Here is a 144,179-nt window from a genome sequence, read left to right as displayed (position 1 = left end):
ACATGGCTAAAAGCATTAGCTCGGTAATGCATGAATATCGCTGAGTTTTCAGCGATATTAATGCATTGCGGTCGTTTTTTATCTTATTTCCGATAAACCTTGATAATAGCAAGGTTTATCTGCGATAATTTCTGACGGTAAAAAAATCGTTGCTAAGCATCGTTAGGGATAAATATCGCTTAACTTTGGTAATATGCCCCAACGTCTGTTAACGTTCGATTCGAAGGAAATCAGGAAGTGTTGAAAAACATTGTCTGCGCCATCTTGTCTTTTTTCAAATGCCACACTTTTGTCGTGCACGGCAGCCATTTTAGATGCCTTGACCAGACCCACTCTGTGCACGCTGTCGATCCTTAGCATGGCTCCCCACCCTCGCAAACATCTCCCCCAGGCAGTGGTCACCCCCGCTCTCTGTCTTATGCATGGGTAATAAACCTCCCCCATCTGCGCTGCTGTTCCCTGAGAATCACACCCTGTGCCCGCCCGACACCTCCCTTTCGCCCTATTCACTACCGCACCCTCTGACACTCCTTTTCCTCTGTGTCCGATTGTCCAGGCTGGTCCTAGGGTATCAGCTAGCCCTGCAGATGTAGTTTATGGCCACAGCTGTAAAGAATCACCCCTCTTCAAAGGAGTTATAGTAGATCAAGGCCCACACTCGATGAGATTCGTCACAGCAGAAGCGTTGCTATTATCTGAAAACCATCCTGTATTGTGATTGGGGAGGGGACCGAGCCTGAAGCGGAAGATTCCAGGGATGACTGTTTGTACATCAAAGTTTTTACAATTATGTGTCACATTAAAAATATATAGCACTCCGACAAAGTAGTAAGATTATAAAACTTTAATAATTTATAAATATATACAAGAAAACAAAAATAGTAATAACATATAAACATTTTTAGGGAAAAACAACGAAGTAGCGGTCGGCTGTGCGAATAGTCCCAACGCAGCACAACGTCCAGATTTCCGGCGTGGGGCGTCGCGGGGGGTGGGTCATCAGTAGCAAACTGTTGTGCGAATAGTTCCAAGGCAGCAGAACGCGTTGAAATCTAGATGACACGAAAGTGATGTCTAGTAAGTTGCCACCCAGCAAATAACGGCATGGGGCGTCGCGGGGGGTGGGTCATCAGTAGCAAACTGTTGCGCGAATAGTTCCAAGGCAGCAGAACGATGGCACCAAGGTGATGTCCAGTAAGTTGCCGCACTGGTTTTGGTATCCTACAATGCTGCTCCGAATAACGGCGTGGAGCGCCCCGGGGGAGGCGGCGTGAACGGGCCTCTCCAGGTGGAGTGTCATCTGTTGTAGTGGGGCGCCCCTTTACCGTTTCAGTTGCCATTCCGTCCGTTTTTGGTCCACTGTGTCAAAAGCCGCAATTCAGCTGAGTTGCGCCCACTCTTGCGGTGCAGCGATAGGCGGCTGTCACAGGACTCTCAAAATGGCGGCAGGCTGTTTCCTTTTTGGGCCTGGTCCACTGAAATGGCCCTGGGACACCTTGGAAATCGGACGCTTGTCTGCTAGGTCTTGGACCTCATTCTCGAAAGCGTCCCCTCCGCCTTGAGAATTCATCAAAAGTTTTGGGGGCTCCGACTCCTGCAGGCTTCTGGTGGGGAGCGGCTGCCATGATTGCTCGCGGAATGACCACGACTGAGCTACGAGATGGTGGTGCTTTCATGCTGACGCCAGCTTCAGTCTGAAACATCCAGAAACAAGGTGGGGCTTTCATCGTTTGGGGGAAAAAAAAAGTTTTCATCCTATGAAAAGTGTTGTTTTTAGGTCACATGATCAAGCCTTCCATCATTAGGAAACCAAAAGTAAAATGAACCAATGAAAAGTTTTATAAACAAGTCACATGACCTGTTATGCGGCATAGGGTGTAAAATTAGGAGAAAATACGTTGGCACGTGAGGCGGCGTCAGTAGCGGACCGATGTGCGAATAGGCCGAAGGCAACACAACGCGCCAAGATCTGGATGGCACCGAGGTGGTGTCCAGCAAGTTGCAGCACTGGTGTGGCCATCCTACAATGCTGAAAGTCGGCGTGGGGCGCCCCGTTGGCCTGTGAGTTTGCGTCAGTAGCGGACCGATGTGCGAATAGGCCGAAGGCAGCACAACGCGCCAAGATCCGGATGGCACCGAGGTGGTGTCTAGTAAGTTGTCGCACTGGTGTGGCCATCCAACAATGCTGAAAGTCGGCGTGGGGCGCCCCGTTGGCCTGTGAGTTTGCGTCAGTAGCGGACCGATGTGCGAATAGGCCGAAGGCAGCACAACGCGCCAAGATCCGGATGGCACCGAGGTGGTGTCTAGTAAGTTGCCGCACTGGTGTGGCCATCCTACAATGCTGAAAGTCGGCGTGGGGCGCCCCGTTGGCCTGTGAGTTTGCGTCAGTAGCGGACCGATGTGCGAATAGGTCGAAGGCAGCACAACGCGCCAAGATCCGGATGGCACCGAGGTGGTGTCTAGTAAGTTGTCGCACTTCTGTGGCCATCCTACAATGTTGAAAGTCGGCGTGGGGCGCCCCGTTGGCCTGTGAGATGGCGTCAGTAGCGGACCGATGTGCGAATGGGGCCAAAGGCAGCGCAACAATATTTTCTGATTTGAAGACACCACAAGGCGCTGAGATGCCAAGATCCGGATGGCACCGAGGTGGTGTCTAGCAAGTTGTGGCACTGGTGTGGCCATCGTACAATGGTAAAAGTCGGCGTGGGGCGCCCTGTTGGCCTGTGAGATGGTGTCAGTAGCGGACTGATGTGTGAATGGGGCCAAAGGCAGCGCAACAATATTTTCTACTATATTTTCGGAGTAGAAGACACCACAAGGCGCTGAGATGCCAAGATCCGGATGGCACCGAGGTGATGTGTAAGTTGCGGACGGATGTGCGAATGGGGCCAAAGGCAGCTCAACAATATTTTCTGAAGAGAATACACCACAAGGCGCTGAGATGCCAAGATCCGGATGGCACCGAGGTGATGTCTAAGTTGCGGACCGATGTGCGAATGGGGCCAAAGGTAGCGTAACAAGATTTTCTGTATGGAAGATACCACTAGGCGTTGAGATGCCAAGATTCGGATGGCACCGAGGTGATGTCTAGGAAGTTGTGCCACTGGTGTGGCCATCGTACAATGGTAAAAGTCGGCGTGGGGCGCCCTATTGGCCTGTGAGATGGTGTCAGTAGCGGATTGATGTGCGAATGGGGCCAAAGGCAGCGCAACAATATTTTCTGACTGACACCACAAGGCGCTGAGATGCCAAGATCCGGATGGCATCGAGGTGATGTCTAAGTTGCGGACTGATGTGCGAATGGGGCCAAAGGCAGCGTAACAATATTTTCTGTATGGAAGATACCACTAGGCGTTGAGATGCCAAGATTCGGATGGCACCGAGGTGATGTCTAGCAAGTTGGTGTGGTCATCCTACAATGCTGAAACTCGGCGTGGGTCACCCCATTAGCCTGTGAGATGGCGTCAGTAGCGGACCGATGTGCGAATAGGCCGAAGGCAGCACAACGCGCCAAGATCCGGATGTCACCGTGGTGGTTTCATAGTTGAGAGGCACTTCATCTGCAGTGGGGCGCCGAGATCCGGATGGCACCGAGGTGATGTCTAGCAAGTTGCTGTACTTGTGTGGTCATCCTACAATGCTGAAACTCGGCGTGGGTCGCCCCATTAGCCTGTGAGATAGCTGTTCTTTGGATTTGGGCCTGGTCCACTAAAATGGCCCTGGGACACCTAAGAACTCGAACGCTCGATTTTTTTTTCCTTTCCTGTACATGCAAAAAAAGGTAAATGCCCGGTATGTTACACGCTTCATCTGCCACGATGAACTCTCCAGAGGAACCGAAAAAATATATAGTTGTGGTAACTATACCATGCATCGTCATATGGAGAGGTGGCACCAATTAATTATAGTGCTGCATAAAAGAGAGATTTGGAGGAGAACCCCTGACCTGCTAGTACATTCATCAAAGAAGTGGCACTGAGAGCTTCAGAGGCAAGGGAAACGGTCCCAAATATTTAGAAGAACTTTGGAAAGATTAAAATGACATGTTTAGATTGTGGTAAATTAATTTCATGTGGGCAGATGAGTGTTACTCTAATAAATACAGCATATGAACATCATCATAGTCGATGGTTGGTAGAGACATTTTGACTATATCCTGGACCTGCCCGTCCTCGCCCAAAATGGCGCCGGAATAAATGGGACTCGTAACTCCTTGTTGTGTACTGGTTGCAGAACCTTGAAATCACGAGATACGTATGCAGTTTTGAAGCACATGGCGGGCGGGGACGAGAATTGATTGAATATTTCGACATCCCTATTGATATTAAGTTCTGATGTGTTATTGATTACTGTACTGTTGAAAATTCGAATTAACGTCACCCATGGTACTTGCCCGCAAATGTATATCTAGATAATTTTATTGTAACTGGCCCTGTCGTATTTTAATTATAAAATGTACGTCCACCGATTCCGTAACTGTTAGACACCTTAGTTTTTGCAACCTAATGGCCCGCCCGTTACGTTCCTCTACAGTGTAAATGTCTATTCATCATATACGATTACAGTTTGCTCCGTGGCAGGCCCACGTGGTTATAGGCTCGTATTTGTATAATGAAATTTTCACAATAAAGGTTTTTAAAAGAAAACATGGTAGTAGTGTATACATTGGTAAAGTTTTTAATAATAGTCACTGTTTTAGAATCATTAAAAGGCAAGTGAAATAAAGCAGACCAATTACATGAAGGGTAAAAGGTATAATACGAAGGAACGCAGTAAAGATAAATGGTCAAGGGCTGTTGTGTTTTCTATTCCTGCAACATAAAGTGATCGATAAGAATCTCATATTCAGGCGTATCGGCGACTAAGACAGCAGGTCGACCCTCTTTTGCTCAACGGCTCCGTCATGGGACGAAGAAACGCTCTTTTTCTCGAAAAAAGAATATATTTTACTTGCAGGACAGTTGTAAAATTTCCGGGAAAGTACATTAGCCTGGAACATTATAACATATATTTAAGAGAAAATAATGTTCGGAAGTAATTAAAAGCGTAATTTTTAGGTGATATGACCAAGGCTTTCATCATTAGAATAAGAAAAGTAAAATGAACCAATGAAAAGTTTTATTAACAAGTCACATGACTTGTTATGCTTACGTTACGCGCTGCGCGCCCCGGATGACTTCCGGATGCGCTAACGCGGCGCGTCATATGACGCATTACGCGACAACGCAGGTCCAGAATATAGTCAAAATGTCTCCACCAACCAGCGGTCGAAACACAACCCCTTTCAGCAGGCTAAATAGTTCTGTTAAATGACAACAGAAAGGACAGGCAACAAGAACCATCAGTCAAAGAGGGGAGGGCTAGTTCTTCTCTACCGGGTTACATTGGGGCGCTACCGGAACTGATCGAATTGGTAGTCTACAGTGTTTCTGGATGTTTCAGACCGAAGCTGGGGTTAGCATGAGAGCAGCACCATTTCGTAGCTCCGTTGTGGCCATTCCGCAACCAATCATGGCAGCCGCTCTTTATCGTTATTTTGGGCGGGGTGGGTGGCGGAGCCGAGCTGTTTTGTAGCCATCATTGTGTGGAGTTCAGTTCATCTCACTAGTTTTGTATTTGTCATGAGGGGTTGTTCCTAATGTTTCTATTTTAGCGAGGTCAAAAAGAGATCCCATTAGTGGCCTACTGATTTTGCTCGATTCCTTTTCTTTTTTTTTACACGATTTTTCGTTATCTGCAAAGACTAAACAGAGTATTGCGACTCTGTGTTTGTTTGTAAATAGAGAATGAACCAAAGAGAACTAATTCTAAAACAGTAAATACTTGGATAACAATCAATCAAATGGAGAGAGAAGCAGGCACGACGGATTACAACGGGGGCAAAGGCCTGCGTTAACTACCTTTCACTATCTGCAAAGAGAGAGTACTCCTAATAGAAATGAGGGGGGGGGCACCATTCAAAGCAGATCAGTGTGCATAAACACGAAAATGTTTTCACTTACCACGTACTTGACATTCGACAGCTTATGATATTTGCTATTAAAAAACCATTGAAATTCACTGAAAAAACCATAGGTTATAGACCATATATAGTTAGGAATTAGCATTTACAAAACCTTGAAAATTCACTGAAAAAACCATAGGTTATACACCATATATAGTTAGGAATTAGCATTTAAAAAACCTTATTTTACTCACACAAAACCATTGAAATTCCATATATAGTTAGTTGCACTAACTATATATCGCGCACCCGCAATCCACTGCTGATCATGTCACATATTACATCATTCATGACATGGTCAGTGACATCACTGATGACATCACTGATGACATCTCAAATGACATCACTGATGAGATCACTGATGACATCTCATTTGACATCAATGACCACATCACTGATGATATCATTCATGTGACAATACAATGCATCTCCTCACGTTTTAATATAACCTCTGTTTCACCCAGTGTTAAATACAGAGTATAATTTTTGAAACCATTGACACACCAATACGAGTTACTACATACGTACTCACTGATTCCTACGTCTACACACACATTCACTCATTCACCCATACAATCATTCATACATACAATCACTCATCTTTACAACACTATCATATGCACTCATACACCTATACAGACACTTACACTCTGCCACTCATCCATGGAGGTACTCACACACCTAGTCAGTCCTGTAAAGAATCAATCACACTTCCATTTTCTTGTCTATACAGTTAAACATAGAGCACCTTACATTTTCAAACATATACTAACACATACTTACTTTCTTATACAATCATTGATACAAGTACACATTGATCTGCACAGAGTCACACACCACCCAGCCAGCCACACACACACTCAGTCTCCTATACAAATACTTGGACAATCAATCAATAACCCATATAGTTAATCATATAGCTACTGATCAACACATGCAGCAGTTTACAGAACAACAGACATAATGATGCACAAATTAAGACAGTTTACTCACTAACCCATGCACTCAGTGAGACACATTTAATCACTCACTCATACATTCAGTCATGCACCTACTAAATCCTTCGTCCAGACACTTATACATCTACTCATTCTTCAATATGTAAAACATATTTAAACTTTACAGAAACACACAGTCACTGGATGATGTCATCAGTGATGTCATCAGTGATGTCATCAGTGATGTCACTGACCATGTCATGAATGATGTAATATGTGACATGATCAGCAGTGGATTGCGGGTGCGCGATATATAGTTAGTGCAACTAACTATATATGGAATTTCAATGGTTTTGTGTGAGTAAAATAAGGTTTTTTAAATGCTAATTCCTAACTATATATGGTGTATAACCTATGGTTTTTTCAGTGAATATATATATATATGTACAGCAAATGTCCCTTTCAGGGGGAGCAACAAATAGCTGGTGCAGGCGGCGGGTTCAGGACAATCCCGCAGTAATATGTTTTAGCAAAACACTTTCACAAAGGACGCCGCACTCTTTCTGGATGATTAAAAAAAGTCGGTTTATTGACCCATCATTTTCTCGTCACTGCTACGCGTTTCGAACTTACACAGTTCTTGTTCACTGTAGCGCTACCGTGAACAAGAACTGTGTAAGTTCGAAACGCGTAGGAGTGATGAGAAGATGATGGGTGCGGCGTCCTTTGTGAAAGTGTTTTGCTAAAACACACACATATATATATATATATATATATATATATATATATATATATATATATATATATATATATATATATATATATATATATATATTACCTACTGTAGGTATATATAGCTAGGATTGGCTACCATAGGAAATCCGCAACATTCAATTGGGAATAACTTTGGCGCCGGTTGAGGAATTTGCGTGTAATTTTCCACAATTTTGGCCAGCTCCGCAGACAAAAGTAATGACATTAGACTAATTACCAGCTATAGCAGGCAAGCCCGCCAGATTTCGAGTTTGGTGAGAAAACAGTGGCCCGTAATTCTCACTGACCCTGTACTCAGTGAAATTTTACCCAACAAACCGACGATAACATACAGGAGGGCTTATAGCATGCGTAATGAACTGGTGTCAAGTGCACCAGAAACAGCTAGAATTGACGATTGGTTGTCACCCCGTAAGGGTTTCTACCGTTGTACTTCATGCCGTGCATGTCATTTTGGCATCAACACTAGGTTTTATTCAACTCCCTTTGACCCCAAACCTATTGCAATCAAAGCTCACTATACCTGCAGAACAGAGCTAGCAGTGTATGTTTTAACCTGCACATGTAATCTGAGATACATAGGAAGCACCAAATTGCCCGTGTATCAGCGTATCCTTCAGCACCTTAGGGCCATTTTCAATTGTGATCAAAGCTACCCAGTAGCTAGACATTTTGACCAAATACACAATAGGAACCTGTCTCAGCTTAACTATTTTGTAATAGATGCTGTGAAAACATCCAAGAAGGGTGGGGATTACGAAAAGAAATTGAGGCAACTGGAGTCACTGTATATCATAAGACTCAACAGTAAAACCCCAGCAGGTTTGAATATGGGAGAGGACTTAAGTAATTTTTTGTAACCTTTTTGAATTTTTTTAAATATCAGTCATGTTTTGGGATTTCCTGTAATTTCCCGTAGAATAGTTTACAATTTTTTGATTAGGCATTGTATGTCTACATAACAAGAGAAATTGCATTGTCAGAATCATTTGGAAAAATAAATTGATAATCAATTATTAGAATAGTTGTTGCACCCCTTTGTATAACTAAGTGAGCAAACATGATGTGACTAAAACATCTGAGAATAATAAGAAACTATTGATTTTTAAAGTATTAGTTATTTCACCATTGTCACTATTTTGTTTGTTTATTTTGGATTTAACCTCACATCACAATTTGTCATTACAAAACTGATCGTTGACATTTTTGTCACTCCCCCACTATTTATAAATATCATTATTTGTTTAAAAAGAGGGACAAACATCTGTTATAATAATAGGTCAAAATACTTGGAGAAGTTATTATATATAAAACAAAGGTCATTTGGGTCATTGGTGCTCATTTAGAAGTGCAATGTATGAAAAATTTAATTTTTGTGAACCCGTTTTTTAGTCACAACTTAGAATGAAGTGCATAGGCAATAACAGACATAATATGTTTTTTGTATTTGTACAAAATTAATGGATATTGCAAAATGAATGTTCATGCATTATCAATTTTTCGTATTGAATTAATTTTCACGATATTATTCAAATGATAAAGATTGCCTGCATGATTGCACACTCAATAGATGCATTTGTATATTTGTAGATTTGACTAAGCTAAAATGGCCGACACAGTTTTGTTTTCATGATTATACCTTTACCTTGTACATAGCCCTTTTACTATGTTTCCTAAATTCGTTTGGGCGTGATTTGCATTTGGGCGCGCTTTTTCGAATTGACCTTACACTACTTAAATGTATGTTTGTCCACCTTACCGCCAACAGTGAGCAAGGGCGGCCACGCCCGAAACGCGTCTGTTCGATGTTCTCTGTGATGTACTCCTGCACTTTTATGATTGAATAAAACCACAATCACCTCAAGACTGGCCTGGGAACGTCATTTCGTGTCTGTGCACTGGAGAAAGTGCTTTGGAGGTTTCGTTGCACCGCAACCAGTTGGAGCGATATATATATATATATATATATATATATATATTACCTACTGTAGGTATATATAGCTAGGATTGGCTACCATAGGAAATCCGCAATATTCTATTGGGAATAACTTTGGCGCCGGTTGAGGAATTTGCGTGTAATTTTCCACAATTTTGGCCAGCTCCGCTGCGCTCCTTCCCTGAAAGTTTCGGGGGGATTCGTGAAGTGGGGGCTGAGAAAAAAGGGGGTCCCAAAACGTGTTTTCCCCATGTTAATTTCCATAGGATGTTGTGACAAGTCTACAGCCCGAACCGCTGAACGGAATTACACCAAACTTGGCAAAATTGTAGGGACTGGTACGCGAAGTGCCTTTGCTATATTTGGTGAAAATTGCTCCAGTGGTTTTTATGAAAATTAACTTCAAAAACACATATATATCTGGGCGGAGCCTAACCACACATCTCATCGTGAGATCTGATTGGCTGTCAGCACTTCATCCAAGAAGTATTGGCAGCCATCTTGGGACCAATATACATGATAGCACCTCATTAAAAAACATTGCAGTTAATAGAGGGTTTTAGGACCATAGTTACATTATAAATCATTTGTTGATGGTACCATACTCATTTTAGGAATTGTGGTGTGTTCTAAGGTGATTTTACCATGTGAAAAAGCCTTCTGCTGAGATATCATGAATCATGTTTGAAAGAAAACTATTATCTCATGCTTTTCCCACAGTGGTTTGGAAGGGGATCTATAAGCTAAACTGAAAGCATATTTTCTGTAAATTCACATTATCTTTCTCAGTCATGTGAGAATGAAGTCTGACATTCTCAGTAAAACATGTTCATCCAACAAGGACAGAAACTGTCAGTTGATTCCTTTGTGTTCTACTGCAGCCTCCTAGAGTGTTCTAAAGAACAACTAGAGCGCTAACAGTCCTACTTATTACAAAGGTATGGCACACCTGAAGCCATCTTGATTGGAATAAAGTGGTAACTCTTAAAACATTTAATTTAAAAAGGAACAAAATGAGGGGGTATATTTTGCTATAGAAAGTATGATTAGTGCTGGAGAAAGAAAAATTAGGGCACATTTTGAGTGACTTCTCAAATCCTCTTCAATTTCATTAAAACATTCTGACATGCAGTCTCCCAAGATGGCCACCAGAGACAAAAGAGCCCAAATGTAGCCCAAATATCACCAGATGTAGCCCAAGTATAGCCCAATGACAGAATGTCCCAGAGTGTTCTAAAGAACAACTAGAGTGCTAACAGTCCTACTTATTACAAAGGTATGACACACCTGAAGCCATCTTGATTGGAATAAAGTGATAACTCTTAAAACATTTAATTTAAAAAGGAACAAAATGAGGGGGTATATTTTGCCATAGAAAATATGATTAGTGCTGCAGAAAGAAAAATTAGGGCACATTTTGAGTGACTTCTCAAATCATCTTCAATTTCATTAAAAATTCTGACATGCAGTCTCCCAAGATGGCCACCAGAGACAAAAGAGCCCAAATGTAGCCCAAATATCACCCAGATGTAGCCCAAGTGTAGCCCAATGACAGAATGTCTCAGAGTGTTCTAAAGAACAACTAGAGCGCTAACCGTCTTATTTATGACAAAAGAATGGCACACCAGAAGCCATCTTGATTGGAATGAAGTGGTAAGTCTGAAAACATTTAATTTAAAAATGAACAAAATGAGGGGGTTCATTTTGACATAGAAAGTATGATTAGTGCTTCAAAAAGAAAAATTAGGGCACATTTTGAGTGACTTCTCAAATCCTCTTTTATTTCATTAAAAAGATTCTGACATGCAGACTGAAACATGCACTTTGAATACCAGCAGCAGACTTCCCTGGTTATGTTATGTTATGTTATGTTAATAACAATTTCTTGAGCGCACGTACACCCTTGGGTTTCTTGGCGCTGTAGGTTCAAGACACTAGACACAATTCTTAAGCATAGGCCTGTTGGAAGAGCCACGTTTTTAAAGACTTTCGAAATGCCAGAAGATCATTGCTCTGTCTAATATAAAGTGGAAGAGCATTCCAGAAAGAGGCGGCCAGATGGTGAAAACAGCTGCCACCCTGGCGTTTCTTCTTAAATGAAGAGACATTTGCAAGACTTAGATGTGTAGAGCGTAGGTTGCGATGTGGTGTGTAGTTAGTAATGGACTGCCTGATGAATATAGGGCCATTATCATGGAGCGCCCTGAAGGTGATGCACCCTGCTTTAAAAGCAATTCGCTGGGCTACTGGCAACCAGTGAAGTTTTTCCAACCCGGCTCTAATTGATTGCCACTTTGGTTGCATCCAGATGAGCCTTGCCGCCTGGTTTTGAACCATCTGGAGGCGTTTTAATAGGCCAATCGGAAGACCCAAGTAGAGACTGTCGGAAAAGTCTAGCCGGGAGAGGACAAGGACAATCACTACTTGAATGAGTGCAGAGTGTGTTAGAAGGTGGGCAATTTTCCCGATCTTCCTGAGTTGAAAGAAACTAGAGGAAACCACCATTCCTACCTGTCCTTTAAGAGATAGATCCTCATTGAGTATTATCCCTAAGCTTTTGACTGATTGGGTCTTTCTAGGTGGAATTCCCAAATCAGTTGGCCAAAACTGTCGACCCCAGCTCAGTCCACTTTCCCCAGGCAAGATCAATTCTGTCTTGTCTGGGTTAAGTTTAAGATGGTTTAGTGTCATCAATCTCTGTATATGTGACAATACAGCTGAGCATTCGGCCGCCGAATTCGGGGAATTTAGGGGAATGATTAACTGAAGATCATCAGCATAGTTGTATATGGTAAGTTTGTAATTTTTTAAAGAATAAATCAGTGGACGAAGATAAAGGTTAAATAATAAAGGGGAAAGTGACGAGCCTTGAGGAACGCCACAGATAGATGACATCTTGGAGGCTGTGAAAGAACCTAGTTTCACTGACTGTGTGCGATTTGTAATGAAAGAGGCAATCCAGTTCAATGCGGGGCCCCTGAGGCCGGCCTGCTCGACACGGTTGATCAGAATATTATAGTCAACCGTGTCGAACGCGGCCGACAAATCAAGGAGCACCAGGGCCTGATGGATACCCTTATTAGCATTAGATCTTAACGTGTCCTGGACGGCCAGAATGGCAGTTTCCGTTGAGTGAGATGGTCGGAATCCCGCTTGATTTGGTTCTAAGTATTCCGAACTTTCAATAAAATTGGATAGTCACCTAGATACATGTGCCTCCAGGAGTTTAGAAAAAAAGGGAGAAGGGAAATAGGCCTATAGTTGGCTAAAACTAGGGGGTCGGCTCCAGGTTTTTTCAGTAATGGGATCACCGTGGCATTTTTGAACTTATTAGGAACCTTACCCTGTCCGAGTGATTCATTCAGAAGAGGAAGAATTCCTGATGGAATAGCGAAACACACCTCCTTCAGGATATGGGGGGCAGCTATCAAAAGACGAGCCCGATTTGACACGCGAAAGAAGTTCTAAGAAGATCTTCTCATCAATAAGAGGTAAAGTATCTAGAGTAGCTGGATTATAAAAGATGTCTTCAATAGGATCCCCACCAGGGAGATTTTGAATATTCTTTTTTATGATGGCAATTTTATCTATAAAGAAGTCTTTTAAAGAGTCACAAAGCTCCTGCGAGGACGTCAGAGGAAGCGCAGTTCTTTCGCTATTACACAGGTCATTTACTATATTGAAAGTGTCTTTGGTTTTATTTTGAGAGTTTAAAATTTTCCCGGAGAAATAATTGATTTTGCTTTGTAGAATAATCTTCAAATAATTTCTGCGATCCGCAGTATATTCCTCCTTATCTTGGGGTTTATATTCTGCTCTCCACTTTCTCTCTTTCTGAAGTACCTCGAGTTTTAAATTCTTAAGATCCAAGGTGAACCCCTTATGTGCATCCCTAGTACGTGCCCGTGTAAATTTTGTTAAGGGCACATGGGAGTCTGTAGCCTTTAATAGCCAGTGTGAAATCTCCTCTTCCATAAGGTTTACCTCCTTATTAGGTACTGGTACCGTGGATGTCAGTGTTTTAATAAAGGCAGGTATATTAATGGCTTTCCATTTCCTAGTTTCTCCGCCCGCCAGAGGTGGGATTTTAATGTATCCACCAATAGTTAGCGCAAACTGGATAAAAGAATGATCAGACCAGGTGCAGGGCATAATAGATGATAATGAGCAGGGAAGGTTAAGCGACCAAATTTGGTCTAGCGTATGACCTTTTTCGTGCGTAGCCACGTGTATATGCTGAGTTAGGTTGATGTTTGAGAGTAATTCTGAGAGTTACAACGCCTGAGGGTCACTGATAGTGTTATCAAACCAATAGTTTAAATCCCCGACTAAGAGTATTTTTGGATATTTGGTCACAAGATGTGCAATCTGTTCTGCCAGCGACATTGGGAAGGTAGTCATGGTTTGGGGAGGTCGATAGAGCAGGACGAGCAATAAAGCCCCACCAGTTGTATCCATTTTCATTACAATATTCTCCGTGTCACACAGGGTCAGAGAGGGCAATTGTATAAATTTATGCTCTTTACGAATGATGGCTGCTACTCCCCCACCTCTTTTGCCCACCGGACGATTCTCAGCTATGATATAATATTCAGATGGAAGCACTGCAAGAATGTCCGGTAGTGAGTCCTGGGAAAGCCAGGTCTCTGCGACCAGGAGGATATCCGTTTTTTCAGTGGAAAGCAATAGGAAAATGTCCGTTTGATGCTTGACCATAGATCTGGTATTAAGATATAGGCACCGTAGCTTTATTTGAGAGTCATTGACCGGTGAGGTGTTACGAAGTGTGGCGTTTGAGTAAGCTGGTGTGTCCTGAGAGATGCTGTACGTAGCCGCGCGTCTCCGTATGTGAGGAGCAATAGGAGGGCAGAGGTGGGGTGGAGGTCTAAGGGAGATAAGTTTTCCCGCCGAATAACTGTGCCTTTGGGCATAGCCCGTGGCCCCAGGTCCCGGTCGGTTGCGGACGGGCGCAGACGGGCTTGCCTTAGGCGCGCCTTCGGCACACAATCGGCGCGCCTGCTGCGCTCGTCCGCTGAGCGTAGGCGTCATGGAGTTATATAGACGTATTTAAGTGATTAAGCACTAGAGCGCCACCGTGCCACAATGGCCGCTCTGCGCGGCTCCACCAGGAAGTGAGTCCCTCCCACCACACAAACAGCACGAGATTGCTGCGGTGGACCGGGGAGAGCACTCGGATCTAAGAGCACGCTGCCACAAGTATGCAGGTAGTTTCACAGGCACACAATCAGTATTTAAAAGTGATCAAATATACAATTTAGCAGTTAAAATAGCATCAAGAGCGTAATTAGGTTCGTGGGGCTAGCGCGAGAAGTAGTGTTTGGTCTCCTGGTGAGCAGTAGCTTTACTACAGTGATCTAATGATCAACTAGAGTGCTAACGTTCAGAATTTATGGCAAATGTGTGACACATCTGAATGCCTTCTTGATGGAACCAAAGTAAACAAGCATTGAAAATGCAATAGATCTCGCCCTCGTTTAAGTTAAAGTCATTCTGTTTGTAATGAGGTGGCTTTTTAGCTTTGCTTTTATTAGTGTTTTTGAAAACTTTCATGTAAATAACTTGCATATGTATGCATATATGTTTATGTATGCATGCATTTATATTTGTATTTATATAGATATGCAGATTATATATGTGTATATATGTATGTATATATATATATACACATACATATATATATATGCATATGCATATATATGCATATATATATATATGTGTATATGTGTGCGTATAGAGAGAGGTAGAGGTGTAGAGGTAGAGAGGTAGAGGTAGAGAGGTAGAGGTAGAGAGGTAGAGACTAGTAGAGAGAGAAGTAGAGAGAGGTAGAGAGGTAGAGAGTAGAGAGTGAGTAATAGATAGTAGAGAGTGAGTAGTAGAGAGTAGTAGAGAGCAGTAGAGAGAGTAACAGAGAGTGAGTAGTAGAGAGTAGTAGAGTGAATAGTAGAGTGAGTAGTAGAGAGTAGTAGAGAGTGAGTAGTAGAGAGTGAGTGGTAGAGAGTAGTAGAGAGTAAGTAGTAGAGTGAGTAGTAGAGAGCAGTAGAGAGTGAGTAGTAGAGAGTAGTAAAGAGTGAGTAGTAGAGAGTAGTAGAGAGTGAGTAGTAGAGAGTGAGTAGTAGAGAGTGAGTAGCAGAGAGAGAATAGTAGAGAGTAGTAGAGAGTGAGTAGTATAGTGAGTAGTAGAGAGTAGTAGAGAGAGAGTAGTAGAAAGTGAGTAGTAGAGAGTAGTAGAGAGTGAGTAGTAGAGTGAGTAGTAGAGAGTGAGTAGTAGAGAGTGAGTAGTAGAGTAGTAGAGAGTGAGAAGTAGAGAGTGAGTAGTAGAGAGTAGTAGAGAGTGAGTAGTAAAGAGTGAGTATAAAGAGTGAGTAGTAGAGAGAGTAGTAGAGAGTGAGTAGTAGAGAGTAGAGAGTAGTAGAGAGTGAGTAGTAGAGAGTAGTAGATAGTGAGTAGTAGGGAGTGAGTAGTAGAGAGAGAGTAATAGAGAGTAGTAGAGTAGTAGAGAATGAGTAGTAGAGAGTGAGTATTAGAGAGTAGTGGAGTAGTAGAGAGTAAGTAGTAGAGAATAGTGGAGAATATTCCAAAGTTTGGCACAGCATCACTTGCACAATAAGTCCAATCAAATCATATCACTTAGAGTCCTTATTGAAGCGCTGAATCCTGGTGTATATTCAAATGCTTTTATTTTCCTTAAGTTTATGTACCACAGGCAGCCGACACGTTTCGTTCTGTACAACAGAACTTCTTCAGGGCGTTCTTATTTCCTTCAAGTTATGTCGGTATCCCGTTGTCATATAACTAGATATTTCTTCCAAATGTTAGACGAGACGTAAGTACATTCTTATTCAAAGTGACTAGGTATCAATTTTACCCACACAATTCGGGCAGACTTGAGTAATTTATAGCATCCTCAAAGTCAGTCTTTCAAAACTTCCAAAGAATAGGACATGATAATCCAAATCCAAATGTTTCCCAAGAAAAGTCATTTTCAATCGTTCGGAATATCGGCATTTGGGCAGATATGATCTAGGGACCCCCAGTATGCAAGGGGAATTAGTCCCCCCTCTGCAAACGCGCCAGTGGCCTGCGTTCCAGAGAGGTGTAAAAAGGGGCATAGCCTCATTACACCTCTGTGCAATGCAGCCCCCTGGCGCATACTGGAGGTTCCAGGTGGGCTAGTTGGCCCCCAGGGACCCCTAGTATGCAAGGGGAATTAGTTCCCCCTCTTCAAACATGCACGGGGGCTGCGTTGCACAGAGGTGTAAAAAAAGGTGTGGCCTCATTACACCTCTCTGCAATGCAGCCCCCTGGCACATACTGGAGGCTCCTCGTGGGCTAGTTGGCCCCCAGGGACCCCCAGTATGCAAGGGGAATTAGTTCCCCCTCTGCAAACGCGGCAGGGGGCTGCGTTGCAGAGAGGTGTAACAACGGGCATAGCCTCATTACACATCTGCAATGCAGCCCCGGCGCATACTGGAGGTTCCAGGTGGGCTAGTTGGCCCCCAGGGGCCCCCAGTATGCAAGGGGAATTAGTTCCCCCTCTTCAAACATGCACGGGGGCTGCATTGCAGAGAGGTGTAAAAAGGGGCGTGGCTTCATTACACCTCTCTGTAATGCAGTCCCCTGGCGCATACTGGAGATTCCTGGTGGGCTTTCAGGTCTTATATAGTTAGGAATTAGCATTAAAAAAACCTTTGTAGTTCACTGAAAAAAATATAGGTTTCAGGCCTTATATAGTTAGGAATTAGCATTTAAAAAACCTTGCAAATTCACTGAAAAAACCATAGGTTTCAGGCCTTATATAGTTAGGAATTAGCATTTAAAAAACCTTTGAAATGTACTGAAAAAAACATAGGTTTCAGGCCTTATATAGTTAGGAAGTAGCATTTAAAAAACCTTTAAAATTCACTCAAAAAACTATAAGTTTTAGGGGTGTTATAGTTATCTGGACATTTCACTCATACAAAACCATTGAAATTGCTCCTATATAGTTAGTTGTACTAACTATATTTCGCGCACCCGCAATCCACTGCTGATGATGTCACATATTACATCATTCATTACATGGTCAGTGACATCACTGATGACATCTCAAATGACATCACTGATGACATCATCCACGTGACAATCACATACACCTTTTCATACACTAGTAAAATCTTTCATCACTCTTTGTAAAATACAGAGTATCATATTTGAATCCATTGTTACAGCAATACAAGTATCTAAAAACCCACTCAGTGATTCATAGATGTATACACACATCTAATCACTTACCTGTAGATTCACTCATACATGCTGTCAATGAACAATAGAACACTATCAAAAATACTTATACACCTAAATCGACTTCACACACCAGCACACATCCTATTCACATATGAAGTCATCCTACTCACTTATGCAAACAATGGATCATACTTACATATTTACTTAGCTACACACTTATACAAACACAACTTAATCTATTCATTTAGATAGTAAGTCATACTTAGTGAATTATAAAATCATTATTACAAGTATAAAGTTATCCATACAGTCACTCACACAATCATTGAGTCTTATGTATATTTATTTATATACAACAAGTGACACATACACTGCCTTTTATTTTTCTAGTTTATTGGACATGTACCATTGAGAAATATATTTGCTCATCACCACACCCATAAAGATATTCACTCACCCAAACAACTGTTAGAACATGTCGTTTTAACTTCATATATCTAGTGAATCAACTATTCACACATCTTTGGGCAGTCACACCCCCCCCACCGAACCACACACACATTCACTCTCCCATACAAATACTCAGTTAACTAATCAATAACTAATATAGACTTTCACATAGCTAGTAACCAACTGGAGAACCAGTTTACACAACAACTGACAGAGTGACACAGCTATTCAAACAGTTTAGTCACTATCCACTATATATATATATTTTTTTGAAAACCTTTATTGAAAAAGACAAAGAATTACATGCGCAGGCCCACAACCACCCGGCCGGCCGCAAACATAGCAGGTACAAGATCAGGAGTATTGCACATCAGGATGGTAATCAGGATCTTCGACGAAATATCAAACGTGGTTGTGGTAGTCGCGATGCAGAGGATAAAAGAAGGTTTCATTTTTAACTTATAAGAAAGAGTGGTGGCTGCGTCATCGATGGCATCACACCTTACAGGAGTAATACAATAGGAGACGGGGGACGTACCCCAATTACAACGGAAGTCAGGCGAGGACCTTAGCAAGTATTAAATCTGGCCAGCCGCCGAGGCAGAGCCGGGCAAATGGCCATAAAACAGTATGCGACATTGCTGAGTACCATCCCATATAACCCCACCCCCAAAAGACAGGGAGTAAAAGGCACGTTAGGACGCCAACGAGAAAAGAGGTGTAGAGAAAGAAAACAGCCAACCCTACGAAAGGGGAAAGCACCCTCCCAGAGACGGAAAAGAGCAATAGGGACCATAGAACAAAACAAACTAAAAGAACAAACCCCCCTACACCCGCCACCCTGCACCCCTGTAATGGCTACGGCCTAACCCACTAACAGCGTGCCTGTCGCCCCGGAACTGCCCCACAGAAGGGAAAGAAATATAATGGAAGAGGAGAGAAACAAACACACTCCCGGACTCCTATAACCCCCCGCCAGTGGCAACCCCCCCAAGGCATGTACATCACCAATAAAAGCAAATATCGATCATCGACATGAGGAGGCAACACCCAAAATACCCCCCCACCCTGTACTCTGTGAATCACTCGGTGCAATCCCGGAAGAAATCAACTTAACAATCCCAAAAACTAAAATCAGCTCTGGAAGGTTCGGTGTCCTACTGAAACACATATCGCCAAAGTCAAAACAATTACATGCAGGAGAAGCATCTCAGGCAGTCCGAAGCAGTGGAGAGGATAAAATCAGCCCTGTCCGGTGCGAATCATCCAAAGGGGGCCGAAGCGTTCATGCCAGTTTAAGTCCACGAAGACGAAACAAAGACCTGGCACTAAATGGCGGCATCCACATAGCCGACAGGGAAGGATGAAGACAAAGGGCCGTTTTCTCCAACAGTACCTTGAGAAGTGCCCTTGGCGATCAGCAGCTCCAGCGACGATATACCACCGAGCAGGGATCACAGAGGGAGAGCGAACCACAGTTGTAGGTGTAGGATGAATGAGGCCAGGATCTTCCAAACAGGCGAAATCAGGCTTCCGCTCGGGGACCCCGAAATGGCGGGCCAAACCGATCACCGGGACCATAGAGGGCTGTCCATACAGCGCGGCATCAGCGTGTGGCCGCGAGCAAATGTCATCCAGTTTTGCGGTCATTCGGTCATACGTGACGGAGAATTGAGAGCGGAGCGCCTCAATGGCGGCCATTACTGACCTCAACGACAGTGCGCCGTCCGCCCCCTCCATCCCGGCGGGCAAAGGACGGAGGAGGAAACAAGCCCCAGGGACTCCCGAGGCTCTAGGCGCACACTCGGACGATGACAACAGCAGGCGCGCCCCAAGCTGGCAACCCCGACATCGTCGCCGCACGCGGGGGCCAGCCCTTCAACCCGGGCTCCTCAGCAGGGTTTTGGGCGTGCAGCCCCCTACCGCGGCTCCGGACACTCTCAGTACGTCACAACGCCATATCTTAGGCACTCACTGGGAACTGGAGCAGAAATCGGTTAGCAGAAAAGTTCAAGTCCGGAGGACCGGACCAAGCCTCGGTCCCACAGCCGTTGTTGTTCGATTCCAACCCGGATGGGTCAGAATTCGAGGTCCCGGCGGCAGCCCCGGAGCAGGCCAAAGATGGAACTCGACATAACTCCGTCACCGAATCGGGTAGAAAATCCGGGATTGCACCAGCGGCATCAGGCGATCTTCACACATACAGGCATCGGGCACGGGAAAAGGATATTTAACAGGATAAACGGGCTGCCGGCGGAGGTCAGCGGAGCCGGGAGCTTACGTGGCCATCTTGGTTCATGGCGTAGCTCCTCCCCCCACTATCCACTATATTTAGTGAGACACTATAAATTGGTCAAGTAAACAGTCAATTACACTGATACTAAATCCTCCATCCAAATATTTATTTTTATATATCCACTCATTCTTCAATGCAAATTGCTATATATATAATGCATATTTAAATAACGAAGCAACCCACATTCACTGGATGATGTCATCAGTGATGTCATTTGAGATGTCATCAGTGATGTCACTGACCATGTCATGAATGATGTAATATGTGACATCATCAGCAGTGGATTGCGGGTGCGCGAAATATAGTTAGTACCACTAACTATATAGGAGCAATTTCAATGGTTTTGTATGAGTGAAATGTCCAGCTAACTATAACACCCCTAAAACTTATAGTTTTTTGAGTGAATTTTAAAGGTTTTTTAAATGCGAATTCCTAACTATATAAGGCATGAAACCTATGGTTTTTTCAATGAATTTCAAAGGTTTTTTAAATGCTAATTCCTAACTATATAAGGCCTGAAACCTATGGTTTTTTCAGTGAATATATATATATATATATATATATATATATATATATATATATATATATATATATGCAGGAAACTCCTCCACGCCACTTTCAATCCAGCTGGACCAACGAAGCGTTACACAGGAGACGGACCACAGGATCGGTTACAGGTATTCTTTATTCTGCAAATACAGCTGGGAAAAGGTGCATAACGCGTTTCGGGCTGTGCAAGCCCTTGCTCACATGCAACAATTGTTTGTAACTTTTACATTTTTATAGTGCTTGGTGACTGCGCAAACCCAGCCCTCTGATCCAGTCATGTGACCATAGACATAGACAACATATCAATTGTTATGGGTCATTATTGTGCAAAATACGCGAAAAAGAAATTAAAATTAACATTTCTTTATAAGCTTATTCTTTGGAATCTTCAGTTATTACAAGATAAATCCTAGAAGATTTTTTAAAACACTGTGTAAACTAAGAATTCTTATATATATAACCTTGCGTACATCACATATTGTCAAGGAGGACTTGTGTAGGAAAGTGCATTTTAAAGTGAATATTGTAGTGCAAAACAATGCATGTCTAAAGTGCAGAACTGGAAAAAGTGCCATGTGTCAACATTGGAGAATAAAGTGCTACAGTCAAAGATAAAACTACCTGTATAAATATATCTAAATAAATTAGATGCAATTAATACTATTTTTAGAATATAAACATATTTCAATATGTATTAAAGCATAACCTAAAACATTTCATAATAAATACAGAGTTTATCATAAATAACTGTTTAAAAACACCCTGTGGATAAGAACAGTATTAAAAAGTAAATAAAGGATTGTAGGGAAAACAGGATATTTGATATATTTACACATGTTGAAAATGCAGAAGGACTAAGAGTATATCCTTTTTGGCTAATAGGGAACCTGACTAGCCAGAAGAAAAAATCAAGAACGTATCTATCCACATTGAAGCAAAATTGGGATATAGCAATCCATTCATGTATCCCCAGGAAACAGGAAACCTGACTACCTGGGGTAGATATACTGTATTATATACAGAATTTCACAAATTATGTAAGAGTTACCATCATTTTATAAGAACGTGTGTAGATCCTCAGTGTTATTTAGCCCATTGGGCCATTTGCTATCATACTCAAGGATCATACTGGATTCCAATTGCCGTAATTTTAGTTCTCTATGGCCTCCCCTTCGAGATTTAGGGACAGCTGCCACTACATAATATTTCAAGCAATTAATATCTTTATTATGCTTAAGTTCGAAGTGGCGGACCACAGGGTAGGTGGGGTCGCTGTGTAAAATAGCTCTTAAATGTTGTAAGATCCTGACGTGCACCTGTTGTTTGGTACTTCCGATGTAATTGAGGCCACAGGTGCACGTCAGGACATATACAGCGAATTCTGATTTGCAGGTATGGTTACCTACTATTGGAATTTCCTCAGAACTAAAGGGAGTACAATAATGGGTTTTGTTAACTCCGAACTTACAGGCACGACAGCTCGAGCATTTGCGAAATCCTGCTGCCGGAGCCAGCCAATTGGGTTTCTGCTTTAATTCAGGACTAGGTTGGTCAAGAATTGTTCCCATATTGCGAGCTCTACGGAAAGTGACAGTGGGTTTAGATGGCAAAATAGCTCCTAATATATTGTCTGTAAGGACAATTGGCCAATTTTTATTAATGATCTTTCTGATGGTCTTTTCTTGATCACTAAAAGCTGTGATGAACCTTGGACATGTATTTATATTGGCTGACTGTTCTGAGTCTTTAAAGTTAGTGTTGTCTAATGGGTCAGGAAAGAGACTCTGCCGGGATCTCATATTAGCTTTAGCCAAAGCCTGATCAAATATAGTGTATGAGTATCCTCGGTCTTTTAATCGATCTCGCAGTTCCATGACAAATTCGTCAGCGGAACTACAAATTCTTTTAAGGCGCAGAATTTCACCAAAAGGAATACTATTTATGGTGTGTCTGGGGTGAAGGCTGGAGGCGTGAAGAGCGGTGTTACCTGCGGTGGGTTTTCTAAACAATGTGGTTTGAAGTTTATTGAAATCATCAATATAAATTTTGACATCTAGGAACTCAACCTGTGATGCACTAATGTGCGATGTAAATCTTAAATTCAGGGAGTTGTTGTTGATTTCTCTAATAAAAGCGACCGCTTCTGCTTCGTCTCCTTGCCACACAATGAAAATATCATCAATATACCTCAGATATTTGATAACTTTCTCATTCATCCACGTTTTATGTGCAATGTTAAGGACCTGCTCCTCCCACCAGCCCACGTGCAAGCACGCGTAGCTGGGGGAGAAGCAGGCCCCCATTGCTACACCCCTCAACTGTCTCCAAACATCTTTACCAAATGTAAAATAGTTGTTGTTCAGGCACCATTCCATTAGACTTAGAATCACCTTGTTATGCTCATAATATTCTATCGATCTCTGACTCAAGAAGTGACTTACAGCATTTAACCCATTGGTATGCGCTATACTGGTGTAAAGAGATCCGACATCCAAGGACAGCCTGTGTTGTTGGTACAAAAGCCACATGCTTTTCCTCTGTGTGTTGTAGGAGAAGCGAGAGGACACTTCAGCTGCGTCTATGGCAACCCTGTCTTCCACCAGTCAGCTAAAGGTTGCACAGTCTCCCTGGTGATGGCTATTGAAGAAGCTGTGTCCTGGGGTGTCCAGACTGTGCACTGAAGGAGAAGAGAATGGCTACTGCACTGCTGTCTTTAAGAGGAATGTGTCTGCTGGAAGATTGGCCAACTAGGTGACTGGGCGGTGTTATCTGGGTGTGGCCTTATCTGAAAAGATGATAGGTGTTGAGTGAAAGAGCCTGCGATTTCTGGTGTGCGACTTTATGAAGTTGCCTGTAGCTTGGGTGGTTCAAGGGTGCCTTACCCCAGTATGCTGGAAAGAGGGGAAGGCACTGGAGGGGGGTATGGCGTAACTACTACAAAGTAGCACTTAACTTTTAAAAGGGAATCGCTATTGGCACATTTTGTGTCACCTCCCCGACGGCTCTGAAGACCGTCAGAGGTACCGACGGAGAGAGCGGTGCCTCCTTTATCCTGAGCTGTTGCCAGGTGGGGTGGGGTTTTGTCCTCCATACTAATAAGATCATTGTTGAATCTACCAGGAATTCTGGATTGTGAGACGTCAGACTCACACTATATCCTTTTTGTAATTTTGTAAATAGCAGTAGCTTTATTATCTTTAGAGGTCCTGATGAAAGCACATGGCTTAACCTTTTGCCGTTGAGTGCTGAAACATGTTGACCACTTCTGTTGAGGACAGCTACTTGCTAAAACTGGTCCTTGAGTCATGTTTTTAACCTTTGATCATGACAGACATTAATAAAATTCACAGTCTGTTCACGCATCAATTTTATATTTTTTCACTTCACATTTTGCACTGCACTTAATAACTTGATCCCATACACTCTATCTTGCTCATCTTGGTAACCATACCTTTTGACATCCGAGAGCTCTGATATCTATAGAGCAGGAATGTCACTTTATACAAAAGGATACCCAAATGATGAAGCTAATCACCAGGCTTGGTGAATGATGGGAATCCAAACACATAAACTCTTATGTCATTTTGCTATATTACATTTTTGAATCTTGTTAAGAATTTTTCTTCTTTTTTTCTCTTATCATATAGACGCTGGTATATATTTTGTGTTTACATTTTGTGTTATATCTGGAACTGGTGGATTTTAGAATATTTAGCACATGCTAATTAGTGCAATGGTGGATGCCCTTCATCCACCTAAACACACCTTTTATTAACATGCACTTTGTGTATATGGAAGGTGCAAATCGTCTTCCAAGAGGAATCTACCAATGGGACGCGGGGTGGTTGCTTGTACTCCAGTCTCCTGTCTCCCTCAGTCTCAACAAGCATTTTAGAGTGGGTTCAGGTGAGTTGTGCTGTCTCTGTCAGGGTGAGATTTGATTCGCCTCTTTTCCCACCCCCCAGACTGGCATAATTCGAAGAGGTACTGACAGGGGAATACAACAATGTTCTGTGAAGGATTTGTTCTCAGGCCCATTGTGAGAGGAAGATTCTCAGTTGAAGTTTGACCATAGGATGGATGGGATGAGGACAACAGAATTATTTGTATGACGAATAAAGAAGAAGGAGGTTCTTGTACCCCTGTGTCTTGACTTCAGGACATTAGCAGAAACAGTATAATACTCCAATGTTGGCACAGGATGACTAAAGACAGGTTGCAAGCCCAGCTTTTGCCTGACACCTCGTTCCCACGGCCGTCTGTGTAAACAATGAAACAAGAAGAAGTCTCCTTCTACTCTCCGTGTGAGCAATGAAACAAGAAGAAGTCTCCTTCTACTCACCATACTACCGGGGCACAACGGTGTTCGGTGTGGCACGCGTGGAGAAGGGGTAGGTACGAGTTTAGTACCCAAACTGTACCACAATCTGTCCGCACTGCTACTGGCACCCCGCTTCACCCCTTGCACAAGTTACATTCCTATACAGGAGAGGCTCAGAAAGGCTGCGACTATCTGTGCCACCGTGCCAGCCACTACCAGGCGCTGGCAGCAGTCACAGGACCCACATCTCTGGATGCGCACAGACATGTAGGAAATGTCAGAATGCCAGGTGCAGGCCAAGGGCAAGGGGTTGAGGTGAGCTGAGGGTCCCTCCTCTACTGTGACACAATCCCACCAAGGCCCCTCCATCATGAAGAGCAGCGCAGAGTGGAGGAGCCGTTTGTTTGCGATTTGACTTTGTTTGACGTGCCTAAAGCTCCTAAGTAACTTGGATAAAAGTGAATGCGCGAAATGTAGACAGCACATGCCGTAAACGGAGAGAGGCAATCCCCTGCTTACTGTTCCCGACTTTTGCGGTTTACATTTTTTGTTTAGTTAGAAGAAATTCCAAGTTACATGAATTCATTTTACAAATCTCTAACTCAAAAAAAGTACAGGGGCTTGGCCATTGGGCCAGCGCAGCTCCCCAATGTAGAACCTTCAACTCCCGACTACCCTATTGACTAAAACAATTTGGTCTTGGGCAAATCATTTACCCTCCAAAATCCGTTTCCCTACTTCGCTCATCCGCTTAATGAAAAATACAAGCTGAAGAGCGGAACGCACAGGTGTGTAAAACCCATGGCACGCACATCCCCTGCCCTGCCCACTAACCTCAAGTCCGCTGCTTCTTGGCTTTAAGGCAGGGTGTGTGGTAAAGCACGGCTCGGCGCTCCTCCTCGCAGGCTCCAGTCAGAGCTTCTGCCTTTTTCCTGCCAACTTTCAGGAATCAGTTTACAGCTCTTGAGTAGCTCCTTTAACTCTTGCCTGTCCGGCCGCGGAAGACTCAAGACGTTGTGAATGGAGCATCTGCTTATGCGGGTGTTGCTGCATCTGTGCACGCCCAGATTGACAGGTACAGGCAGCACTTGCGGCGCTAGCTATATAAACAAAAAGTAAAGCACATTTTTAAGAAGAGAGATACCTCACTGAGGCACAACTTACTTTGCAAGGCGATTCGATGAGTGGTAATTGTATGGGCTGCTTGATGCGAGGCACAAGATGGCTGCCAACACTTTCTGGTTTGAAGTGTTGGCAACCAATTAGAGCCAAGCTTGTGCTCGGGGGTTAGGCTCTGCCCAGATATCGAATTTATTTATTGTTTGAATTTCTCAGGAACTACTGAAGGGATTTACGCCATTTAACAAAAAGGACTCTTTCTGAACCAAGGGCTACCTTTTTGCCAAATTTGGTGTAATTCCGTTCAGCAGTTTGGGCTGTAGCTTTGTCTAAAGTTTCCCATGGAAATTAACATGGGGAAAACAGGTTTTGGGATCCCCTTTTTATCCAGCCCCCTCTTGTCGAATCACTCCGAAACTTTCAAGACAGGAGCTGACCGAAGCGGGCCACTAGTTTTGAAAATTTCATGAAAATTCGTCAACCGGCGCCAAAATTTGGGAAAAGAAAAGACACTTTTCCTATGGAAACTAGGTCCTAACTATAACTACCTACTGGTAACCGCCAGTAGGTTATAAATATATATATATTCACTGAAAAAACCATAGGTTTGACACCAGTTATAGTTAGCTGGAAATTTTACTGACATAAAACCATTGAAATTCCCACGTTATAGTTAGTTGGACTCACTATAACTTGCGCGCCTACAATGCACTGCTGATGACGTCACATATTACATCACTCATGACATGGTAAAATCACCTTAGAACACACCACAATTCCTAAAATGAGTATGGTACCATCAACAAAGGATTTATAATGTAACTAAAGTCCTAAAACCCTCTATTAACTACAATGCTTTTTAATGAGGTGCTATCATGTATATTGGTCCCAAGATGGCTGCCAACACTTCTTGGATGAAGTGCTGACAGCCAATCAGATCAGATGTGTGGTTAGGCTCCGCCCAGATATATATTTTTTTTTACCCTAAATTACTCAAAATCCACTGGAGCACATATCTTGAGACATAGCAAAGGCACATCGGGCTACCAGTCCCTACAATTTTGCCAAGTTTTGTGGAAATCCATTCAGCCGTTCGGGCTAAAAGTGAGTCCAACCGCCCTATGGAAATTAACATGGGGAAAACACGTTTTGGGACACCCCTTCTATCTCGGCCCCCGCTTGACGAATCCCCCCAAACTTTCAGGGAAGGAGCAGAGCGGAGCGGGCCATCTTCTTTGAGCAATTTGCGAAGATTCGTCCACAGGCGCCAAAGTTATTCCCAATAGAATGTTGCGGATTTCCTATGGAAATCAATCCTAACTATAACTACCTACTGGCGACCGCCATTAGGTAATATATCTATATCTATGTGTGTATATATATATATATATATATATATATATATATATATATATATATATATATATATATATATATATATATATATATATATATATATATATATATATATATATATATGTCCATCAACACCAGAGTCCCAAAGTGAAAGGACCACCAGGAAGATTCTTTGGAAAACACAGGTTTATTCCCAGCTTGCTCGTGGCAGGAATACAGGTAACCACTTCACACAGTTAAAGCTGCCAGACGCGTTTCGGGAGGAACCAACTCCCTTCTTCTGTGGCATACAAGTGTTTCACACGTGAATTTGCTGCTTTTGTTAATTGCTGCCCAACACGCCCCTGGGCGGGGACGCGGCCACTCCTGCGGCATCTTGGGCTTGGTAGTTTTAATGCTCGATATATCCCAAGTGGGTACAAAGTTCATGTGTTGTGGCACAAGTGTTAATCCCAAGTGGGTAGAGAAGGTGACCTGCATCTTGTCACGCTGCTTTGTAACTGTGAAACGTGTCCGCGTGAGCACTTACTGGAATCGTGCTCACGCGTCTTCCATCCGTTAGCGTCAGACAGCCAGGTGGGGCTGACTCGGATCCAAAAAGCTGGGGGGTCACCTTCGCGACCGGGACGGCCGCTAACATCCACACCAGAGTCCCAAAGTGAAAGGACCACCAGGAAGATTCTTTGGAAAACACAGGTTTATTCACAGCTTGCTCGTGGCAGGAATACAGGTAACCACTTCACACAGTTAAAGCTGCCAGACGTGTTTCGGGAGGAACCAACTCCCTTCTTCTGTGACATACAAGTGTTTCACACGTGAATTTGCTGCTTTTGTTAATTGCTGCCCAACACGCCCCTGGTCGGGGACGCGGCCACTCCTGCGGCATCTTGGGCTTGGTAGTTTTAATGCTCGATATATCCCAAGTGGGTACAAAGTTCATGTGTTGTGGCACAAGTGTTAATCCCAAGTGGGTAGAGAAGGTGACCTGCATCTTGTCACGCTGCTTTGTAACTGTGAAACGTGTCCGCGTGAGCACTTACTGGAATCGTGCTCACGCGTCTTCCATCCGTTCGCGTCAGACAGCCAGGTGGGGCTGACTCGGATCCAAAAAGCTGGGGGGTCACCTTCGCGACCGGGACGGCCGCTAACATCCATCAACACCAGAGTCCCAAAGTGAAAGGACCACCAGGAAGATTCTTTGGAAAACACAGGTTTATTCACAGCTTGCTCGTGGCAGGAATACAGGTAACCACTTCACACAGTTAAAGCTGCCAGATGCGTTTCGGGAGGAACCAACTCCCTTCTTCTGTGGCATACAAGTGTTTTACACGTGAATTTGCTGCTTTTGTTAATTGCTGCCCAACACGCCCCTGGGCGGGGACGCGGCCACTCCTGCGGCATCTTGGGCTTGGTAGTTTTAATGCTCGATATATCCCAAGTCAGCCCCACCTTGCTGTCTGACGCTAACGGATGGAAGACGCGTGAGCACGATTCCAGTAAGTGCTCACGCGGACACGTTTCACAGTTACAAAGCAGCGTGACAAGATGCAGGTCACCTTCTCTACCCACTTGGGATTAACACTTGTGCCACAACACATGAACTTTGTACCCACTTGGGATATATCGAGCATTAAAACTACCAAGCCCAAGATGCCGCAGGAGTGGCCGCGTCCCCGCCCAGGGGCGTGTTGGGCAGCAATTAACAAAAGCAGCAAATTCACGTGTGAAACACTTGTATGCCATAGAAGAAGGGAGTTGGTTCCTCCCGAAACGCGTCTGGCAGCTTTAACTGTGTGAAGTGGTTACCTGTATTCCTGCCACGAGCAAGCTGTGAATAAACCTGTGTTTTCCAAAGAATCTTCCTGGTGGTCCTTTCACTTTGGGACTCTGGTGTTGATGGATATATATATATATATATATATATATATATATATATATATATATATATATATATATATATATATATATATGTACGCTCCCTCCTCCTCCCGTCAGGGTGAATGAAGCACTCCCAGGGGTGTTGGTTTTTCTCCACATTTTTTTAATTCATTTAATTTGCATTTACGCGCTAAAGCACCCGTTCGTGAGGGCACCTAAATGCAGGCACAAGAAAACAGTACAACTAGCACAAAAAACAAGAAAAGGGGGCAGGGTAGAAACACCCTGACGCCCTACGCCTGCTCACGGGGTCCTACAAGGACCCCCAGGGCCCAAAAAAGCATTTACAATCAATAAATCGGCCGAATTCGGGCTGGGTGCGCAGATCGGGCCGCGAAAATAAAAAAAACGAAGGGTGGGCTCCCGTGCTTTGTGTTAATGAAGCCCATGGGTGGGCCAGGTCCTGGGGGCAGTTAAATAAAAAGTGGGGGGCCCAATCACCACCCCTCAGCCCCGGAGACCGCCACCCCTGGGGCAAATTTTCAAATGTGGGGACACTAACGCCCCCATGCCCCGGGGACCGCCACCCTCGGGGCTTTCATTAATTGTTTGCGGCCCTGAAGACCGACACCCCTGGGACTTTCATTAATTGTTTGCAGGGGCACACGGCCCTCGTAGCGCCGGAGACCGCCACCCCAGGGGCTTTTAAAAAAAAGAAAAAAAATGTTTGGGGGGCTCGAGCGCCCCACATGCCCCGGGGACCGCCACCTCCCTGGGGCACTAATATTCAAATTAGGGGGTCCGTTATGAACCCCCAAGCCCGGGGTCCACCACCCCCTGGGGCTGTGTAGACGTTGTGAGGGGGGCCGCTCGGCCCCCCTCCTGGAGCCAGTGATGGCCCTGGGGACCGCCACCCCCCAGGGCCAGCTTCTGCAGTGTCCCGGGGTGCCTACCCCCGGGACACTGCTGTTTGCAATGACAGGGAAGGAGCCTCGCGCCTTCCGCCCTGTCATTGCAAACTCTGTTTGGGTTTTGAAAGCCAGAGCAGGAAACCTGCTTTTGCTTTCAAAATCCAAACCACATTGCTTTTCCACACGGGGAGCAACATCTTAGCAACTCCCCTTGTGGAAAAGCATTGCCGGCTCCCGCAAGAGGTGGGGAGCCGGCGGGATCGTGGGGGAATTGGGGAACCCCCCACGGTCGCTACGCGGCCCTCCTCCCCATTATAATTTTTTTTTAAAAAGACACAGAAAGGCCGGGCCCCGGGGGATGGGGTCCCAGGGGCCATAAGTGGCCTGAGGAGGGGGGCCTCGCAGCCCCCCTCCAACAATTTATTTAAAAAAAAAACATGCTCTTGCCCCGGGGGATGGGGTCCCCGATGCCGAATATGGCCTCAGGAGGGGGGCCCCCTTCCAATTTTTTAAAAATTAAATAGGAAAGGAAGGGGTGCCACACAGCCCCCTTCTTAAAAAAATAAATTAAATAAAAAGACCGGCATCGCGCAGGAGGCCCCGCCCCCTCCCTGCAGCACTCTGCAAACGCGCCCCCTGGCGCGTTGTACGATGGGGAACTAATTCCCCTTGAATACTAGGGGTCCCTGGGGGCCAACTAGCCCAGCAGGAACCTCCAGTATGTGCCAGGGACCTGCGTTGCAGAGAGGTGTTCAGAGGCCACGCCCCTTTTTACACCTCTCTGCAACGCAGCTCTGTTGCGCTTACTGGAGGCACCTGGTGGGCTAGTTGGACCCCAAGGACCCTCAGGATTCAAGGGGACTAAATCCCCCAACTTAAAACGCGCCACGGGCCCGTTTGCACAGTTGTGAAGGGAGGGGGCGGGGCCTAAGGTGACATGTGTCACAGAGCTGTGCTGCAGAGTGGTGTAAAAAGGGGCGTGGGAGGTGTTCAGACCTCGCTGCAACGCAGCTCCCTGGTGCATACTGGAGGTACCTGGTGGGCTAGTTGGCCCCAGGGACCCTCAGGATTGAAGAGGAATTAATTCCCCAACTTAAAACGTGTCACAGGGCGTGTTTGCATACATGTCACCTCCCTTCACCACTGTACAAACGCACCCCCTGGGAAGTTGTAAGTTGGGGAATTAATTCCCCTTGAATACTGAGTGTTTTCTATGGTCTCCAGGCAATGCCTTTTAGGACCAGCTGTCCCTGTCTGCGGGTGTTGGGGCAGGTCTGACCTGGCAAGATCGGGCGTGCCAGCAAATTTGAGTGGCACGTTTTTGGCATAAAAGTGGCTGGGCTCGAGTGCCGTGTTTTTCAAGGTGTGGCATACATGCTTCAGCAGCACCGGTGAGGGTTAACGTGCTACAAGTTGGAGAAATACCTTTCCCCAGTCTCGCACAAAGAGAGCTCGCCGAAATCGCCTCCACTGAAGTTAGCATGAAGGGGCCCAGCTGGAGGTAATCACACAATGTGCAGTTGGCAAGGGAAATAATATATGCCTCTCTTGCTATGCATTTGGCCAAAAACTGGTAAGCTCGACAGACACTGCAATAAGGGTACTCCTGCAGTGCTTTGGGGGTAACTATCGGGAGAAGAGAGGATGTGATTTAACGGCCGGATGTGCCGTCTGTGGAGTGTGATATCCGGTTCAAGCCTCGCCGTGGGCTCAATGTCCTGTGAGTGTGGGAGAATCACTCATCTCCCCATGCCTAGTAACAGCACCTATCATGGGTGTTACGTATTTTCAGGTAGGAAAAAAGTAGCACTTGGTGACCTAATAAATTTGCGTCATGCTGTGGGCCACATTTATGTGCAAAGTATGAAGTAATCCAGGTAACTAAGATTCAGAGCTGGAAGCAGGAGGCGCGCCATCCGTCACAGTCGTCCCGTCCACACTGTACACTGCACTATGGGTCGGCAGCATGACGTCTGTGAGTGCGTGCCTGTAGTTGTTCATTAGAGCTCAGAAATCTTGGTGTGCATCGGAAGATACTGATCGTAGAGGCCGGGTATTTGTGTTAAGGCAGCGTCAGCCAGAGTTGGATTGGGATTTAAAATCGGCCCGGGCACGCAAACAAAAAAATCGGCCCACATTTGCATAATGCCTTTCCCCAAATGACTGCTTCGGCGTAATCTTATAAAAAAAAAAAAGGTGGGGGGGGGGGTAAAAAAAATGTACACGTTAGTTTACACTGCTGAACTACACCTGGAAACAAGTGAGGCCACTTCTATTCAGACCCCAGCCCCCACTCAGTATGTGTGCACATTAATGGGCCGGCCGGTCAGCGAGACAAAGGGAGTGACACCGCTGCCTGTTGCTAAACGGAGGTAATGGACGCCCATCCCCCTATAGAAAGGTCACTCAGACACCCACTGGGCCGCTGGCTGTTCGAACAAAAGGGACAGTGCCCAAATCGGCCCCCAGACTGCTCAAAAAAGCAGCCCACAGCAGGGACTCGGACACCGGCCCCTCGGGCATTGTCCGAATGCCCCCGTTACCAATCCGACGCTGCCGTCAGCCCTGGTGCGACGACTAAGCCCTATGCTTTGGAGGGTTAAATGTGCCACACTGCAGCGCGATCCAACATAATAATTCTACAAACACCATTGGCCTCTTGCGTGCGGGGGAGGGAAGCCCCAGCAGCTGTGGTAAGGTCAGCCTCGGTCACTTCTCCCACTCAGAGGTTACTATACCTTCGAGGGAATGTCGGAACAATGGGTAATTGAGGGGAAACACTGAGCAGGGAGCAGCTGCGGGCATCATTAAATGGAATACTCAGTGTGGAGTGAGAGTCTACATTGCACAGCGCCAGACATTCAGCTGCATTTAGAGGAACTTGCAGGCTAAAACAAGGTTATTCAGTTAGTACACTTGTTGGTGTAAAATGTCTGTGCTTCATATAATGGTCACAAAGGCTGATGAACCCTTCGAGCGGGCAGCAAGTTACAAGTGGCACGACAGATTGGAGTCAGGTCGGGGGCACATATTGCGCGTCGAGCTCGTGGACGCGCCCACCTTCACCATGTTCATCCTTCAGCACTTTAACTTGGGCGACCAAAAAGAACACTCATAAGTTCTGTCTCCTTTTCTAGAGGTCGAGCACAGTACTTGGTGCCATAGGCTATGTAGGCCACTGGGTGCATTTTATTGACAACTCTTGTTTCTTCCATTGAGATGAAATATTGCCAGTGCATGGGTCCCTTCAATTTGTGACAAACGATGTCTGCTTTGAGGTGAAGTGGCTCTCCGTTCAGTATTCTGAGGTGCGTTTATCTGAGCCAGTCGGGTTGTTTGCTCTTTGACCTGATATATCTGAAGTGCCCTTTCTGTTGGTCTAGATGGTGAGGTTCATTGCATTTTTTAAGCTATTAGGATTGTAAATAACAATGCCTTGTATTTTTTGTTTTAAAACCCAAAACATAAATAGAAGGCATTGTCATTTACAATGCAAATAGCTTAAAATAGTGTGAATGTGATACCCATTGCATTGCAAATGCTTGTTTTAAATGTAGCCCCACATGGGGAATGGGAGACATCAGGCCTTTTAAAGGCTCAGGGAGGAGGCCCGCAGCCCCCCATGAAACATACAGTGGGACTTGGAGGTGGGGTGCACAGGGCTGAAAGTGGCCTGGGGCTGGGTTCCCTAGGGCCATTAATGGCCTGGGGAGGAGGTGCATGCTCCCCCACCAATAAAAATTAACATGGGTGCCCCTCTGGGACCCAGGGTCTCCGAAACTACTGAATGGATTTACTCCAAAACACAAAAAGCACTCTTTCTGGACCAAGATCTAGGGTTCTGCCAAATGTGTAAATCCATTCAGCGGTTTGGGCTGTAGTGCTGTCTAAACGTATGGAAACATGGGTAAAACGTGTTTTGGAACCCCTTTTTTTCCTCGGCCCCCACTTAACAGATAACCTAAAAAATGTTCCTGCGCAAACTAGCCACAAAAAAGCATTTTTGGGAAAGTTTAGTGGAGATTTATCAAACGAGGCCAAAGGTATTTGCAACACAAAAAATGCATTTCATATGGAAACATGATCCTAACTATAGCTACCCAGTGGCAAGCGCCACTGGGTAATATATGGCAGTTGCCACTGGGTACTTTTAGTTAGGACCATCTTTCCATAGGAAAAGCATTTTTTGTTTACCTACAACTTTGCCACTGTTTGATACATTTTCACTAAACTTTCCCCAAAAAGTCTCATCCATCTCAGTTCTTCCTGGAAAGTTTCAGGGTGATCTGTTAATCGGGGCTGAGAAAAAGGGGGGGCATTTCCAAAATGCTTGTTCTTCATTTTTACGTAGGAAAATTAGACACAGCTACAGCAAAAACTGCTAAAGAGAATTACACAAAATTTGGCAGAAAACTACCTCTTGATCCAGAAAGTGTGTTATTTGTGATTTGGTGTAAATCCGTTTAGTATTTTTTTTTTTAAATTGAAATACAAAACTTTGTATGTTTAACACTGCGGAGAATCCGCAGAGCCAACAGATCTTTCAGTAAGATTTCATTGGCTGCCACCACATTATTAAAGATGTGGTGACAGCCCTTTTAGGACTCAGGGACTCAGTCTCTGGAGGCCCGAGGACCCCACCTCCAGGGCTGTATCTTTAAAATTATGGAAGAGGCTTGCAGCCCTCCCTCCCTGAGCTGTAGATTGGCCGCAGGTACCCTATTCCCTGGGGCCTGAATTAAGGGGTGTCCTGGGGACCCCACCCCTGGGGCACTGCTGTTTTTGGCCCGCACTCTCCTGGGCAGAATACACATCTTTGCTCCCACCCAGACGAGGGATGTGAAATCATCTGCTCCCACTTGTCGAGTCTTGATGGCACAGTGAAGGAGAAATGACACTCTGGGCAATTTCAGCCTTCTTTATTCAATATGTCCGAGAGTATCTATTTCTGAGGCTTCTCGCTAGCCTGCTTAATCCATGCTACTTCTCCTCTGCTCCTCCCCTTTCCCTCCCTGGCTCCACCCTACCAAAGAAACCTCCCTTTGCTAGTCCTAGTATCCTGAGGCTTTCTGATTTAGCCACAACACTACATCTTCACCCCCATTTAGAAACGTTTGTTCCTCTTTTCTGGGAATGAGCCTTTAGATTTCTTCAACAAATTAGGCAGGTTTCAAGAGGGTTCGCTGTGGTCATCGCAACAGACTTGGTTCCGTGGGCGCCAGTGAGAAAGATCTGGGTCTCTTGCGTGCTCCTGGTTGTCCCCAGAGGCGTTCCATGCTCATTGACTCCTGGAGCACACTTCTTAACAGTGAGAGATGTTTCTGGTTATCTTATTACCCTCAGAGGTGGTGGTGATCATGGTTTCTTTTAAATTATTGTAGCAGATGGTCACAATATCTGCTGACTGTCTTTGGCTTCTGTTCTTGCTTTTCTAGGACCCAGTCACCTTCCTGGACAGTCGATATTTTTGCTTTCTGACGGGTGTCTGCATATTTATACAAAAGGGGGGGACTGGGGTAGGACGATATTTTACGGGGTCCAGTGTACTGGTCCATAGACTAGTGACACAAAGAGAGTGTACAAAGTTCCCCGGGAAGAGTGATGGAGAGGTGTGTGTGCTAGTGAGTGGGGGAATCCCCTAGTTGGAACTAAAACCCTCACACACCCAGCAAGCTAGGTGTCATGCTTCATCATATGGGTTCTGCTCCTCGTCAGACTGGCGCTGCAATGTCTGACGGGCTCCCGAAACCGGGGCTCTTTATCGGAGATCTTTTGTTCCCGCCATATGGTGCATGCGTGTGAGAGGGCGTGGGGAGTGTGGTCGTGACGTGAAAGTGAGGCTAAAAAAGGTGAGTCAGTCCACAACCTAATTTATTCTCGTGGTAGACTCCCTTGGTTAAAAAAGGGGGGTGGTATGAGAGGGGAGGTAAAAAATGCCCTGAAACTATTAGAGCAAAATTAGCTCCTACCCTCAAGTATGGTCGACATTTTTCATGCCTGATGGCAATTCCTCAGGACCTTGGTAGATAGTACCACACAGTGAAAAAAATGTTTAGTGAAGGGTAAAAACTTGCAATGTGGTATACAACCTTGTATGGTCAGTAATACCGGAGTGCAGGCCGATTGGTCCTGCTGCAGTATTGTTACCTGTAGAGATGAGAATGAAAACATTTCACAAGATAGCAGCGTCAGTGAAGTTTTAACTCATCAATAGTGTAAGCACACACACACACACAAACAGTGGTGACCGATTAAAAACCGAGCATATACATTGTACTAAGTTGGTAATTGATTTGTGTGACCAACTAGTTCATGCCACAACATGCAACGGTGGAAGATGAAAACAAAAGGTGCTGCATGTAAGGAGGGGGGGCTGGATGAGGAACCTTACCCCAGAAGATTCCCTGAGGTACCTCGCAGTCTGCTCCCGTGGGACCGGCTGAGAAGGTATAGTACCTAGTTGAGGGGAATCATAATAACATCATTTTGGTGGTTAATTATTGAAATTCTATGGGCCATTGGTAGCGCAGGGGCGTGGGGGCTGAGAAGGCTCCCCACCATTAAGGGTAGACAGAATAAGGTTTGCAGTTTGCCTCGTATTTCGAGTTGTGGAGTCACCCGGTGTAACCCCTGCTCCCTCACTCAGCCAGGGCAGTACTGCTTATGAGACACCAGGGAATGCGTGCGCCGGACCCGGCGCCCGCCGTAACCGTTTCGTGCCCCAGATAATGACATCAGGGTAACACAGCTTGGAACAGCGGGGCAGCCACGTAAGGCACACACACCCACAGGCCAAACAGAACCGCAGACTTAACCGCGGCATGTTAGAAGCTGGTTACCCAGAGACCCACACTCTCGCGGATCCAAGCGGTATGCCTGACAAAGCTCACCTGTTGGAAGGATGGTAGAAGGGGAGCACCAAGAGGAGTAATTCTCACCTTCGGCGGCAACAGTCCTAGCCGATGCACCTACCCCACGAGCGGCGTCGGAAACACAACGCAGAGCAGCTGGTAACTGACTCCTCTCGGAGCCATTCTTTATGTATCCGAATCATTGCGTGTTCTTCCGCAAAACGCCACTGTGGTCCCGCCCCCTCCCGTAACCGCGCATGTGTTACAGTAGAGGGAACCTAGGGCCAGATGCATCAAGCATCCATTTTGCGATTCCTTATTAGCGAAAAATAAGGAATCTCTAATAAGGAATAGCAAAATGGAATGCATCAAGCAATCACTACAAAAATAGCGATTCCTTAGAATTCCTTAATTGCGACTCGCAAATTGCGAGTCGCAATTAATGAATACCTCCCCATTCATTTCTATGGGCCCAGAGGCCCATAGGAATGAATGGGAAGACAATCTCTATTTGCGAATCGCAATTAGCGATTCGCAAATTGAGATTGCGAGTTCAAGGGTGCAGGGGTGTCCAAAGGACACCCTGTTGCACCCCTGATTTTGATCTGTGCACATATGTTGCGCACACACATGCCCTGAGGGCATGTGTGTGCGCAACATGAAACTTTAAAATATGCACAAAAGTGCATTTTTCTAAGTTTTTGCAAATTACCACGAAGTTGTACTTCGTGGTAATTTGCGTGCCCTATTAGCTAATTCGCTATTTTTGAAACTTTCATGCATTGCATTTAAGAAATCTCAATTTGAGATTCCTTAAATGCAAACAATCGCAATTTAGCGAATTCTCTATTAGCAACTTTTGCATTTGGGATGATGCATCCCAAATGCAAGAATACCGGTCGCAAAGGGGCAGATTCTGAGAATCTGCCCCTTTGCGACCGGTTTTTAGCTTGATGCATCTGGCCCCTAATCTTTAGGCAGTCTGCTGACAGTGGCGGCCATCTTGGAAGGGAGGAAAGTGTGAGTTAAAGTGGAGAGGGACATCAGTTAATCACAGTTCCCTATGGGGATAGATAAAGTCGCCCTGTTATATCTCTGCCATTGTGTATAGTTGCAGGAGTAATGCATCGCATAAGGTGCACATAGCTTAAATACAGGGACAGTAGGATTACATACCTAAGGACGCCCATGGAACAGAGTCATTTAACCCAACTAAGTCCAGTTGGAGACGGTGGACCCATCTCTGTTCAATCCTAAACAGAGCTTGTTTGGAAATGGCTGGGTGGGATTCTAGAACCAGCCATGTGAGACTGTCTGCAGAGTGTTTGTTTTGAAAGTAATGTTCGTACAGTTTGGTATGTGTTTTGGAGCACCTGATGTTACTTTTGTGCTCCATAATCCTCACTTTGATGTGCCTCATGGTCATCCCTATGTAGTTTTTTCCGCAGGGGCAGGTAATCATATAGATACACTTTGTGCTATTACAGTTTGTGTGCTTGCGGAGTTGCCATACAAACGTGTCTGAAATTCTGACTTCTTTACATTGGGATGTCTGAGGTCATGCCGCACACCCGCCACAAGGGAAATGTCCTACCACTGGGGGAAGATTCCACAGCGTTCTTTGGTTATCAGTGGTGTTTTTCCTGGGGCGTGTGTGTATTAGGGCATCCTTAAGATTAGCAGTTCTTTTGAAAGCGAATCTGGGGTTTGGAATTTCTAAACCACCCGAGTTGACTATGGGCCAATGTTCGTTTATCGTTTTCTTCAGGAATGTAGAGTTTGGGGTGAAGGAGGTGACACAAGTTATCAGATCATCTTGGGCCTTGGGTTGTTCTTCCAGTAAATCCACTCTTGGGTTATTCAGTGCTCTTTTACGTGACTGGTTTAGTAGTCTGGTAGGATACCCTCTGTCCTGCAGTTTGTGTTGTAGGAGAGTTGCTTCCCTTTGGAAATCTGCTTTTTCTGTGAAGTTCCTCCTGACCCTGAGGAATTGGCCAAAGGGAAGATTGTCCCTCAGGGCCCGTGGATGATGGCTTTGGAACAATAAGAGACTGTTTCTATCAGTACTTTTGCGATAGAGGGTTGTACTGAGACTTGTGGGATTAAGGTTGATGCATAAATCCAGGAAGGGGATGGTTGTTGCAGAAATGGTACCCGTGAACTTGAGATATGGATTTTGGAGATTAATCCAGGTACAGAAGGCCTCACAGGTTATGCGATCACCCTTCCAGAGAATGAGGATGTCGTCAATATACCTGCGCCATAGAGTGATATTATCAAGGTAGGGGTTGAGTGCAGATTTGATGACACTTTCCTCAAAAGTTGCCATGTAGATACATGCCAGGCTTGGAGCGAAAGCAGAACCCATGGAAGTCCCCTGGATCTGATGGTATAGTTGGGAACCATATTGAAAGAAATTTTCTGTCAATGCCAGGGAAGCACATGCCATAATGAATGAAACAGGGGTTGGAGAGGACCAATCTTCCAAGAGCAGGGTGGATTCCACTGCCTCCAGGGTGGCTTGCTGGGGGATGTTGGTATATCATGCCTCAACATCCATATTGAGGAGGAGGTCCACGTTTTCCCTCCCCTCAATGGATTCGATGAGGCGGAGGACATCTCTGGTGTCTTGTAAAAACAGATGGAATTTTACTCACCACTGGTTGGAGGAAAGAGTCGCAGAATTTTGACAAGGGCTCAAGCAGAGAGCCTATGCCAGAGACAATCGGCCTCCCAGGGACTGGAGTTACACCTTTGTGGATTTTTGGGAGGGTGTAAAAGTATGGGATGACCGGGTCTGTGGTGACTAGGAATGCTGCTTCGTTTTTTGAGATCCACTCATTTGTCTCGCCCTCTAAGACAAGACTCCTAATTGTAGTACTGAGTCGTTTTGTGGGGTCTATAGTGAGTGGTCTGTAGTGGGTGATGTTAGAGAGTTGATGTTTGCATTCGATGTCATAGTCAGTACTGTTCTGGATAACAGTGGCCCCTTTGTCTGCCTGTTTGATCACTATGCTGGTATCATTGCCAAGTGCTAGGACAGCTTGTTTCTCGGCTGTGCTCAGATTTTTGTAAGAGGTGGTAGTTGGTTTGTTGTCCAAGCTCCTAAGTACTGCCTTCTCGAAAGCTAGTATCTCAGGGGGAACCATCGAGTCTGATGGGGTAAAGGTGGATGGTTTGCGTAACCCTGTGTCCGTTTTGTCTTGTTCAGGTTTATCTACAAAGAAGGATCGTAGGCGTACCTTCCTGAAAAATTGTTTTACTTCACACATTTCAGTAAAGCTGTCAGGTGTTGGAGTGGGCACCAAGCCTAGTCCTTTCTCAAGGATTTTTGTCTCCAGTGTGTTCAGTGTTCTACTAGACAGATTCACAATCAGACTCTCCTGCCTCTGGTTGTGCTCCCACTCCACTTTAACTCACACTTTGCTCCCTTCCAAGATGGCCGCCACTGTCAGCAGACTGCCTAAAGATTAGGTTCCCTCTACTGTAACACATGCGCGGTTACGGGAGGGGGCGGGACCACAGCGGCGTTTTGCGGAAGAACACGCAATGATTCAGATACATAAAGAATGGCTCCGAGAGGAGTCAGTTACCAGCTGCTCTGCGTTGTGTTTCCAACGCCTCTCGTGGGGTAGGTGCATCGGCTAGGACTGTTGCCGCCGAAGGTGAGAATTACTCCTCTTGGTGCTCCCCTTCTACCATCCTTCCAACAGGTGAGCTTTGTCAGGCATACCGCTCGGATCCGCGAGAGTGTGGGTCTCTGGGTAACCAGCTTCTACCATGCCGCGGTTAAGTCTGCGGTTCTGTTTGGCCTGTGGGTGTGTGCGCCTTACGTGGCTGCCCCGCTGTTCCAAGCGGTGTTACCCTGATGTCATTATCTGGGGCACGAAACGGTTACGGCGGGCGCCGGGTCCGGCGCACGCATTCCCTGGTGTCTCATCAGCAGTACTGCCCTGGCTGAGTGAGGGAGCAGGGGTTACACCGGGTGACTCAACAACTCGAAATACGAGGCAAACTGCAAACCTTATTCAGTCTACCCTTAATGGTGGGGAGCCTTCTCAGCCCCCACGCCCCTGCGCTACCAATGGCTCATAGAATTTCAATAATTAACCACCAAAATGATGTTATTATGATTCCCCTCAACTAGGTACTATACCTTCTCAGCCGGTCCCACGGGAGCAGACTGCGAGGTACCTCAGGGAATCTTCTGGGGTAAGGTTCCTCATCCAGCCCCCCCTCCTTACATGCAGCACCTTTTGTTTTCATCTTCCACCGTTGCATGTTGTGGCATGAACTAGTTGGTCACACAAATCAATTACCAACTTAGTACAATGTATATGCTCGGTTTTTAATCGGTCACCACGGTTTGTGTGTGTGTGTGTGCTTACACTATTGATGAGTTAAAACTTCACTGACGCTGCTATCTTGTGAAATGTTTTCATTCTCATCTCTACAGGTAACAATACTGCAGCAGGACCAATCGGCCTGCACTCCGGTATTACTGACCATACAAGGTTGTATACCACATTGCAAGTTTTTACCCTTCACTAAACATTTTTTTCACTGTGTGGTACTATCTACCAAGGTACTGAAGAATTGCCATCAGGCATGAAACATGTCGACCATACTTGAGAGTAGTAGCTAATTTTGCTCTAATAGTTTCAGGGCATTTTTTACCTCCCCTCTCATACCACCCCCCTTTTTTAACCAAGGGAGTCTACCACGAGAATAAATTAGGTTGTGGACTGACTCACCTTTTTTAGCCTCACTTTCACGTCACGACCACACTCCCCACGCCCTCTCACACGCATGCACCATATGGCGGGAACAAAAGATCTCCGATAAAGAGCCCCGGTTTCGGGAGCCTGTCAGACATTGCAGCGCCAGTCTGACGAGGAGCAGAACCCATATGATGAAGCATGACACCTAGCTTGCTGGGTGTGTGAGGGTTTTAGTTCCAACTAGGGGATTCCCCCACTCACTAGCACACACACCTCTCCGTCACTCTTCCCGGGGAACTTTGTACACTCTCTTTGTGTCACGGGTGTCTGCATATTCCTTCATCCTGGCCTTTTTGCTCCAGTCCTGATTCACCATGTCTCAAGCTCTGCAGGCAAGACCTGCTGGGTTCTCCCAGGTGGGGAGTCTAATGTGTGTTCAGCTCGGCCCAATATGAGTGTGACTGGACATTTTTTTGTAGTACTGTGAGTGGTGGTCCGATAGGCTCACAGTACTTCATTGAGGGCCAACTGAATGTCTTGCCTAGCTAGTCTTTTGTGTATGGCAATCCTCTTGTCCCTCACTAACAATCCGCTGTCTGCTATTGTCAGCTTTTTATTTGACATGTCAGAAAGAGGCTAGTTCTTTGATGTCCACACCCTTGTTGGGCCCGTCTTCTTCCAGGTGCCTCTATGTGTCCGTCCGCAGACAGCGCATGACGTCCTGGAGGGTGGCATCCTCTGCGGTGGCTTCAGTGATAGCTTTGAGTGAAACTGTGGTTGGTCTTGCCTGGTTAATGACAAAATGAAGATCTTATATTCTTCGACCAGTGAGGCTTGTGATTTTGAGGACTCCCTAGGATGTCTCGAAATGTAGTCAGTGGGGGTTTGAGCTTTTCCGGGTTTCTGGATGATGTTGTATGTGTATTCTTGAAGTCAAATCCCCCAGGGCTCAATTCAGGTCAGTATTCAAATATAGTTGTTAGGGCTTTATGGTCCTTGACAATGGTGAAGTGGTTGCCATAGATGAATATGTAGAAATGCACACAGGCCCAGACTCTCTTTCTTAGGTTGTGAGTATAACCCTCTCAGTGTCTGTCAAGCTTTGCATAGCATATGCCACAATGTGTTATTGGTTATTCTCCTTGTGATTCTGGGCTAATTTGACTCCTAACCCTACCGGACTGGCATCCATGGTGAGTTCTGTATTCCAGCTAAGGTTGAAATAGGCCAAGTTGGCTGCGGACCCAATGGTCGTTTTGATCTTGTTGAAGGCTCAGTCACACACTAAAGACCATTTGAATGACTAGCTTTGCATGGTTAGTTTAAGGAGAGGGTAGCTTACGGTGGCATAATCTTTGATGTATCGAGCGCAGTGAGTGGCCATCCCTAAGAAAAAACAGACGTCTCCGACATCTCTTGGATGAGGGGTGTCATGTAAAGCTGTGACTTTCTCGGAGTCAGGCCTCATCCTGTCCCCCGAAAAAACATGCCCGTAGAATTTCAACATAGACTTGTGGAATTCACACTTGTCCTGGATGAGAGTTAGGCTGGCCTCAGGAAGTGTGTGACATACACCATCAAGGGCTTTGTCCTGTTCCTTGAATGTGGCTCCAAACACAGTAATGTCATCATTGTAGTTGAGAGTGTTTGAGATGGGTCAAATGGCTCATCTTATAGCTTCTTGAAAAATCTCTGCTGCTGAGGAAACACCACAGCTGAGGCACTTGTATCGGAATAGTATTTGATGTGTTGTGAAGGTGGTAATGTATCGACAGCTTTCGTATAATTCAAGCTGATTATATCCTTTATTGAGATCCAACTTGGAAAATATCTTAGCCCCATTCAGTAGCGCGATCATGTCACTGATGTGGGACCCCAGACATCTCTCCCATTCAATGGCAATGTTTGTAACTCCCATAGCCAGGCATTTGTGTACTTTTCCTTCTGTGCCTCGCCTAGGTACCACTACTATCGGGGAAACGCAGTTGTTTGTCCAGGTGACCTTTCAATGATGTCAGACCTGATTAGATCTGTTAGTTCGTCTTCCACTGCTTTCTGCAAATGAAACTGTACATTCCTGTTGTGTTGAGCAACAGGTTTCACTTGGTCATTGACATGTGGTTGAACTTGAAAACGAACATCTTTCCCAGTCCTACAAATAATTTAGCGAATTTCTTCACTATGTCTGGTTCACATTCCACTCTATATAAAATATTCACTAGTTTCAGCTGCTCTGCTGTGGGCAGACTTATTAGGCAGTCTGCTGCTTCGGGTCTGTCAATTACGTGGATTTGGGATTCTACAGTTCTGTGTTTGTAGGTGAGAGTTGTTCGGAACTGCCCTAAGCATGGAAGTGGGTCCTTGGATGGTGTAAACTCGCACAGCGGCCTTTTGTAGGTTTGACTATGGGTTCATCTTGTATTCCGTGATGCAGATATAGTTGAGGGATGCTCCACTGTCTATTACGAATTTGGCCGGATGTTCCCTCATTTGTAGATTTGGCCTCAGGTATTTCTTTAACCTGTCATGGTTGGCTACCATTCAAACATATTCATCGCTGCCCTGAGATATGGGTGTGTATTCACGGCACACAGAGCACTTAGATCTGGAGGTGGCTTGCAATATTGCACTTGATCCTGAAGAGCTTGTAGAGTGCTCTCTCTAGTCTCATGCTCCCTCTTGATGGTGAGAACCAGACTCTCTGTTCTTCTCGATAGATCTCGTTACAATGCCTTGCACACCCTCTTGTGATTTTCTTTTCCACAGCGCCGGCATTCTTGTCCCATGGCAGGACAAGTCCCCAAATGCGTGTAATCCTGTCCACAACGATAGCATTCTTTTTTGTGTTCTTTCCTTTTGCTGTTATGCTTGGGAGAGTGAAGATTGTCCATGGACCTGGGTGTATGCCTGTGATCGGACTGTCGATTTTACTTTTGATGAGCCTGAAGCTGGAATGCTTGTTCCCGTTTTTCCATTTTCCCTGCATCCATCTTCTTTGCTTGTTCTTCAGCTTGATCATTGACTATTATAATTTCTTCAATTTTCATCCAGGGAATAGATTTTCTTCAGTAGGCTTTGACAAAGGGACTTAGACTGGCATCCTTCAATAACTCGGAGGCAGATGGCATCTTCTGTTGTGAATGTGTCAAAGGTACAGTATCCCACCTGTCACTTGAGGCTTGCAATGAAATCCTCTATGTATTCATCTCTCGCTTGCAAGACCAGGTTGAAGGTGTATCATTCAAAGTATATATATTTATGTAGGAACTTTTTGTTGAGTGCCTCCATCAACTGATAGGATGCTGTTGACTCTGCCGGCAACTCTTTGATGCTCTGCTCAATTTCTTTGCCCACCAGGTTGTATAAAGCAGTGAAACATTGCTCTGGATCGGTTACCTTCTACCTTTTCAGATGTCCTCAAAGTCAATCAGCCAGTTTTGCTAGTGCAGCCCCATACCGCTGCTGGATGTGAGAAGCAGTGGCTTTTGGGGTGGGGGTGGGGGGGGAGATTTGTCACTCTTTGCAGCTCCAGCTGATGTTGATGTTTCAAAGAAGCCTGTTGCAGTATTGCCCAGTGTTTGGTTGTGGTAGGTGTCTTCTTTGTTCTCTTTCGTCTTTCTTGTATGATAAAACTGCAGGTAAGTCACTTGGGCCTTCCAATGACTGTCTTTGGATGTTGTGGGACGAGTTGCCTGACTCTACGATGGCTGCTCGCGGGTCTTTTGCTGGGAATATATGGTGCCTGACTCTAAGGTCGCTGTGTTTCTTCTATGCCCAGTGAATAGATGCCTGACTACAAATTGACCGCTGGTGTTTCTTTGATCTTGCAAGACTTTGTAAGTTTTGTCTCATGAGATTTGCCTTCTTTTGTGCACCAGTAGCGTGTGTTGGATTTTATTTTTACTAGGCAATGCACCTGTCATCCCAGTTGCCCGTTGGGGGTAGTCTGCGTCTTTTTTGACAGCTTGGCCAGGGTGGGCTCCTGGCGCCTGCTCCAAATCTCTGTTCCGCGACCAGGGTGAACTCTTGATGTTGCGTTGCCCCTGCCAGTCTTCTCACAGGACTGCCGAGCCACTGTGAGTAAACTTTGCATTCCACCCGTGTCACCATATGTCAAGTCATGGCGGCGTAGTGAAGGAGACATGACCTTGCTGGGCTAGTTCAACCTTCTTTATTCGATATATCAGAGAACCTCTATAGCTATGTCTTCTCGCTAGTCTGCTCTATCCTTACTACTCTTCCTCCACTCAATTCGTCCCTTTCCTGTCCCTGGCTCTTTCACATCAAAGATAACTTCCTCTGCCAGGGTCCTAGTGTCCTAACACATGCGGATTTAGTCGCGGCTCCAGCACCCGGGGGGAGCAAAGGAGAATGGTGCTGACTCCCGCCAGCACTGCAACCTGCACTGGCTGTGGAGCTGGCGGGGGACTTGGGCTCCCCCACGGCTCCAAGGAAGCAGGCATCGTGGGTACCACGAGTGGGAACCGGGGCACTCACCCAAATGTACTTTTTTTTTAAACCTGCTCCTGCTGTCAGTGCTAATTACTTCTAATATTGCACCATTCATGACATGTTCAATTACATCATTAATAACATCACTGCAACTGTCAGATCTGCCTGGTTGATGACTGCGGGTGCAGTGGCCATGTTTCCTATAAAGACACACACCGCATTGGAGTAAGTTGCTTGCTGTTTTATTGTTCTTCGTCAGTTTTCCAACTTCCTGTTTCGGCGTCGCGTCTTTCCTCTTCGTCCGCTGCGTTTGCGGCTGTTCCTGCTTGGCGTGTTCTGCGACTCCTGCTTGGTGGGCAGGGTTGCCTTACAGAATGTGATCCGCATTGGAAACCTGAAAATAATGCGGAAAAAATGACAGTGAGACCACATCTGTTGGGACAGAACATAGAGTGAGCTAAAGTCTTTAGTAAATAGTTCGGAGATTTTATTCATATGCTTCTGAGGGCATTCCTTTAATCTAAAAGGACTCTAGTATTCAAGAAACTAGAATAAACAAGTCATGTTTAAATGAATGCTCATGCATGATGTAATGCTTTATTTCTTTGTTTCCATATATTTGTTTTCTTGCTGTGTGAATGGTTCAGATGGCTCCACAAGTGCTATTTATACTTGTGATTGAGACTCGCTAGCTACTTTCCAGGGAACTTACTTCAAGCCTTTCTGGAACCGGTTGGAAAGGTAGGCATTCACGTGTTATGTATATACACTAATAAGGAATAGGGCAGGGTACGTCCATCTAATTGTTGTCATTTATACTAACACCTGCGTATGATTAATTCCAGAAATCTCCACTCCTGCTCTGACAGGTTTCACATATTCTTCATCACCTACAACACCCCTTAGATGGTGGAGGAGGAAAATCAGGTAGATATTTGTAGTTAACTAGGATGCATGTTTAATGATTGTTTAGCCCCTATATTAGAATCTTTTGAAATGTTCTTATTTATGTTCTAGATATCAGATCTAGAGACACATCCAAAGCAACAGAATGTATCTTGAGAAATTGCTGACAACCAAAGCAGTGTTTTGTTTCTCTATCCATTCCCTTCTCCCCTGTTGGACAGGAGTTGGGAGGAAGTTGGGACTTATTTTTGCTTCATCCACTCACTCTCGCAGAAAACCAGGTGAGATTCGTACAGCATCATCTGAAATGACATAATTAATAACACTGTGCTTGGCAGAGCAAACAGTGGCAGTCGCTATGTAATTATAGTTAAGTCAGCATTTCCATAGGAAAAGCCTTTTTTGTTTTGCTAATAATTTATGCACCGTTTGGTGAATCTTCATAAAACATTCTAAAAAGGTGCTCTTTGTTGCCTAGTTTCTGCCTATGGAGTATCAGGGTGACCCATCAGCAGAGGCCAAGAAAAAGCCTGGTGGGGGTTCCAAAATGTAAAATCCCTATACATTTGCCATAATCTTTTTTAAGCACCACTACGGCAAACACTGCTCAATGGAATTACACCAAATTTGGCAGGTTGATAGATCTTGGTCCAGACAGCTTGTTTTTTGTAATTTGGTGTAAATACGTTCCGTAGCTTTTGAGAAATTAAGGTAAAAAATGTATAGAGATCGTGACAGTTGCTGTCCAGATATGCTCCAACTGGCCAATTTAAAGGATACTAGTGAATTCTGATTGTTTGGTGACAACCTGAATAATATGTTTTGGCAGCCATTACATGACTCAGGGACTTGGTCCCTGTGTCCTGTAAATTAATAAAAAAAATATGTAAGGGGACAGGGTGAGCACACCCACACCCAAAGGGCATGTGCTGTGCTGTGAACCAATAAAATACTTTTTCATTTCACCCCATTGTACAGCAGGTTCACCAGGAGTTACCAAAAATTATTTTAGTGAGCTGAGATGTAACGCAGAACCAAGAGTTGCTGGGGTAGTCTCACTTGCAGACATGTTATAATCTTTAACGCTGGTTTAATAATAAAAATATGGAAGCTGTTCAACGTTTTCAAAGTAAAATAATGTCACTTAAAAACTTACTTTTTTAAGCCAGATTTCCAGAAGCCTGCCACCAAGGAAGCGCACTGATGGAGGTTCTATTCCCATCCCCTGTGATCCATGCCGTGTTTTTCGTAACGCCTGAAGAAATGAGAGACAGAAGCTCTGCAAGCAGGGTTGCGGTGCAGCGCGGTGCGGTCTGCCTTGCCTTGCGTGCCGTACCTTGCTGCTACGAGGAGAGAGAGAGGCAAAGGCAGAGGCAGAGAGGTGGCGAGGTGAGCTGCTAGGGCAGTCAGGAGGTGCCGCGACCACCGCCGCGCCATCACCACCGCCGCCGCTCAGGGGCTACGTGCTGCTGCCTACTCGCTGGTGCCATCACCGCGAGAGACTGGTGAGAGCTCGGAGAGTGGAGAGCAAATACCACCAGGAACAACAGCAGCACAACCGAAGCCACGCTACGACACCACTACCCCTGCCATGGAGCAGTAGATGCGAGGTGAGCACCAGGAAAAAGCCAGAAAAAGCTAGTGGCACATCTGTCCTGATCTGGGATCACGCCACACCCAACACCCCTCGTGTATTGCAGACGGCCAAGAGAGCACTGGGGACGCAGGTGAGCTGTGTGCCCTGTGTGCCCTACAGATGGTAGAAGTGGCTTGAGTGAGGAGACCCAGGAGATACGCAACATCCACCCAGTACCCACTCAGCGTGACTTGGGGCAGCTGGCCGCTCCTGTGCCGGAGGCTGGCTTGATACCCAGCTGTGCCTGGGCGAACCTAGCTGAGCCAGTGCAGGTGCGGTGTGGTGCTGGGTTTGTGCTGTGCTTGTTGGGTCTGCTCGTCTGGGTTTGGCATCCACGCTTGGGGAAACCGGGTCTTGCCATATTCAGACGTTGATCTGAATCAGTTAGAACAAAGTGCGGCTCACCTTCATTCAGTCAACTCGGTTGGGCCTTGTCCCGTCGAGCTGGACCCTACTCTGACCCCACTCGGACCCTGCTTTCTCCTTGCTGACTCTCTATCAACCCTCTGTTAGCCCTGTTACTTGAAGTTATTGAATTCATCTGAAGTGGTGAAAGTGAGTAAGGAGCTGCAGAATTCCTAAAACGTGGCTCGCAGGCTTATACGCTTGCCTGTTGAGTTGACTGCTCAGCTCAACCTACACTAACCAAAATTCAGGAATGCGATCAGGCAGGGTGAGGAAGGCTCTGGGAGAGAGAGCAGTCACACAAAAAGGCCTCACCAAAGGGAAAAATGCAACAAACCAGCAACAGCAAAAGGGGGATATTCTACAATAAAGAGCCCGCTAATCTCTCCTATTGGATCTATGTTTGAAAAATCATTACTAAATAAAAAAACGATGCAAAACTCAAGACTTCAATAACTAAAGGATCCTGTTTCATCTCTCTGCGATAAACCTGGAGAAACGTTAGGTCTAATGACCCCTTTGGCTCCGCAAAAAATATTGCAATGGGTAAATCAGGGGGGGGGGATTCAAATTAAGAATTCACCTTAACAAAATTAATAGGAATCCCAAATCAAAATCTCATTGCGACATTAGACTTAAGCAAACAATTAGAGGAAGTAGAACTTCGAGACAAAAAAGATCTGGTAGGAATTCATCCTTCAGGTAAACACATTTTAACAACAGTAACAGTGCCCACAAATGGAAGTGATACTAGCGATACTAGCATTAATTTGGAACATCTACATTGTGATCCACTACCAGCCTCAATTACAATCTACAGTGAAAGCACTACCTATAGCACAGCTACAAAGACAAGCAATGATCTCACACACATAGCTGAGCATGGACAAGAAGCTAGCCAATATGAATTGCACTTAAACACAGATGAATTAGCACGTCAATGGTCAAGACATGAACAAGCGCTAACCAACCTGGAGGACTCAAGTGTGAGTATGCTCGTGGAAACTACACAGGAGGCAAAACTGGAAGTAGACGGGAATGGAAACAATGGTGAGGTGTTGTCCACCTCATGGGAGAGTAAACCTGTGGAAGACTTACATGTGGAAACCGGTGAGGGGCAGGGGCGGGAAGAAAGAAATGAACAGATGCCAAGTCCAAACGATACGGAAGAAAAAGTCAAAACCTCAGACTAGGGAACTAAAACCAAACCAATTACAGTGGATAAACTGGGAGAAATACCAGAAACAGGGACAAGAAACATTAAAAAAATAACAAAAATGGACAAACAGAATTAATTCCATCAATACTACAGGCACTGCAAATGTCGACAGCAACGCTGATAATGCAGTCAGACAAACTGGATATACAGATAGACCTAATGAATATCATTGCATCATACATAGCTGGAATAAATACAAACCTTGAAGACTTAACAAAGTTAATAAAAAGAGTACAATCAGTTTATTCACCACAGGAATCAAGTTGTACATGTGGACCTATAACAGATAAATTAAGTTTCTTACCAAAAATAATGGAACAGATACTCTGTTTAAACAAGCGCTTGTTCTTACCGCCGGAGAACTTGGAGCCCATGATTACATGAATAATTGAGGAAAATATCATTCAAAATAACGCAAAGGCACGAGCAAGAATAAACCACGATCAAAAGAAAGAACCTCAAATTTCCACTATTGAGATGGAGGAAGCGCTGCATATTAATCAGAGCGTCATCACTGAGCAACCAGAAAAACTGAGGCCACAATCTAGAAGGCAAAAAAAGAAAGAAAGAAAGGCAAGAAACAGGGTAAACAAATTTAAACCCATGAAGTTAAAAAAGTATATCCCATCTTTGTCACAACAACAGCAGATGAACCTAAGGAACAGTCTCCAGAACCAACACAGGATACTGACACAAGAGATGAAAACACTCTCTATAAAGAAACTAAGGATACAATTATAGACAAAGTGGAAGCCCCCGGGAATTATACTAATAAGACCACCACAAGGGAATCCGAGGATTGCACACAAGAATCACCTAAATGTCCCAAAAAAATTAAGCCAGTGGAACAACTTGTAGCTGCAAAAGTAAAGCAAGAAGATAGTAGTAGATCATATAAGGAACTAAACATCGCAGCTAACAGCAATAAGCCAGGAAAATACGATATGTCTTTATCAACATGGTTACACAAAAATGAAAATAGAACTGAGGAGGAATCAGGTAAGAAGATGGACGATCAAGAGGATATTCTAAATATGTAAAAACAAGGAGTTACAATAAAGCAAGCCACTTTGCCAAGAACTCAAGAACAGAGGGCTTTAGCGGTAACCTACAAACCTACTGACATTAATGATTGGAAATCTGATGTAAGAAGAATTACATATGTAGAGAAAGTAAATTCAATGTCCTTAACTTGTCATCTAGCAAAAGAAGAGGACGCCCAATGTTCTCTAGCATCTGCTCAAAAACCTATACAAACCAGGCAGCAATGTCCCGATGGTGGTCAAATTAGTATCTGCATTCCTAATCAAGTCAAAACTCAGAACAAGAGAATGGAGGACAAAGATACCATAATAGGAAAAACAACCAAAGACCAGGTAGATCATCAGCTAATATTGCCTCCCGAATATGAAATGCAGGGAAACTGTGATACTTTTAACAGAGGTAATATCTTGAAGCTCTTGACTGAAATTCAGGAACTAAAACATATAAAATCGTCAGATCTTGCAGCAGAAATCAACACAACAAAAGAACGAACATTAACAACAGGGCAGACACCGGAGTTAGCACAGCTAATACTAAGCAGCTCTAAACAATTCTCTGCCTGTAAGTAAGACCACGTTATCCATTCCCATTGAAAGAAATTGAACAGCAGGACTCAAAAAGGATAAAAAATAATAAGAAACCTGCTGCACAGGTATATTCAATTCTACATAATACAAAAGGCAGGAGTGATACAGCTCAGACCCTGGTCGTATCAATAAAAAGAACATATGGGCTGAGTGACAAATCAAGATCAATGGAACTGGCTACCCAGTATATTGAACAACCAAAGTGTCTGACATAAGGGAGCTATGGATTCCACTTCTGAAACAAATGCAATACATATGATATCTTGGAATATAGCAGGAGCCAGGAGAGTGCTTGATGAAGGCCTCCCACTTAAGGAGTGGGCAGATTGTGACATTATAGCCCTGCAGGAAACTTGGTCGCAGGAAGAAATTCCGATAGCAGGTCACGCCCACTATACAGTAGCTGCGGAAAAATGCAAGCACTACGGCAGGGCAGTAGGAGGATTGACTGTGTACGTATCGACAGTTCTAAAAATATCAACAGAACAGTTGAAATCCCCTGATCCCAGCATACAAATTGTAAAACTCTCAGATCATAACTTAAATACAGGTAAAACGATACTACTAATCAACTACTATACACAACTAAAGGCTCAAATAAAAAAGAAGAAAAACGCCCTTCTAATTAAAACAATATCAAGACTACGTTGCGATGAACCGACCTGGAATGTAATAGTAACAGGTGATTTTAACTCAAATTTGATATTCACGCCAGATGAAGACAAAATCCTAACAGCAGACAACTCATTTTGGTGTGTGCCACAGTAACACAATACGGGGATTTATCGTACGGACCGTATTGGTGAGCAACTAGTCACAGATATTGAATTCCAAGGTATGCAGGTCCTTAATGGAAGAAACAATGAAGATTGCCCTCGGAAAAAACTTATTACGGCCCAAGGGCGCACTCAACGTTAGATTTCACACTTGTAACCCTTCCCTTATTACTAACATTAGCTAGCTTCTACATAGAGTTTACCTCTTTGAATGATCACTCAATACAGCATGTCATCTTCAACCTAAACACACCAAGACACCAACTTACTAATTTTCCAGAGGGTGAAATTACTTCAATCAATTTAAAACACCTGGAATGGACGAACACGAATAAAATAGACTTGTTTTTAATAATAAAGAGTCTCTTGGTCTAATTAACATCAGAACCCATTAACAGAATACAAGCTTGGATGCTATTCCTAAACAAGTTAGCAAAAACTATGAAAGTGTCAGAAATTAGGGTCAAAAGATATGACCTGACAAGAAATTTACCAAAAGATCTACAAGCGTTAAAGAAAGAACTAAGAAAAGCTCAAAGGAAACTGTAACAGGATAAATCCAAGGGCGTATGCTGGAAAGTATTTCAACAAATGAGAATACAATTCAAAAAAAGAATAAGGGAATTTAAAAAAGAGAAAGCAGGGAGTTTCTGGACTAAACTAATTTACAACTTAAGACATTTGAATCTAAACAAACTTTAGCAGACAATAAACAACTTGTGGAGACCTCGAAACATCTTAACATCGCACATACAAGAGCAGGAGTGGGTTAACTTCCTCAGGGATAAATTTAAAGAAGAACAACTCCACGACATAGACAGTTTCCATTTACCAAACGTGAAGCACACTATTGAGATTGAATTGAAATCACAGACCAATCAATTAATGTACACAACAGAAGAAATAACAAACAAAATAAAGAAAAGCAGAAAAGACGGCGCTCCCGGCCCAAATGGCATTCCCCAGGCAACTTTTAAATACGACTCGGAGTACTGGAGCTTGTTAGAACTGGCTATTTCTGGTAGGCTAAGGCTGACGCCAAAGCCAGGCAGAAACCACCATTCTAGTCAGGGCAAGGGAGTCACACGCCAAGATAACCCCTGCTCACCCCCTTGGTAGCTTGGCACGAGCACTAAGGCTAAACTCGGAGGCAATGTGTAAAGCATTTGCGCCAGCACACAACAGCAACAACATCCTAGGCACACCACAAAAGAAACCCCACACAAGGTTATATAAAAATAACTTCTGTATTGTCAAAATCACACCAGATAGAAATCACACATGTACATTGTGCCAACTGGAACGGGCAATATTCACAAGGGATTATTCACAAGACAGGGCCACATGGGCCACTGTCAGAATCAACACTTTTAGAAATAGAAATACTGTCAGAAATTTAGAATAAAAGGATATAAAATCACTGTAGGACAAATTAGCAAGAATAGCACACAACCAGTAACTACTGGTAACAGGTAAGTACCACCTACGCAACCCTAACCACCTTAGGAGAATGTCACGCAGGGGACCAGGACCTCATTAGGACCACCTGTACTGGAAAGAACAACCACCTAAGAATAAAATACATTTAGGGGTATCAGCAAGAACACATTACACATGATGCATCACAACATTCAGAGGTGTAGGGAAAAAGGTAAACACATGATGTATAAAAACACATTCAGCGGTGTTATAATAAGGCACATGATGCATCAAAAACACATTCAGAGGTGCAGGGAAGGAAAAACACATGATGCATAAAAACATTCAGAGGTGTAAGATCAAGGTGCGTAATCATATTAAATGCATTACATTTCCTAGCACCACATCACATTGCGCAAAACTCACATTAGGCAATTACCATCACATAGATAATCACATTGCGCCTAAATAAAAATCACATACCAGCCCCCATCTAATAAAGGGACTAAAAAGCCCTGTGTCCAGAATGTCAGGGCGCGCTGCCATGCAGCGCCAGTCAGGGGTGCGCCACTGGCGCAAAACCTAAACGTAGCAGGTGCCCACTACTTGCTGGGCACCTGGGAACACCACAAGACCTAAACGGTGCAGCTGCCCACTAATTGCTGGGCAGCTGGGAATCCAAACCGCGACAGGGTCCTCACTGACCCTAGAACAGAACTGCACCAAAATGTAGGAGCCACACAGGCTCTGGGCAACACTGCGCAGAACGTTGGAGCCACACAGGCTCTGACACCACATATGTCCAAAACGTTGGGGTCCCCCCTCAGGGGACTCGTGAACAAAAGCAATGCCCCGTAAATACTATGGGGCGTTGTGAGGGCCATGGGCATTTTAAATAAAGGGTGCCCCAGTCAGAGCCACGCAGGCTCTCTCGACAAATACAAAGTGCCCCCTGAGCCTCTCTGGGCTCGAGCCCAAATATGCGGCGTCATTGGAGTCCCTAAGCGGGGACTCAGAAACACAGAAATGCCCCCGGAGCCCTCTCAGGGCTTTACACACAAATGTGGGCATTGGAGCCTCAGGCTCCGTTGAAACGTTGGGGCGGCCCACTGCCATCTGGGGCCGCCCTACCTCCACTCTCGCCCATGTGCCGCTCTCCAGCACCAACAGCAGCCGCACGGAGCCCCCCCCAGCCCTTCCGACTCACCGGGCTGTCTCTTGTGCGGGGCTCCTCCAGGCGGCGGCTTCTCTGCTGGGCGGCGGCTCTCCTTCGCCGGCGCTTCCTTCTCTTCCCGGGGCTCCCTCAGCACACGGGAGCCCCCAGCAGCAGGCCACGCTTCCCCACTCGTCGTGCCGGGGGCCGCCAGCATCTCCGGTCTCCCTCTCCCTACGGGAGACCGGCAACTACGCCACGGCTTCCCCCCAGGCAGGGGGAAGTCGATCCGAGTCCCTCCCGGCCCCGCCCACAGTCAGGCGGGCGCGGGACGGACTTCCGTTTTTGCCCTCTGCGGTCCCGGGCAGCGGCGGTGATCCCACGGGGACAATACCGAGGGGTGGGCACCCTCAGTTTCAAAATAAAATATAGCTGCGGGGTGGCACCCGCTAAATAATTAAATAAATGTGGGCAAAAGTCGCAGGGTAGGCACCTGCCAATCCTCACGCAAAATGCGTGACGGTCGACACGCTCGCACTAGAGCAAAAAGCGCTCTCAAGTGCTATGGGACTGAATACAGCGCTTCCATCGCGCTGGGGGCACTGACAGCCCCACAAGCCCCCAGAGATGACCCCTACATCAAGAAGGGTCACAGGCAGCTCAGATTTCAAGGACCAGGTCCTGGGCAGCCACTACTAACAAGCAAAAAGGTCCCAGCAGTCCTGGAGGGGTAAAAGTGGAGCAAAAACAGCTCCCTGCAAAGAAGAGTCCTCCAGCATCCAGGAAAGTCCATCAGGTGTCCAGGGGCTGGGCAGGGCTCAGGGAGGCAAGCCTTCCCCTGAGCCCAAGCAGCAGCACGCCCCTGGCAGATTCAAGTCAGAAACAAGAACATTTTGGAAGGGGACACAGCCCCTTTTTATACTATAAAATCCTTTGTCTAAAGGGTGCAGGCAGTGTGAGAACCAGCTAGAACTGGTTATAGGGAACTTCTTTCAGTGTGAGGGGCAGAGGCGAAAGTTTCCCAGCAGAAGGTGGAGCCAGCATTGTGACAGGCAGGCACAGCCTCATTCACTCCCAGGTGCTATCTCCTCCCACTTCCCTGGCAGCAGATGCAGCCTTTCATCCACGGGCTGACTCAGACAACCTCCTGGGGCTCCCCAGCCCCTGCCACCCTCAAACCAGACAGTCAATCCACAAGCAGGCCCAGGCACTGCTCCAGCCAATCACGTGCCAGCAGACTCACTACACATGCACCCACATGTCTAGAAGTGGCACTTCCGCACTAGACACATTCATGCCGCATACATCATTACGCAGCATTCAATCTCACGAGTTCGTACATACCAAACTTGACCCTGCACTCCCCACACATCAGGAACAACCATGGGCATTCATATTTCCCATTCATTCCTATGGGAGGGCAGGTCACTCACCACACATACACAGAGAGCACACGCACTTTACACTGTACCACAGTGAAAAAGTGCGCAAAGGCCTAAAATCACCAACACCAGGTTCCAGAAACAGGCTAGGAAAAAGCAAAAAGTTTCGGGGTGAACCTGCCAAAAGGGCCAGGTCCAACAGAGCTCGATCCTAGGGAAACTCTACATTGACATAGAACTTAACAATCAAATCTCAGAAAGTTGACAGGGATCAATCATTACCCCTATTTACAAAGGAGGTGACAGATAGAGCCCAAAAAATTATAGGCTAATCGCTTTACAGGATTTTGAAGCTAAATATTTTGCGTCATTAATCCTTAAAGACCTAGCTGATTGGTCTAGAGAATGTAACCTAATACCAATAAATAAAACCGGATTTAGGGAGGGTATTGGAACCACTACAAATATTCTGTCCATTTCATTGATTGCTGAAAGATGCAAAAATAGAAAACAAGATCTCCTTCTGTGTTACATCGACCTAAAAGCTGCCTTTGACAGCGTAGATCGGAAACTCATGTGGTCCAAATTAAAATCCTGAGGCATACCAGACAGAATATTGAAAGGTCTACTACTGTTTTATACAGATACCTGGGTATGCATGAAGCTTGGAAATGGAGCTAGATTATCCAGAAAAGTGTATACCAACATGGGTCTGAAGCAGGGGTGCGTCATGGGTCTGCACCTTTTTAATGTATTCATCTCAGACCTTTCAAGACAGCTAGATGGAATTAACTCACACTCACCGAAGCTGGAAACACTACAACTATCATATCTCGCTTACGCAAATGATATCGTTCTTTTAAGCTTGATTAAGGTAGGCTTGACAAGACTACTAAACAAACTCTCCAAATTTCTGTTGGTAAATAATTTGGAATAACATTTTTCAAAAACCAAATCTATGCTTATTACAAATCGAACAGCCTCGACACAACATATTAGAATAAAGGGCAATCTGCTGGAGAAAGTTCATGCTACAAATATTTGTTTTTTTTTATTGATGATAAATTATTGTTTCGCGATCAGAAAAAATACATGAGACAGCGAGAAGGGGCACTAACATTCGCCCTTAAAACGCTTGCAAAGAAACTGGAGGGTCCGTCTTAGAAACCATTATTAGCTATAATTTCAGCTAAAGCTCTGCCAACACTATCATACGCCAGTGCTGCAATGCACAGGAATGATTCAGAAACCCTAAACAAACTAATGACGCGCATTTATAAAAAGGTTCTTCAACTCCCGAAGACTGCCTCACCAGCACAGATGCGCCTGGAATTCGGGTTAGTGAACGAAACACTGGGCAGACTTTACACATACATTAAAGTATGGTACCAAATAAAACAAAATGTAGAAGAAAACAGTCTTAATAAATCTTTATGGCAGGAAACGGAACAAGATAAACACTCGCCAGCATGTACATTTTTGGAACACTCATTAAAGATTGCCTGCACAAGTGAGCTGTGGAATAAACAAATGTCCTACCAAACATTCAAATTAACAATAAATAAGGCTGCAAGATTCCACTCGCAACTGGTTGATAAAGACCTTTTTTCTACAAGAAGTCATTCATGGACATTGATCAACACTTATAAAACATTGAAACAAGCGACCTATTTGGATTCCACTTATTCCATTTACGTAAAGAGGAAATTAATAACATTAAGGTTTGGACAGTTCCCCACTCTTGCGGATGCCCCTCATTGGAAATATAAGGAAAATGAAAATTGCCGGCATTGTGGCTATGAAAAGGAAGATTTGATTCATCTTGTATGCCACTGCAAGATATTGCAACCAGCACAAACCATAATATTACGGTGAGCATTTCTGGATTTCTGAGCGACCGGCCGATTCAGGGCTAACTCATTGGGGGCACGGTCGGAGAGACGGCGGCGGCCATTTTGGAGAGGGTTAGTCTCCCTGGTGGCGAGAGGCTACAGTATAAAAATAGAGGTAGGACTCCCTTCGCGAGAACACTGCCATTGACGCCTGAGGCTTGAGCCGGGCAGTCATTCTTTTAATTTCTCTGCGCTGATTTTAAACCTGTTCTTGTGTTTGTTCCTTTGTGTCCTATCCCCCCCGTTCTTCACGCGGAATTATCGCGCTGCCCGTCTCCACCGATCGAGGGTGGAGGCACTTCTTGAATCTCCCTTTTAAAATAATTTTATTGACTTACTTTAGTCAGCGCTACACTTTAGCTCCTCTGCCTCCCCACCTGAGCGACCGGCCGATTCAGGGCTAACTCATTGGGGGCACGGTCGGAGAGACGGCGGTGGCCATTTTGGAGAGGGTTAGTCTCCCTGGTGGCGAGAGGCTACAGTATAAAAATAGAGGTAGGACTCCCTTCGCGAGAACACTGCCATTGACTCCTGAGGCTTGAGCCGGGCAGTCATTCTTTTAATTTCTCTGCGCTGATTTTAAACCTGTTCTTGTGTTTGTTCCTTTGTGTCCTATCCCCCCCGTTCTTCACGCGGAATTATCGCGCTGCCCGTCTCCACCGATCGAGGGTGGAGGCACTTCTTGAATCTCCCTTTTAAAATAATTTTATTGACTTACTGTAGTCAGCGCTGCACTTTAGCTCCTCTGCCTCCCTACCTGAGCGACCGGCCGATTCAGGGCTAACTCATTGGGGGCACGGTCGGAGAGACGGCGGCGGCCATTTTGGAGAGGGTTAGTCTCCCTGGTGGCGAGAGGCTACAGTATAAAAATAGAGGTAGGACTCCCTTCGCGAGAACACTGCCATTGACGCCTGAGGCTTGAGCCGGGCAGTCATTCTTTTAATTTCTCTGCGCTGATTTTAAACCTGTTCTTGTGTTTGTTCCTTTGTGTCCTATCCCCCCCGTTCTTCACGCGGAATTATCGCGCTGCCCGTCTCCACCGATCGAGGGTGGAGGCACTTCTTGAATCTCCCTTTTAAAATAATTTTATTGACTTACTGTAGTCAGCGCTGCACTTTAGCTCCTCTGCCTCCCTACCTGAGCGACCGGCCGATTCAGGGCTAACTCATTGGGGGCACGGTCGGAGAGACGGCGGCGGCCATTTTGGAGAGGGTTAGTCTCCCTGGTGGCGAGAGGCTACAGTATAAAAATAAACGGCCGTAACTCCGCGCAGCGGACGCGTACAGCGTGCGCGCCACAGTCGCGCCGGAGTCAAGCCAGAGTCCTGCCCGTCTGCGCCCGTCAGCGCTAAGGCAGGGCTAGGGCAGGACTCTCTGGACATCTTCTGCGATGCTCTCTGGTGATTTCCTAACCGGTCTCCGCCTTAAGGGTAGCCCTTGCGCTCATGACGCGCTTGATCCCCTCTGTGGACCTTTCCAATGTCCTACGTGTCCCTTTGAGCTCCCGCTGCCCCTCCCTATTGCCGATTCATTACCTCCACAGTCGGTTCTTAGTGGAGCTAACCCCCCTTATGCTATTTACCGTCAGACAACAATTAAAATACTCCATCTCAACGTCAGATCATTGGTCTGTCACCACGCTGATGTTTTTACAATACTTACAGACGAAAAACCTGATATTTTCTTTTTAACGGAAACATGGCTTCACGATGCAGCCACAGCTGCCATAAATCTTGCATTACCTGATGAGTACGTCATGTATACTCTGAATCGTAACTCAAGAGGTGGCAGGATAACGGCTGTGATTAAGGCATGCTACCCATGCTCATGGAAGGCCATCGCTATTGCAGGCTGCGAAAGCGCCCATTTTGCTATTTCTATAAACCCTCATCTCACTATCTCCGGACTCCTCATTTATAGACCCCCTGGCCCTGACGCCGCTTTCCGGCTAGCCCTTCCTGACGTGATCTCCTCGCTGGCCCTTAGATCGGCAAATTTTAGTATTATAGGTGACCTCAATCTCCATATGGATGCTCCTCGTTCCTCTGCTGTCAGTAGCTTTCTCGCAGATCTTGAGGCCTTAGAGCTACAGCAGCTTATTAACCACCAGACCCATGTGGGCGGCCATACCCTGGACCCTTTACTGACGAATCTCCACAATGTTACTATTCTTCCACCTAAACCCATGGCCTGGACAGACCACCATCTGATCGAAGCTCGGATTATGTCTAATATTCCCCCTTTTAAGAGCTCCACTCCGCCGATTTTTAAGCGCCCCTGGAGGAAATTGAGACTGGTCGACTTCCATCAGCTTCTGTCATTACACCCACTAACCCCTCCTAAAGACGTTTCGTCGGGAAATGACCAATTCTGTGAGTGGTTGACCCAAGCCCTGGACATCTTAATCCCTGCAGGATGGAGTAAAGCTCGGCCTGGCCCCTCTAGCCCGTGGTATGATGACTCCCTCAGGCTTCTTAAAACTGCATGTAAAAGGGCTGAAAGAGCCTGCCGTAAGACTTACGAGCCTGATCTTAAGCAGATCTACTTGGCCAGTATTAAACTATATCATCGAGCCATTTGTAAAGCCCGAGCCACTTTTTACTCCGCGGAGTTTAAGAACGGTCCCAACCCCATAAAACTCATTTTCAAGGTCTGCAAAGATCTTACCAGCAAGAAAACTGCGGTAATCGGAAAACGCTCCCTGACTCATTGTGAAGAGTTAGCGGCCTTCTTTGTGGAGAAAGTTGAGGCGATTTACTGTACTTTTCCCCCGCAAACGGTGCCCATTAATGAGTCAGGATGTATTCCTTTGACCTCTAGGTCTCTTTCATTAATACCGAAGCCATCCCAGGAGGAGTTTAAATCTCTTGCTACAAAGGTCAAATCGGGCTCGCCGGCTGATCCACTAAGACCTGCACAATTTAGAGAATCCGCCGAGGTTTGTTTTCCCTTGGTGTATGATCTTATTGGGTTATCCTTTGAGTCCGGGACTGTTCCCAGTAAATGGAAGCAGGCTACGGTCATCCCAATTTTAAAGAAGCCCACCATGGATCCATCGAAACCTGAACATTATCGGCCCATCTCTCTCCTCCCATGGGTATCCAAACTTGCGGAGGCACATGCCAATAAAATCCTGTCTTGCCATCTCCAAGGTTCAGACATTCTAGATCCATCTCAGAATGGCTTCCGTGCAGGCCACAGCACGGAGACGGCCTTGTTGGCGATGGTGGAGCACCTGCGGAGGATGATGGACTTAGGACAGACGGCGGCACTGATCCTTTTGGATCTCAGTGCCGCTTTCGATACTGTCTCCCACTCCATTCTTCTTCAACGGCTACGAGAGGCCGGTGTGGAGAACATGGCATTGGAATGGTTCCGTTCCTTCTTATCAGAACGCACCTTCAAAGTATCCACCCCTCCATTTGAATCTGCCCCACGCAACATTTCCCAAGGGGTCCCGCAAGGTTCGGCACTTAGCCCGACCCTTTTTAACCTGTACGTGCAACCGCTGGCTACTGTCGCTAAGAGATGGGGTCTAACTATGGTGTCGTACGCGGACGACACCCAGCTAGCGGTTGCACTAAATGGGGACCCTGCGGTTGAGGCCCCTAAATTCCAGACGGCCCTCAAGGAGGTGGCTAGTTGGATGACGGAGAATTGTCTCCAACTCAATACAGCAAAGACTGAGGTCCTAGTCCTGGGTAAACAGGTTCATCTTTGGGGTGACCGCTGGTGGCCACCGGAGCTAGGTCAAGCCCCCATTCCTGTGACTGAAGCTAAGAACCTTGGGGTCTGGCTCGATTCCAACTTGACCTTTATTCCTCACACTAAAAAAGTTGCCGGCACCTGCTTTGGGGTCCTTCAGAGCCTCAGACCCATTTTAAAAATTTTTGATGCCCCCACAAGGCAACTCATTGTCCAAGCCACGGTGCTTTCCCGATTGGACTACGCCAGTTCGCTTCTCTTGGGCGTTAACCAAGCCGAACTTACACGCCTTCAGCGCGTGCAAAACGCGGCGGCCAGAATGCTGGTAGGCCTGCCTAAATTCTGCTCTGCCAGACGTACCATCCATGACCTACACTGGCTGCCCGTTGGACAGAGGATTAAGTTCAAAGCCCTGTGCCTGGTTTTTAAGATTTTAAAGGCTTCATCTCCCCCTATCCTTGCACAGGCAATCTCCTACTATATTCCTCCCAGAATTCTACGATCGACGGGTCAATTCCTGGCATGTGTCCCTCGCTTCAGGAAAACCAGAGTTGGTGGTCGCTCTTTTGGTGTACTGGCAGCGAGTCTCTGGAACACTTTACCCGTTGACATCCGTGCCCTACCGGATCTGCTATCCTTTAGAAGAGCTATCAAGACCTTTCTGTTTCCACTTCTTTAAATCTGTTCCCTACTCCATCTGGTTTCTCCATCTGGTTGTGTTATCGCTCAATATAGCGCCGGGACGCCACTTTGCTGTGGCAGCTGAGCGCTCTACAAATTTATAACATAACATAACATAGAGGCATAAAGTAGTGCAGAACATCTATCATAAGAGGACTGGCCTCCACTGACCCCCAAATTGTAAACTGATTAAATTTCTACGCATTCGCGAACAAGAACTGAAAGTTAAATCTGAGCAATGATAAAACATGAAGTATATTTTATAATTATATACATTTTAAGATAAGATATTTTTAGTGATGTAACTTTTATGCTATTTGTTCTTTTTAAAATTAGTGTTTGTAATATTGTTATGGTTTTAACTAACTGAACAATAAATAAATAATTTCAAATTTCACTGATGCTATTTGTTCTTTTTAAAATTAGTGTTTGTAATATTGTTATGGTTTTAACTAACTGAACAATAAATAAATACTTTCAAATTTCACTGATGCGCCTAAAATTTGCAGCTCATTCAGGAATGGGTATTCATTTTTTAAAAAGGTTTTATGAAGTTTTCATAGTCAATCAAAAGATACATTACAACCGCTCTGCAGTGCTGTATCAGAGCACAACCCGTCATAATGAGCAACCCAATCTGGCAATGTTAAGCAAGAAAGGAAAAAACAACCATTAGACTATATCACTCCTCCCACCCCCCATAAGTCAGTACATTACATCCTCTTGTTGAATCCAGGGTTGCATATAAGAAAGGAAGGGCGAGAAGGTATAATTAAAAGCTTCGAGCAGGGGGACAACCCGCCCTATGGGCAGCTCAAGTCTGCTTCCTGTGATGGATTGTAGTTAGCACATAGCGGGCATATAGCTCAACTAGTTGACTCTGTCGGGGAGGTCACTGGCGAAGCCAGCTCCTGGTTGGTCAGGCCATCCACTAATGCACCTCAGCCTCTGGTTCCGTCTATATTCCTAATGCCTCTCTGTGCCTCTCTCAAGAGTATCCCCCACTCGCAACTCGCCCATTTTACCAGCTCACTGTTCCAAGCCGCCAGTCTCGGACCCTTCGCTGCCTTCCAATTACGCGCTATTTCACATTTAGCAATAATATATGATAGGTCTTGAAACCTCCATATCATATTTGACTTTGCAGGGTAGAGGAACCAACTCAGGAATGTGCATTCCTTTACTCAGAATGGTTGCTCTTGCGATTTACAACCGCTCTGTAATGTTTACTTTTTCTTTTTTTTCAAAATGGCCGCATGTTGAGGTCATGACCTTGCCTGTTGACATAGAGCCCTACGCTCTTTCAATCTGCTGCAGCTGACTACATTTTCTTTACTGTGTGCAACGGACGTGGTGCCACGCTGGATGATGTCTGATCTATGCGCTTCACTTGACAAGTCTTCCTTTTCTCACGAGGCCTCTCCTTAGCAGTGAATATGCACTCACGAGCGCTACCGGTCGTCCCAACAGCGACTTTCAAAGTGTGCTCCTCCTCATGCTTCTTTTTCCTTCAGAACATTGTAGTTGAGAGCCCTAGGGTTGTGCGACTATGACTTTTTAAATGCACTTGAGGGCTGCCACAAGGCAAGCAGTCCTTCAACAGCCGCTGGCATTTCCTCAAACTGCCACCGCTAATGCCGCAATCACAGGCCATGATAAACGATGTCCCAAACAAGCAGGTGGCAGTCTTAACATGTTGTGGCTGCAGCACCTTGCCTGAAATGCTGAAGAAGAAAGAACAACGCCGGCCACAGAGTTCACCTGCATGTAGGCCTCCAATCCTTACTAGAGAAAACAAGACGCTCACTCTTCCTTACATACATGTTAGTTTCATGGGTTCTTGAGGTTGCTCAGCTCGTTGCCAATTTCCATAGTGACAATGCACCACTGGTAAACTATATCTTGTATCTATATATTGTATAAATCTTATATTGAGCAACCTCGTAGGACGCAGGTGTACAAGTGCACACACAAGTACTTCACAGCTCCAACTGCCCCCAACATTCCAAACACTTACCTATAAACATAGAACATGCTAAGCATTCCACAATCCAAATCATGCATGACACATTTACATTCTACCCCATTACTAAAGGACCCCTCCCTTTATTGGCTGGCCACAACATAGACAACATGCTGTGGCAGCCATTATAGAACTCTGGGACATGGTGCATTGTAGTGAATGGCAGGTTTTGAGGGTCACAAAAACGATCATGTATAAAGTGTGATAACAGATCTCACTTACGATATAACGTCTTCGACCACCCCAACCCATTTGCCCCATACTCTGCAGAACTTTTTGGAACAGCCCCGGGCCACATAAATCAGTCGCTCCTCAATCCACCCCTCTGCCCAGGGCGCCAGTGAAGGAGATGTTGGAGTCAACCAAGTGGCTGCAATGTCCCTTTTAGCCACCATCAATGCTGTGTTTACACAGCTTCTCGGCTCTAGTTCCGTCCAGCTCCTTGGTTACGCCCAGGAGTATGTTCATCGGACTCAGGGGGATCTCCCAACCCCGAACCTCCGTAAGTTCCCCGGCCACCAGCTCCCAGTAGCGCGTGATTGTAGGACAAAGCCATACCATGTGGTAAAAGTCAGTTTGGGGGCACGCACAGCGGTGACAGGAAGTGTCAGGTTGGAGCCCAGGGCGGTGAAGTCACAATGGCGTGAGGTAGGCCGCGTGTAAGTAGTATATTTGAACTAATCAGAGCCGCGCTAAAGTTGTGACCGTTTTGGGGGCCATCAGCACATCTCTCCAATCAGTATCGTCCAGGGAGCCAAGCCAACCCTCCCACTTGCCCCGCAGATGGCAGAGGGAGTTGGGGTGTTATTCGTGAGGGAGCGATAGATGTGGGAAATTCCCCCTTTCCCCAGATTGCCATTCATGACCTGGGTATCAGGTGGGCTGTATTCGGGTAGGGAGGTCCCTTCTGGGATGTGGGTGTGTGATGGCTTTATAAGGTTATTTTATCCTCTGAAAAATGCTGACCACCTGCTGGAATTTCATGAATCATATTTGAGAGAAAACGGTTTTCTCTCATGATTTTCTTAATGAGGTTATGGAAGGTGCTCCAGAAGCTAAAATGAGAGCATATTTTCTGTACATTCCCACTATCTTCTTCAGCCATGTGAGAATAAAGTCTGAAATTCTGAGTAAAGCATGGACTTCCAACAGAAGCCCCTGTCAGTTGATTCTATGTCAGGTTCGGAGGCTAGGATTATGCATTTCTTTCTTCACTTTATTAAATTAGCAGCCTTCAGAGAACATAAGTTAAAAAAAACAACATTAAAGACTACATATCCTATGAACCTCTGGGGGATAAGTCTCCATAACAACCATTGTCCAATCATAAAACAGTCGAAAGTATATAAACATGCGAGGTCCCTTCCTGTTCCTCTTTCTTCATTGCTCGTCAATTGTCATTTCCTTCTTAACTGTTCCTCACTTAATTGCTTATAGCTTCGTACTTGATTACTGTAATTTTAATAAGACTATTATTGCTGTAGTATTTGGGGATTCTTTTAGTACCCTTGACGCATGGTAGGCTTCTTGCCTCAGTGCGTGCCATGATCCCAAGCGTGCATTTTGGAACGCTCTGTTAAGGGTTTCCCTTTGGGATTCCCTCAGGGCTTTCCTACCAATCCTCGGTTATTACACCACTCTGGCGGTTGCTTCCCCACATTTATGTGTAGCCGAAGGGCTGCAAAGCCACCTGGTGGCAATTAACCAATGCTGCTCCTGAGCACTTGCGAGAGGGCTGCCATATATATGGTTTGAGCGTTTTAATAAATTGTTTGTCCTTTCAACCTCACATACCATGTGCCAATTTAGAGACCTAGAATATTCCTCTTTTCAAGACGCTGAGGAGTCGTCGCCTCCCTTCACCTCCCTGAAGGGGTGGACAAAGCGATTTTTAAGGCGATCTCTAGAGCACTGGCCCTCTTGTGGGATCAGTTACATAAATTAGCCAAGAGCAACCCAGGGGTTTTCAGAATCTCTTTATCGTTAGGAGCAGGCCCTAGTGGAAGTGCAACAGGGGGAAAATGGCCTCTAAGCGTAACTCTGGCACCTGGAAAGTTTCAAGAGAGACATTCTGTAAGAGTGCGTATAAGCATGATGAAACATGCAGCCTACATGTAGGAAGATGAACTCAGAGAAAATGGTAACGTGGTTGCTCCAAATTTAGATCTCGAAAGTGGGGTTCCCTATAGAGGGGAAGGTGTTTCAGAAGGGGACATCTCCTCCAACAATCCTGACTTGGGCAGAACATGGCGCCCAAAATCCAATGCCTCTGAGTCCACAGACGGGCACTTGGGCCACTCAGATATGTTTGATCCCGCCGGTATTTATCATTCCTGGTCCTCCGAGTGGGCCTCAGACTAAAAGGTAGAAGACAACACAGCCAGTAAGATCTGCCAACCTCTGGAGAAGGAAGTCAGGGTGATATTTAGGGTAGAGTGTGCCAGACCCTCATTGAAGGGAAATGTTTGGACATTAATGCTAACATGTGCACCTTCTTTGGCAAATACATGAGGGACTGTGAGAAGGGCATAGATCAATCCTGGAGGACATGCCAGAATAAACTTCTGGATGTAGTTGGACCCCTCACACAGATCATTCAGATGGCAAAGAAATCCAAACAGTCAGCTGTGCCCATGTCCACCTGAATAGTAGCAGGTTGGGCGCAGAGACTGTGTGCTAGCTAGGCAATGCGAATTATGCATTAGCAGCTGAAAGAAGGAGGTACCTCCTTATCAAGTTAGACCCCAAGTTTGGGGGGCTGGCAACCTAAGAAGCTGGGGCCATAGCTCAGGGTAATTTGGGGAACCCTTTGACAAACAGCAAGGTATTTTGTATTTTTTTAATTTATTGAGTGTTATATTGCGCTGGCTAGACCCGAAGGTATCAGACCGCTTTACACAAGAGCGAGTTAACAACAATAATAAATTAAAAAAAATTCACGTAAAATTTCAGAGTGAATGCACAAATAAAGGGAGGCAGAGAAGGAAAGGGGAACACGAAATATGAGTGAGAGGATAAGAGGGGAAGGGGAAAGGGAGCCTGAGGGGGAGAAGAGGCAGAACGGGCGACAAGAGAAAAACGTTTGATTTATTCGTCAGGCATCATAGCGATTAACATGGGGTAAAGGAGAAGTAATTAAAGATCGAGTAGCAGGGAGTTCGCAAGGATAGTGAAAAATCTAAAAGGGTGGGAGAGAGGGTAGAGGGGGAGAAATAGTGTTATGAGAGAGGGTGCTGGGATAGTAGGGAACCGGGTGGGTGGAGTAAGGCAGTCCAGAAAGAGGGAGAAATACATTTTAGGATCATCAGGGGGAGAAACGGAGGGGAAGGGGGAAAGGACATAGGTTAAACAAGATGGTGGAAGGTAAATTTGTAGCGCCTTCTCTGCCCTTGACAAGGTGCAATCCTCCATGAAGAAAATCTTCCCCGGGAAGGTTGTTGCAGGAGCCGGAAGAGGCAGGTGCCGCTCCTCCGGCTGGTTGTACCAACAAGACCCCTCTAGAAGCCAGTTCAAGAGGAACAATGGTTGGAACGATGGTCGGCAGGAAATCTTTTACCCCACAGGGACACAGGCAGAGGAAAAGGCAACTGAGCCGGCAAAGGAAAGGGCAACTGAGCCGGCAGAGGAGGCGCAAAAGTGCAAAGACAAAATTACGGTAACATTATCCTTTCTTCCCCTCAAAATCCAGGGGTGAGACTTCTAAAGTATGCTCACAAGTGGGAGAAGATTACCACAGACACGTGGGTCCTTCAAAAGTTTCGGAGATACCACATAGAGTTCTATGGATCTCCAATTCAGGGCTATGCCCGATGCCTCTGGTCTTCTCAGTCAAAGAGATGATTCTGATAGATTCAGAAGTGACAGAGCTTCTGGAAATATGCGCAATGTACAAGTCAGTACTACACCCAAATGGGCTCTTGAGCAACTTACTTCTCATAGAGAAGAAGGACAGGGGCATCAGGCCAGGCATAAACGTGAACAAATTCAACATGTGGCTGGTGTACCGCACCTGCAAGATGGAGGGTATCCAACTTCTAAGAGACATTTTCCTAATGGGGGACTGGATGGTCTGATTGTACATCAAGAACGCCTATCTCTCTGCTCCCATTTACCCACCCCAATGGAGATTTCCCCAATTCGCTTGGAGGGGACAGATTTACAAGTTCCGGACTCTCCACTTTGGCCTCTCATCGGCCGATGGTGCTTTGCCAATGGTAGAGATCCTACGCACCAGGGGGTAAGGATGATCATCTTTCTGAACGACATCCTTCTCATGGAACGGTCTCCATCACAACTCAGACACAATCTGAACTTGATTAATGCGCTCCTCCAGGTGCTGGGTTTTGTCATCACAAGCCAAAATCTGAACTGTTACCAACCCAACAGATGACCTTCCCAGGGTTTCTCATTCACTCAGTTGCGGCATCCCTGAGCCTCTTGACTTCGAAGGTCTCTAAAATACGGAAAGAACTAATTACGACTTTGGCGGGGCTGCGCTGGCTTACCCCCAACGCAGCACCACCAAAGCCATGCAATGACCACCCACCTGATTACGAGTTTTGCTCATGCCAGCAAATGTTTTTTTGCCATTCCCATGGCGGTGCCAGAAGAACAAGCACTGCAATGGGAATAGTAAAAATGTTCCTGCATGGCATGGACGGTGATGTCTATGCTGTGCTGGAACTGGGGGTGATAGCAGACAGGGAAACACATGTTGTGCCCCCCCGAATGCCCCCCCGTGGCAGGGGGACATGGGGGCCATTCGGGTAGCCCGCCATTAAATGGGTTGCTGTGTAGGAACTCGTAATATGCTCAGTGGGACTGGGCCAGTCCTGCTCAGCATGTTACATTGGGCCTGTGCCATGCCAGTGCAAGGGAACAGTGGTTCCCTGGCACAGGTGGCGGTCCACCACCGGTATGACTTTGAAAGTCGTAATCCAGCAGACGGTGGACTGCCACTGCTGCACCACTGGGAGTGCAGCGATCGGAAGACTGTTACACTCATAATCAGGTCCTCAGAAACATCCTGAGGTGCGATAGAATCTCCCTTTGGCAATTGGCCAGGATTTCCGGAGTTGCTGGAAAGTTGATCACCTTTCAGCAGGTGCTGCAAACTTAATCCAACAGGTGTGGGCTACAGACACCATCAAGGGTATTCAGACAAAATATCCCCCCAAAAAATATTAAGGAGAAGAAATATTGAGTTTTAAATATTGTGATATTAGGGTAGGTAGGTCGCTCCCCCCCGGCACAGCACCGCCTGTGTCTCCCTGCCCCAGCGGGCGCTGCTGAGGACGTTCGAGGCCCTCCACCAACCCCAGGCTACCACCTGCGCCTCATCCCTGGTGACCAGTGGTAGGCCGTAGGTAGGTTTGTTCATCCTCCGCTTTATTGCTTTTATTGTATTGCCTGTATTTTCATTGTTGTGTCTGTGACTGCTGTTGTCTGTCTTCCCCCGCTGCATGTATGTGGTCAGTGCCCCTTTTTCTTCCCTCTGTTTCCCTCACAGTCCCCGTGCTCTCTCTGCCCGGTCTTTCCTTCTGTACTCCTCCGTGCCCCCGTGTCTCTGCCCGGTTTTCCCTTCTGTTCCCCTTGGTGCCCCCGTGTCTCCTCCCGGTTTTCCCTAATGTTCCCCTCGCTGCCCCCGTGCCTTTCTGCCCGTTCTTCCTTCTGTTCTTAGATGCCCCTGTATTTCTGTGTTCTGTATTTTGTCTTGTTTTTCCAGTATTTCTGTGCCCTTTTGCCTTCTGTGCCACTTGTTTTTCCCTCGTTTTTGTGCCCCTTTTTCCTTTTGTTCCACTTGTTTTTTGTGCCCGTCTGCCTTCTGTGCCACTCGTTTTTCCCCTTGTTTTTGTGCCCCTTTTGCCTTCTGTTCCACTCGTTTTCTGTGCCCTTCTGCCCTCTGTTCCATTAGTTTTTTGTGCCCTTCTGCCCTCTGTGCCACTCGTTTTTCCCTTGTTTTTGTGCCCCTTTACCTTCTGTTCCACTCGTTTTTTGTTCTCTTCTGCCCTCTGTGCCACTCGTTTTTTTGCGCCCTTCTGCCCTCTGTGCCACTCGTTTTTCCCTTGTTTTTGAGCCCCTTTTGCCTTCTGTTCCACTCGTTTTTTGTGCCCTTCTGCCCTCTGTTACACTCGTTTTTTGTACCCTTCTGCCCTCTGTGCCACTCGTTTTACCCTTGTTTTTGTGCCCCTTTTGCCTTCTGTTCCACCTTTTTTTGTGCCCTTCTGCCCTCTGTTCCACCTGTTTTTTTGTGCCCTTCTGCCCTTTGTGCACTTGTTTTTCCCTCGTTTCTATGCCCCTTTTGCCTTCTGTTCCACTCGTTTTCTGTGCCCTTTTGCCTTCTGTGCCACTTGTTTTTCCTTCGATTTTTTGCCCCTTTTACCTACTGTTACCTTCGTTGTCGCACACCGCACTCGCCGCTGCGTCCCCTGCGGCCCTGCCCCCCTGACGGCCCACTGACCATTTGCTGCCCCCACCTCCTGCCTCCCAGCTTCTCCTCCCTCCCACCTCCCCATATATGCAGCCCGTCTGCGCCCGTCCGCGCCTGGACCGCGCCCAGCGACAGAACCCCTAGCCCCCGCCACGACGACCGCCGCCACTACGACGCCAGCACTCTGCATGCTCTCAACTTCGGATGGAGCCACATCTGCTTCAAGACTGCCCCGAAATGCACACATGGCCCCTTCACCTGCCGGAACTGCAGCTACACCAGCCTCAGAGCCGACGAACCACCCGCCAAGAAAGACCCCAACCACCTCTGAAGGGTACTACTGAACACCCGCTCCGCACGCAAGCATGCCGTCGAGCTCTGGGACCTGCTCGGCACAACATCCCCGGACGTCGACTTCCTGACAGAGACATGGTTTAACAACTCCTCCGCACCTGACATCGCCATAGCCATCCCAGACGGCTACAAGATCACCCACAGAGACCGCACCAATCGAGTAGGAGGAGGAATCCCATTGTCCACAAGAACAGCATCAGGGTCTCGACTAGCACCGACGACACGCTCAGCACCGCCAAACACATGCCTTTCCAGATCCACACAGACCCTAACTCCACCCTCAGAGGCACCCTCGTCTACCGAGCCCCCGGACCCCGCCCCCAGTTCAGCGACTCCATCGCCGACTTGATCAGCATGCACGCCCTGACCTCCACCGACTACATCCTCCTTGGAGACCTGAACTTTCACCTTGAGAACAACAACGACAACAACTCCGCAACCTTGATCGATGACCTAGCTAACCTCGGACTGAAGCAACTCGTCACAATGCCCACCCACTCCGCCGGCCACACGCTCGACCCCGTCTTCTCCTCAAGCCCGCGCGTCTCCGTCAGCCACACCACCGAACTCCTCTGGACCGACCACCGCTGCATCCGCTACGCCTTCCAGAAGCCCACCACACACCACTGCACCCAACAGATCCCCTGCCGCTGCTGGAGCAAAATCACCGAAGACCAACTACACACAAACCTCGCTCTCAGCCCACCCACCGAACCCTCCAACACCGAAGACGCTGCCCACAGCCTCAGACGCTGGATCGAGGACTGCGCCAACACCCTCGCTGCTGAAGAAACCCCCCCACAGAGACACCAGCAAGAGGGCTAGCTGGTTCACCCCAGAACTCCTAGCCTCCAAGTAAGCCTGCCGGAAATTAGAGAAGAAATGGCACAGTGAACAAACTCCGGACAGCCACGCAGCACACAAGGACACCATCCGCAACCACCACCACCTCATCAGGGCGGTCAAGAGTACCTCCTTAAAAGACCGCTTCGACAACAACGCACACAATAGCAAGGAGTTCTTCAACATCAGGAAGGAAGTCTCAAACCCCAGCTCCAACACCAACGACATCCCGCCGTCGCAAGCCCTGTACGACTCCCTCACTACCTTCTTCCACCGCAAGATAGCAGACATCCACGACAGCTTCAACACACAGACATCCCCAACAGACAGCAACACAACATCGACCACTACCCCCTGCTAGCCTGGGCCAGCGTTAGCATCGATGACACCATCAAGACCATGCGCACAATCCACTCCGGCTCTCTGTCAGACCCAGTCCTGCTCCACGTCTTCAACAGAGCAAGCAGCTCCATCGCACCCCACCTGCGCAACGTCATCAATCTCTCCCTTGAGACCGCAACCTTCCTAGAGATCTGGAAACACGCCGAGATCAACGCCCTACTCAAAAAACCTAAGGCAGACCCAAGAGACCTCAAGAACTTCCGGCCCATCTCTCTGCTCCGTCAACAGACAGCTAACCCGATACCTCGAAGAAAACAGAATCCTGGACCCTTCTCAGTCAGCGTTCCGCAGCAACCACAGCACGGAGACTGCCCTCATCGCCGCCACCGATTACATCAGGACCCTGCTGGACAACGTCAAGACCGCAGCACTCATCCTCCTAGACCTCTCTGCCACCTTCGACACCGTCTGCCACTGCACACTACACGCACGCCTCCACGCCGCAGGGATCTGAGACAAGGCTCTGGATTGGACCACCTCCTTCCTCTTCGGCAGAACCCAGGGCGTACGCTTCCCCCCATTCCGTTCCAAAGCCTCCGAGATCATCTGCGGCGTACGCCAGGGATACTCCCTCAGCCCGACGCTGTTCAACATTTACATGGCCCCGCTCCCACAAGTAGCCCGACAACACAACCTGAACATAATCTCTTATGCCGACGACACTCAGCTGATCCTCTCCCTCATCAAGGACCCCATCACCTCCAAAGCCAACCTCCATGAAGGAATGAAGGCCTTCGCCGACTGGATGAAGACCAGCCGTCTGAAGCTGAACTAGGACAAGACGGAGGTCCTCATCCTCGGCTCCATCCCTTCAGCCTGGGACGACTCCTGGTGGCCACGGCACAAGGGGCAGCCTCGACACCCACTGACCATGCACGCAACCTAAGAATCATCCTCGACTCAACGCTCTCAATGAACAAGCAAGTCAACGCCGTCTCCTCCTCCTGCTTCAACACCCTCCGCATGCTAAACAAGATCAACAGATGGATCCCGACAGATACAAGAAAGACAGTCACCCAGGCCCTCGTCAGCAGCAAACTCGACTACAGAAATGCCCTCTACGCGGGAGCCCTGGCCAAGCTCATCAAACGACTACAACGCATCCAAAACGCCTCGGCACAACTGATCCTCGACATACAACGCCACGGCCACATCACCCCCCACCTGAGAAACCTGCACTGGCTCCCCGTCAACAAGAGGATATCCTTCAAGCTCCTCACCCACGCACACAAGGCACTCCACAAGACCGGCCCAGCCTACCTCAACAGATGGCTCTCCTTCTACATCCCCAACCGCCAGCTATGCTCCGCCGACCTCTCACTCGCCACTGTCCCGCGCATCCGAAGAACAACCACCAGTGGCAGATCCTTCTCCCACCTCGCCGCCAAGACATGGAACACCCTCCCACTGAGCCTATGACAGACCCAAGACCTGCTGACCTTCAGGAGGATGCTCAAGACCTGGCTGTTCGATTAGTAGCGGCCCCCCAGCGACTTGAGCCCCTCACGGGTAAGTAGTGTGCTTTACAAATGATTGATTGATGCATACATTTTGTGTGCAAAAATATTGTTGACAAGATTATCAATTTAAGGTAAGTAATATCGGTGGTAAAAATATCTATGTTCTTAATATCGATGTCAAAAATATCTATGTTGTTAATAACATTTACCCAAAAATCATTATTATTAATCTTTTTTTATTATTTTTATGTATTTAGTATATATTTTAATGGTATAGGTTCTAAATTGTTTGTTTAATTATTGGGGATCACTGACAGAATATCGACTGTCAAAATATCGACAGTCAAAATATCGAGGTAAAAATATAGAATGCCAGAATATCGACCTCCTATCTACAAAAAGGTAAGTACAAAAATATCGACTCCAAAATATCGATAGGAAAAAATATAGACAGTCAAAATATCTAATTTTAAAATATCTTAAAAGTAATTTTAAAGTACTATAATAATAAATATAACTATTTTAAACATACTTCAAATACTTAAATAAACCTAAAATTAATAAATAATTATTGTAACTTAAATTTTTTTAAAACATATATATATATATATATATACATATTATTAACAAAACATATAAAATAATTTTTCCGTAAGATAGCGAGAGTTTTAAATTTACTATTCCAACTCCAGTGAGTGCAACAGTAGGGAAAGCGTTGGATAGCGTAGGGGTAAAAATTACTATTCCCACTCCAAAGAGTGCAACAGTAGGGAAAGCGTTGGATAGTGTAGGGATGAAAATTACTATTCCCACTCCAAAGAGTGCAACAGTAGGGAAAGCGTTGGATAGCGTAGGGGTAAAAATTACTATTCCAACTCCAGCGAGTGCAACAGTAGAGAAAGTGTTGGATAGCGTAGGGGTAAAATTTACTATTCCCACTCCAGCGAGTGCAACAGTAGGGAAAGCGTTGGATAGCGTAGGGGAAAAATTACTATTCCCACTCCAGAGAGTGCAACAGTAGGGAAAGCATTGGATGGCGTAGGGGTAAAAATAACTATTCCAACTCCAGCAAATGCAACAGTAGGGAAAGCGTAGGATAGCGTAGGGGTAAAAATTACTATTCCCACTCCAGAGAGTGCAACAGTAGGGAAAGCGTTGGATAGCGTAGGGGTAAAAATGACTATTCCCACTCCAGAGAGTGCAACAGTAGGGAAAGCATTGGATGGCGTAGGGGTAAAAATAACTATTCCAACTCCAGCAAATGCAACAGTAGGGAAAGCGTAGGATAGCGTAGGGGTAAAAATTACTATTCCCACTCCAGAGAGTGCAACAGTAGGGAAAGCGTAGGATAGCGTAGGGGTAAAAATTACTATTCTCACACCAGAGAGTGCAACAGTAGGGAAAGCGTTGGATAGAGTAGGGGTAAAAATTACTATTCCCACTCCAGAGAGTGCAACAGTAGGGAAGACGTTGGATAGCGTAGGGGTACAAATTACTATTCCAACTCCAGCGAGTGCAACAGTAGGGAAAGCGTTGGATAGCGTAGGGGTAAAAATTACTATTCCCACTCCACAGAGTGCAACAGTAGGGAAGACGTTGGATAGCGTAGGGGTAAAAATTACTATTCCCACTCCAGTAAGTGCAACAGTAGGGAAAGCGTTGGATAGCATAGGGGTAAAAATTACTATTCCCACTCCAGAGAGTGCAACAGTAGAGAAAGCGTTGGATAGTGTAGGAGTAAATAGTACTATTCCCACTCTAGAGAGTGCAACAGTAGGGAAAGCGTTGGATAGCGTAGGGGTAAATATTACAATTCCCACTCCAGAGAGTGCAACAGTAGGGAAAGCGTTGGATGGCGTAGGGGTAAAAATTACTATTCCAACTCCAGAGAGTGCAACTGTAGGGAAAGCGTTGGATAGTGTAGGGGTAAAAATTACTATTCCCACTCCAAAGAGTGCAACTGTAGGGAAAACGTTGGATAGCGTAGGGGTGAAAATTACTATTCCCACTCCAAAGAGTGCAACAGTAGGGAAAGCGTTGGATAGCGTAGGGGTAAAAATTACTATTCCCACTCCAGCGAGTGCAACAGTAGAGAAAGCGTTGGATAGCGTAGGGGTAAAAATTACTATTCCCACTCCAGAGAGTGCAATAGTAGGGAAAGCGGTGGATAGCGTAGGGGTAAAAATTACTATTCCCACTCCAGAGAGTGCAACAGTAGGAAAGACGTTGGATAGCGTAGGGTTAAAAATTACTATTCCAACTCCAGCGAGTGCAACAGTAGGGAAAGCGTTGGATAGCGTAGGGGTAAAAATTACTATTCAAACTCCAGCATGTGCAACAGTAGGGAAAGCATTGGATAGCATAGGGGTAAAAATTACTATTCCCACTCCACAGAGTACAACAGTAGAGAAAGCGTTGGATGGCGTAGTGGTAAAAATTACTATTCAAACTCCAGCATGTGCAACAGTAGGGAAAGCATTGGATAGCATAGGGGTAAAAATTACTATTCCCACTCCACAGAGTACAACAGTAGAGAAAGCGTTGGATGGCGTAGTGGTAAAAATTACTATTCCAACTCCAGCAAGTGCAACAGTAGGGAAAGCGTTGGATAGCGTAGGGGTAAAAATTAATATTCCCACTCCAGAGAGTGCAACAGTAGGGAAAGCGTTGGATAGCGTTGAGATAAAAATTATTATTCCCACTCCAGTGAGTGCAACAGTAGGGAATGCGTTGGATAGCGTAGGGGTAAAAATTACTATTCCCACTCCAGAGAGTGCAACAGTAGGGAAAGCGTTGGATAGTGTAGGGGTAAATATTACTATTCCCACTCCAGGGAGTGCAACAGTAGGGAAAACGTTGGATAGCGTAGGGGTAAAAATTACTATTCCCACTCCAGAGAGTGCAACAGTAGGGAAAGCGTTGGATGGCGTAGAGGTAAAAATTACTATTCCAACTCCAGCAAGTGCAACAGTAGGGAAAGCGTTTGATAGCGTTGGAGTAAAAATTACTATTCCCACTCCAAAGAGTGCAACAGTAGGGAAAGTGTTGGATGGCGTAGGGGTAAAAATTACTATTACAACTCCAGCGAGTGCAACAGTAGGGAAAGCGTTGGATAGAGTAGGGGTCAAATTTACTATTCCCACTCCAGAGAGTGCAACAGTAGGGAAGACGTTGGATAGCGTAGGGGTAAAAATTACTATTCCCACTCCAGAGAGTGCAACAGTAAGGAAAGCGTTGGATAGCATAGAGGTAAATTTTAATATCCCCACTCTAGTGAAAATAAATTAATGTAAGTCACATAATTATAAATTAATCAATTAATACATTTTATTTACCAATTAAGAATTAATTAATTACCAATTAAACATTAATTAACAATTTATTTAAAATAGAAACCAATTAATTAATTATCATGTTTAATTAATTATATTAAATTACTTCCCACCCTATTCCCCTATAAACCCACAACCCGCTACTACAAATAAAATAATATTATTCATATAATTATTAATTAAAAAATTAATTAAAATTAATTATCAATTAAGAATGAATTATTTATCAATTAAAGATTACTTAACAATTAATTCAAAATAAATACCAATTAATTATTTAACATATTTAATTAATTATAATTAAATTACTTCCCACCCTATTCCCCTATAAACCCACAACCCGCTACAGAAAATAAATTACTAAATTTAAAATAATTATCAATTAAAATAATTACCAATTATATTTGAATTAATTACCAACTAATAATTAATGAACAAGTTATTCTAAATAAATAAAAGATATTAACATATTTAATTAATTATAATTAAATTACTTCCCACCCTATTCCCCTATAAACCCACAACCCGCTACAGATTTATATTACACAAAAAGAAAAATTAATATTAACTTACCTAAATTTCGATATTTTTGTTGTCTATATTATGTCTAGTCGATATTATGTCCATTCTATATTTTTATAGACCCGCTACTACAAATAAAATAATATTATTCATATAATTATTAATTAAAAAATTAATTAAAATTAATTATCAATTAAGAATTAATTATTTATCAATTAAAGATTACTTAACAATTAATTCAAAATAAATACCAATTAATTATTTAACATATTTAATTAATTATAATTAAATTACTTCCCACCCTATTCCCCTATAAACCCACAACCCGCTACAGAAAATAAATTACTAAATTTAAAATAATTATCAATTAATCAATTAAAATTAATTACCAATTATATTTTAATTATTTACCAATTATTAATTAATTAAGAATTCATTCTAAATAAATAACAAAAAATAAATTAACATATTTAATTAATTATAATTAAATTACTTCCCACCCTATTCCCCTATAAACCCACAACCCGCTACAGAAAATAAATTACTAAAATTAAAATAATTATCAATTATTCAATTATTCAATTAAAAATAATTACCAATTATTCAATTAAAATAATTACCAATTATATTTGAATTAATTACCAACTAATAATTAATGAACAAGTTATTCTAAATAAATAAAAGATATTAACATATTTAATTAATTATAATTAAATTACTTCCCACCCTATTCCCCTATAAACCCACAACCCGCTACAGATTTATATTACACAAAAAGAAAAATTAATATTAACTTACCTAAATTTCGATATTTTTGTTGTCTATATTATGTCTAGTCGATATTATGTCCATTCTATATTTTTGATTCGATATTATGTCCATTTTATTCGATATTAAATTTTTCTAGTCGATATTTTGGTAGTCTATATTATGTCCATTCTATATTTTTTACTCGATATTATGTCTAGTCGATATTAAAAACTCGATATTTTGACTCTATACCAATTATTGGTAATGATTTTTAATATGGTTTGTACATTTTTAGTTTTTTTCAATTTAATTTAAGAATTCATTTGTACATGAAGTGCTGTAGGGGGCTGTGGGGTTTATCAAGCTAAAGTGTGGGAAGTAAATGAATTATAATGAATAATTAAATATACCTTACTATTAATTTGTAATTGCTAATTATGTCAATTGTGTAATTAATGTTTTTAATTATATTACATTTTAGGTGCAGGTTGTGGAATTTGTAGGGGTATCGGGTGGTAAGTATTTTAATTATAATGACTTAATAAATATTTTTATTAATAATTATTTAATTGATAATTATGAAAATTGTATAATTCAGAAAAATTTATTAATACATTTGGGGGCCGATTCCGATTCGGCAAACCAATCGTACGACCGAATCGAATCTGTAGCCCTTTCCGTACGACTCGTACAATTCCGTCCGAATCGCGTAGTACGATTCGTTTGAAAAATATACGACCGAATCGTTGCGAACCGTACGAAAAGCAAGGGAAAACCTGCACGACACGGACCCTCACAGTGAACCGTATGAATCGTAAACATGCTGTACAACCCAACAAGTATGATCCGGACTGGGGAATGAGAATGCGATTCGTACGGAAAACGTCGTGTATGAGCGATTCGTACGGAGAGCCACACAATCACACACGTACCCCTGCAATCATGAAGTGTACGCACCGTACCCCTGCAATCATGGGGTATACGCACCGTACCCCTACGCACCGTATCCCTGCAATCATGGGGTGTATGCACTGTACCCGGGGGGGGGTTCCGTTTCGTACGTGGTTTGAGTCAAAATCTGCTTTTCCGGACGTTTTAAGCTCCCGTAGAAAAAGAGTTGTATGGAGAGTTGACGAGACGAATCGTACTTGCTGGGTCTGAAAATGCTGCTTTGATCCGTACGGACATCACGTACTGCGTGTTCCGAATGCGATTCGTATGGATTTTTAAGTCGTATGGTCTTTCGTACGATTCGTACGGAGATCTGCTTTGGGTCCGGATTGTACTTCATCGTACGTACGGGGACATTTAAGGGTACGATTCATACGGGAAATATGCCCTGTACGGCTATTTGTAAGGGATTTTACCGAATTGGAATCGGCCCCTTGGTGTGGGTTGTAGTTTTTGTAGGGATACAGGGTGTGAAGGAAACTAATTAAATTAATTTAATGATTCAATTGATAATTATGTAAAATGTGTAATTAAGACATTTTTTACGTTATATGTGTGGCTTGGGTAGTAGGGGTTAAGGGTGGGAAGTTAATTAAATATAATTAATGTATAGTTAATCAATTGTTATTAATTGTTGAATTGATAAGGAATTATGTAAATTATGTAATTAGGATTCCATTTTAAATATATATAAGGTGAACGTTGTTGGGTTTGTAGGGATAAAGAGTGGGAAGTTAATTAAATATAATTATTTTATTAACAAATTACTATTAATTGTTTAATTTGCAATTAATTATGTAAAATGTGTAATTATTATAATTTAAAGATATATTTTAGGTGTGCGATGTTTACTTTTCAGAGTTATAAGGTTGAAAGGTACTTAAGTAATAATAAATGTAAAAATATTTATTGTTTTAATAATTTTTTATTTATATTGTTATGTGTTAAATGTGTAATGTTTTTTAATTGTAAATAACATTATATTTGTTGGTTAATATAATTGTGAAAATGTAGTGTGGTATTTTAATTATATTATTATTTGTTTTCAGTTCAAATATTTATTAAACATTGTAATACATACGTATTGTTTTCATTTAAAAAAATGATATATTTAAATATTTATATTTGTTGTTACTTAATGTAGTTGTTAAAATATTTTATTTGTTTGACTTGAACTACTCTCTCTCTACTGTTGCACAGACTGGAGTGGGAATAGTAGGTTTTACCCCTCCCCTATCTAACTCTTTCTCTACTGTTGAACAGATTGGAATGGGAATAGTACCCCTCTACAATCCTATATTTTCCCTACTTTTGCACCGACTGGATTTGGAATAGTAAATTGTTACCGCTCCTGAGTCTATACCTCTCCCTACTGTTGAACTGACCGAAGTGGAAAAAGCAGATTTTACCCATCCTGAATCCAGCGCTTTCCCTACTGTTGGACGGATTGGGGTTGGAATAGTACATTTTACACTTCTGCAAATCAACAGTTTTTCTACTATTGCACAAACTTGAGTTGGAATAGTATATTTTACCCCTCCTGAGTTTAACGCTTTCCCTACTGGTGGATAGATTTAGTGGGAATAGTCAATGTTACCCTTCCGCAATGGAACACATTCCCGCCTGTTGCACAAACTGGAGTGGGAATTGTAAATTTCACATCTTCTGAGCCCCACGCTTTCCCTATGGTTGCTGAGATTGAAGTGGGAATAGTATATGTATTATTCCTACAATTTTATAGTTTTGTTTATATAGTTTAAATGTATATTATTATGATGTTTCTGCGTATTTTACAGTATAATATTTGTATTTATTAAGATTTGTAATATTTAATACATTTTTTAATTTGTTTTTTATGTGTAATTAAAGTGGTATGTTTTTTAGACTTTTCTCCAGTTTATTTGTTACAGTTCGTAATGTATTGTGTATGTGTGTGTATATATATTTATATATATATATATATATATATATATATATATATATATATATATATATATATATATATATATATACAAAATTACCAATTATCTCGCTTTCCCAGAAAAAATCCAGCACTCCGAGGGGAACAGTTTTACTTCAATTTATATTTGAACGATGGCATTCACGCGTTCCGGCTGTCAAGGCAGCCTTGTTCACGATGCATAGTGCCATTTTTTTAAACTTCAAATACACTTCTAATAAAACATAGACATTGACAAAAGGACATTCCCCAGTGCACATCCAAGCCTTATTTTCACAGCAAAGGTAGGCGCCATCTTGGAGTTGTTGTTTTTTCCATTGCATTTCAATTAGTTTCGACACAACTCCATCAGATAAAACATTTTATCTATCTTTTTCACAATGTATAATTATCACTGTTCGCACAAGATTTAAAACGTAAAGGATTACCATTTTTTTCTGTTTCTAATATGCAATTTAATCAATTTTAAGCCGTCTCTTTATGTACGCCAACTTAAAATGTAAGAAAAATTTTTCAATTGTGATAATGGCTACAGTACAAATTTAAAGTCCTAGTGCATAATATTTGTAAGAACTTTTTTCTTTTTCTTTTTTCTAAAAAAACTATTTTCATCTCCCTCTTAACATGAAATGTTCTCTCCACATCCTAGTGGCCTTATTATTCTGTATATCTTATATGATTTTAATGTCATTTTCTTTGTTTATATAAACAATCGGAAGGTAAAAAAGTAATAATACATAATAAAGTGCTAGTGCTTTCTTTTAAAGTGCTGAGTAATAAAGTGCATGTGTCCCTTTCCCTTCTCCTCCATATCTAATTATTATAGTTTAAAAAAAACAGTTCTTGTGAGTACGCTGCCGAACTCTTCAGTTTTTCATTTTTCCATTTCTTACAGGCATGTAAATAAAGCTTCATCAATGTTGAGCCTGTTGGGCTCTCTAATATCATATTCAAGTATGAAATAGGTCTCCAACTTCTGAAGCTCCCTCTCTTTGTTGCCTCCCCTTCATTTTCTAGGTACCTCTGCTAAGTAACTATATTTCATCAGGTTTGGGTCAATTTTATGTATTTTTTCGAGGTGTCTGGCAACAGGGTAGCTTCTATCTTTGTTTATTATTGCTCATCTGTGCTGTAGGATTCTCTGATGTACCGGTAAAGTAGTACTCCCTATTTAGACCTTATTGCATGGACACTGCAATCTATACACTACAAAACTAGATTTGCAGGTCAAAGGCCTCTCACTTTAAAAGTTTTTTTGAATGGAGTTTTAAAATCAATGATGTTCTCACCATGCTGGCAGGCTCTACACTTGAAACATTTCCTAAAAACATCCTTAATTGATAACCAACATTATTTTCTTCTTATCTTCCGGTACTCACTATTCACTAGGTGGTCCTTGAGGGATTTTGATTTCTTATAGGTTATCTCCGGGTTTTTCCTACACTCGGGCATAAAACTGGGTACCCCTTTATCATGTACCAATGTTTTCTCAAAATTGTTCGTACTTTGTTATGTCTGGTATTGTATGGTGTTATGAATCTATGGGATTTAGTACTGACTTCCCGTTTTCTTCTATTACATGTACCAGATTATTCAAAAAGTATTCTATCCCTGTCTAGTTTCCTGGCTTTTTCAGAGGTTTTTGTATTACTTCTTAGGGATATCCTCTTTGGAGAAAGCGATCAGTCATTTCTCTCTCTACTCTCCCATAATCTACCATGTTACTACAGGTTCTTCTTGCCCTATAGAATTCTCCGAAAGGTATACTTCAGATCAAGGGGGCGGGGTAAGTACTCCCCGCATGCAAAATGGTATTATCCACTGTAGGTTTGCGAAAGATAGTAGTTTCTAGCCTATCCCACTTGGCGGTAATCCGAACATCTAGGAAGTTAATACATGTTTTACTATATTGACCCACAAATACAAGATTCAGGTCATTCTTGTGCATATCATTGATGAACGTGTCTATGCTGTCCTCCGTGCCCTGCCACAGCACAAACACGTTATCAGTGACCCTGACCCACAACAATACATTTGGTATCCAATGCTCCTGCTCGGGGCCATGGAGCACCTGCTCCTCCCACCAGCCTAGGTTAAATTGGCATAACTGGGGGCGAAGCAGATGCTGGTATAGATCTGTTCTGAACATGAAAATGTTCTTGGTTAAACACCATTCCATCATCTCCATGATCATTCTATTTTGGTTCACAAATCGCATTGGTTGTTTTTCTAAGAAATACTCTGTGGCCCTCATTCCATCTGTGTGTCTTATACTAGTATACAATGTTGTAGTATCTAGTGTAAATCATTGTCCCATTGTACATCATGGATGATTTTTAAAAAGTCTGTTGAATCTTTGATATATGAAGATAACGTTCTAGTAATGGGATTTAAAAAGTTATCTATATATCAAGAGACATTCTCAAACAGACTATCACATGAAGAGATGATTGGTCCCCCTGGTGGATTTTTAGTGTCCTTATGCACTTTTGGTAGCATATAGAATACTGGGATAATGGAATTCTCCTGCTTTATGAACTTAAATTTGTCTGAACTCAATAGATCTTGTTCTTTCCAGTTTTCTAACTTCTCATAGAATTGGTCCTTAACTGTTTTGTATTCTGTTTTAGTAACTTTTTTTATAGCATTGTCAATTATTCAGTTGTTTCAATGCCTCTTTGCAGTAAAGGTCCCGACCCCAGAGTACTACGTTGCCCCCCTTGTCTGAGGGCTTCACTATTGGACCATCTTCATTCTTTGGTTTCGATATTACTTTCTGTATTTTCATTTCGTTAGGATCCAGTTTTTTTCCTTTTCTTTTCCTATTTTGTAATATAGCTTTTTCAAATCTGTGGTTACATTTTCGGAAAAGATGTCCAAGTTGTCTCTTACAGTTTGTGGTACATATCTTGACCGTGGATGAAACGGTGTACGGTCACCTCTTTGTTGTTGGAAGGTGAGAGGATTGGGGTTCTCAGTCTCTGTTTGGCTTTCAACAGTTGAAGGTGCATAGACATTTTCTTTATTTTGTAGGGCCCATAGTTCCTCCAATATTGGTAGGTCCTCTACCAATAGAGTATTTTGCTCATCTGGGGTCACTACTGGTTGAGGTAACATAGGAGTTTTCTTGAGGTATATATATATGTATATATATATATATATATATATATTATATATATATATATATATATATATATATGTATATATATATATATATATATATATATGTATGTATTTATATAAATATATATTTATATATTTGTTATTTTTTTAAGTTTACAAAAAATTAGTAAATTGTAACAAATTATAATAATTATTTTAATAATAGTTTTATGTTATATATTTGTTTAAATTAACATATATATGTTTTTTAAATAAGTAAATTTAACGACAACAAGGGACCCCAAAATTAGTCAGCAGGGACCATGGGGAGCATACTTTTATCACAACAACATCGGTCCCCAACATTGAGAAATTTCAACACAAGGATAAAATATAGACAGAGTCAATCTATATTTTTAGAAAGGCATGTCCAGCCGGACAGTGGTCTTTCAGAGATTTTACTCAGAATTCATGTATTCAAATCACATAGAAATACCTTCCAACAATCAACCAGTGTGGACCACAAGCCTGTGTCCAGTACTAACAGAGCAGGTACAAAGGGTTGATGTAGACAGCAAAGAAGGGCTTTGTAAGGCGAAAACACGTTACTCTATCAACAATACCATTGTACAGAGTATTACAGTCATGCACTTGACATTCAGTAGTAATCACAATTCGGTTTCAGTGCATTTAAAGTCGACGGCGTTTCGGACCCCTATTAAATCTCAGGGTCCATCATCAGGACAAATACAATGAAAAGCCTTAGGGTAATTTAGCCTCTAAATGCCGGGACACCTCAAGGTATAGAGGCTTATTCCTCGGCTAGCGGAAAAACACGCGTTCACCCACAATCGGGTGGCGGGCGCCGCGGAATAGAATGGAGTCCGTCGGCTGCCAGGATACCGGGTTAGTTGGTTTAGAGTAACACTTCCTGGCGTGCTAAATAAGTATACCATTTATATATCATTTAAAATTATTTAAATACATTTAATTTACATTACATAACTGTTAAATGTTAATATATTTAATATTTACTATGTTTAACTATGTTTATATTAAAAACAATATTTTTGTATAACGATATTTTTCTCATTATTTTTGTTATTTACATTATAAGTGTCAGAGTTTAGATTTGCGCCTACCTGAACTACATATCCCATGATTACCTAGCCTTGGACTACATCTCCCATGAGCCTCTGCTGCTCGGGATATAGCGAGTCCAGGCTGGGAAGAGAGTGTACTTGATTTTGACCTGTTACCAGCGGGAGCGCCTGGCTCTCGTTCTCTGATTTTCCTCGAGGCTGTGTTTTCGTGAATCGGTTGCTTGCTGAGAAGACTTCGACCTGGTAACGTTCAGCACCTTCTGTTTGGGGGGTTGCTTTGAATTATTGAAGAACAGTTAGCTTGGCAATTATTTGCTGTTCTCCTTCTGTTTGGGCTCGTTATGGCATTTCTCCGTGAGGGAGAATATTACATTGTTTGACCGCTGTTATCCTGTGGCCAAGTGGGTCAGTCCAGTGGCGGAATGCAGGGGGGGGCTCCTCCGCATTGCCGTCATGAATCTATTACGTCTGGAGTGCTATTCATATTTGGAATACAAATGCCAAAGCGGGCGGCAGTGGTGCTGGAACTACGCCCTACCGTGTTTGGTTGTTTCTTATCACTTACATTTGCACTTTTGTTTTCCATCGGTGTGGATGAGGAAATCTGTACCGGTTGCATAGGTACCACCTTGGGATTTTGTTTTGCTGACATACAATTAATTCACCTTTAAGGAGTTTGGACTGTAGTCACGTTTAGTGCCTTAACTAGCTATGGCTACTTTATGTTGGGGTTCTTAACTCCCCAGGGGTATGTACCATGCCTTAGCGTTTAATACATAGAGTAATGTTGCAAAGGCAGACAGTATAAACTAAAGATGGTCTTTGTGTTGTTTTAAGGAAGGAAGGAGCAAGGAGTATAATGCTGGCTGGAAGCTCAGAAGCCTAATCAGGGCAGGTGACATTCCATTCTATTAGTGAGAATTTAATGAGAGTAGGTTCAAGGAATCGTATTAACCTGTTTGCATTTTGTTTTACAGCTTCCCTTTCCGAGCAGTCCCCTTCCTTTCCTTTCCTGTTTTTTTCCCCTTTGGGTTTTTTCCCTCACCGTATCACTTGAACACCCTGTGTTTACATATCAGGGTGTTCGGGAGGTCCGGAGGTGGAGCTTTATCCCGGCGCACGGATCCTGCAGAGTGCCTATCCTTGACAGAATCAAGTACCCAAGTATTTCACTCTGCCTGGTCAGTTTGTCGTGATAAATGGCGTCCATGGAGGATGTGTTGCATGCGCTAGTGTTGGTTCAGCAGGAGTTGGCTTCCTCTAAAGCAGAAACAGCAGCGCTGCAAGACAAGGTGGAACAGCTGTCTAAGAATCCCTTTAATGCCTCTTCTGCTGCATCTTCCATACAGGTGACGGTGCCTCCACCCATACCTTTAGCTAATCCCGAAAGATTCTCAGGGGATCCTTGCAAGTTACAGGTTTTTCTGACTCAGGTATTGCTGCATTTCTCGTGCAAACCAGCCTCGTTCCCTACCAACCCCTCAAGGGTGGCTTTCGCCATATCCTACTTAGTAGGGGATGCGGCCAACTGGGCCGTGCCTTTAGTTAAAAATAACGATGCCATCTTGTCAGACTGGTCAGCGTTCATGGGGCGAATTCTAAAGGGTTTTTGATCGCAGGGCGAATACTTTTAGCGCAGACAAGGAGCTCCTAGAATTAAGGCAGGAAAGAGGCGAGTTGATCACCTATTTGACTAAGTTTAATAGATTGGTGGCTGAGGCTGAATGGCCTGAAGAGAAGAGAATGTCCCTTTTCTATCAGGGGTTGAAGGAAGACTTAAAAGATGTAATAGCTCAGGTGGATCCACAGCCAAGGACATGTGTGGATATGATTAATCTGGCATTAAGATTAGATAGCCGGATGACAGAAAGAGGGGGCTCTAGGAGAAGGTGGGAAAAAGGATCGTTCAGTTTCGATCGTTCCCCTCGCAAGGCCACAGGGGGGATGGAAAACAGCCTGAACCTATGGAGATAGGAGCACTCAGAGCCCCGTTGTCCAGAGAAGAGAGGGAAGTTAGGAGAACGCAGGGACTGTGTATGTACTGCGGGAAGAAGGGGCATTACGTCAGAGAGTGCCCCTCTAAGCCAAAGACCACCAGTGGAACTCGATTCAAGAAAGTAGCTGTGTCGACCACAGGGTTTGAGGCAGAACAGACAGAGAATAAGAGACCTGGAGTGGAGGGAGAGCAGGAGTGGAAACTCACTTCTCTATCTACAATCGGGATAGGAGAAAACGAGTCACATCTCGTTATAGGCATGACGCTTGAATGTGAGCAAGAGTTCCATCAGGTTTTGGTCATGTTAGACTCTGGAGCCACCGGCAATTTTACTGACGATGGCTTGGTGTCTCGCCTGGCCCTATCACGTATCCCAAGAGTAAACCCCGAGGAAGTCTTAGCGGTGGATGGGCAGCCGTTGAAATCAGGACAGATAACGGAGAGAACCAGCGAAGTAGGCCTGTCTGTTAAGCTGCAAGGGAACATACACTCTGAGCTGTTATCCTTGAATATCATTGCGGCTCCTCAGTACGAGGTAATCCTAGGCATGCCTTGGTTGTGTCACCACAATCCTGTTGTAGACTGGAAGTCTAAGACGTTCAAGTTTTTGCCCGAGTTCTGCAAAGATCATATGGTACCTGGCCCCCCTGCTCATGTTGCTGTCTTAACCACCCCTTATTCGGCAGCTACGGCAGTAGAAACAAACGTACAACTCCCCGGAGAATATAGTCTCTACAAAGACGTGTTCAGCTAGAGTAAAGCTGAAACCTTACCCCCCCCATAGGGAATACGATTGCCGTATAGATCTGGTGGAAGGGGCCACAATTCCTACCTGCAGGGTGTACGCTTTGTCTGTGCCGGAAACTACCCATTTGAAGGAATATATAGATCACTACCTTCGATTGGGGTTCATTAGACCTTCCCGCTCCCCTGCAGCCTCCCCTCTTTTCTTTATTGCGAAAGCCAATGGTGACCTAAGGGCTTGTGTAGACTATCGCGTCTTGAACAAGAACACCGTGCGCAACCGTTATCCTCTCCCCCTCATTTCTGTTTTGCTCGACCAGGTGAGCGAAGCAAAGATCTATACCCGTTTGGACTTACGGGGGGCTTATCACCTGGTCAGAGTACGCGAGGGGAATGAGTGGAAGACGGCGTTCAAGACGCGATACGGGCTGTACGAGTACTTGGTAATGCCCTTTGGGCTTTGTAATACCCCGGCGGCGTTCCAATTTTTTATTAATGACGTGTTGAAGGACTATGTGGACCACTTTGTGGTGGTGTATATCGATGATATACTGGTATACTCTCAGGATGAATCATGTCATACGGATCAAGTGAGAAAGGTATTGGATAAGTTGAGAGAACATCGCTTGTATGTAAAGTTGAGCAAATGCGAGTTTAGTGTTCGCGAGGTGGAGTTCTTGGGGGTGAATCTCAGCTCCAAAGGTTTGCAGATGTCAGACAGTAAGGTCCAGGCGGTTCAGAAGTGGCCAGCCCCAAAGAACGTGCGTGAAGTGCAAAGTTTTTTGGGGTTCGTCAATTATTACCGCCGTTTTATTCTGCATTTTTCACAAACGGCAGTCCCTATAACTAGATTGTTGAGAAAAGGGGCACCTTTTGTATGGACTAGAGAGGCTGATGAGGCTTTCCTGACCCTGAAAAGAGCTTTTATCAAGGCTCCCGTGCTGGCACACCCTGTAGTTGAAAATCCGTTCGTGGTAGTGATGGAGCAGATTTCATCTGCAGTCATGCATTGTTTTATTTTTTTGTGCTTCAGACAGGCTGCATTTAAATTGCCACGCACATTTTGGTGCAGGTTAAAAACATGGCACATGAAAAACATGAAAAGTGAGGCCTATTCACTTCAGACTGAAAATGCTTTTGCTGAATTAAATTAACATGTGTTTTTTTGCAAATGTAGAGAAAAAGTGGCCTTTTTACCTTTGAAGATTTTTAATAGAATGTGTTTCTCTCTTCCCAGCACATCCATGTAAACTAAATGTATTATTCCTGTCTTAATAGACTTTGACTTGTTGCATATTTTGATAAACATTTTCAGTTAATAACACCTCTTTTTATAATGTGTGTGAATTAATAATGCACTTGGGACACATAATGGACTGATTTACATGAAATTAATATTATCTTTGTGTTTGTTTTATTTTTGGGGCCTACACAAAACATGGCTGCCTGTGAATCCATCAAGGCTTTGACTTTCAATTTAATGAGAAGGGAGCATGCGCAGACTGTGGCAGCTTTCCTCATGACAAGAACAGCGTGAACTGCACATTCTTGTCATTCTGCCAATGTACCAGTTAGTTAAAAGTATCCATCTACTGCGCTGAGAAGGAAGAAGGATGAATTAGATTGAAACATTTTTCCTAGTAAATGTTGCAAATGTTTATAAATGTATTTATTCATGTATGCTTCTTTTGTTAGGACTAGTGAAGTCAGGTTTTTAGAATGAGTCAGGGAAGTGTGACCTCATGCCTTTATGACTGACCAATCACGTAAGGTTCTCCTGAAAAATGTTACATCTTTGTGTACTCTGCCAATAATTATGGTATAAATACTGTCCTCTCTGGATGGGAGCCACCACTTCTTCTTTTTTCTCAGCTCAGCTGGCTTCTATGGGTTAGGTACGAGAAACGTCCCGGGAGATTGCTGAAGGGCGGGCTTGCGTCCGAGGAGTGTCAGGGGGAGGTTTCTTGCTTCCACGTCATATCTTGGCACTTTATGCCACATTCCTTTGAGGCCTGTGAAGGGCGGGCTGCTTTCCTCTTTAGACACAGACAGACAGAGAGTGCAGTGGATCAGGATAGGATTAGATGCTAATATGTTTTGACTAATTAATTAGGTCTAAAAGATTTATTTGTCTTATGCATTTATTTCTCTTAATGGGAGATTTTTTGCCAACTATTTAATTATTGATTAGCTTTGCAAGACTATTTTTCTTAGAAACTCTTTAAGAATTGTGACTGAAATTTTGCGCCACATTTTCATAACTACATGTAATGCTTATATGCAGACTGTAATGTGTTCTGTATTATTGATAATTTTCCTGTTTTCCAAAATTCTGTAACCTAATTGATATTTTACTAATGAATAAAGGGTCAGAGAAAAATTAACTTTTTGACTAGAAAATAAAACCCTTTAAAATAATCAACAACTCTCTTTTTTGGCTTACAATAATAAATTGCATTTTTGACTGTTCATCTTTATTTAAAGTCTCCTGAAGGTAATACATGGTGTGAAGGGCCCAACACCTTTTGAGCGGTAAATTAGAGGTAGCATGAGGGTTTTGCATTGAGAAACTACCAGAAGAAATTACCGCTCTCCATCAGTTTTTGGTAAGCAGAGGATGGTCATTATTGATTAGTTTGGTGATTAGTAATTATTGATTTCACCATCAACTACTCAACTAATGGATCATTGACCTTAAGAGGGAAATAAAATAATTGCCCAAGTTAGATAAATGTCCAAGTCCTGATTCCTGACTCCAATGCTCAGAACCTGAAGACTGGCAAAGCAGTACTGGCAGGTGATGCAAGAAGAGGTGTGAGTATCAATAGGGTTGTGAAATGTTGTTAATATGCTAGCATGTTTTTTTGAAGTGTTGAAAATAGTAAGGATTTTTTACTGTTGGTGATATTTTGCTCATTTTGAATTGATGGTGTTATTGATTATATTGGTAATTTCATAGGACATACTTTTTTGGTTATTGATTACATGTTTTAACTCTTCATGTTTAGTTAGTGTCTTGTTCTTTGTTGTCTGGAACACGCAGGTATGCACACCTGTGGAATCCCGGGAAGGAATAGCGGGTGGTAAATGGTAGCCACACTGCACTGAGGTTACTCGTCTGTTGGAATAACACTGAGAAGCTAAGGAGGGCTGGCAGTGTTAAATTAGGGACTATTTTCTGTGTGAGTGATTAATAGCAAAGAGTTCGCTGGTGAAACTTTGGTCTGATATCACCTAGAAAGGGTCACACCAAAGGAGTAGCAGGTTCTTCTGAGCTTGATTGATAGCAAAAGGGTTCGCTGGTGAAACTTTGGCCTAAGATATATCCTGAAGGATAAGTCCAAAGGAGTAGCAGGTTCTTCTGAGCTTGATTGACAGCAAAAGGGTTCGCTGGTGAAACTTTGGCCTAAGATATATCCTGAAGGATAAGTCCAAAGGAGTAGCAGGTTCTTCTGAGCTTGAGTGAAAGGTAAGCGGAAGGGATTTACCTGTAGTGTTTGAAGAGTAAACGGAAGGTCTTACTTTGTGAAGGGTAAGCGGAATGTGTTACTCGCAGTGAATATAAATCTATCCTTTATTTAGCACAACAGACAGAGTAGCGAATGTATTTATGTTGTTACTAACAGAGTAATTGATTAAGAAAATATTGCATTAAGATTTTGTGGAGGGTCAGTGGTAGGAGTAAAACTGACTGAAATTTAGATTGACAGCTTTGGAGAAAAGAAATTGCATTGAACTATTGCAAAAATGAAACTGTTTGAAGGTTTAAAGAAGCTGTTAGGAGGTAAAGTGAAAAAATCGTTTTTTATTGGTGATGCTCCTGAAGGAACACCTGTGCATTTTATGTCTACCAGTTTGGGACAAAACACATGTATGTGGGTTCAACAATGGTGCAAGATTACTGAAAAAGAGGGTGTTTTGAGGTTTCCAAAAGATGGTACTTTTGAATTGCAAATTATTGACAAATTAAGGGAAGTGTTATGTGAAATAAAGACACCATCTAAAGCTGCACAATTTGAGGCCTTAAGCCTGTGGGAAAAAGCAGCAAGAGAGAAAGCAAGTGAGGATGAAAAGGTAAAGCACCATATACAGGAGAAGGGAATTAATGCTGAAAAAGAGCTTCAAATAAATAATAATTCAGGGGATGAAATAATGGATGCATTGTTAACTGAGTGTCCACCACTTTATGTGGTTCCCATGAAAAATACTGAAAATAGTGCACCAGTAAATACTACAGGGGCTACTGCTTCTGTTGAACAGAGAGAAATACAGACTGAGAGAACTGTGCAGACATTTTATATTGAACCATTACCTGTTGATTCAGTACTGACAGTGATACCTCCAGGTGTTACTGCTTTAAATGTGCCTGATTTAGTCCAAGAATTGCAAACTGCAGATGCACAGATAATGCCTAGAAAAATTATGACTGTCCCAATTAATATGGTCCCTACTGAAAAGGTTCAAAGAGCTGCAGAATCAGTGATTTTGCCAGGGTTTATTTCAGAAACTAAGAACACACAGATTATTGAACAGAAAGTACACCAAGCACTGAAAGGTGAGAGAAAAATGGTATTTACAACATCTGCAGCCCAGGATAAAATAAATATATTTGAAAATGGGATTTTTCAAACCTGCTCTGAGGAAGCAGCAGTAATTAAAAAGATAGAGAACATGGGAGAACATATTGACACAGGCCCTGAAAAAGAGAGACAGCTTAGTGTTTTAAATGGAGCATTTGAACATGAAGAAATTAACTGTCCCTGCTGTTTAAATAATGAAAATGTGACCCAGTGTCAAGAAAAAGAATTAATTTCCCTGAGTAAGGAAACAGCTACATGTTCATTAATTACACATAATGGACTGACAGATTTGGCTCAAAAATATGAAACTGATGTTTCAGGAAGTTTTCCATTTCAGAAAAGTTTCAGGGTACACATGGATGATGAAGCAAATGAGAAAATGTATTCTTCAGAAATGCAATTGCACCTTGCAGAAATAAAATATATTTTCAAATGCAATGGGTTTGAGAAATTAGGAGACAAATGGGCACGAAAACATGAGAAGAAAAAGAAACGACCAGACCTAGCAAGGAAACTGGATAAGGAAAAGAAGCCACCAGATTTAGTTGAGAAAAATAATAAACAGAATGAGGGAGAGGCTTTTGCTTACTCATTGAGAGAAAAGGTGGGAGAAATGTATGTGCATATGCCACAGAATAAAAGTGAATTTGCAGCATTTCTGAACACAATCCCACAATTGAGAGACAAATTTATGCTGTGGTACCCACAAGTTGATGGATTTGATTAATTTTTAAAAGAGTTGTGCATTCATTTGGAAATGTTCTTTTACATTGCCATGCAAACGGAATTGTGGTTTGAATCTAAAGTTGTGGAAAGGCCAAGTGAAGAGACAATGAAAAGGGTTTGCATGAATGCACCATCATTTTCTGTTGTTATGGAGAAAAACATAGCAGTGATTATTTTCCTGAAGGGCCAAGTGCCAGCAAAGGATGTTGATTGGGTACAGATTAAAAGAACACAGGATGGAAGTAAAGGTGTTTTGGTTTGTGCAAATTCAGGTATGGATGTTGTACTGCTGGAAAATGTGTCCTTTTGCCATCTTTATAACAGATTTGAGCATTGGAAGAAGAAAACTAAATTTAAACATGATGCACAAAAACATGGAGAAATGCAGGTGCAAAATATGCCAGTTAAGCAAACGCAAATGTCAGTTCAGAAACAGGTACCAATGGCAGAAATATTTCAAGCACAGATGGTCCCACAAAATATGGAAAATGCTAAAATTAATTTAAATGAGTTGCCCAGAGTAAATGTGAATTGTTTCCAGAGACAAAAACAGAACCCAGTCCCACAGGTTGCTCTTTTTGCAAATGAGAGTTTTAACACTCACAATTCTGAATTTACCAATTCCATTGTGAGGGCAGTGGAAAGTCCAGATTTAGTTGCAGGAGTTTTAAAGAAAGAAATTACAAACCAAGTATTAGAAAATTGTGCACCAAAATTAGGCCCATTTGAGGAAGATTGCAAAACTGTTGTCTGTGACTCAGGCCTAGCAGGAAAACAATTATTTTGCAAATTAAGCAGCTCAGATTACTGTACCCCAGATAATGTTATTTTTCAGATTCCTGATGAGGATGTACATTTTAAAATGGCCCAACAAGAGACAGTTGTAGCATTGTTTTCAGAAAAGACAGTTGAAAAATTACCTTCTGCTTTGGAAAAAATAATAAACACAGAAATAAGAGAGTTCACAGAGAAGGATGCCAGGTTAATAACATGTGCTGAACATGTCTTATTAAAATTTGAACCAGATGACATGTATTCAGGAACACAATCAGTTGCAGGAATTTTACCAATAAAAGGATTTTTGATGGAATTGATTGGAAGTTTATGTAACTTTCCGATCACAGGTTCACAGAAACCAAATAAAAAGAACAGAATAGTGCAGGAGATTAAAAGCATATTTTTTCCATGTTGTCCTGTGGTACCGAATCCAGCCAATATATTTTTTCACATTCCATGTGGTGAAGAATGGCTTATTTTTATTGATTTTTGCCAAGTTCATGTCACAGTGCCATTGCATGAGAATAGTCAGGAGTACTGTCAAAAAGAAGATGAATGTCTGGGACACAAAATTGGAAAGGGAGGTAGAAAGGTGTCACCAGAGAAGGTGGAAATAATTTCCAAGATGAATCCACCTCAAATTCAGAAAGAAGTCAGGACATTTTTGGGAATGGTTAGCTGCTGTAGAGAGTGGTTACTAAACCTTTCCCTAGTGGCTAAGCCTTTACTGAGGCTGACACACTCAGGTGTGTCTGATCCGCTTCCATTGGACAACAACTGCACAAAAGCATTCCTAGAGTTGAAAGAGAAAAAATGGCGCGCCCCAGCACTAGGAATGAAAGTTTATTTGAAAGAAAATACACTAATTTGCAGTGAGAGGGAGGGCTGCGCTCTCTCATTGCTTATTCAAAAAGATGAATGTTTTCAAAGGTCTGTGATGTATTGCCCAATGACCTTTGACCCTAACTTCACAGAAATGTCAGCAAATGAATTGGATTATGATGAAAATGAATATGAGTGTCTAAATATCATGAAAATATGCATAAAGCCAAATTCAGACTTGAAGGATGAACATCTGAGTCAGCCCAACAATGTCCATTTTGTAGATGGCCCATGTTTGAAAGGTGACACATTAAAAGCAGCACATGCTGTGCTCATTATACATGATGTTGTCAAAGCTTCATGGCTTTTAGTAATTACCCCATCCCAAAATTCGAAATTGATTGCCCTTACCATAACATGCAGTATATCTGCTCAATTGGGAGTCACTGTTGTCATGGGAGAGAGAAATGCTAATTCAGTTGCACAAAATTGTGTTCTGTTAGCATATACATTCTATGGAATCTTCACAGTTAAGTTTAAAGAGGCTCAAGAAAATGTTTTTGAAGCAGCACAACAGGGTTGTATCAGAACTATTTTTGAGAGAAATGACAACTGCATAGTGGCAAATGTGTTATTGCAAAGACTGATGCCCAGGTATAGATTGCCAGTTTCTCTGAAATCAGATCATAATGTGGTCTCAAAAATAATGAGTGCAGAACAACAGATTGGACAAGGAATGGATTGCAGCTATCTGCCTGAAGTGTCACGCATAATAAAGCAAAACAATGGCAGCACAGAGTTACCTTTTGCAAAAGACTGTTTTTCAGCATTACCAAAGTGGCTTGAAAATGCATATGCAAATGCACTTGTGGAAAACACTGAGGAGAACACTAGCCATTGCTGTGTAGGTCTGGTTGATGTACAGTGTGCAGTTTCTCACCAGATTGCAGCTGCTACACAAGATCTGCATAATGGATGGTGCAACGGTTTTGATCTGAGAGATGTTGTGGTGAAACATCTGAATCTGATCAAAGTGAAAATAAGAGTGAAAGGCCTTGGTTGAAAAAGTGCAAAGGATTGATGGTGCTCTGTCAGAGTTTCTCAGCACCTAAGTAGTCCAATTTGCATGGAAAGTATGAGCCATACTGATGACAAGCTGATGACAATGAGTAAAGAAATGCTGAAACTGTCCTGTTGAATTCCTTTTTTATTATTTTAGTTATTTATTTTAAAGAAGACTAACTGTTCCAAGAAGCTACTTACAGAACTCTGCACTAAAACAATTGAACTTGGCTATATATGATCTGATTACAGACCAAACTTGTGTTTGCCTTAGAAATAGAAGTAACATTGTTATATGCTCAGCTTTTGCAATTTAAAAAAAAATATATAAAAAATAAAAAAAATAAAAAAAATTGTCACTTATGAAATGAAATATGTGTGATGAATTATAAATCATTTTATTATGATTTGAATTATCAAGAGGGTGGGTTGATGGAGCAGATTTCATCTGCAGTCATGCATTGTTTTATTTTTTTGTGCTTCAGACAGGCTGCATTTAAATTGCCACGCACATTTTGGTGCAGGTTAAAAACATGGCACATGAAAAACATGAAAAGTGAGGCCTATTCACTTCAGACTGAAAATGCTTTTGCTGAATTAAATTAACATGTGTTTTTTTGCAAATGTAGAGAAAAAGTGGCCTTTTTACCTTTGAAGATTTTTAATAGAATGTGTTTCTCTCTTCCCAGCACATCCATGTAAACTAAATGTATTATTCCTGTCTTAATAGACTTTGACTTGTTGCATATTTTGATAAACATTTTCAGTTAATAACACCTCTTTTTATAATGTGTGTGAATTAATAATGCACTTGGGACACATAATGGACTGATTTACATGAAATTAATATTATCTTTGTGTTTGTTTTATTTTTGGGGCCTACACAAAACATGGCTGCCTGTGAATCCATCAAGGCTTTGACTTTCAATTTAATGAGAAGGGAGCATGCGCAGACTGTGGCAGCTTTCCTCATGACAAGAACAGCGTGAACTGCACATTCTTGTCATTCTGCCAATGTACCAGTTAGTTAAAAGTATCCATCTACTGCGCTGAGAAGGAAGAAGGATGAATTAGATTGAAACATTTTTCCTAGTAAATGTTGCAAATGTTTATAAATGTATTTATTCATGTATGCTTCTTTTGTTAGGACTAGTGAAGTCAGGTTTTTAGAATGAGTCAGGGAAGTGTGACCTCATGCCTTTATGACTGACCAATCACGTAAGGTTCTCCTGAAAAATGTTACATCTTTGTGTACTCTGCCAATAATTATGGTATAAATACTGTCCTCTCTGGATGGGAGCCACCACTTCTTCTTTTTTCTCAGCTCAGCTGGCTTCTATGGGTTAGGTACGAGAAACGTCCCGGGAGATTGCTGAAGGGCGGGCTTGCGTCCGAGGAGTGTCAGGGGGAGGTTTCTTGCTTCCACGTCATATCTTGGCACTTTATGCCACATTCCTTTGAGGCCTGTGAAGGGCGGGCTGCTTTCCTCTTTAGACACAGACAGACAGAGAGTGCAGTGGATCAGGATAGGATTAGATGCTAATATGTTTTGACTAATTAATTAGGTCTAAAAGATTTATTTGTCTTATGCATTTATTTCTCTTAATGGGAGATTTTTTGCCAACTATTTAATTATTGATTAGCTTTGCAAGACTATTTTTCTTAGAAACTCTTTAAGAATTGTGACTGAAATTTTGCGCCACATTTTCATAACTACATGTAATGCTTATATGCAGACTGTAATGTGTTCTGTATTATTGATAATTTTCCTGTTTTCCAAAATTCTGTAACCTAATTGATATTTTACTAATGAATAAAGGGTCAGAGAAAAATTAACTTTTTGACTAGAAAATAAAACCCTTTAAAATAATCAACAACTCTCTTTTTTGGCTTACAATAATAAATTGCATTTTTGACTGTTCATCTTTATTTAAAGTCTCCTGAAGGTAATACATGGTGTGAAGGGCCCAACACCTTTTGAGCGGTAAATTAGAGGTAGCATGAGGGTTTTGCATTGAGAAACTACCAGAAGAAATTACCGCTCTCCATCAGTAGAAGCTGACGCTTCGGATGAAGCGATAGGAGCGGTATTGTCTCAGAGAGATCCACTCACTGGTCAACTCCACCCCGTAGCCTACCTCTCTAAAAAGCTGAGCCCTGCTGAAACTAACTACACCATCGCAGAGAAAGAGCTCTTAGCTATTAAGAGGGCTTTTCAGGAGTGGAGGCAATACCTGTGGGGGGCTTGCCACACCGTGACGGTTTACACCGACCACAGAAACCTTCAATATATGACTTCGGCTAGGCACTTAACGCAAAGACAAATGCGCTGGATGCTTTGCTTTGCGGAATACAACTTTGTGGAGACTTTCAGATCTGGCGTAGACAACAGAAAGGCTGACGCTTTGTCCAGGCAATTGATAACAAATGAACAACAGAAGGAAGTCCAGCAGGCTATCATCCCCACAGCTAAGGTGTTGTGTGTGGTTCGTGCGGAGAATTTCCTAGAAGAAGTCAAGGGCTCTAGATCTTTGGCGGCCTGGGAGCGATGGGTTGCCGGTGCTCCTGGAAGGGTGTTGAAACAAGGGTTACCTTTTCAAGGAAAGGGCTTGTACCTACCAACTAAAGAGATACAGAAAAAGGCTTTTGTTTGGTGTCACGTAACACCTATGGCAGTTCACCCTGGTGTTACTAAAACAGTGAGCCTGATTCGGCGGTATTTCTGGTGGGACTCCTTGGTTAAGGATGTTGCTCAGTGGGTACAGAGCTGCGAGGTGTGTGCGAGAGCAAAGGGGGAAAATACTAGGAAAAAAGGCTTGCTTATGCCCATGCCCTCGCCTGCTCGCCCGTGGCAGAACGTAAGCCTGGATTTCATAACAGGTTTGCCCTTGGATCAGGGGTGTTCAGCAATAATGGTGGTGGTGGACAATCTGACCAAAATGGGTCATTTCATGTCATGTAAGAATCTCCCCACGGTAGGACAAACCGCCCAATTATTGGCTTCTCAGGTCATACGGTTACATGGCATCCCTCAAGTGATAGTGTCTGATAGGGGACCACAGTTTGTGGCACGCTTTTGGAGGATGTGGTGTAAGGCGTTGGGCATTGAATCGTCTCTCTCAACGAGCTCCCATCCGCAAACAGATGGGCAGACTGAAAGGCTGAACCAGACATTAAAGAAATATCTACGTTGCTATTCCAAGGAAGCGCATGAATCATGGGTGGACTTGTTGTGGATGGCAGAATTGGCATATAACAATGCATGGCATAGCTCTACTGGTATGTCTCCTTTTAAGGCCAACTACGGTTACGATGCTAACACATTGCCCATCGACATCCCTGTAGGCTTAAGTATCCACCCCACTGTAATGGCACACATCCATGCACTAAGGAAAGTGCATAAGGGTGTACAAAAACACTTGTTGAAGGCTAAAGAAGTGTACAAGCGCTGGGCGGATAAACACAGGAATCCTGGTCCCCAGTTTAAGGTTGGGGACAGGGTGTGGCTGTCCACCAAGTACATTCGGTTTAAGCTGAGAAGCATATTCCACCCACGCTTCATCGGTCCCTACCCGATTGTGCGACAGATCAACCCTGTGGCATATAGACTGAGGTTACCTGGTTCTTTGAGGATCCACCCGGTGTTTCACGTCCAGCTTTTGAAACGGGCTCACTCAGCACAAAGGAGGGCGCCCCCGCCTGTGGAATGCGATGGGGGACTGGAATATGAGGTGAAAACCATTCGCGATTCCAAAATGCGCAGGGGTGTGCATTGGTACCTGGTTTCCTGGAAAGGGTATTCTGCGGAGGATGACTCGTGGGAACCGTGGAGTAATGTGCATGCTCCGAGGGCTGTCAGATCCTTTCATTTGAGATGTCCTTCCAAACCAGGTCCCAGGAGGCGCTTGGGAGGAGGGCATACTGTCAGGGTTTAGATTTGCGCCTACCTGAACTACATATCCCATGATTACCTAGCCTTGGACTACATCTCCCATGAGCCTCTGCTGCTCGGGATATAGCGTGTCCAGGCTGGGAAGAGAGTGTACTTGATTTTGACCTCTTACCAGCGGGAGCGCCTGCCTCTCGTTCTCTGATTTTCCTCGAGGCTGTGTCTTCATGAATCGGCTGCTTGCTGAGAAGACTTCGACCTGGTAACGTTCAGCGCCTTCTGTTTGGGGCGTTGCTTTGAATTATTGAAGAACGGTTAGCTCTTGAACTTGGCAATTATTTGCTGTTCTCCTTTTGTTTGGGCTCGTTATGGCATTTCTCCGTGAGGAAGAATGTTACATTGTTTGACCGCTGTTATCCTGTGGCCAAGTGGGTCAGTCCAGTGGCGGAATGCAGGGGGGCTCCTCCGCATTGCCGTCATGAATCTATGACGTCTGGAGTGCTATTCATATTTGGAATACAAATGCCAAAGCGGGCGGCAGTGGTGCTGGAACTACGCCCTACCGTGTTTGGTTGTTTCTTATCACTTACATTTGCACTTTTGTTTTCCATCGGTGTGGATGAGGAAATCTGTACCGGTTGCATAGGTGCCACCTTGGGATTTTGTTTTGCTGACATACAATTAATTCACCTTTAAGGAGTTTGGACTGTAGTCACGTTTAGTGCCTTAACTATCTATGGCTACTTTATGTCGGGGTTCTTAACTCCCCAGGGGTATGTACCATGCCTTAGCGTTTAATACATAGAGTCATGTTGCAAAGGCAGACAGTATAAACTAAAGATGGTCTTTGTGTTGTTTTAAGGAAGGAAGGTGCAAGGAGTATGATGCTGGCTGGAAGCTCAGAAGCCTAATCAGGGCAGGTGACATTCCATTCTATTAGTGAGAATTTAATGAGAGTAGGTTTAAGGAATCGTATTAACCTGTTTGCATTTTGTTTTACAGCTTCCCTTTCCCAGCAGTCCCCTTCCTTTCCTTTCCCGGGTTTTTCCCCCACCGTATCACTTGAACACCCTGTGTTTACATATCAGGGTGTTCGGGAGGTCCGGAGGTGGAGCTTTATCATGGCGCACGGATCCTGCAGAGTGCCTATCCTTGACAATAAGTGTAGGACGTTAATTTTGTGCTCGATATTTTTGAAATATTATTTATTTACCACGATATTTGCTGTATTGATATTTTGTCAGTGAACCGCCATTCAGAGATATCGCTCAGGTTGGAGATGATGGCATCGTTGGTTGTTGAAGAGACATCTGGATCCCTTGGGAGCATAAGTTACTCATATATTAAACTTTTTGGAAGAATTGGCACAGTCAGGGCTGGCATACTGTACATTTAACTATAAGTCAGGCATTTTAACCGGACATGATACCATTGAAAATGTACCGGTTGGGGTACACACTTGGATTTGTAAGCTAATGAAGGGCATTCGACTCTCTAGACCACTGGAGGCCAGAAATTGTGGCCTGTGTAATGTTAATGTGGTATTATGACTCATCATTGGTTTGTCGTCAGCCCAGATTTTGTCACACCACGCTTCTAATGGCAAAATTACACTGGCTTCCAGTTGCCCAGAGAATCCTCTGGTGTATGATCTTCAAATATCGTTATGGCAAAAATCCCATCTTTCGTGACCTTCTGAAATCAGAAATATACTCCAAAGCGCAATCTGAGGTCTGTGCTCCAAAGTTCAACAGGAAAAAAACTGGGTGAATCCAGGTTTTCCGTACTTGCCCCCACATTTTGGAATTGCCTGGCCCCTGGCATCAGAGCCACAACCTCCTATACAAGGTTCAGGTCTCTACTAAAGACCTGGCTTTTCAGGCAGGCATACAGTTAAGATAAAAAGTTCCTTTCCCCTTTCTTTTAGCGCCATGAAGCCTTCTTGAGGTATGTGTGCTTGATAAATTTGCTATAACATATAACATAACATCATGAGTTGACAAGATAATCAGAAGCTGTCACAAAAAGAGCCTTCTGAAAAACTGGCCATTTTATTATGTCTAGTGGTCAGTCCAGGTGTGTTTTGTGATGTGGCCGTACCTGATGTTATTTATTTTTATTTTAGTGTTTTATAGAGCGCAAATTTGACCCGTTAGGGTAACAGAGCGCTTTACAGAGTCACAGAGTCACAGAGTCAAACAATAGGGAAGGTAACACAAGAGTACTGTAAATTAGGGGGAGGGGGTGCTGGATACAAGAGGGATGGGAGTATACAAGGATAGTCAATATTACAATTGTTGAGGACGGACTCCGGTTTCTTGGTGGGGTGAGGTCGCAGGATGGAGGCTGTAGTCTATGGGGTGGTTGTGGAACGGGTTTAGTCAAGGAATTTACCCATGAGGAAGGATTTGGCCTCCGTTTTGAAGCGTGCCAAAGAGGGGATTCTTCTGATGGCGGGTGGGAAGGAGTTCCATATTCTTGGTGCAGCCCCAGCGAACGCCCAATTATAAGTTTTTTTTTTCAAAAGCGTGCAGGCTGGAGTAGGAGGGCACTGGTCGATTGTGAGTTTCTGCTTCCTCTGGATATCACAAGTTTCTGTGCAAGATACGCAGGGGAGTTTGAGTGTAGGGCCTTGTGCGTGATGCATGCCAGCTTGAGATGAACCCTAGCCTTGAGAGGAAGCCAGTTCAACGATTTCAGATGAGGGGTGATGTGATCAAATTTCCTTGTGCCGGTAAGTAGTCTGGCAGCTGCATTGAGGCAGACTTTTAAGGGTGCTAGGGAGATCTTGGGTAAACCAGAAAGGGTGGAGCAGCCATATTCCAGCCTAAAAATAACTAGTGATTGGAGTGCAAGTTTTAGGTCGGGAGCGTCAAGAAATGGTTTCAATTTCCAAAGGTAGCTCAGGTAAACCTGGCAGATTTGGCCACTGAGTTGATGTGGTCTTGCATGTTTAGGTTATAGTCCAAGGTGATACCCAGAGATTTGGCCGAGTTCACAATGGTCGGGGGGCAGTTTAAGGCTGCGATAGCTTTAATCCATGTCTGGATCTCCGAGTTGCTTTTAGGTGGGGAAATTAGGAGGAACTCAGTTTTCTTTGCATTGAGTTTGAGTTGGTTGGAGGAGAGCCATTGGACGGTCAGCTTCAGGGCCTCATTCATGGTGAGGATCTCTTCAAGAGATGAGATTTTTATGTAGATCTGAGTGTCGTCTGCGTACATATGGTAGGAGATATTTGCAGTGCGCAGGACCTCGGCAACGGGTTCTAAATAGAGGTTGAAAAGGGTGGGGGACAACGTTGATCCTTGAGGAACTCCCACCGTGACCAAGGAGGAAGCGGACAGGTTGCCGTTGATAAGCAATCTCTGAGATCGGTTTTGGAGGTAGGAACTAAACCAGTCGAGGACAGTGCCATCTAATCCCATCCTAAGTTTGAGGCGTTGATGTGGTCTCTGGAGGTGAATATGGGGTCTAGCGTGTGGCCTGTGGTGTGCATAGGGTCGTGGGCGAGTTGGGTGAATCCGATGTTGCTCATGCTCTTGAGGATGTTGGTAGTGTTGATGTCTTTGTGGTGGTTGAGATGGAAGTTGAGGTCACAGAGGAAATTGTAGTTGTTGGAATCTATTGCGAGGCTGTAATGAAGTTGGCAATGACGTGGTCCTGGAGGATGTAGACGAAGCTGCCCCTGATCTTAGTTTTCCTGTCTGTTTGGAGTTGGAAGTTGAGGTGTTCTGTGGCTGTGATCATTTGTAGTGGTGCATTGGATGTATTCCTTGTGTATGATGGCGATCCCTCCAGAAAAACACTGGACCCCTGCTTCAATAATGTTACTGGGACAGAGAAAATGTCTCAACTGAAACGAAAACCCCCATCAAACTTTCAATTTTAAATATATTGGAAACATGTCACACAAATATACAAAGACTTGTACGACTCAGAGGATTGTAATTATTCTTTCAATTCTTTATTTTTCTATTCAAAAATGTATTCTTTTATGTGTTGTCTTTCTTTGATAAACTATTCTTTTTTAGCTGGATGATACATCTTCATTGTATTTAACCCAGACTAGAAATTCATAAAAAACACATAACGTGCTCTCATTCTCAGCCGTACATACTATAAACACTCATACATACATCAAAATATTAAAAACATTTTTTCTGTAACAACAGCGATCTTGATGGTACACGACAGGGTAGGCAGACAAAATATCGATTTTTGAATATCGACATACAATAATGTCGATGTTTAAATATCGAAGTGACAGAATATAGAAGGTAAGTAATATCGATATTTTTAATATCGATGGGACAGAATTTTAAGGGTAAGTAATATCGATTTGGTTAATATCAATGTTAGTAATATTGATGTTAATAATATCGATGTTAGTAATATCGATGTTAATAATATCGATTTTTATATGATTTGTATGTATATTATTATGTATTTAATATGTATTTTTTTAATGTAATTTAATAAAATTTTGTTTTTTAGTACCGTAGCGGGTTGTGGGTTTATAGGGGAATAGGTTGGAAAGTAATTTAATTATACTAAATTAATTATTACTTTTTAGGAATGATAAATTATTTTGATTAATTGGTAATTCATTTCTATTAATTGGTAATTTATTTAAATTAATTGATTGCTTGGTAATTATGTTCTGTAGCGGGTTGTGGGTTTATAGGGGAATAGGGTGGGAAGTAATTTATTTATACTAAATTAATTATTAATTGTTATGACTTATAAATTAATTTTAATTAGTTGGTAATTAATTTGTAATAATTGGTAATTAATTTAAATTAATTGATTAATTGATAATTATGTTCTGTAGCGGTTATGGGTTTATAGGGGACTAGGGTGGGAAGTAATTTAAATGTAATTAAGTAATAATTTATTTTAATTCATTGTTTTTGTTAATTATATTATTGTTAATTAATTATTAATTGTTAATTAATTTTTATTAATAGATTAATTGACAATTATGTTCTGTAGTGGGTTATGAGTTTATAGGGGAATAGGGTGTGAAGTAATTTAAATGTAATTAAGTAATACATTATTTAAATTATTTGTTTTTGTTAAATATATTATTGGTGATGAATTATTAATTGGTAATTAATATTAATTGGTATTTATTATTAATTTATTTTTTAATTAATTATTCATTTGTAATTATGTTTTTAACAATTATGTATTGGTATTTGTAAATAGTTTCGATTTATTTAATAATTCATTTTTTTAATATTTTAAAATATTAATTTATTTATAAGTATGTTATTTTTAACTACTATGCTATCCAACACTTTCCGTACTGTTGTACTCTCTGGAGTGGGAATAGTAATTGTTACCCTTACACTATCCAACACTTTCCCTACTGTTGCACTCTTTGAAGTGGGAATAGTAATTGTTACCCCTACGCTATCCAACACTTTCCCTACTGTTGCACTCTCTGGAGTGGGAATAGTAATTTTACCCCTACGCTATCCAACACTTTCTCTACTGTTGCACTCTTAGGAGTGGGAATAGTAACTTTTACCTCTACGCTATCCAACATTTTACTTACTGTTGTTTTTTTGGGCGTTATAATAGTATTTTATTACCTCTGTTATTTAATATATTTTGAATAGTTTTAGCTAATGAAGTATATAATTAATTTTAAAAATATTAAAAGTAAATAATTTTAATTTGTTTTGCATAATTATTTAAGTCTTATTTATGTCAATATTTTGGGGCCGATTCCAATTCGGTAAAATCCCTTACAAATAGCCGTACGGAGCATATTTCCCGTACCAATCGTACCCTTAAACGTCCCCGTACGTACGATGAAGTATGATTCGGACCCAAAGCAGATCTCCGTACGAATCGTACGAAAGACCATATGACTTAAAAGTCTGTACAAATCGCATTCGGAACACGCAGTACACGACGTCCGTACGGATCGAAACTGCATTTTCCGACCCAGCAAGTACGATTCGTCTCAACACTCCGTATGACTCTTTTTCTACGGGAGCTCAAAACGTCCGGAAAAGCAGATTTCGACTCAAACCGCGTACGAAACGGACCCCCCGGGTACAGTGCATACACCCCATGATTGCAGGGGTACGGTGTGTAGGGGTACGGTGCGTAGGGGTACGGTGCATAGGGGTACGGTGTGTACACCCCATCATTGCAGGGGTACGGTGCGTACATCCCATGATTGCAGGGGTACGGTGTGTAGGGATACGGTGCGTACACCCCATGATTGCAGGGGTACGGTGTGTACACCCCATGATTGCAGGGGTATGGTGCGTACGCCCCATTATTGCAGAGGTATGGTGCGTATGTGATTGTGTGGCTCTCCGTACAAATCGCTCATACGCTTTTCCGTATGAATCGCGTTCTCATTCCCTGGTCCGGATCGTACTTGTCGGGTCGTACAGCATTTTTACGATTCGTATGGTTCACTGTGAGGGTCCGTATTGTACGGATTTTCCCTTGCTTTTTGTATGGTTCGCAATGATTTGGTCGTATATTTTTCAAACAAATCGTACTACGCGATTCGAACGGAATTGTACGAGTCATACGGAAAGGGTTACGGATTCGATTTGGTCGTACGATTGGTTTACCGAATCGGAATCAATCGGTCCCCTTATGTGTATAGATGAATTTGTAATTTATAATATTTTTTATTATTTATAATTTATTAAAATAATTATTAAAACCGATTATTAAGTAAGTATATATATTATATATTATATATTATATGTATATGTTTCATTATTTTTTTATTAAATTATGTATATTACTTATTAATTTTAAATATTATAACATACGTTAACTATGTTTATTATATTTGTAAATAATATTTAATTTATTTTACATGTTTTTTTAATGTAAAAAAACTATATATTTTTTAAGGATATTTTTGACATCGATATTTTTTTTCTATATATTTTTGTACTTACCTTGTTGTAGATAGGATGTCGATATTGTTGACTTCAATATTAATGCTCCGATATTTTTGTACCTCTATATTATGTCTTTCTATATTTTGTCAGACATTCTACACCACAATATCACAAAAGAGTTTACTTCAACTTCAAAAACACATGATTATATTTCTTTATACATGATTCAATATTTTGTTCATAAATCATTCATCTTACTTGTTCAAAACTGTGGCTAAATGTATGTGCTTTCAATGCGTGTTTCGGCATGAAACACCTTCCCCAGGATCACCACATTTTCAAGACTCCAAAATGTTTCCAGAACCTACAGAGACATAACAAACAATCCTGCTAAACCATACATTCCTAACTCTTACATTGACTAACAAATGACACAGCCTCAAGGGAAAAAAAACTATCCTGAGAACCTTCACTGAAAGAAGGCACCTTTTCAATAACGTGGACCAGCTCAGGAAGACAGAGAGAGACTCCACCACCAAAGTGGTCATACTGTGTAAATAGTTAGTCCATGCAGTGACTTGTGTTAATTATTTACATGCTGAGCACCACCACCATATCAAAACCTAATAAGTGAGTGAAACCAATTGCTACTGAGCCTACCAATCGGGGAATGGAGGCAGGAAAAATGTTGTGGATCTGTCAATGGACAGAATCCTAGGAAGGAAGCCCCAAAGCTGCACGGTCTACAAAGCGGATAAAGAATTGCACAGTGAGGTGTATGAAAAACCAAAATATGCTATAAAATGAGTCTTACCATATGCTTGTTCTACCTGTAGTAATCCTACACCAGATTCGTGGAGGACGAGTCCTGTCACGGTCTGATTGGGAATGTTTTTTCTTTGAAGTATAGTCCATTCCTTTTAGTATGATAGGATCACTGCCCCTTTAGTAGCTAATTAAACATAATATAAATTGCATATATCATTTTGTTATTGCCTCGAAAGGTTCTTCATTCATATTTCTATCTAGAGTGCAATCTCAATAATCTAACAAGATGGGCCAGGCATATACTCCTTATTATATTTTACCCTGAGAATTTAAACTCACTAAGGTTTGAAATTGCTTCCCTGTTGTGTGGGCCGAGCATACAGCTCAGGGTTAAGGTTTGTCCATAGGCTCCAACTAAAATGTGAACCCTAAAGGAAACATCTTGTGATGCAGCTCATCTTTCTATTGCCACCACGAAAATGTGGAAAATAAAAAACTTCCTTACCTTATGTTTGCACCTGCTACGGTTCTCTAATGGTTTCGGCAGTCAGAGGGATAAAAACATACAACCCCGAATAGAAAAAATATAGCGCCACTGTGAAGTGCTAATGTCACATTCTCCCTTTGGGCTTGTGAATGAGGTTAGATTACTATTATTACTGCTAATAGAGCACCGATCAAGACTTGTTTACGGCCATCATGAGCAAAGCAATGCCTAACGGTGGGCCTACCTTGTTCACCTCCTCGTGGTTAAGAAAGTGAGTTGACATGACGATTTGGGGCCTATTTATTTATAACTACCTAACTACAGACCATAGTGCCTATTTGATAAAGGGCTTCCGGATACGACCACTGACTAAAAAACACTTCTTACTGGCTGTATAATAATCTCCTTCTGGTTAAGTCAGAACTTGGCTGGCGAAGACGTGCCCATATGAATTAAGGAAGGTCTGAATCGTTTTGTCCATCAGTATTTGAATCATGCGACAAAGGCAGAAAGTCGGAGTCATCCTCAAATCGGTTAGGCGAATCCGGAAGATGTAATTTTCCTTGAACGAAGATCTACCTTGCATTTAACGAGTCATTCTGAAGGCAGGTCACCACTATCATTCGAGGAATTACTGACCTCAATCAATTTACTGACTGTGTCAGGTATCTTGTGCACAGAGGAACCTGCCAACTCTAAAGGCTCCACTGTGCCTGAAATGCATTGTGCTTTCATTGTATACAAGGATTTGGCAGTAGAATGCACTTTGTAAAAATCATGACTTTACATTTTTTTGTTGTTGCGATTTTTGTTGTAGCCTGGTACTGCCATAAAGAACACTCTGGGCCGATAGAAATTTTACATTTTTGCCAATGTCTTGCGCAACAGCTTCCATAGGAGCATAACCAGCACGAGTGGTAGAAATATTAATAAAAGTCTTTAGGTTTTCTATAAATATATATTAATGTATTTCCTCAACCTCAGAGGGGCCAGTCATTGTGCAAGTAAACTTTTTTAAATAGAATAATATTAGTCACTGAATAGACTGAAGCACTGAAGCAAATGTTGACGAAAATTACAGTAATTTTAATAATATATAATAGAAAAACAACATTGCCCCTGGCTGTCATCCACAGGGGAGATCAAAGGTCTAAGGTACTGGCAGGTGTCCACTGGGGGGGGGCACCTCACACATTAGAGTTAGGGGCTGGACTTCCCCCTAAGACAAGGGACTGGCGGCCCCATGCTCACAAAGGATTCTCACCTCTCTAGGCCAGGCCCGGCCACTTCAAAGGCCGTTTGCTGCCCCCTGAGCAGGAGAAAGGGGGATGGCAAGGGTATATAAACCCACACCGCCTTACTGGAACTCTCTCTTGGATGTCAGAGAGGCAGTGTGAATGCCTTTAGCGGTCCCTACGGGTCAGCCCGCCTAAATATTAGGGGATCATTCCCTGCTATTTCGTCCTCCGTTCCCTGCCCCCCGGATTGCAGAAAGCACCAGGTCCACCATGCCCCAGAGAAATGTATACAAATCCTGCCAACGATACAATGCTGGTAGCTGCAACTGGGGCGGTCAGTGGTGGCTGGTGACATTTGAAAGTGGCGGGGCGTAGCGCGCGTACCCAAACCCCCCCCTGAAAAAATTTAAAATCGAGTGGACATATGGTCAGTGACTGCATACACCTGCTCTAACTGTACTCGGCAACCAAATGCGACAAGAGTAGGAGATCCTCTGAAAGATGACATTAACCCAAATGTTGTACTTGCACACACAAGATGTCATTCTTCGCTAACCCTTTGTGTAGCGAATGAACAAACGTGTTTCCCGACAGGGCTGCATCATTACTACACATTTACATCTGCCTCGGCCAGAAAAATGAATGCATACCAAGCAAGAAAATTCGTACCCATTTAGTATTGCCCTTTGGCCTTGCCCATCAAACTCACAAATCAATGTGAACAAATCTATCCAACAGAAATCTAATTTCACTCACTCTATCAACCGGACATCTCCACAAACCGAGCTAGACTCAGTCTGTCGTTGTATCAACCAAACCATTTTGGATAAGTCACCACCGGACCGGAATACTAGCGCAAATCCATACTAACAGATTGTGTCTTAACTCAAATAATAAGAACCATAAACTATAACAGCATTGGAGCAGAGAAGCATGAAAGGATTTTTAACTAGTATGTTCAACATTTTAGATTTGTTACATGTCTCACAAGTCATACAACAATTTTCAAAATAGAAAAACAAAGCTTTTGAATTTGGTGGGGGGAAGCGGGATATATAAAATAAATAAAAGTCAAACTTACCTTCTTCCCACCTTCAAGTTCCGACTTTGAGACTCCACCAGACTCCCGACTCCCGCCGACGCCGTCCTGTTCTTTTGAATTCTGACATCCGAGTCGTGCTCGTCGTCACGGAGGAAGGCTGCAGGCAGCCTCCCTCCTCTCCACCACAGCACAGCGCTGTGATTGGTTCGGCCGGCTGCCCTACCGCGTCATTTCTCTCTGTATGCTGCAGCATACAGAGAGCAGGGAGAATAGGAGGGCTTACTCGAGGGCAGGGGGGAGTGGCTTGCCCACTGTTCTTAATACAGTTAATACTGTCTGTTTGGACAGCCTCTCAGCCTGTCCAAACAGACAGTATTAACAACAGTGGGGAAAGCCACTCCCCCCTGCCCTCGAGTTACCCCTCCCACTCTCTCAAGCAGGAACGTCTGCTTTCTCGCCATGCGAGAAGGCAGAAACAAATGGTAGTTCTCTACTATTTGTTTCTGCCTTCTCGCACGGCGAGAAAGCAGTGAGGCGGCGCCCAAACGCCCCCATGGAGGATCCGCCACTGGGGGCGGTACATGTAGGTTCCACCATATTTGCCCCATCCGTGTTGCAGGTCACGCTTCCTTTGCTTGCGTTAAACCTCAAAACAGATGGGGCATTCCTGCCACTCTCCCAGCCAGCATTAGGCAAACTCTTCAAAATAAAGGTCCAACACCTGTCAGGACCTCAACCTAACTTAGGGCCAGATGTAGGTAAATCTCATTTATCGATTCTTAAATACCGAATTTTACCGATTCGGTATTCATGAATCGGTAAATGAGATGTAGGAAAAAATTCGGTATTTATTACCGAATCGGTAAAATTCGGAATCGGACTTATGGAATTTACCGATTCGGTATTTACCGAATCGGTATTTACCGAATCAGTATTTCCCATTCATTCCTATGGGCCAAAAGGCCCAAAGGGATGAATGGGAAATACCGATTCGGTAAATACCGATTCGGTAAATTCCGAATCGGAAAGCAAGCAAAAGTGAAACTTAAGAAAACAGCCAATCAGGTGCTACCACCCTCCCCCTCCCTACCAGGAAGTGGCTACACAGGAAGCTGCAACTAATTAGAAGCTTCTGGAGAGGCAGTTGGAGCAGAGAGATTGGGAGCAGCAGCAGAAAGAGTTTGTGCAGTTTAAAACCTGTAAAATGGCAACCAGCAAAGACACAAAGCAGACAGAGAGGAAAAGAAAGCTGAAATTCAGCAGCATGGAGCTACAGGTCCTTGTGGAGGAGGTGGTGAAGGTGCACCACAAACTGTTTGGCAGGCAGTCCCTCACTGTGGCTGAATCTGCCAAAAGGAAGATTTTGCTAGATATACTCCACAAAGTGAATGCTGTGGGAGTGACCACCAGAGTCACAGAGGATTTGACAAAGAGGTTCTATGACCTGAGGAGCCTCACCCCAAAAAAAATTTGGCAGACCACCACAGGCAGGCTTCGCAAACTGGTGGAGGAAAGAACACAGCACCCCCCCTCACTGACCTGGAGGAGATTGTGGCCTCAACCTTAGAGCCAGAAAGCGTCTGCGGACTGGGAGAAGTGGACAGCTCAGCCAAAGCTGCAAGTAGAAAAGGTAAGATGCATGTACAGCAATCCCCCTCACACCCTCATCCTTCCCTCACCCCTTGAAGCTAAGTGACCCCAGTCCCGGTGTGCCAGCACCAAACAGTAGCAATGCATCATGGTACATGTAGTCAGTTAATGAAAGACCATGTCATACAGCACAGCAACCACCAAGTTAGGCAAATGATTGCAGACATAATGAAGGGCAGGCAACATGTACACTGTGCAATTTGAAAATATTTAATTGTAGTGGCTGTGAGACATTTGCGCTTAGCTGATATACGCTCATATGTCCACAGGTCACACATCCAGAAGGCAGTCACAGGAGACTGAAGGCACGGCACCCGAGAGGGATGAAAGTCAGGAGCCAGGTCCCAGTGCATCACAGGACACAGGTGTACCGAGTAGCCAGCCACCTTCCCAAGACCCTGAAATCACTCAAGATTTGCAGGCATCCCCTCGATGTCCACAGTCCCCTCTGTTAATGTCTTCACCAGATATGCCAGCATCACTGGATGTTGAAACACCTGCAACACAACCAAGCAGGAGGCATGTCGTTCCCCCACTGATAGAAATGGAGACAGCTGCCGGTGAAATGGAGGTGGAAGACACACACACCTTGCCTGGAGATGATATCTCTGCCACACTGCAGTCCAGCGCAGAGGTTGTCCTTAGTAGCAAAAGACGCCGCAGAGTCCAAGGAAGGAGTGTAGGTGCACGTGGGGAGGGATCCAGTGTGTTCCAAGGCCTGGACGGGAGCATGGTAAAGATCCAGAGGATGCAGGGAAAGGGCATCATGTCCTGTCAACGCCAAATGCGCAACCTGAATAGCAATATGGAAGAAATTGGAAAAGGGCATCAGGGAACTGGTGGAAGTGAACAAAAACATGGCTACAGGGATACATGAAATGACACAATCGGTGCAGCTACTGTGCACCAAACTGGACACAGAAATAGCATCAAGGCGCAGGGAGAAGCAGCGTGCACAGCAACACAACAAAGCAATTCACCGCCTGGTCAAAGCCACATCCCTGCTATGCAGGCGAAGCATAAACAGTCAGGTGGTGACGCAAAACAGCAATGAGGTGACAAGGGGCATAGCCGGAATGACCGGTGCTCTTGAGGCGCTAATAAATGCTCAAACAGCACAAACTGCTGCTATTGATGTGCCAGAGAGTGAAGGGAGCACAAGTAGGAGCAGCATGGCAAGCCCCCTTGTTGTAGAGACAAGGAGGAGCAGCAGGCGACAAGGTGAGGCTACAGGCCAAATGCCCAGTGAACACAGTGAGCCACATACATCTGGCAGTGCTAAGCGTGGACGCAAATGAACAGTTAATATTATGGGGTAGTGACCCTGGACATACACTTTTGAAAGTTCAAAGTTTGTGTTGCACATTTGTGCCTTGAATACCTACGTAGTGACAACATTAAACTACGTTGGGTGCATACTCCACCTGTCTGTGTCTCTTTACTTACTTAAAAAAAGTGCCGTGTGATCTCTTCCCTTCTGTGTCTGCCATCTGTTGGTGTTGCATTTCCAGCTGTGTGTGGCTCAGGCAGTGCTTGGTCATCATCATGGTCCTCAATTTCTGATAATTCCACTTCAGTGCCCTTCTTTTTTTTTTTTTTTTTAAAACCTTTATTGTGCATAACCAGGAAACAGATACGGGCCCACAACCACACGGGCCGGCCTCGATAGCAGTCAATAGCACAAAAAGTACGGATAGTTCAATGCAGCAGTCCCCAAGAAGATATAAACAGCAATTGTCCAAGACGCGGCTAAAGGAAAGCGGGACCACCAGGACGAGGAGAAATGAGGTTAATTTTAAATTTTAGTGGTAAAGAAGGATCAGGTGCATTCAATCCATCGAAAACTATGGCAGGTAACCAACGAGTCATTAGCAAAACAAGGAGTAAAATAAAAAGCAACAAAGGATAGTGACCATCAGGATAATAGCACAATAACACAGTACATGTTGGCCATCGCCCGCCCCACGGACTCGGAACACCAAAACCATAAAAAACCAGAATCGAAACACGGAGAAAGGAGGTGATATTACCCCAAAGCACCTAACAACCCTAAGGGAGGAAAGAAAAGGAAAAGGAGAAGACAAGAGAAAAAAGGCCCATAGAAACTGAAACTAAAACAAACCCCTACCCCCACCCCCCCACCCTGCACGTATGCGGAGGCTACGGCCTACCCCCCCCAGCTGCGCGCCTGTCGCCCAGAAACCGAACCCGAAATTTAGAACAGAAAGAAGAGAAGAAAAGAAGGAAAAAACCTAATCCACAAAAGGCCGGAGGAGGGCCATCGAATTTCCCCAAAACACCATAATGTTGCATTCCTGCCGCCCGACCCCCGACCCCGCGACCAGTACAATACCCATCTTCAAGTGCCCCGGCAGTCCATTAGTGTCCCAGCGATGCCAGTGAAACAGTCCCGACAGAATAAGGGGCGCTCTCAGCCCTGCCCCCTGCGATGCGAAGCAGCAACACAGTCCGGCCTCACGGTAGACATCTTGAAGGAGACAGGCGAACCAAATAACCCGACATGAATGGAGGGACGATCATTCAAGTCCATCAGAGACCCAGCAATGTAGGAGTCCGCGGCACAAACAAGAATAGCGCACATCTGCGATCCCCCGGGATCGGTAGGCCCAGTCAATAGGAGTCGCATCAGGATGAGAAATCGAGACACGCCAGGGACCTCGGGAGGAGAAGGAAAACATGGCGCCCAGCTACGCTGCTCCAGCCGCACCACACGTCCCGAGACTGCAGCCTGCTCCAAGGATAGTACAGCCGGCATCATGACCACGATAGGGTCTCGCACCTTCAATTTGCCAGTGAGAGCCGGAATGGAGGGACAACAGAGGGTAGCGTCAACAGTGTCCTGCTCCCGGCGGCGTCCACATTCAAGCAATGGTGCCACAGGGGAAATCAAAGCCAGCCGGTCTCCCAGCACACGAGCAGCCGAATGTAGAGCTTCTCCCAGAGTAGCCAAGGCGCACATCACGTCACTGAGCAGTACTGGTTCACCGTGATGAGAGAAATCAACAGTCCTCCGCACGCGGGGCAAACAAGGGCAGCACTGCCCGTCAAGCCATCCACCATTACCATCCACAGCCAGCCGGGCACCACACAGATCCGAGTAATGGCGCCGCCAGTCTTGAGGCTCAAAAGAGGAACACTGCATGGGGACGGAATATGATCGTTGGCGTGGGAGGACAGCCGTAGTTGTGGTGGCAGCCCAGGGTCCGCTGTACCAGGAGGGGAGAACAGTCCGTAAGATGGCGCCCAGCCGACTCGCAGGGAGACAAAGTATCAAATAGAGTCGCGGCCAAGGGAGAAACACGATACAATGTATTCCCCGTAGCGGCGATGTGAAAGCCCCTAAAGCAAGTAAGCGCGCCACAGGGAGCAGGACGAAGCCTGCGCCACCGTGGATGGTCCACCGGCCACGGCGACTATGGTAGCGAGCGTGGCCGATCCCAGTCGAGAACAAAGACCTGGTGGCAGCCGCGCAGTGCGAGGCAGGGACGGAGACGCTTCAATCGTTGCACCGCCGGGATCCAGCAATAAAACACACCGATAGGTCCGGGGCCCCTTCCCGTTTCCGCCGATACTTGATAGTAGCAGGATAAACACAGGATTAGGCGGAAAATGGGAAAAAAGCAAGAGGGTCGGCGGAGCCGAGAGATCAGGCAGCCATCATGGTTGCTGGTTAGGCTCCTCCTCTTCAGTGCCCTTCTTAACTGCAAGGTTGTGCAACATTGCACAGGCTGCAATCATTTTGCAGCAGGTCACTGGTGTGTACTGGCGTGTCCCTCCACTCTTGTGCAGGCACCGAAACCTGCTCGTCCACAGTCCAAAGGTTCGCTCCACAATGTTCTGGGTCGATTTGTGTGCCCTGTTGTACCTCCTCTGGCTGGGTGTTAGAGGGTTGAGGTAGGGGGTGAGGATTAAGGACCGAAGGGCATATGCACTGTCTCTTATTTGTAAGAATAGAAATACATTACTCACATGCACATATCCACATACAGCTGCAATATGTATCAAGGGAGATTCACACAGTGTATTACCTAGCAAGTAGCCTTCGCCAAATTCCCCCGCTGTCAGCCGTGAGTAGATGCCACTGTTCTGAAAGATGTAGGAGTCGTGGGTACTCCCGGGAAACTTGGCAACTATGTCTGTGATGATAAATTTGGAATCACAGATTACCTGTACATTTATGGTGTGTGTGGATTTCCTGTTTCTATAAATGTACTCTGTGGCAGCAGGTGGGCATATTGGGATGTGGGTACCATCAATGCAGCCAATGACATTTGGAAAATGCGCCATCTGATAAAAGTCAGTCTTGGTCCTGACCAGTTCAGCGTGCGTTGCAGGGAAGCTGATGTATAAATGCATTCTCTGCAACATGGCGTCCAGAAAATTTCTGAAAAAGCGTGATAGGCTGCTCTGGGTCACCCCACCTACCACAGCAACCACACTCTGGTAACTCCCAGACGCAAGCAGGTGTAGGCTGCACAGCACCTGCACGTGGGGTGGAATAGCGTGTGCCCTTGGGGTAGTGTGCTCCAACAGTGGTTGGAGGTCCTTGATGAGGTCCAAGATGGTGTCTGGGTCCAACCTGTACCTCTGGAGTATCTTTGCCTCTGTGAGCATGAACAAGGTGATCCTCTGTCTGTAGACCTGATCCTGTCTCTGCCATTCCCTCTCTCCTTCCTCCTATAGCCGTAGCCGTCTCGCAATGACATAGAATGCCGCCATTGTGAAAAAAGTATTGCATTTTGGGTCCTTTTTTATAGGCTGCACCTGGTTACCACCTGATTTCAATCCATGGTAAATACAGACTCTTAAATACCGAATTTCAAGCAAATTCGGTATTTAAGAGCCTACCTACATCTCAATATTCAATTTTACCACTTCTTATTAACCGAATCTGTATATTTACCGAATCGGTAAATTTACCGATTCGGTAAAATTACCGATTCGGTAAATTTTCCGATTCCGAATGTTTGCCGATTCGGTAACTTTACCGAATCGGTAAATTTACCGATTCGGTAAATTTTCCGATTCGGAATGGTTACCGATTCGGTAACTTTACCGATTCGGTAAATTTACTGATTCGGATGATTTTCTGTCCCCTACATCCCAAATGCTCAATACCGGTCGGAAACGGCTGAAAATCGGTATTTTCGGCCGTTTCCGACTGGTATTGGGCTACCTACATCTGGCCCTATATCCCAAGACATCAGAGAGGGGACTTTTGTTTAAAGGTTTCAAAGAAAATTTTCTTTTCCCTTACCTGGGGTCCATGGCAAGCAGGTCAGAAACTAACCTATGTTCTGCTCAGGAACTTCCTTCAATGGTGGCAGAAAATATCCAGAAAGAGCTGGACTTGGTCAGAATGGCAGGTTCCTTTCTCACCCCCCTCTGCATAACTTCATTGTGTTCCCCCTCGGTGTCATACCGAAAATGGAAAAGGGAAATTTTTACCTCATACACCACCTGTTTTACCCCTGCGCGAACTCAGTCACCGATTGGCTTGATCCGAATTCTTGCTCAGTTTTATAGGCCTCATTTGATGACACATTGGAGCTAGTAAGAGTAGCTGGGAAAGGGGCCCTTCTGACTAAGATGAACAGTGAGTCACCCTTGAGGCTACTGTCGGTTCACCCTGGCAGCTTCCACCGCCTAGGATTCCAGTTTAACACCAAATTTTACTTCTATGCATGCCCATGGTGTATATATATCATGCGCCATATTAGAAATGTTTGGCTCTTTCCTGGGATGGTCAACACACTGCTACTTAAATCATTTTCTTTTTGTTGGCAAAAGTGGTACCACCGACTGCAGTGTCGCTCTTGATACTTTTTAAGCCTTGACAACGACCATTAGAGTTCCTTTGGCTCCCGGCAAGACAAAAGGTCCCACACCCAGCTGCCATTCCTAGGAAGCAAGATTGATACTAAGAAAGGCCTGACTCGACTACCACTAGACAAGAGAGAATCTTTCTCTGAAGCCATTTGGATGGTGTTATCGAAAAAGGCCACAATAAAGGCATTACAGGAACTGATAGGCAAGCTTCACTTTGCAGCCTGGATCATCCCGGCGGGTAGAGTGTTCTCAAGGCGCCTCTATCAAGCAACAGCAGGCACAACGCTGAAACCACATTTCATAAGACTAGGTGCAGGCCTGAAGGAGGGCCTGCGAATGTTGATGACTTTCTTGACAACGTTCAATCAATCAATCGCATTTATGGCAATCCACTTGGAAGTCCAGCCACCAATCATAGCTTTTTATCGATGCCTCGGGCAGTCAGGGCTTTGGAGCCTTTCTTGGAACTGTGTTGTGTGCAAAACAATGGCCTGGTTCATGGTACGCACACAACAGAACCAAGAACATAACTGTCCTAGAGCTCTTCTCTATCCTAATTGCCCGCCATGTTTGGCCCGACAGATTGGCCAGCTGCAGTCTTATCATTTGGTCTGCCAACATGGCTGTAGGGCATTCACAATCTGCATCGTGTCCTGTTGTTCTGGGCTTACTCAGGAACCTAACCCAGTGTAGCTTACAGTTGAACACTGACATCAGTGCTAGGCATGCGGAGGAGGTTAAAAATGAGGCTGATGATGCTCTCTCTCTTTCCCAGATGGACAGATTCAGAACAGAGAAGCCTGCGGCAGACACTTGCATGACCTCATCCCACTTAGAGCTCTGAAGTTGGTTTGATGGAGGAGAGACTCAAGGACAACGCGGAGATGGCTCTGGCCCCAGGCACACACCATTGGTACTAACAGTGTTACCAAACGTTCTTAGCACTGGTATCTGGGAGGATGCCAGAGCCCTACAGCTGTGGTGAGGGAAGGGTAAAGTTTTTAATCCTGTGGACCAAGGGCATGGGAAAATCCAGTTCATGGGTCATTGAACACCTGGCAGCCATAGCGTACCACCACAAACTCTAGGGAAAGCCTGATCCCACCTAACGTTTTCTCCTATGCCAAGCGTTGAAAGGCTGGACTAGAACCAAGCCCTAGGTCAGAGATACCCGAGCCCTGATAGGCTTCACCTCACAACAGTGAATTTTAGATCAGACATCAGCGACATACAACTCACAATATGAGACCATCCTCTTCCAGCCGGCATTACATTGGTATTGTTTGGGGCTTACCAGGCATCAGAGCTGGTGGCTCGCTCGAGGAGCGACTTCAGGTTCAGGGACTTGGGTATCAAGGACATTTGAATGAGTAACCTTTCCATCAATTTACTTGTGTGCAAAACAAAAACGGATTTACAAGGCAAGGGGAGGGTTGTGAATCAACACAGACTAAGGGCTGATGACTGTTAATGCCCTGTAACACTGTTAGACCCATATATATGAAGGCATTTTGTATTTCCTAACAATGTGAATCGCAAATTTGCGGCGTTAGGAAATGCAAATGCCATGTCGGAATGTATGAAAGGCATTTGCGGTGGTGCAAAATGCGATTCCTATCTAGTAGAGTTCACATTTTGGTAATCGCAAAACAGGAAAATGCAAATAGCAATTTCCACAATGCGAATCACAAACCGCATGCAGAATGGATTTCTTAATTGCAACGGTCGAAAAATGGCCATTTAGGGAACGCAATTATCATTGAATTGGATCTGGTGTTAACCAGGTGCAAACTATAAAAAGGCACTTTTACAATGGCAACTTTGTATGTTCTGACAAGGAGGGTGAGGATTTTGGCTGAGAGGCAGAAACAGAGAAGGAGGCGGGAGAGGATATTTAGGGTGAAGGTTACCCTGTCTGCTCAGACAGAGGAGGAGATTCATGAGAGGTACAGATTCAGTAGTCAGGTGATACTTGATTTAATTGAGGTCCTAGCCCCTCAGAAGCAATGCAATCATACCACATGTGCAGGTACTGTGTTGCCTACACCGCTTAGCCTCTGGCAGTTGCCAGGGAGTCATAGCAGTGGCAGGGGGGTGCCACAAAGTGCCTAGTCCAGGTTCTTTTGTGGTTTCTGGAGATCATGGTGAGCACAGTCAACCAATATATACACTTCCCAGTATCCCCAATTATTGTAACAGACCAAATTGATTTTCTACAAGGTAGCACAGTTCCCCAATGTCATTGGCTGTGTTGATGGCACACATATTCCCATATTTATTCCTCAGCAAATTAATACATATAAAGGAGCAGAAAAAGCTCATGCTCACTCAATGTGCAGGTAGTGTGTGATGCCTCCTGTATCATAACAGACCTTGTGGCCAGATTCCCAGGCAGCACCCTCGACTCGTTCATGTTCTGCCAGAGTGGAATACATAACCGACTGGCACAGGGTGTATTTGGCAATAGTTTCCTATTAGGTAAGCAAATCGCAGACTCACAGTGGTCAGGACGGTGTGTGTAATGTGACCTAATGGTGTACCTTCTTATGCTCTTTAGGTGACAATGCATATGTCTTCCTTCCCTGGATACTCACACCACCCATGCCTCCATGAACAAGAAGTGAAAGACAGTACAACAGGACACACGAAACACAGGACAAAGTGCGTCATCATTGAGAGGACCTTTGGGATCCTAAAGTTGAGGTTTCGCTGCCTCCACAAGACCAGCGGGCACTACTGTACAGAATGGATACATGCTGCAAGATCATCGCCACGTGTGCCTACTACACAATATCACGATGAGGAAGGGTCTGCCCAACATCCCCATAGAGCCAGAGTCCGATTCTAATGAGGAACTACCACTACTACAGGTGCAGCAGGAGGGTACACGCGCAACAGAGGGACGCAGAGATAACCAACAACTATTTCCAGAGGTAAGAGATTTTAAAACATCCAGTAAAGAGACATCACACATGATCGTAATTGTTGGTGCATAACTAAGTGGCCACCTTTATTCAGGTGGCCACAACATTGTTGTAAGCAAGGATCAACTGCATCCTTGTGGATGTTACATAAATAACAAAAAAGTAAATAATGGAAAACACATTTTTATGGCCTCTGGGGTTCGTTTTTTTATCAGCAACACTGGGCTGTGGGACTGTTGACATGTCACTTCGAGAAGTGACATGGCATAAATGCCTGGTACTGCATGCCTCCCAAAGGGATATGGTACTGAGGCTAGAGCCCTCTTCGCACTCAGGTGGGGCCGGTATGTTGTGGATGCAGAGGTTATGGGTCTGGATGTTCTCTAGTGCTGTGGTGACTTGCACTATCCCACATGCAACGTCCTGACGCTCTGGGCCGGTCACACCACCTCGCACCGCGCACACTCCCTGTGGGTGTGCCCAGGCTGCCCGATCCCGCCGCTGCCCGCAGCTGAGCTCCTGACCTCTGGTGTGCCACGATCCCGCCGCTGCCCGCAGCTGAGCTCCTGACCTCTGGTGTGGTCTCAGCCTCCGGAGCGCTGCGCCGCCTCTCCTGCTGACTGCTGTCTCTCCCCTGGTGCCCGCTCCGTGACCTGTCTCCTTGTTTTCTGCTTTGTGTCCCCCTGTTCATCGCTGTATCCTCTGTTGCCCCTCTGTGCCTTCTTGCCCTGTAACTGTTGGCCGCTGTTCTCCCTTGCTGTGACCCCGCCGCGTTTCCCGCCACCTCCCCGCTGCCCCCCTGCGGCCCGCCCCCTTACACCTGAGAGCCTTCCCATTTGCCAGCCCCGCTCCCGCCTCCCAGCGGCTCCTCCCTCGCTCCGCCCCCCCACTCTCCTCATATGGCAGAGTGGCAAACGCGCAGCGTTGACGCGCAGCGGGCGCGCCGATTGTGCGCCGAAGGCGCGCCAAAGGTAAGCCCGTCTGCGCCCGTCCGCGCCTGGACCGCGCCCAGTGCCAGGACCCCTGGCCCCCACCGACGGAAGCCGACCCGACGAATCTACGACGCCACTGAACTCATCGCACTCAACACCGGCAGGACCCCGGGTTGCTACCGAGCCACACCGAGACGCACCCACGGACCCTTCAGCTGCCACTCCTGCAAGTTCTCCTGCAACCGGACCCAAGCCACACCAGCACCCACCAAGCCGAACACCAACAGCACCCACCTGAAGTGCATCCTGCTCAACACCCGCTCCGTCCACAGACACGCCGTAGAACTCTGGAACCTGCTCGACACCACAGCCCCAGACGTCGCCTTCCTCTCAGAAACCTGGATGAACGCCTCCTCAGCGCCCGACATCGCCATCGCCATCCCGGACGGCTACAAGATCATCCGGAGGGACCGCGTCAACCAGACAGGAGGAGGCATCGCCATCATCCACAGGAACAGCATCCGCATCACGACCAACGCCGACGACACCCTCGCACCCGCCGAACACCTGCACTTCCAGATCCACATCAACCCCAAGACAACCCTCAGAGGCACCCTCATCTACAGACCCCCGGGACCACGCACACAATTCAGCGAAGACATCGCCGACTTCATCAGCCCGCACGCCCTCCTCTCCGCTGACTACATCCTCCTCGGGGACCTCAACTTCCACCTGGAGAACAACAACGACCGCAACACCACCACCCTGCTGGACAACCTCGCCAACCTCGGACTCAAGCAACTGGTGACCTCCCCCACCCACTACGCCGGTCACACACTCGACCCGATCTTCTCCTCCAGCAAGGACATCGCCTTCAGCCATGCCACGGGACTCCACTGGACGGACCACAGCTGCGTCCACTTCAGCTTCAAAAGGACCACGCTCCACCATCACCAGCAACAGGTCCCCCGCAGAAGCTGGAACAAGATCACAGCCGACCAGCTCGCATCTTCCCTGAGCAAGAAGCCTCCCACCAGCACAACGAACCCCAGCCAAGCGGCCACCAACCTCACGAAATGGATCAGCGACTGCGCAGACGACCTCGCCCCTCTGAAGACCCCACCGAGCAGACCCGGCAGCAAGAAAGCCCCATGGTTTAACGACGAACTCAAGAGCTCCAAGAAGAACTGCAGAGCACTCGAGAAAACCTGGCGCAGAGACTCAACACCGGGCAACATGACTGCCCTCAAGCTCGCCACCCGAAAACACCACCAACTGGTCCACGCCACCAAGAAAACCGCATTCAAGGAACGACTGGACAACAACGCACACAACAGCAAGGAACTCTTCAACATCGTGAAAGAGCTCTCCAACCCCAACGCCGAAAACAACGACATCACCCCTTCGCAAGACCTCTGCAACTCCCTCGCCTCCTACTTCCACAACAAGATCGCGGACATCCACAACAGCTTCAGCACTCAACCGACGCACGCCACGACCGAACCACCGCCCCCCACCACCACCCTCCGCACCTGGACTCCGATCAGCACCAAAGACACCATCCGCACGATGAACTCCATCCACACCGGATCTCCGACAGACCCCTGCCCTCACCACATCTTCAACAAGGCCGACACTGTCATCGCACCCCACCTGCGGGACATCATCAACACCTCCTTCGACACCGCCACCTTCCCGGAGAGCTGGAAGCACGCCGAACTCAGCGCTCTACTCAAGAAACCATCAGCCGACCCCACCGACCTCAAGAACTACCGCCCCATCGCGCTGCTCCCGTTTCCGGCTAAAGTCATCGAGAAGACTGTCAACAAGCAACTGGCCGCCTTCCTCGAGACGAACGGCTCCCTTGACCTCTCGCAGTCTGGCTTCCGGGCCAACCACAGCACCGAGACCGCCCTGATCGCAGCTACCGATGACATCCGAGCCCTGCTCGACAACGGAGAAACGGCGGCCCTCATCCTCCTGGACCTCTCCGCGGCCTTCGACACCGTCTGCCACCGTACCCTAGTACAGCGCCTCAGCAACATCGGAATCCAGGAGAAGGCACTGGAGTGGATCATCTCCTTCCTCGCCGGAAGGACACAGAGAGTCCGCCTCCCCCCGTTCAGATCGGAGGCCACCGAAGTCATCTGCGTCATTCCTCAAGGCTCCTCGCTCAGCCCAACACTCTTCAACGTCTACATGAGCCCCCTCGCAGCCATCGCACGCCAGCACAACCTCAACATCATCTCCTACGCCGACGACACCCAGCTGATCCTCTCCCTCACCAACGACCCCACCACCGCCAGAGCCAACCTGCACGAAGGGATGACAGACGTGGCCAAATGGATGTCGAACAGCCGCCTGAAACTGAACTTAGACAAGACGGAAGTCCTCATCCTAGGATCCTCACCCTCCGCCTGGGACGACTCCTGGTGGCCCCCCGCCCTGGGCAGCGCACCCAAACCAACAGACCACGCACGCAACCTGGGCTTCATCCTGGACTCCTCCCTCTCCATGACCAGACAAGTCAACGCCGTCTCCTCGTCATGCTTCAACATCCTGCGCATGCTACGCAAGATCTTCCGATGGATCCCCTCCGAGACCAGGAAGACGGTCACCCAGGCCCTCGTCACCAGCCGTCTGGACTACGGCAACTCCCTCTACGCCGGAACCACCGCCAAACTCCAGAAGAGACTCCAGCGGATCCAGAACACCTCAGCACGACTCATCCTGGACATCCCCCGCCGCAGCCACATCTCCGGACACCTGAGAGACCTGCACTGGCTCCCGGTCAACAAGAGAATCACCTTCCGGCTCCTCACCCACGCACACAAAGCCCTACACAACCAAGGCCCAGGATACCTCAACAGCCGCCTCAACTTCTACGCTCCCAAACGCCAGCTTCGATCGACCAGCCACGCCCTCGCCGCCGTCCCCCGCATCCGAAGAGCCACCACAGGAGGAAGGTCCTTTTCCTACCTGGCCGCCAAGACTTGGAACTCCCTTCCGACCCGCCTCCGCCTGACCCAAGACCACCTCGCCTTCAGGAAGCAGCTCAAGACCTGGCTGTTCGAGCAGTAGCGGACCCCCCCCCTCCCAGCGCCTTGAGACCCTCCGGGTGAGTAGCGCGCTATATAAATGCTTTGATTGATTGATTGATTGACAGCAGTGCGCCAAGTCGGTCTGAATATTCACAGTCCACCTTGCCAGCATTGTTATTGCAACTGCCAGGTGGTTGATGGACCGGGTGAAGGTAGCCAACCTTGCCAGGTACTGTCCGTGCCTCTGTTTCTGAACACAGTGCTCCCTCTCCATTGCTGTTAGCCCCTGTTCTTGCCTTTTCTCCATATTCTGCTGTGACTTAGACATATGTTACAGTTGCCTACTGACAGTTTGTATCTGTTTTGTTTGCAGGTGCTCTGCGAAGATGATTGACCTCTCCCAGCCCACATACTCAAGATGAGCATCTGACTCAGCCTCTGCGCTTTCTCTGGGTCCTGGTCTCCAATGTTGTGGGCTCCCTGCTCTGCCAATATCCCTTATTGCTGTCCTCAAACTCTGTCAGATGTGAGCTGGTGGCTTCCTTGCCAGTTGGAGTTGGGGTGATGCGCTGAGTGGATGGTAGTGTTGTGTTCTCAATGACCACGTCACTGTCAGTTGCCCTTTCGGCTGCAACGGTTCCTTTCACATTTGGGCTGTGATCTGTAGAAACGCATGCATATTGTTTGTGTAAATAAATGGTAAGGTTTCTCCACAATATTTTTGTGACTCTGCTTCATGTGTTTGTGACATGTTTATGTTGTAGAGATATGTTTGGTGTGGTCATCAGCACACAGTACAGCACGCAAATGATGTGTTCTACAATTCCAATGATGCATTGAATAGGTGGGCCAAGCACTGTAATGTATGATTTATGGATTAGCTTACATTATGCTATGTTAGGTATGTAAAGGGAAGATGACTTACCTTGGCTTGTGCCTGCTGGATTGGAGGCGTTGATGTCATCTACTACCGCCACACTCTCGGGTTCCAGGGTCCCCTCTATGAGCATCTCCCTGGGAGTCGGAGGGGGGTGTTTTGAGGCTCCTCCCCTTGCTTGGCATCGCTATGTCATCCTGATGGCCACCTTCTTCTTCGTATGGAACCTCGCACCACCTCTTGCACATCCCTGGGATGGTCCTCTGAGTGACTTCTAGGGAGTTGACCTTTGAGAATGCTCGTCCAGATCCTGGATTTTTGAGACTCAGGTACTGTGAAGGAGGCCTTCCCAAACAGTTGGTCCATGTGGGAGATATATTGCTCTGCTTGGACCTCCATCTCTTTCTCAGAGAATTTGACCTTTCTATTCCTGCTTCATGAGTACTTGTTCCCCTCTTCTACAGCCATGGTCTTCTCTGCGAATGGTGTGTTACGCTAGCAGCAGTGATGCAGGATCTCTCCTCGCTTCCAGTACCTTTCTAGGCCTCTGGCTTGTGGCCACACCCTGTATTTGTACACTTCCTGGTCTGATATCACCATTCTTCATCCTGAAAGCTCCATTTCCCATTTTGGTATTTCCTATTAGGAAATCACAATCTTGCGATTTCCTAATTGCAAATCCATAGGAATCGCTATTTGTGGGGGCAAGATGGCGGTTTGTCAGTAACCGCAGTGCACATGCAGGCTCAGAGCTCCCGATAGACCATGTTTGAGAAAACCGACTAACCCCGACTAACCCTGACGACTAACCCTGATGACATGGCGCCTATGGTTTTGAGCAGTTGACAAGCGGAAAGATATTGTGTGAAGTGATGCTGGAGGATTGCCAGAAACGGCATAAACCGGGCTTTAACCAACTAACTACCCTGTATACGGTGATCGGCTGGGCCGTCCTTAGGTATATCCTGAGGCCGATAGCCAGTGTGCATATGATCCTGATACCGGCGCCTACCTTGTGAAATCCACCGAGTCTACCGAGATCGGTAGCAGTGCAGAAATGGCCCCGAAAGTTGCTGTGGCCTCACTGTCCGCTGCAGCACGAGCGAGAGCTGCCAGATCGGCCCAGCGGGAGACCGCAGAGCAGTCTGGCCGGAGAGATGTCGGAAGTCTGGAGGGGATGGCGGAGAAGGCTGCCTCGGAATCTGCGGCTGCTTGTCTGTTTGCCTTACTTTGGGTTTGAGCTGGGAGGGGGGAGGGAGTGGGGGTGTGGTAGAGGGGGGCAGGGGGGCAGGGGGGCAGGGGGCAAAAACAATTATAAAAACAACTCCAGGTTGAAAATAGAAATCACTAGTGATATAAAGAATCATAAACTAGCTTCAGAAAGTACATCAATGGAACTTGTAGCATGCCATAAAACAATTGGAAGACTGGGAGCGCAAATATTCAGGGAATCAATTTACAAACCATTATGGGTAGATTAACGATATGTACATGGAATGTGGCTGGGCTTCACGATAGGAATAAACGTGCCCATCTGATTGAAATAATCTATCAAACCCCTGCTGATATAATTTGTCTTCAATAGACTCACTTGCCATGGGATAGGAAGGATTTATTAAAAATCAGAGGCTATAATTTACTTGTATGCACTACCCAAAAGTCATACACTCGTGGTGTAGCCATATTAGCAAAATATTTTGTAGGTCAAGCCACACGTAAGGTAGCAGATACTCAAGGCAGATGGGTTATCATCGAATTGGCTCTGGGCATAACTCTCTGCTCGGTTTACGGGTCAAACCAAGATGATCCCTCTATTTTTGAGAATCTGGAACTAGAGCTTGCCTCTTGGCCAGGATCACTTATATTCTGTTGTGATTTTAACATCTCGCTTGGACCTGCATTTAATAAGCAGAGGCAGCAAAGCTACTCAGGCCGCAAACCGAGAGTATTCAACCCAATCAGCCGGCTTAGAGATAGCTACGACCTGGTGGATATTTGGGACGTTAAAAATCAGCCAGACCCGGGATACACATACTTTTCATACCCCCATAATAAGTATGTCAGAATTGATTATATACCTTTAACGAGGGATTTATCTAACCAAGCTATAATTCTTAAATATCCCAAGATAATCTCTTATCACAATGCACTAACGCTCACAATCAACCTAGTAACTTTTAGCAGACAGCGTGCTAACTGGACATTTGATAGGAAACTATTGGCTAATAGGGATTATCTATACCACTATTATAAAGGAAGAACTTTGAACCTTTGAGGCGGGTAAATTCGGGAACCACAGCGCCAATCCACACACCCGATACATCATTGAAATTGTCAGGGTGTGCAGATGGACATAGGCTATATAAATAAAAAAAATATAAGTTATTTAAAAAATTTACGAGAAAAAAAAAGTAGTCCCATGGAAGTAGCGCCGGCTGCGACGTGCGTGCTGACATCAGTGCTGTGCCTCTGCGCCGTAATTATTAATGACGTGTTGTTGGTTCCTGCGGAGACCGGGAGCTCCGTTTGAATGTATGCAGTACTCATGGCGCAAGAAGAAATGTGTAGGGCACGTTAATGATTTGTAGATCCAGTCATATAACCACTGATTGCTCTTACCTGATCCAACACTACAAGAATGGGAGTAGAGCACATGAGTTTTGCTTCTAGGAAAAGACGTGCTTCGCTGTTCTTTTTCCAAAACTCGGGTAAGGTTCGTAGCTAGGCCTCCCTCTGCACACCTCTTTTCGCATTTTGGGGGGGTCTGAGGAGAGTCTTCCTGTGCAAGTGCTTATAATCACGGTTACTGCACTCATGCTATTTTCGTGTTGTTTGCCACATTTGCCACATTATCCGTCAACTGCTGCATAATCTGAAGATTTTAACAAAAAGAATGTTTTGTTTGTAGCTCACACCGATCAACAGTGACTAAAAGTGTGGTTACAAGTTGCAGTGCAATGGAAGGCCCCTCACAAAGTTTGACTGGTCACCTTTCTCTTGAATATTGCTATATCAGGGTGTTAAACTTTTATTAATGAAGTATAACCGACGCGCAGACAGTGTTAAGAATTGTAATAACGAAGTAATACTATCACAAAATGCGATGCATTATGCTGCATAGTTTGCCTTTTCTTGCCATCAAATGAAGTCAACTCTGAGGCATGATCGTCCCCGCCACATAGTTCAATTAACCCAGATTATAATTAACTGGTTCTGCCCTGGGCCTAATGAATTAGTACCCCTCAGGCAGCTGTGCGCATGTTTAAATGTATGAACATTTATGTCCCACTTGCTCCCCGGACATTTTGAATTTCCAGCAGCAATCGGGGCGAAGAAAACATTTTCATGGTCGAAATTCACTGTCCAGGTGTACACTATAGCACTGTGTGATCTTCATAATGCCCGTCTGTAGCAGCAGAGGTGTTACCGCTCTTTCCTGTCACTTTTCTGTGTGTGGGTGTTATACTGCAAACCACAGACTCTAACATGCAGTCACAGCTGTTGCTCGCCCCCCTGCTGCAACTGAGCAGGAAGGACTAATCTTCTCAGACCACTGAGCAGTGATGGGAGATTAGCCCACAACACAATTACACTGAGAGGAAAGCCAGTGGCGTAGTGCAAAATGATTGCCCCCCCTACAGAATGTGATATGGTACACCTGAGTCTCCCATATCGATATCGAGATCGTCATTAGTCTTTGGGCTGCATGGGGCTACCCATTGAAGAATTTTGGGCACACTGGTAGTGACAGTCGCTCATTCCCAAAGCATTATTATATATGGCACTGAGTTGAGGGCCCTTGGAGAATATGCTCAACCCCTTACAGGAGATTGTGGGAGAGAAAATAATGCCAACTTATTTTTATTTAGCTATCCATACCACCATTTTGTCATTTTAAAGTGCTGTTATCAATGAGTTCTTCTTTTCACAGATTTGATGGTTCTCAGTTGTCTGTCCTCGGAAGGATGGAAGGTTGTGTTGGCCTTGGTAGGATTCAAACTTATGGCCTGTAGTCTGGAACAGGCATTAGCAGTGATTATTTAACTAATAGAGACACATTTCCTACTAAATGAGGTAGAAAACAGAGGAAGGGGAAGCAAGATTTCAAAGAATACTGGCGTGGAAATCTATACTACTATTATAAAGGAAGAACTTTAAACCTTTGAGGCGGGTAAACTCGGGAACCACAGCGCCAATCCACACACCCGATACATCGTTGAAATTTTCAGGGTGTGCAGATGGACATAGGCTATATAAATGTAAAAAATATACGTTATTTAAAACATTTACGAGAAAAAAAAAAGTAGTCCCTGGAAGTAGCGCCGGCCGCGACGTGGGTGCTGACATCAGGAACGCGGGGAGGAGCGACGTCCAGGAGCGCGAGGAGGAGCGGCGGACATGAGCGCGGGAAGGAGCAGCGGACAGGCGGGGAGGAGCGGTGAGGAGCGGCGGACAGGCTGGGAGGAGCGGCGGACAGGCGGGGAGGAGAGGGGAGGAGCGGCGGACCGGTGAACTCAGGAGCGCGGGGAGGTGCGGCGGATGAGGTAAGGCTCCGGGGGACCCACGGACAATGTCGGGGCGGGCGGGGGCCCTGAAGCCAAGGTCGGGAAGGACTGCTACTCCGGGGGACCCACGGACAATGTCGGGGCGGGCGGGGCCCTGAAGCCTGATTGCTCTCGGACAAGGTCGGGACGGGCTGCTAGTATTAAATACATTACCAGTTGGGCTCAAGGATTCTTTGAAACACACCGTTTTAGCGCCCCTACGTGTGTGGTATGGGACTGTTTTAAAGCTGCTCTTAGGGGGGAAACAATTAGCTATGTAGCCAGAATAAAAAAACAACGAGATAGTGAGAATAACCAAAGAATGCTTGAGCTAGCCAGGGTAGAAGAAGAACATATGGCACTAATAGCTCGAGGGGAGGATGGGAAACACATGATGTACCGAATGTTACTTTTAAAAACCGATCTAAATGCTGGGTTGACCCAGAAAGCTGCAGAGACCTATAAAGTACACCAAAGAAATGTTTATGAGAATGGGGAAAGGGTTGGTAAACAACTTGCCCTGCGTACTCGACAGACAATCTCTTATAATGTGATTTCATCCATTAAATCAGGCAGCCACGTACATACACAAACAGAAGACATAATTGAAGTGTTTCAACACTATTATCAAAATCTCTACCAGAAGGATAGCTTAGCCAATAGAGATGAAACTAACATATTTCTAAGGGACTTTATAATTGATACAGATATGGGTAGGGGTATAGACACCATAACTAGAGAAGACCCTGAGAAAGAAATCTCTCTTACAGAACTACAAATAGCTCTTTCCGCTCTTGCTTCAGTGAAAGCTGCAGGCCCAGATAAAATTCCTCTAGAATTATATAAAACCTTGGGTGAGTTTATAGGGCCTCTTCTACTTGATTTATTTCTTGGCATACAATGGAGTGGCATTTCGCCTGAGTCGTGGAAAGAAACAAACATAATTATTTTTCCTAAAAAGGGCAAACCCACTGATCTACCATCATCATATCGCCCAATTTCACTAATTAATTCGGACTCAAAGCTATATGCTAAAATCATGGCTAATTGCTCGGGAGGGTTGTCGAACATCTGGTCTCCCCGTGGCAGCATGGCATCATCCCCGGAAAAGGTACCATGGATCACACTTGCAGAGCTATCTCACTCTTTGACATCATGTCCAGGACGGGGGCCAGACGCGATGATCCTCTTAGATGCCGAGAAGGCCTTCGACCGTGTGTCATGGGATTTCCTGTGGGCGGTCTTGGAGTATAACAACTTTGGGCCTAATCTTGTAAAATCAATAAGAGCAATGTACCAAGATCCTAAAGCTAAGCTTCAAATAAAATCAGATACTGCCCCGGTTACTGTTGCTGTCATTTCGAAATTCTTAATTGCAATGTGGTCAAAAAGAAGGTACCTTCTTGCCACCGGTTCTGCCTAAGCGTAAGATCTTTAGCCTTTTCATTTCCTATGTAGGGCAATGTGTAATAAACGAGGGTAATATTTGCAGTTTATCTATCCTTGTTGAGGGTGATGTGCTAACAAGGTGGGCAACTTTTGTTTGACACGTATATTACAAGGATGTAATCATACATGGTGAGGGTTGATGTGCTTTTGATGTTTTTATCTGATGTTTTTATATGATTTTTAACTGTATTTTAATATTCAGATGTTAAATTATATTTTTAAGATATATGTTTTAGATTTCCCATACTGCCTCTTACTAATGGTCGAACCCCCTAAATTAAATACCAGTATTTATTTAGTGTACGTATGTCCCTGCATCCCCGAATTGTTTTTTTTGTACTTTTATGGCCATATTGGCCAAAATAAAGTTATTATGGATGGAATAATGGGTCTCGAATCGGGCACAATTCAAATTTCAAGAGGTACAAGGCAAGGTTGCCCCTGCTCCCCGATCTTATTCGCTTTTTATATTAACCCCCTGATTTTGAAAGTTCTAGAAAACCAGGCAATTAAACCTGTGGTGGTCGGCTTATACGAAACCAAAATACTAGCATATGCCGACGACATTGCAGTTCTAACACCCAACCCGGCTGAAGCGATCATAGAAATAGAGGCTATTACACAAACATATGGCTACTACTCGGGATATTCCCTCAATAAATATAAAACAATCATACTGTGTACCGATAACATCGATTTTACCAACTCCAGAAAAGCGGAAAAAGCAACATATCTAGGGGTATGTATAAGTCTATATGTCCAAACTATCTCTAAACTTAATTACGAACCATTAATGAATACTATAAGAAAGGACTTAGCACGAGTCAATAGTTTACATTTGTCAATTATCTCTACGGAGAAAGTTTAATGTATCTAATGGTGATTATTTTAAATTCATCCAAGTTAATACGATTCTAAAGCTAAAAGCATCTAATATTAAACTAGAAAGGATCCCACTCATAGAAACCATATGTAAAAGTGCTACCAGAATTTGTTTAATATATGGGATGCTTCTGGAAAAACTACAGGACGATCTAGAACAAATTGAAGTAGTATGGGCAGGCAAACTGGCTAATCCAAACATAGATATTGACATGAGCGTATCACTAACATTACGCCTGCTTATGTCGTCCAGCTTAAAAGCCCAGCTGTATAAGACTATCTATAATTTGTATTTCACTCCGACAAAGCTACATGCATGGGTAAAAAGGATAAATGATGAGTGCCCAAGATGCGGTATGGGTCCAGCTACGCTGATACACATGTTTTGTGAATGTGATAAATTAACATTGATTAAGACAAGGATATTAGAATTTTGGGGGGAGGTGTTTGGGCATAAAGTAGCCGATTCTCCCAACTAATATATGCTGGGCTATGATAGCACGCTTGAACTAAATTTGGAGGAGGAATAAACTCTTTTTATTGGTACGGCTGTGCACAGAAAATACTTGCAGCTCGCTGGAAAGATCCAGACCCACCGAGCTTTCAAATGTGGTTAACTCGCTTTCTGGGGGTGTTTAATCAGGAAAAAGCCATTTATGCCACAAGGGGAAGGCAATCTAGAATGTGGGGCAGCAAGATCTGGTCTCCTATAACAGCCTGGAGCACGGTGTTAAGATCAATATAACACCTCTTTTAATGTATAATGGTACTATGTATTTTTTTCTGTATTGCTGTATTGCTTTATATTCTAGATATAAATTGAGATGTATAACTTATTCTAGCTACTCAGTATAAGCTCATGAAATTTTCCTAATCTTCTAATTACCTGTTTTTGATGTACATATATTTTCTTCTTTATTTTCTAGTCATGCTTTTCTTTTATGGATTTCTGTACTATCTGGAGTTGTTTAATAAATAAATTATATTAAAAAAAGGAATCGCTATTTGTGGAATTGGCGGTTACATACATTCTGTTTGCGATTCCCAAACAGCCATTTCTATGGATTTGCAATTTGGAAATCACAAATCTAGAATTTTGTACAAATGGCCCTTGGTTTACTGTTTGGAGGTGTGACTACCTTCTTATCCACAAAGACAGGTACCCATTGATGATGTGCCAGTACAAAAGGGTGCTAGCCATGGTATTGGCAAAGGCGGGGCTTTCTGGTCAAGGAGATTCGCAACTCTTTCCTTTAGAATTGGGGCTGCAACCATGCCATTCAAAGAAGGAATATCAGAAGATGGCATGAAAAAAATAGGGTAGTGGGAATCAAACCACTTTAAACGCTATATGCGACCTTAGAGGCAAGCCACATGGTATTCAGCAAGATTTTCTGTCTTGTTAATCAAACTGATGTTTGACTTTTGTATATTTATTACACAATGGCATGTGGATGTAGAATGTTGCTTGTGAATTAAAAAGCTTTGCATGGGACACTACCTTAATGTTGATTTTCACTGTGGATTTTATTGGGGCTAGTGAAAAACAGGTATTTGGTTGCAATTTTATTTACGCTAAGTCTATTTTCTTTACTTGCAGTCTCCAAGAGGGTATGAGTGATGTGGCACATGCTTGAATCCAGAGCATATCAGCAGCCCTGCAGGAACAATAGCAGTGGGATGCATGGTTTCGCCTGCTCAGAAATAGCATGGATGGGAAGAGCAGGCATGCAGTGGGACATGTTGGAGCAATTTATCAAGCTACAATAAGGTCACTCAACAGCAGAAGACATTCTAGTAATACACATGGGCAGCAATGACCTCACTGAGGGAGGGGTTCACTACTGTAGACAATGAGACGCACACTCGTTGCTTTGAGCAGATTACTTGGAGCCACAGAATTATTAGGGTCTGAGATTATTCTGAGGCACAATTGGGTTGGGGCAAGATCAGAAGGAAAAGTCGAGCAGTCTAGGAGAAAGTTAAATGGGGTGATGTTTACATTTTAAATCAGTTCTATAAAGATAATAAACTTCCAGTTTGTTACGCTATTTTCTTGTTATATACTTTCTAAAATACATTATTTCAATTTTTGATGTTCTAACTTAATTCTCAATTGCATTAAAAACCTTACAAAAGCAGAGCTTAAAATGATATCGTCCGTAAGATGCCTCCATACTGGTGCTGAAAGCCACCAACAACAAGTCATGTCAATACTTACAAGTGACCCGCTGTAGCTGCAAGCCCAGCCGTCAGTCCGGGCAAAAGGCGGCACCAGGAACCCCAGCCATAGAATGAGTCACTATGACACAGCCAAGGGGACAAGGAGAGAAATGATGGGGCAAAGGATTTAATGTTGGGAGTGAATCTTCAGCTATAATGACAAGCATGTATAGAGAGTGGTACAGTCCTAGGGTAGCCCTGTTCGAAGTGAAGGTGAGTGAAGCCAGGCTACTGGAAGGTCACCCATAATGCCTAAATCCCTGAAACACGACTATCGGAAGTGGAGGGCCACCTGTCATGCCTGATTGCATGAAGCCAATTGAAACAGGGCCTATGCTTGCAGGTGACTGAGGAAGCTCAGCCACCTGAATGAAGGCTCACACAGTGTGCCTGTATGACTGCTGCTGGTAGTGGAACGCCACACGGCAAGCGTGATAGACTGAAGGTAGCAAAGCATGTCGGGTGTAAAATTGTGACCATTAAAGCACGGCCACCGAAAGTGAAGGGGCACTCGGCATGCCTGAGTAACTGAAGGCATATGAATTTGTCTGCGTGTAGATTATGACCAGTCTGTTGGTTTGTCATGAATGATTAAGCATGGTCAAAATATCATGACCACCTGGTATGCCTGATTGGAGGAAGCATTGGATGTTGCTTGTACAGAGGTAAGTCAGTAGTGAAAGGAGTGCCTGGCAAGAAACGTTCATGGAGAAGAAATAGTACAAGCTATCTTCTATTTAAATGCAAAGTAAAGTGAATTGTAAGGATTGCTTGTAAGGGAAAGCAGCCAATAAACTGTGGACTTTACTCTTCCAAGCAAATAGGTGTGGTCTCCTTTATTGGGGCATGGGTGGACCTCAGCCTCAGGGAGGCCACTGCTATGTTGGCTGGGCTTTTATTAAACCTAGAGCGGGGGAATAAGAAATGTCTCACAGAATAGGAATGTCCTTAAACCCCACTCGCAGGTCTTGAAGAGGCTCCGGAGGCAGTAGCACAGCAAGATAATGGGGGCCTAAACTCAGTAAAGAGCACTGCCACACCGAACCAACACCCTGGTGAGATGAGAGGGAAAGGCATGAAACAGCAGTGTAAGCCTCGAGTAAATGGAATGCTCGGCCCAAGAGAGCGTACCCTACAAGTCAGCACACAAAGGAGCATGGGTTCAGAAGTGAGCACAGTATTGAGACGCCGTTAACCTCTGATTTCAACAACATTCGACAACAGATTGATGCTGGTCACACCACCTTACTGATCCTTCTGGATCTAACGGCAACCTTCGATACCATCTCTCCCTTTAGATTGGCTGGGAGGCTCCGGGAAATAGGTATTGAGGGCCTTGCCCTTAATCTGCTTACATCCTTCCTTATGAAACGGTCACAAAGAGTTAAGATGGGCCAATTCTTCTCCGCTCCTAAACAGTTGTTCTGTGGAGTCCCCCAGGGATCCTCATTGAGCCCTACCCTTTTTAATATTCATGTAGCCCCGCATGCCAGGGTTGTAAGATCTTTCAACCTAGAAGTGTTATCCTACGCTGATGACACTCAAATCATGATTACCATCACTGAGAGTGTCGAAGTGTCAGCAGCAAACTTTAAAAACTGCATGCAGGCGGTGGCTTCATGGATGGTAGAGAACTATCTAAGACTCAATGGGGATAAAACTGAGATCTTAATTTTTGGAGACAAACAAAGATTTGGTCCGAGGGGCTCCTACATCGACTTCAACTTGTGCAGAATGCTGCTGCCAGGTTAGTGATGGGCCTTCCTAAATTCCACTCTGTATCGGCTACCATCAGAAGCCTGCGCTGGCTTCCATTGGGTCATAGCATTGTGTGTAAAGCCTTGTGCCTGGTGCACACAGCCTTTTACAATATAGGATCAGAAGGTATTAAAAAACTGTTTCGGAGATAAGTCCCCGGCAAGCAGCTAAGATCTGCCAGCAAGAATTTGGTGACGGTTCCCAGGTTCAGGAAATCCAGATGGGGGGGGAGAGCCTTTTCGCTGGCTGCAGCCAATCTGAGGAATTCCCTTCCTCCTTTAATTTTGACTCTGGAAATTCATTTCTCGTTCCGTAAAGCCTTGAAGACCTGGCTCTTCACCAGCTTGAATCTGTAAGCCGTTTTATCTATGGACATCTCTGATCCTCATCCCTATCCGCAGCGCCTTGATACCCCTGGGCTAAGTTCACGCTTTATAAAGCCTATATTCTTTCATTCATTCATTCACACAAAGGAGAGTTGCATGCTGAACTCGTGGAAAACGCTGCTTGCAAAAGCAAACTATACTGAATAAACAAGTATTAATACAATACAAAATAATAAAAAGGACTTCTCTGACTGAGGCAGCAACAAAAAAGAGGACACATTAACTGTCAATGGGTCTATATATGATGTATTAACGGAACACCTGTGTCAGCTTCCATTGGTAGTTCAACACCAGAGGGTGCTGGGAAGTGTTGTTTTTTGCTTTGACTCACGTTTGTTTTCCTTTCATCCATGTTTATTTTCACTCCTGGCTGATATTCAATAAATAAGCAAGAGGGAAGCATAATAGGAGCCTCCATTTCTTGCAATAAAATCAACCGGCAGGCTGCTGCTGCTGTTAGAAGTACATGTTCTACTCAGAATATCAGAGAAGCTGAAGAAGATAGTGTGAACTTAAAGAAATGTGCTCCCATTTTAGCTTTTGGAGCAACTTCCATAACCTCTATGAGAAAATAATGAGAGAAAACAGATTTCTCTCAAACACGGTTCATCAAATTCCAGCAGAAAGAGGATCAACGTTTTTCACAGAGTAAAAACAGCATAGAACACACCATAATTCCTAAAATTAGTACGGTACGACCATCAAATGATTTATATTGGGACTAAAATCTATTGTCACCCGAAATATAAGCTCCTTTCTTGTGACCCTCAAAATTAGGCTTTCACTACATGCCTTTCACTTCAGTGCAGACCATGTCCTGAGTCCTGTAACGGCTGCCAGAACATGCTGTCCATGTTGTGTCCATTTTGTGGCAAGCCAGTCATGGGGAGAGTACCCCTTTGGTTCCCTTCCACATGCCCCTTGGTGGTCAGTGTGTGTTCACCCTGCCCGCATATTTTTTTTAATCTATTTTCAAGATGCTGGTCCAATGTTCATGAGATAACAAACAACGTAATGTCCATGAGTCTAATCAAGCCTAGAGATCACTCTTACCACAACTGACACTATGAAGAGACAAAAGAAAAGAAAAAAAGAAAACCCTCTGGTGTAGTCTGTGGAGATCCTTTTAAAATGACGGAATCCCATCACTCACCGTAGTGACATGCTTCATAATCTGGGATCTCCCCTTGGTTGCAGCCTAGTGCAACCTAGGGCTACAACCCCCCCTCTGAGAGGGAGGCGGCTAAGGGATGTTTTGAAATAAGAAGTCTCAAGGATTTGCTACAATCCAACAGATGTGGAGGACAAAGAGTTTTGAGAGTGATGGTGCAGTGCAAAAATGTGAATAGTAATGTGAAAATTAAAATTGATTACAACAGAGAACACCTTTATTCATCATCTATTGATCACCAAATTAAAAACAGTGCAAAAGCAGTTTGAAATAATAATTGCATAAGTCCAAATCAAGGTCTACATGTTTCAGCCTTCTTGATTAAATATAATATTGGCCTTCCTCAGGACCTAAGTATGATAATGCTACTGCGTATCAAAAGTGAAAAATTGGTGAATTAATGAATGATGATAGTAAAGCCTACCTCTCCGTCGGTACCTCAGGCCACGTCTGAGCCATTTCTTAGGAGGTTTGTCACTCAGCTGTAATTGCATAAAAAAGTTATTCCAAACTACAATTGTTGGTTGCATAAAATGAGAAATACACTGGGAGAGAAACTGTCTGTTTCATAGCCAAATTAATGCAATATCCATCAAACGTTCCCAACATGTTGTATCGTCATAACAAAACCATCAATTACCAACATTTTCAGTACATGGTTGAATGCCTAATAAACATTAAAGCAACCTTCGTTGAGTATCTGTTTTGATGGTACAATAATTATAACAATAATCAGGTTTTGGCACATCCCCTTTTGACAATTATGCCCTAGTGGACTTATTTCTCATTTCGCTGTAGACACCATTGAACAAATACTGCCCCAGTGGGCCTATATTATTCATCAAGCTAATTCATTTCGGTACTGGGTGGTCATTTAGGGTAACCAATAACAAAAAATAAAGTGCAATTGTGATAACAAAACATAAAAATTTTAAATTAATTAAAACAGAGATTCTCGAGGATCTTACTACCTGTTACAATAGTTTTAGCTGGTTAAAGTTTACAGAGAGTTCACAAATGTGTATATAAATCTTCTTCCACATTAAGACCCTGATGGAGCGAGGTTCAGAATAAAATTTTGTTCTGACTCGCAAAGTTAAACTTCCATAATATCATAATCGTATTAATCAGTGTATGTTGAAAAGTATTAATCAATCTAGTTTTAAAATGCATTACACGACACAAGGGACTAATTTATGTGCTCTATGTTGCACTTGCAAGTGTGTTGAAAATAATAAACTAACCTTGTCTATTGTCTTTATCAGTATTAAATGCGGCTGTTTAACTAATGGCATGGGCTTATTTTGTGTGCTTATGTTATGTTATGTCTTTTCGTCTTTATGTGGCATCAGGTCATGGAGGATTCTCTGCGGCCTAAATGAAGAAGGTTGTTATAAAACGCAGCTTTGTGTGCACAGCTAGGTAACATAGATTAATGGGTTAATAATTAGCAAAGGGGGTGGGCAACAGAATGGGTCTCAATTCCCTAATTAATTAATGTCTTGTGTTTGTTTGAATACTAGTTACCAAGGGAGAGGCTTAAGGCCTAGCATTGTAAAGACGGTGATTAGAATCCTGTCCAGTGTGGAGCCCTGCACGTTCTTGAGAAGTGGAAACTTTTACCACATAGACAGTTGTCAAAACAAATATGATGAATAACTTTTGTGCAGGACGTGCTCTGAGAGTGACAAAATCAAGGAAAGGATGCGGCAAGTCTGCCAATCTAAGGAAGTAATGGACTGTTACTTGAAGAATGTTGCATTTCCGAGAAAGCCGAATGACATGTATTTTGTCAGACAATGAAGTCAAAGATAAGGCTCGGTTTTGGGTTGAAAACGTGATGAGCTGACATGGACTGACATCTGTCAGCCAATAAGAACTCTGGATGGCAAGAGAAAGAATACATTTTAGTGAGATTAGCTAGACAGAAAAGGTATAAAACTTGGCCCCTTTGACAGGAGGGCGCTGCTCGCTTTCCGATTCCTGAAGGGCGTGTCGTGTCGTTGGACTCTTTTGGCACACGTAAGGATAATAGGCCCAAATGATTTTTTCCTTACAGGTGGAGCAAAGAATCGTTAGGGAAATAGCTTGAGGGATTGGAAACTGTTATTTGCCTTAAAACATGCTTAATGATTTGCTTTAAAATGTCAATCTATTTGATCATTCCTCATTAAATGCTGCTTATTTGCTAATAAAATAATGATTAATTGAATAAAATGCTTTTTCTTTGGAGAATAAAATTAATAAATTAGATTTTGATTCGACAAGCTGGTCTTGTTTATTCATGGTCTAGTTATCATTAGCTGATCCATTTACCTTAGTGACTTAATTAAAATGATATTTGCATAAAAACCATGGTAAGAGTTGACAAACTGCAGATGTATATAAATGTGTAAATAGTTTTTGAATAGGTTCTGATTAATTAGGTCACATGATTCGGTTGCCCAAAAATTGTCTCATTGGTTTATGGGCCTTGTGAGCAATTTATGATTAATGGTGAGTATCATGATGTTGGGTAGCGATGTTGAGATAGTTTTTCTATAGGGGCGCTGGATCAACCCCCTGGGACCCTTGTATCCTGTTCCAATATGTTGTGTGATTCTAGTCTCCTTAATTTCTTTTCTCTGTCTCCACCCCTCACATTTGCCTCAATAGAGTCTATAACATAGTATGTTAAACCTTGCACATTTTTATCATGATGTAGTTCAAAGTGGCGAGCTACTGAATAAGATTGAAGAATAATCGTTTACACAACAACCAAAATATTAAGGTTCGATTAAACTTCTAAAAATCTTTAAATAAATTCAAACATTAGAAATAGTACATAAGCTGAAAGAAAAGGCAGGTTATTCTAGTCAGTAACGCAAGGATGGGATTAGGGAAGGGGGTGTAGGGAGATCTCCGTAAATTGGAGATCGGTATAGAGGCAGTAGGAGGGGGGGGTTAAGCCACACACTAGGGAACTTCAAAATAGAGATAAAAATGAATAATTGTAATGAAGGAAAATAAACATATCTGCTTGGAGCCACATTTAAAAGAGGCAGATTGTTGATGGCTCATGCCTTTCATGTGTTGCTATTGTTCTATTCTGGAACCTTTTAATATTGTGATGTAAGCGGCTGCTTGGACTGCATTAAAGGAATAATGCATAATGTCAGCCTCCGTGTCTTTAATGAAATCCAGATTCTCTAGTCATGTTAATATGAGAATCGCAATTTGTTGTCATGTTTGATCGCTCTAAGGTGCTGCAGCACTCTTTTCTGCACCGGTAGAATTGTGCTGCCCACGTATTGCAGATTACATGGACATCTCAATATGTAGACAGCAAATTCTGTTTTACAGTTGTACTGGCCTTTAATTTTCTTCTCTGTTGTCGAGCACCCTGTCACAAACGCAGTAGTATTCTTACCATGCAAACAAGCTTTAGACTTCATACATTTTATGAAGCCAGCTTTGCTTTGCAGCCATGTTGATGTTACCCTTCTTGTTGTAGGTGTTGGTGCCATGTTGTTTACTAGCATCTGTTTAAAGGATTTTGCCTTACAGAATGTAATCAAAGGCTTTCGTGACACTAGATTGCCCAAGAAGGGGTCATTACCTATTAAGTGCCAGTGTTTGGACAATATATCCCTAACTTGTCCATGTTGTTTGTTGTTGGTTGTTATAATTCTACACTCATTGATGTTAGTTCTCCCACCGATTTCCCTCTTTAGAATTTGTGTCTCTTTCTTCTTGAAAAAAATCTCTTCTCTTGTTTTATTCCTGACCTTATGTACTGCAGTTGAGATACACTCTTCTCCATATCCTCTAGATTTAAATCGAGAGTGCAAACTGCAAAGTTCAAGATCTAGAACTTCTGGTTCACTGCAATTATGCATTGTTCTTAAACCCATAGGGTATACTTCTGATAAGATTACTGGGATGGAAACTAGTTGCATGAAGCAACGTGTTCCCGGCTGTTGGTTTACGGTAAATCTTAGTGTGTAGTTTTGAGTCTTTCACATATACTGTTAGGTCAAGGACATTTACTGCCTTGTCACTATTTGTACTGGTAAATTTAAGGTTTAGATTGTTATTTTGTAGTTTTTTAATAAACTGCCTCGCTGAGGTTTCTGTGCCCTTCCATACGACAAATAAGTTGTCTATAAACCAACTCCAATGTAGGATGTTATTGCGCCATTCATCATGGTACTGCTCCGGATCACCTGCTCCTCCCACCAGCCCATATGCAAATTTGCATACCTGGGGGCGAAGCAGGTGCCCATCGTCGTCAATCCTTGGGTGCTGAGGAGTGTGCTTTGATATTACAACTGAGCGTGGGTGGTCTTCGGGACGAGGCGCCCTCTGGTCAGGAATTCACGGTGGTTGTTACACAAGCAATCTGGAGCAATATATATTACCTACTGGCGGTCGCCAGTAGGTAGTTATAGTTAGGACCTATTATCCATAGGAAAACCGCAACATTCTATTGCCAATAACTTTGGCGTAGATTGATTAATCATCTTGAAATTTTCCAAACTTTTGGCCAGCTCAGTTCCGCTCCTTCCCTGATAGTTTGGGGGTGATTGGTGAAGCAGGGGCCGAGAAAAAAGGGGGTCCCAAAACATGTTTTCCCCATGCAATTTCTCATAGGACCTTTAG

Source organism: Lissotriton helveticus, chromosome 7 (genome assembly GCF_964261635.1).
Source record: "Lissotriton helveticus chromosome 7, aLisHel1.1, whole genome shotgun sequence".
Taxonomy (NCBI): Eukaryota; Metazoa; Chordata; class Amphibia; order Caudata; family Salamandridae; genus Lissotriton; species Lissotriton helveticus.
Note: the sequence above shows the minus strand (reverse complement) of the source record.